The sequence below is a fragment of the Schistocerca piceifrons genome, chromosome 1 (genome assembly GCF_021461385.2).
Source record: "Schistocerca piceifrons isolate TAMUIC-IGC-003096 chromosome 1, iqSchPice1.1, whole genome shotgun sequence".
Classification (NCBI taxonomy): Eukaryota; Metazoa; Arthropoda; class Insecta; order Orthoptera; family Acrididae; genus Schistocerca; species Schistocerca piceifrons.
In genome coordinates this window covers 978726760-978870938 of record NC_060138.1, presented here as the reverse complement: position 1 = coordinate 978870938, position 144179 = coordinate 978726760, and the positions used below count along the sequence as shown (strand labels likewise).

The following is a 144179-nucleotide window of genomic DNA, read 5'->3' as shown; positions in this document are numbered from 1 at the left end:
GTAGTAGTATGCTCAGTGCTCCGTCTCATATAGTGCACGCTGCAGATGTTGCATTTGGCAAGTGTTTTCCTCACACAAAAAGCAATTTCTGTTTCCTCTTGAATCCTTTTTTTGCAATTGAAATTCTTTACCTAATTTCTGTTGAACAATACATACCATCCTTTATTATACTTTCCAAGTAATTGAAATTCTTCAGTTGTTCTATTTCCTCTCCCCCTACTTTCATACGGCATTTTCTCCCCTTTCCTCCAGTTAACATGCTTTTCGTTTTCTTCTTGTTAATCTTCATTCAATATTCATCTAATTTTGTGTTTAGATCATCTAACATTTGTTCCATCTCTCTTGCACTCTCTGCCATCACAACCATGTCGTCTGCAAATCTTATAAGATCCACTCTACAACCCCCTATACAAACTCCTCTCCTTCCATCAAAACTTCAACTAATAATTTCCTCCAGATATATATTAAACAGTGTTGGTGATAAGCAACAACCTTATCGTACACCTGTTCCCAGTTCAATTTCTCCACTCATCACACCTCATATTCTTGCTCTTGCTCTCTGGTTCAAATATAAATTTCTAATTAGCCGTCTATCCCTCCAGTCAACTCCATGTTTCCATGTTTTTTAAGGGTATTACCATAACTAGAGAGAACCTTGAAGAGCACCAGGCTGGATTTCGGAACGGAATGTCAACGACGGACCAAATATTCATCATCACACAAGTAATTTGGGACGATCTAGCAATGTGATATGATCTATAGGTTTTCAGACAGGCTATGATAGTGTCCACAGAGAAAGCATGTGGTGGGTAAGGGAAGAGTCAGGAAAACCATCGAAAATGATCGGGCTGACCAGAAAGTACATTGAGTTAAATGTCGAGAGGCTGAGTGTCTCACCGTGTAGACAGGTTTCAAACAGGGGGAATGCGACTCCCCAGTCAACTGTACTTGGTACAGAATAGGGCCTATAAATGCCCTCATCGATTCGACGAGATGTGAATGTGGTTGTCAATTGAAACTCTTTGCGATATTGTCTTTACAGAGGAAGAGGAGAAAGGCTAACTAATAAGAATAAACAATGTACAGATACAGGAGCAATGAAAAGTGGATCTGAGCATCAATCAAAGTGAAACAGAATGTATGATTGTGACAAGAAACAATGAAGAGGAAACGATGAGACCACTGACAACAGGAGATATGGAATTTAAGATGACTAGGTCCTTCAAATATCTAGCAAGTACTGTGAGTGTGAACAACAGCATGGAGGAGGAAATAGGGAACTGGATAAAAACCGCAGAGTGGTGTCTGTTCTCAATGGGCAAGTTACACAGCAGAAACTACTAACAAGAACAACACAACGCTGCATGTAAGACAGTTGGGTGACCTGTATTAATTTATGGGGTTCAAACGTGGACGCTGAGCAAGACGATGGCGAGAAAAAGTATGAAATTCGAAAACAAGGTGTTAAGAAGAATCTTTGGACCTGTGTCACAAAATGGAATATTTAGAAGGAGGAAAACATACAAATGCACACGCACTTTAACGAACCAGGTCTGATAGCAGTAATGAAGAACAGAAGAATTGAATGACTGAGACATGTTCCGGGAAGAGAAGAAGGATTGTGAAGGCAGTGCTGGAAGGGAAGCCGAAAAGAACGAGACCCCTTGGTTGGCCAAAACTCAGGCGGCTGTAGGAAGTCAAGGAAGACCTGGTGACCTTGTGAGCCCACAAGAACATGGCAACACACGGAGACCAATGGAAGAGGCTAATCAGTGAGGCAATAAACCGACTCGGATTCGTGTGCCAACTAAGTAAAATGAAGTAAATAGGTGATTGGGACGTCGGCCAAAGTACTAAAACTCCTGCACTCATCACAAAATAACAAATACTAAAGACGGATTAACTGTTTAAATAACACCTTCCGCTAACGGTGAACGAGGTAAAATGTATTCCTACCCTGTGCGGCCAACCCGCCTCTCATCCGGCACATGCACTTTTCCCAATGACTGCCGATTACAAAATGCCCCACGTCGTACATACAGGTAACTGAGTCACCCTCTCCTCCCTTCCCAGAAGGGCCACCTATTCCAACTGCCAACTACATTCCGCACATTTTAGAGGCTATAATGTTATATTATTCAAAGCCCTGTATGACAATCTACAACATTGTTTGCTATGGATTTTCTAAACCACTAAGGGAAAATATTGTCCGGCTGGAAAGGTCATGGCCATTTCCCCGTTCTATGCTTCCCCACCTTGTCGTCGATGAAAAGTTAATTCGTCCTCTTTCTCGAAAAAGTCATGATTCAATGCCAAGAGCAGCTGATGACAGTTTCTTTGTTATAGAACCAGTTTCGGTCCACAGACCGTCATCAGGTAGCATAAAACATTTAGAAAAGCTTACAAGGCGATATAAGCTCAATGGCGTGAATTCGCCACCGTTAACGTTTTTCAAATATTTACGAGCTTCTTAAAAGTATATCTTCTTCCTTGTTGGATCGATTTATTCAGAGACACATAAACTACTTCTCCCACTTCACAGGAGAATGTCTCAGGATGGCGGTAACTCTTTCTCATGCCCTACAGGGTGTCGAATGCAGCATTTAATGAACAATTAAATATATCTTAATAAAGCATTCGACAGGTGACAACAAGTAAAAGATTGAGCCTCGTCACATTACAGTCTGTTAAGCTGGATCGCTGTCGGCGTTACACACAGATGGTACAAGATATCGACTTAGGTCTTTCACAACCCAATAGAGGAAAACTTTGTCCTTCATGCAATGCCATAATGCATTAGTTTACGTTGTGTTCTTGACTGAGATACACAAGAAGAGACGTGAGTGTAGATTACTTGTCACGTTCATCAAAGATATTTGACGCCGACTGCCAAACGACGGTTTATCGACGAAAATGAGGATTGGATAGTGAAAAAAAGGACAATGATCCGAAGCACTTCAGAAGGCTTTTCAGTGACCAGAAAAAGGGGAAAGATGTGCAGGTTCTCCTGACGATAATCCTATTGAAAATGTATGGTCTAACATCAAAAAGAGGTTGCAGGGAAAAAGATCTTCACTTTGAAACAACTGTTACGCAAATTCGACCCATTTGGAGGGATCTTACACGTAAATACGTGGAAAACCCGGGTTCAAGCTTGCCTCGGAAAACAAAAGCAATTATCGACGCTGTAGACGACTAGACATATTATTAATGGTACTTGCATTTTTCTTTTGTTCACATATATAATGTATGTATATGTTTTACTTTGTCGTCAAATAAATTTTTCTACTGATTAATCAGATCACGATCTTACTTAATGGACGGTAATATCTATCGATATATTGAAGTAAATAAGGTTTTAGAAGTGGGGTGATTATTCGAGAGTTCCTAAAATGTTATGTTATTGTGATCGAAGGAAAACGTAAAAAGTTTATGATGTACGGATATGGCATTGAGTACAGATTTATGTTAGTTCAAAAACATGTTAATTGGATTCGAAAAATAGTTTTTTTTAATACAGCTTGTAAAGAATCCCTGCTGTGCATATTCCGTTTAAATCGGTAAACGGAAATGCCAAAGAGTCATAGCGTCATCCACTCAAGGGACAGCAGTAAAACTTGATTATTATTTAAATTAAAGCAGGCTAAAAGTTAATTCCGAAATTTCAATAATTAATGAGTGTGAAAATTCGCCTATTATTATTATGAGTGATGCGAAGTCGGTTGAAAGATGATAAACAGATAATGATGATAATACAGCTATAGATTTAACTCTCCATGATTTTTGTTAGTCATTACCCAGTTGCATTAAAAACTTATCAGTTATTGTAAAGATGGCAATTTCGGTTAAAACGTGTCTTTATAGCAACTTGAAAGCTTTCATGCACAGCGATACGCCTGCAATATGAAATACGTTACTGCGTAGGTACACTATAGGTAACAAACCGCTGGAAACAGTATCTGCCGCAAAATATCTAGAAGCAACTGTCCGGAGCGAAAGGTTAGCAGAAGAGGTTCTGTGAAGTTTGGAAGGTAGGAGGCGAGGTACTGGCAGAACTGAAGCTGTGAGGATGGGTCGTGAAAAGCGCATGGGTAGCTCAGATGGTAGAGCGCTTGCCCGCGAAAGGCAAAAGTCCCGAGTTCGAGTCTCGGTCCGGCACACAGTTTTAATCTGCCAGGATGTTTCATATCAGCGCATACTCCGCGGCAGAGTGAAAATCTCAATCTGGAAACTTCTGCAAGTACCAGAAGAAGATGATGCCTAGGTCACGGACGGGACATGGAAAAGGAAACTACTCAGTTTAGCAAGAGCAGACAACGTCCTTGTGTGAGCGATTACAGTAACTTTCATTGTTCAAACTGATTGTCGCTAACGGAAGTTTATCAAAGTATGATGAAGGTTTAGGAGAAATCAGCTCCTTCACTTTAAAGCTAAGAAACGGGTGCCTTCTTTCAAATGTAACTTACACATCTAAAAGGTGATCAACTTGATGCCCTAAAACTACAACCACAGACGAACACTTCGGGAAAGTGTTCAGTATTGTAATCGAGATCAGGAACTGAAGATCTGTGAAGCAGCTGAGGACATAGACATAACAGAAAAGACGAACGCGCAAGAATTAACAATGAGGAAGATTTGTGCTAGGTGAGTGCATTTTTTAAATGCTCGGCAAAAACAAATGAAACAACCAATTTCTTAGCAATGGTTGGACGAATTTATAAAGACCTCAGTTGATTTTATGCACCTCTTTGTCACTAAGAATGAGACGTCGGGACTAAAACTTCACGCAGGGTATGGCATACAATCAAAGAAGTATTAGGAGGCCGTCGCACTGTACTGAAAAGCTGATGTCGTGTCATATATCAGAACGGTTGAGGCCAATGTTTTATGATGTGTGAAGAAGATACTTCTTAAAGATTACCTTAAGAAAGGTGCAGTAATAACTGATGAATACTAATAAGTACTCCTGGATCAAGTGCATTAATTAATATGAGATAGGGAAGATAGCTGGAAAAGGGTAAAAAAGGATCTTTCATTCTGAAAATGGATCTTTCTACTTTGGGTGCTATTGGAATGGGGAAGATAATGGATTTGAAGGTAAAATTTGGAACGTTAATCCCGTCTCAACTTTTGGCGTTGTCTGTTTTCCACTCGTTCGTAGATGGTTATTTTGCCAATCTTTGAGTATTACACTTTAGGGACGCAAGGTAATCCGAAGGGTATTGACTTAAAACGAGAGATGAACGAAAAGCATCTGCTTTTTATTTTTAAATCTAAGCACACGATATTTGACACACTCCTATAATTCTTTCTAACATTGGCACTAATCATGTCAGGCTCGGCTTCTGTAATCATTCGTAAGTCATGTCTATCAGATTCCGCGCAGATGTGACAGGTAATTTATGCCAAATCAATTATTTTCTTATGATTAGCTATCAAGCACCTGCACATACTAACATAATGGAATTTTAAGCTCTGTTCCAGTGCTTACAGAAGATTAATTAATTCATTATTAACTACTCTGTAACGCATTCTAAAGTGGATGGCAGGGGTTAGTTTTTATGACACTATTAAGATATCATGTTTAGCTCGCAGCCCCTGTGACAGTGAAATGATCGTATTTTCAGGGTGTACTTAGATTATACCTGGCATACCGGCTATAGCATTTTAAAAAATTTTTATCGTGGAATTTGCCGGTTTTGATCAGGTTACAACAGTATATCTCGACAAAACAAATAATACTGCTCGAGAAAAACCACCTATAACACTATTACACGAGGAATTGTGCACATAATATTCACCTGTCGTTTAATGTTACCCCTTTTACGGCATTTGATCATAATGTATGACTAATGGATATGGAAATCAGACTATTGATTCCTTTTCCTAAGTGTTTTCTAGCTGTTAGAAAGAAACGCAATAAAAATGGGTTAATACTGAATCTAGAACCTTTCTGTACCGAGTTTATTAAGTGGTTTGTCTAATGGATTTACGGTCGCTACAGCCTATCTAGGCAATGAAATGGATAAGTTTTGGAAAAGATGTTTTAGAAAAGAAGAAGTAATTTGGCCTATTTTTCCCGCTGTTGCCTAACATAACTTCACAAATAAGTATAACTTTACAAGATATGGTTCGGAGAAAGACACAGGAATCTCTTAGCTGCTACACCCTCATACACAAATAGTTTTGATCTAGAAAGACCACGAATATTTAATCATCACTATGTGCCAAAAGAATCTGGCCAAGGGAGGACTTTTAGGTTTGCATTTTGTATAATGAACAAATTAAATACTTAAATACTCTAATAATATAATACACACATTTAAATTTAATAATCACTTTGTTCATAACTTTCTCTTAGCAAATGATCAGTCAAAAGCCAAAGGTAGGGTGTGGTCACTTTATATTGTTATTCAGGATTTTTATGCAATCCTATTTCAGTGTTACTGAGCTGCATAAGCAATTTTCTTTTTATAGCTCTTTCTATTTTACTGACTTTCATTTATAACTGAAAGAGTTTTATCTTTACTTCACTCAAAACTTATTTACTCACTTTCACTTTACATTTTACCACAAAGAGAGTAAGAATATTAAAATTCTTTAATTTATCTGAAAACACCTACTACAATGCTTAAGCAAAATTTCACTTTAACATTTCTACTACGTAAATCATACAGTAGTTTTAACCCATTTTAAAAGTTAGTTCACAACAATTATATTCAAATATTTATTCAAAGATGAAAATTAGTGCTTGTAGAAACTGAATAAAGCACTTCAAATGTTTTTATAACAGCTTTACTCAGAATAATCAGACACCAAAAAAGGACCCCAAATACGTGAACGATTACGAATAAAATAACAAGGTGAACCAAATTTTGTGTTCAATTCAATAATTATTCTAAGAAAAATCCTGAATTAATCGTTCACGCTTCTGCAATTCTAATCATACAGTTCGTAACTTGTTTTTACGCTTCTACAATTCGAATTATACAGTTCGTAACCTGTTGGCTGTAGTCGTTGGGTATCGCGAATAGTAATGGCAGCTACACTACCCGTGGTACGGCGTACAGGTTACTTTAAGTATGGACTAATTAGTTCTTCTTGACGTAGTTTTAAGGTCCATAATATAGCCCAGCTACTTGTGCCAAAGCCGTTTTAATTCATCTGTCGTTGTCCGAGGCTATTTTGCAACAGTTTCTAGGCAGGGCACTGCCTGCTCCGTCCGAGTGTTGTCTCTTTCACTGCAGCCTGCAAACTGTGTCCTCTCATTCCCTCTCGCTCAACAGGCAGAGCCGAAAAGCCACCTTTTACGCTTCCCGCAGTAGCTTCCTTACAGTATAAAAGCACTCCATCTCTTACATAAAACATATCACACACATTTTCCCTCAGAGTGTACCATTTTGTACAAATGACAACTTGTACAAATATATAAAATTGCGTACACAAATACTTTCATTTCATTAATCCATGACTAAATATTATTTAGTAAATTATACATTTCACATATTTCTTTACATAAGTTACAACATACATTAGCAAAGCACTCTAACATCACATATATCACAGTTTCCTTACAGTATTTGGATATCACAGTTATATTACGATAAATTTTAAAAGCAAAAGGTTTCTATTAATTAGATGACTGACTGAATAACAGTGTTAGAAGTTGCCTTATAAAATCATTCGGCGTTCTTGTGACAGCCTGCCCGTGAGCGAACGCTAGATATCTACTGTAATTCCATTGCTTACTTGTGGTTTTACTACTTTAGTACGATGGTTTATAATTAAACTGATTTGTACTGAGTGTTTAAGCTTTAAAACGACCAGTAGCGTTCGCAGCAAATTATAAATTTGTTCATTGTGCGCTGAGTAGTAAAGATAGGAAGAAAGCTGGGAAGGAAGTCTGGAATTTAACATCCCGTCGACAATGAAGACATTGAAAACGAAGTATTAGCTCAAATTAGAGAAGGGCAGAAACCACCTCGTCATCTGATGAAGTAATTTGAAGAAACTGCATTACTTTCAAAGTGGAGTTAAGATTCTTAACCACTGAACCACACTTCTCGTTACCGCGGAGGTATTGTGTTGAATGAAATTGTGCGATAGACATTATCCGTTATACAGTGCACGAAAATTTTGTAATGCAGTGATAAAACACCTTAGACAATTAAACAGATGAATTAATATATGCCAAAAAAAAGTTGATATATGGTACGCATGCATGTAGGTCTTTATGGCGTAGAATGTACTGGAATCAATCTCGCAACTGAGACCCGTAAGTCAGGACGCGCAACATGGTTAAGTTCTTGAACATAATGTTAAAAAAGGCTTTAACCTGTTATCATGATACGGAATAGAATTACTGCAATTTGACGATACTGATATCTGTTTGTTTCTTAAATTGTACTGGTAGTAGTGTCATTGATCCGTAGATTACTGTTATAAGGATTTTGGAAGTGTCATAGTAGTAAAATTTAGGAACAATAAAACTGACATAATTCATATATACAGCCTTAGTTACAGGTCTAGGGAATATACAGCCAGCGTGGTCTTTTACTACGAAAAATCCCGGCATTGCCTGAAGTAATTTAGGAAAACCACGGAATGCCTAAATCAGAATGACAGGATGAATATTGGCGTCTTCATTCTCGCGAATGAAAGACCAATATGTTTAAAAAGTGCAACCGCATTCGATTTTCCGCAGTTGTACAATACTGTTCTGCAAAGCTGATATTTGATAATGTGAAAGACTAATGCTACACGGTTCATGTCTCACTATCAAGCACTGCACATGCTCAACACATTTATTGTTTAATACTGTAACACTACACACACCAGAGCGACAATATTCCATTTCCATTTTGTGTATCGCCGCCCATTTGTTACCCAAAAAACGAAGTCAGATTCTCTGCATAATGATTAGATTAGATTAGATTAGTTTTTCGTTCCATAGATCCGTGCTGAGGAGATCCTCGTGGATGTGGAACATGTCAAATTTTTTTAAAACTGAAATAACAATACTACTAGTATGAATATATACAATACATCATTTGTTTCTATTAAAAAATTCGTCAATGGAGTAGAAGGTGTAGTGTCGGCAGACTTGCCAACACTACGCACACTAATTGAAAGAGGCGGCCAAGATGCACGCGCTAACTCACGAAGGATGGAGTGAGGTCTGTAACAGGATACGTAATGAATGCTATAAAGAAAAGTACGTAGCTTCTGGAATACTTAACTTTAATCCATCCTTGGTACATCGCTATTGACGATATAAGTGAGACTCCATAGATACATGCAATGTTACTAATGGCGCCTTGCTAGGTAGTAGCCATTGACTTAGCTGAAGGCTATTCTAACTATCTGCTCTGCAAATGAGCGAGGCTTCGTCAGTGTGCATCGCAAGCTACGTCGTCCGTACAACTGAGGCGAGTGCTAGTACGTCTCTCTAGACCTGCCGTGTGGTGGCGCTCGGTCTGCTATCACTGAAAGTGGCGACACGCGGATCCGACATGTACTAATGGACCGCGGCCGATTTAAAGCTACCACCTAGCAAGTGTGGTGTCTGGCGGTGACACCACAGAAGGTGTTGGCCATTAGTAAGTCTTTCATGCTCCTTTTAAACTGATCTTTATTTGTAACTAAATTTTTTATGTTTGCTGGCAAATTATTGAAGATGAGTGTTCCTGAGTAGTGGACCCCTTTTTGAACTAAAGTAAGTACTTTTAACTCGTTGTGCAGATCATTTTTGTTCCTGGTATTGTATGTATGAATTGAGCTGTTTGTTGGAAAAAGAGATATATTATTTAGGACAAATTTCATTAAGGAGTAAATACACTGAGAGGCAGTAGTTATAATCCCCAGTTCTTTGAAGAGTTTTCTACAGGACGTCCGTGAATTTACTCCACAAATAATACGTATTACACTCTTTTGGACTCTGTAAACTTTTGTTTGACTTGAAGAGTTTTGAAGAGTTACACCAAAATATTATACCATATGACATTATGAAATGAAAGTAGGCAAAGTATGCAAGCTTTTTCAATTTTATGTCGCCTAACACTGGAATTGAAAATACAGATTTGTTAAGGCGTTTCTGCAGTTCTGCAGTGTGCTCCTCCCAACTGAATTTATTATCAAGTCGTAATCCCAGGAATTTAAGACTGTCAACCTCTTTTATCTGCTCTTCTTCGTACTTTATGCGTATGCTGAGTGGAAACCTCTTACAGGTTCTGAATTGCATATAGTGAGTCTTTTCGAAGTTTAATGTCAGTGAGTTGGCTGTAAACCATTTACTAATATCCATGAAAATATCATTAGCAGATCTTTCTAGAACTGCACTTGACATACTATTTATTGCAATTCTTGTGTCATCTGCAAACAAAACGAACTCTGCTTCTGGCAGTGTAACTGATGAGAGATCATTGATGTACACAAGAAAAAGTAATGGCCCTAAGATGGATCCTTGTGGGACACCACATGTAATTTCTTCCCATTCTGATGATGACATATGACTTAATTCACTAGTCCCTTGTACTGACACCCTTTGTTTCCTGTTAGTGATGTATGACTTGAACCATTTTGCAGCACTGCCTGTGACACCATAGAATTCTGATTTATTTAAAAGGATGTTGTGGTTCACACAATCAAATTGCATTTGACAAATCACAGAAAATACCTGCTGCTTGTAATTTGTTATTTAATGAATTAAGAACATTTTCACTGTAGGTGTAAATAGCCTTCTCGATATCAGTACCCTTCAGAAATCCAAACTGTGTTCTTGATAATATGTTATTTGTGGTCAGATGGTTGAGAAGCTGCCTGTACATTACTTTTTCTAAAATTTTTGAGAATGCTGGCAAAAGTGAAATCGGTCTGTAGTTTGATGGTATCTCTTTATCCCCTTTCTTGAACAGAGGCTTAACATCTGCATATTTTAGCCAGTCAGGAAATGTCCCAGTTATAGTTGTCTGGTTACACAAGTAACTTAGAATTGTACTAAACTCACAAGAACATGCCTTAATTAACTTTGTTGATATTTCATCATAACCACTAGAATGCTTTGTTTTTAAAGATTTTATTATGGAAGTTATTTCTTTTGGTGAAGTGAGTGACATATTCATGTACCTGAAGCTATTTGTAAAGGCTAGTTACAGATATTCAAGGGCATTATTTACTGATCCTGACAATCCCATTCTATCAGTAACGGATATAAAGTACTTGTTAAATAGATTTGGCACACTATGCCCATCAGTTACTAATGTGTCATCTACCATTAATGGTATTTGCTCCTTTTCCTTTCTGGTTCTACCAGTCTCCTCTTTCACTATGTCCCATATTGTTTTTATTTTGTTCCCTGACATTGCTATCTTATTCTCGCAGTGCAGTTTTTTAGATGTCTGAATTACTTTTTTTAAATATTTTACAGTACTCCTTGTATTTAGGTAAATCATCAGCTTTGGAGCTATTCTTGGTCGACAGATACACTTTCCTTTTTGCCTTACAGGAAATCTTCATTCCTTGTGTAATCCATGGTTTTATTATAGACTTCTGTTTAATTTGAGTAACGTTTAGAGGAAAACAGTTTTCAAACATGGTACTGACATTGTTCATGAATGTGTTATATTTTTCATTCATGTCATGAGCACTATAAACATCTTTCCATTTCATGAAATGTTGAGATCAGAAAGATGATAAGGGGATAAGATGTTAGTGTTACACATTGCCATGCATTGGGAGTAAGCTTTAAAAAAGCAATGTGGAAGTGTTATGTGAAATGATAGATGTTTTATTATTGTTTGGTTACGTTATATCTTTTACCAACCCCTTCTCTGTTTTGTCTAAGTAATCCTTCGGCTTATAAAGTGTATTGCTTAATGGTCACTTTTTACCTATCTGTTTAAATACGTTCTTTTTAGTAATCTCTTTACCCTCCCTGAGTAATTCATCTTACAATTTAATTCCTTGCTAGATAATACTGTTCTGAGTTTTTCGCTAAGTGCAAGTTCAGTCTAGTTCTTGTTCCATGGTCGTGGATAGAACTGTTTGTGCATTAATTATCAAAGTTATTTTTTATGTGCATAGGTGACTCGCAAATGTACTCACATGGCTTAGTTGAAACCACTATTGTTTTGAGCAGATCTTTACACTTAGTTCGATTAACATTTTAGTCTATTATTCTTATGGCCCTTTCCTGTACTTTGAAAACCTTGTACAAATTTTGTTTATTTGTCTCCCAGAAACGAACTGCATAGGTAAGAATTAAATGTATGCATGAATAGTATGACAGCGCTGAAGGGGAATAACATGATGACGACATTCTGTTTGCAAGTATCTTTGTGTGTTCGTAATGCTTCAACTGTGTTTCTGTGTTTCAACGTTAATTACCAGAAATTTTCTGTTTGTTACACAGTCCATAGAAGTACCATCGACATTTAATTTCACGGAGTCATTTTCCCTATTTTAAAAAAAGTATAAAGAGATTAGTTGCCGTAACATCATCAGTGAATAAACGTGTGCCGTTGAGGTCTCTTTGGACGGTGTGAAATTTGGTTTGTATCAACATACGCACATCGGTACGCTCATGTCGACATCTTTTTTTCCTTTCATACAGTCGTGCTTGTCAAGATATGTTGCAAATATATGTTATTGAAATCCAGTACAAATGTTAGTGTAAGTTTTGTCTGCGTAGTGTCGTTCAAACAAAGTATGTGGCCGAGGAATGCCTGTTTTCATTTCGTAGTGTTGTCATTTTTTCTCAGCATCCACTCTTCTTTTACAGGTACTCCGAAATTTTTCTCAATTCTCTCTTTCAACCCTCGCCCTCCAATCGTAGCGTCTCTAATGTTTACAGGATCAGTTATCTGGCAACAGTGTGGAAACAGTTTCTTATTAGATAGGGAATGTATATGAGCTGGTTCTTTTTTATTATTCTCCCAGATATGCCTTGTTTCCCCAGTGTTCCTCATGCCCAGTTACAGTCCTAAGAATACGAAAGCTTGCACTCCTTGGATATGAACCTTTGTTGTTTTTATTTTGACCGAAAAATTCTTCGCGTGTGTCATGGTTTTCGTTTTCTGAACGTCCATATGACACTTAGTCATGTCTGTAGTTATTTTATCTAATGTTTAATTAATTTAACTGACTGTGCCAAAAGCTAGACCATCTATAATTTGGTGTCAGTTTGCGCTCTGTGAAATTGTGTCCACATTTTTCTTTTTCTCTGAGGGCGTATCATTTGGAAAGTTTAGGTCTCACTTCCGTTTCGATTGCGATTTATTCATAGAAACTTTGATATAATGTTAGAATAGCTTTCATGATCTTTCTGGTTATATTCTCTTGACCGACTTTTACCAGGCCTACTGAATTAAAGGTCTTCTTGAAGTCTATGGAAATTATAACAAGGTTTTATTTTCAGGCTGATAAAAACATACACTTTCCTGCAACCACCGTAGTGTTTGTTAAACTGGTGATTGAGCTGTAGTTCTGTTCACGAAGATGTTGGGAAAAATCCTTGTAAATTAGACACATCTGTACATGTTGACGTCATTTATATATCTTTTCTTTATTAAAACGGAGATAAAATGCCAAGAGCTGCATACGTAATTGTAATAAATACCAACTTCACCTTAGTGAAGGATAAGAAACAATACAGGTGACACGAAATCGATAATAGCGGCTACTGCTTGTTAAAAAGTCACTTGTTTTGACATCAGCCATGTCATCGTCAGACTGGAAACAGACAGGTATGACAACGATAGGACATCAGCGCGCCAACCTAAACAAAATGACGGCGTAACGACAAACAAGTGTTAGACATTTGTCCGACACCAACGAACTGCTGCAACGTTCAATACCCTCATCCACTCCAGCAGAGAGAACGGAGTCTTAACGGACTCTAAATTAGGCTTAAACGTCTCTACAGGTCTAATACCTACTATCGGTAAAGGACACAATCAGCGGAGTTCAACGAGCGGCAGTACAATCTCAAAACGCCACAGATGCGCTGAAACTAGCTATTTAAATTTTGCCGTGTGCGAATAACATACCTGTACTTTCCTTCCCTTGTGTTTTATTATCTTATTTTCAAGATTTATTCATCACATGCTAAGTCTTTAGCTTTTATTATATTTATTAAATCATATTTGTATCTGAATGTTAAGTTATTATGTCCAGAGAGATAGTACAAGGAGATTTGCACTAGACGACACAAAAGGTATGGTAACCATGTAGTCTGTAGCACGTTAATCCATTTAACGATTACTGATTACAAGGGCTAAACCAGCTATGCCCTCTTTTAGCTTTATGTTCCGGTATGAAGTGTAGTACATTGAAGATAAAAGGTAAGTGCTAATTGTCCGCTGACTCCACACCGCGCCGGCCAGAGTGGCCGAGCTGTTGTAGGCACTTCAGTCTCGAACCACGTGACCGCCACGGTCGCAGGTTCGAATCCTGGCTCGAGCATGGATGTGTTGATGTCCATAGGTTAGTTAGGTTTAAGTAGTTCTAAGTTCTAGGGGACTGATGACCACCGAAGGTAAGTCCCATAGTGGTCAGAGCCATTAGAACCATTTGAACTCCACGCCGCTTCTAGAAGGTTGAAACTGTATTTTGATACAGGACGCAGAGCAAACAATACGGTCATCTTCAATGCAGTCTGAAACGTTATCTGTGTTTACATTGTTATGTAAATAGCAGTCATTTATTCCATTACATTTAAATATTAATTACAGTCAGATGTACGTTCATACTAGTAAAATATATATTCATTTTGTTGCGCTTTTGCTTTCGTTATCAGTCCATTATGTTTGTATGTTCAATGTTAATCAAATGTGCTTGAAAATAATCCTTAAGCTAGGTGGACACACGAGAGGTTTCCACTCTCAGAGAGCTTTTGCAAGTAACGCGTGTCGTGTAAAAGCGCCGGGAGCAGCTCCCCGGCAATGTCAGAGACTGGGTAAGATATCAGATAGTCGTGCTCTGCATGTTTAGACGCGTAGAAGGCCACATCCGTCTCTCGAGAGCTGCTCGCCCCAGCTCTCACAAAAACCCCTCGATTGCGAGGTCGCAAAAGACCAATGATGTTTACACCACTGATGTCCCACGTATTGTCTACCACGCAACCACAGCTAATGAAAACAGGGGGCGGGATGGAAGTGTTCAGTGGTGGGCACAGCATGAGGCTATGGAGGGTAGTTGAAATGCTTTGACGATGAAGAGCTCACAACAGTGCTATACTGCACTGCTGATGATACAAAGCAGAGCAATGGCAACGATGAACAAAGCAATCATTGCATTATACCTCCAACAACAGTTATCGAAGCTGACATTTCGTCAGAGAGGAACCAATGGAATTTCGCAAAGCGAGAAAGAACTGGCAGATGAAATATTAGCGTCTCTGCAAGATGAATCAGGAAAATGTGTGGTCTCGTATACGCTCGACTGTGCCGACGATGTACGTGAGGAGTACAATGATGACGATACATGTTGAACAACTGAAGGTGATATTGAGACAGGTGTGGAGCCATATAGTTCATCATCCTTTTATGACAGGGAGTCACAAATCCCCTCTTCAGTGAAACGTAGTAAAGGACAACCGTAGCGGGCACCAACCATAATTACGTGTATTGAAGTACATCGGCAGCACAGTAAAATATATATATATATATATATATATATATATATATATATATATATATATATAGTTCGAATAAGTCCGCAGCAATGTGACCGTGTAGTACATGAGAATAACTATGGATATTCAAGGGAGGGCACGATGCACTTTGATACAAAAACCATGATGCTGACCTACTACGTTATGCACATCAAATTGCGCGCAACGTAGATTACTGTGGTTTCAAGAGAAGCAGTGGATGGCTGCAAAACTTAAAACAGTTCTACTGAATCGGAACACGTAAGATATCGAAATTTCAAACAAAGTGTCAGCTTGACGACGCACAGCAAACTACGGGATCGGCCCGAAAATTTGTAAATGAGATAAACAAACTTATCTCATCGTTCTGTAAGCTATTTGTTTTCAACTCCGACTAATCGGAATTTGAAGAGGAAATGTATTTGAAAGGATCCCTGGAAATTAGAGGTGACAAGAGAGTTTTATTAAAATCAACTGGCATAAGTGCCTTAACTCATTGGTATACGATTATGTCGACAATTAATCTCTTTGGTAAAATGTTATTTATTGTGCTGCGAGAAGTTGGAGGTGCTCTGCCTCTTATGATACCTTCCCGTGTGCCTGATCTTTCAAGAGCATTAGCGAATATTTAGGTCACAGTAACCAAGAGCTGGAAAATGGGCGTAAGAGAACTAAAACTGTAATGTGAGCACTGCTTTTGGCCAAAGCTTGTTAGAATGATTTGCTTTTGTTTAATTCCTGGTCTCCGTATAAAAATCATACTCCTTTAGAGCAAACTAACCCTGTGACATTACAGTTCATACCACCTGGAACCACTGGACAAATTTAGCCACTGGATGTTTGGTTTCTCCGTGCCTATAAGACATAGTATCGCAATATCTACAGCTATGCCTTAAAGGATAGCTAGTTTCAGCATAAGCTCCACAACAGACTGTTTCGCATTCGGCTGCATGCCATTCCATGAGTTATCATCCCCCGTTAGACCAATATGCACATGTTAAACAAAAGTACTCACGAAACCGCGTGTTTCGAGCCAAAATATATATTCGTGGCAAGTTTCTGAACAAAAAAATCGCCAGTTTTCTCACACAATCATATCAGAGTGACTGTAAGTGGAATGACCCATAAAACGAACAGTGAAAAAAGCAGATTCTAGTGTCAGATTCATAAGGAGACTCTTAAGGAAATGTAACTCATCCCCGACAGAACTGGCTTTTAAGGCACTTTTTTGACCGTGTCTTGAGTATTGTTAATCTATCTGGGGTCCCTACCAGATAAGACTGCTAGAGGAGATAGAGCAGATTCAACGAATAGCGGTATCGTTTAGTCGTCACGAGAGCGTTACGGAAATGCCCAACGAACTACACTGACAGGCTTTACAAGAGAGGCGTTGTGCATCACTCAGAGATTTGCTATTGAAATCTCGATACAGCATTTTCCGGAATGTCGTAACGTATTACTTCCCTCCACGTACGTCTTTTGTAATGACCATGAGGAGAAAATTCGAGAAATTAGAGCCAGTGCAGAGGTTTATCGGCAATCGTTCTTCCCACGCGCTTTTCGCGGATGGAACAGGGTCGAAGGGGTCAGGTAGTGGTACAAAAAGTACCCTCCGATACAGACCATTAGGTGGCTTGCGGAATGTGATACAGATGCAGTTAAATGAAGAGTACGATCAGTCAGCCTATGCTGAAAGTTCTAGACTTAAACATTGTTGATGGGCACATTTTCGGGTACGTAGTGCACATATCGTTGGCCAGAGATATTACCTCGCCGGTATACGTCTGCCAGTAGGCACATTGGTTTGGCGGGGTCTTAAGTGGGAGACATCGCGGAGTTGTGAGGTGAGTTTGGGGAGGGAGCTGGTGGACAGGTGGCGTTCGCGAGCGACACACAGAGGGCAGGGCTGGCTGCCGGCTGTACGACCGCGGGTGTTAAGTGTGTACTGTTCGAAGTTTCTTGGACAATAAAAAAAGGAATATATTTTTCGTATATCTTCGTCTTGGGTTACTCCTTCCATTCCAGCAACTCGTGTCCTGTTTACCTATCACACCAAATGCTACGGTGCAAAAAACATGTAAAAACATCATAGTCCGGCCGCTGTGGCAGAGCGGTTCTACGCGCTTCAGTCCGGAACCGCGCCACAGCTGTGGTCGCAGGTTCGAATCCAGCCTTGGGCATGGACGTGTGTGATGTCCTTAGGTTAGTTAGGTTTAAGTAGTTCTAAGTTCTAGGGGACTGATGACCTCAGATGTTAAGTCCCATAGTGTTGAGAGTCATTTGAACCATTTTTTAAAAGCATCATAGACATATTATATAGAATTAACGAAAAAAATTTAAAAAAGTCTCTTAAGAGACTCGATACCATATTAATAAAAAAATGCGAACGGAAGACTAGTTCGCCAACCACTGCGCCACGTCAACACTGCAACAAGCCACTCATTTTATGTATACTGACATTGTCGGGACGGCTGGGATTGCTGTGGTGGTGGATACGCGTTATGAGAGAATGTCAACGATGCGTCGGGAAAAAGAAAGTTAATGAAGAAACTACCAGGAAGTGGACTTAGGACGAAGTAGTGCATTTCATTGCTTTATACGAGAAACCCAGCGTTATGGAATGTACAGTTACTGGACTACAGGAACTGAGATAAGAAGCAAAGTTTGTTGGCTGAAATGGCTACAGCTTTTGACACCTCCACAGAATAAATTTACCAGAATATCCACAATTCAAGGAGTTGGGCAAAATAGTTTTGTAAAATAGAGTAATTAACGTAGAGAAAAAATGGCGTTATATTTCAGACTTATCGATATGGAACTCCGAAAATTGTTATTTACGTTCAAGTAATACAGCTATATCTATAATTTTATATGATACGGTATTTATTTATTATATTGGGTATTGAGAAACAAACCTTCAGGGATTTATGAGTGGTTCCGTAAGTCAACACAAGTTAAAACGTTCAAATAAACATATGTTCGAAAATGTTTCATTTATCAGGTTGCCGCCCTATTTGCCTTTCGGACGTCTGGGGCTATCAACATGAAATTGGTGCAATGTTGTTTCATCGTAATTGTTACGTTACCAAATATTAAAGAGAATACACGTAGCTAATGTTCGAAATACGGGGTGTTCAAAAAGTCTCTCCGCAATGCCGTATGATTGTTAGCCGCGCGTGCCGTATGCATCAGTGAATATACCGAAATGAAACTCAGTAAAATACAAGTTATTAATTTATTGAATAATCATTTTTAATTACAAATTTTCGCATTAGATGTTGAAAGTGTCCCCCCTGTTGTTGAATACACGAATCAATTAGTCTAATCATGTTTCCAAACACAAGCTATAACATTTCTTCTGTAACAGAAGCAGTGAAAGTGGATATTGCAGTTTTCAATTCATCTATGGATTCTGGACGGTTTTTATAGACAGTTGCCTTCGCTGCACTCCAGAAGAAAAAGTCAGGTGGTATTAGGTCAGGCGATTGTGGAGGCCAAAGTCCCTGTGAAATTATGCGACCACCAAAAACATCAGCAAGCAGTGACACTGAAACGCGAGCTGTATGTGCAGTTGCACCATCTTGTTGAAAATAACGGTTAAGTATTTCACTTAACACAAGTTCTCCTATGAATGGGTACAGAATATCACTGCAGTATCGTTGTGCGTTTATTGTTTCGCTGAAAAACCCAGGTAGGCAAACAATCATACGGCACTGCGGAGATACTTTTTGAATACCCTTTATTAGAACCATACGCTGTCCGCCTTTAACACTAACTTACGCATGACAATATCTAGATTGGCTATTTCGGGTCCAGTTATAAAGAGTACCGCTTCCATCGCCATCGCTGTCATTCTCGTAAAATTTCGATAGTGTGAATTCTTTCATGCTCCGCTACCTAATCCATTCTCTTATACAACATGAACAAGGTCATTTACTATGTTTCTTTGCCACTAAAAGTATTAAATGTCTATCTTCAGCCCGGCACTCTTCCATCGCAACCTCTTCCCTCACGCACAGAACTACGACAGAAAAATCTCGTGGAGAGTGTTATGTGTAAAAGGCTTCCGACATCTGCTCTCGCAAGACTCAGACGCGCACAGAAAGTACTGGCAAAGAACTATGAGACAATAACTATCAGCGAAAATTCGCTCCTGTTGTAAACAGTTCTGCGAGTACTCTCTGGAAGTACCAAACTGTCTGAGATTAAAAGGCTCACATGTATCCTAGCCCTTGGATATTCGTGGATTAAAAGCTTAATCAGTCGACCTTCAATCCAGCAGCCCCTTCAATTTTAGTTCGTCAACGATGTACAATGTTAATGGAACCACTATTTTAAATATTACAAAAGTATCATTAGTTGAGCGCAGCAGGATCGGTTAAACTCCAATTATGATTAACTATAACATTAGCTAATGCTTATTTAGTGACTTTTAGAAGCAATGTATCTACAGTCTATTTATTATTACAACCATAAACACGCAGAACGTGAAAAGAAGCAATAACCAGGTGAGGTAATACAGCTAGAGAGACATGGAATACTACTCTTCTGCGTCAGCAGCCGGCGAACAGTTTCCAGTAGCCATGTCCAATTATGGCTTACCAATGTGATCGTACGTCTCATCTCTAGCACGTGCCAACTTTCAGGGGATTCAGTAGTGGCATGCTGCTACTATTTTCCAGAATTATTGGAGAAACGATGCATTCTTTCGTGCGTGCAATATCATTGCCTTGTCAATACTTCTCGTCTATGAGAGATGACGGCGTCTATAATTTGTACTCAGTACTGGAAGTCAGAAATATATACCCTAAAGGTAAACACTGATGTGTCCACAAAAGAGGAAAATATTTATTAATTATTATTCATTGCATCAATAAGTACTGTGGTAATTAGTTTTATTCAGTTAACGTTTCCACCATGAACAGTGCACCTCACTGAGGTGCAGCGGCTCGCATGCCTCAACGATACAGATAAAAATACCGTAGGTGCGATCATAATGGAGTGTGGAGAGGCCAGACAAACATATGGATTCTGAAGAGGAGCAACGGTATAAAATTTTTTGGTGGTTACAGGTGCAACAATCTGGATGATTGGTAGCAACAAAAACACTAAATTGTAGTTTAGTAATAGGTATAATAATGAATAAGAAAACAGAAGTCTGAGTAAGCTACTATGAACAGCATAGTAAACGCTTTATCATAGCCAAGGTAAACATGAAGCTAACACCCACGACATTAGTACTAAGTTACGTGCCAACAAGTTCCGCAGATTATGAAGGGATTGAAAGGCTGTACGGTGAGATAACAGAAATTATTGAGGTAGTTAAAGGGGAAGAAAATTTAATTGTGATAAGGGACTGGAAAAGAAGGAAAAATAGTGGGAGAACATGGACTGGGGTAATGAAATCAAAGAGCAATCCACCGAGTAGAATCTTGCATAGAATGCAATTTAATCATTGCTGAAACTTGGGTTAAGAATAATGTAGTACGGTTGTGTACATGGAAGAGAAGCTTCGAAATGTTTCAGATTCGTTATGTAATGGTAAGAAAGGGTTTGGAAAACGGATTTCAAACAGTAAGCCATTTCCAGGGGCAGAAGCAGACAGTAACCATAATTTATTGGTTATGAACTGCTGATTAAACCTGAAGAAACTATAAAGCGTCAGGAATCTAAAAGGGGTGGAACATAGGTAAACTGAAAGAAACAGTGACTGTTTACATTTTCAGAGGGAGCAACACGCAATATATGACGAATAGGGGAAATCCTTGGATAAAACAGGAGACACTGAATTTAAATGACGAAAGGAGAAAATAGATAAAATGCAGAAGATGAAGCAGGTGACTAAAAGACGTATAAAAGTAAGACAGACAGAAAGAAAAAAAAATGCCTAAGCCAGAAAGGCAAGAGAATGAACGATAAGCTGGAAAAGCATGTATAAGCCGAGGAAACATAGATGGTGCCTATAGGAAACTGAAAAAGTTTTGGAAAAAAAGAAGCAGCTGTATAAATATGAAGAGCTCAGATGGCAGTACTAAACAAAGAAGGGAAGTCTGGCAGGTGGAAGTAATATATAGAGGGACTGTATAACGGAAAGAAACTTGTGTTCAATGATATAGAAAGAGAAGAGGAAGCAGCTAAAGATGAGATGGGATATATGACATTACGAGAAGAATATGACAGAGCACTGAAAGACTTACATCCATATCTACATCTACACTTTGCATATCAGTGTGATGCGTAAGATATATAAGGGAGGTGAAATAGCTTCAGCCTGCAAGAAGAAAGTAATAATTCCAATTGCAAACAAGGTAGATCCTGACGGGTGTGAGTATTAAGTAATTATCAATTTAAAAGTTATGCTTGCAAACTACTGACATGAATTATTAAGGAAGAATTGAAGAACTGTAGAGGTCAACCACGTGGATGATTGGTTTGCGCCCCGAATAAATGGAGGGATATGTGGTGACATATTGTAAGACATTTCCAGGGGCAGATGTGGACTCTGACCACAATCTATTGGTTATGACCTGTAGATTAAAACTGAAGAAACTGCAAAAAGGTGGGAATTTAAGGAGATGGGACCTGGATAAACTAAAAGAACCAGAGGTTGTACAGAGATTCAGGGAGAGCATAAGGGAGCAATTGACAGGAATGGGGGAAATAAATACAGTAGAAGAAGAATGGGTAGCTTTGAGGGATGAAGTAGTGAAGGCAGCAGAGGATCAATTAGGTAAAAAGACGAGGGCTAGTAGAAATCCTTGGGTAACAGAAGAAATATTGAATTTAATTGATGAAAGGAGAAAATATAAAAATGCAGTAAGTGAAACAGGCAAAAAGGAATACAAACGTCTCAAAAATGAGATCGACAGGAAGTGCAAAATGGCTAAGCAGGGATGGCTAGAGGACAAATGTAAGGATGTAGAGGCCTATCTCACTAGGGGTAAGATAGATACCGCCTACAGTAAAATTAAAGAGACCTTTGGAGATAAGAGAACGACTTGTATGAATATCAAGAGCTCAGATGGAAACCCAGTTCTAAGCAAAGAAGGGAAAGCAGAAAGGTGGAAGGAGTATATAGAGGGTCTATACAAGGGCGATGTACTTGAGGACAATATTATGGAAATGGAAGAGGATGTAGATGAAGATGAAATGGGAGATACGATACTGCGTGAAGAGTTTGACAGAGCACTGAAAGACCTGAGTCGAAACAAGGCCCCCGGAGTAGACAATATTCCATTGGAACTACTGATGGCCGTGGGAGAGCCAGTCCTGACAAAACTCTACCATCTGGTGAGCAAGATGTATGAAACAGGCGAAATACCCTCAGACTTCAAGAAGAATATAATAATTCCAATCCCAAAGAAAGCAGGTGTTGACAGATGTGAAAATTACCGAACTATCAGCTTAATAAGTCACAGCTGCAAAATACTAACACGAATTCTTTGCAGACGAATGGAAAAACTAGTAGAAGCCAACCTCGGGGAAGATCAGTTTGGATTCCATAGAAACACTGGAACACGTGAGGCAATACTGACCTTACGACTTATCTTAGAAGAAAGATTAAGGAAAGGCAAACCTACGTTTCTAGCATTTGTAGACTTAGAGAAAGCTTTTGACAATGTTGACTGGAATACTCTCTTTCAAATTCTAAAGGTGGCAGGGGTAAAATACAGGGAGCGAAAGGCTATTTACAATTTGTACAGAAACCAGATGGCAGTTATAAGAGTCGAGGGACATGAAAGGGAAGCAGTGGTTGGGAAGGGAGTAAGACAGGGTTGTAGCCTCTCCCCGATGTTGTTCAATCTGTATATTGAGCAAGCAGTAAAGGAAACAAAAGAAAAATTCGGAGTAGGTATTAAAATTCATGGAGAAGAAATAAAAACTTTGAGGTTCGCCGATGACATTGTAATTCTGTCAGAGACAGCAAAGGACTTGGAAGAGCAGTCGAATGGAATGGACAGTGTCTTGAAAGGAGGATATAAGATGAACATCAACGAAAGCAAAACGAGGATAATGGAATGTAGTCTAATTAAGTCGGGTGATGCTGAGGGAATTAGATTAGGAAATGAGGCACTTAAAGTAGTAAAGGAGTTTTGCTATTTGGGGAGCAAAATAACTGATGATGGTCGAAGTAGAGAGGATATAAAATGTAGGCTGGCAATGGCAAGGAAAGCGTTTCTGAAGAAGAGAAATTTGTTAACATCCAGTATTGATTTAAGTGTCAGGAAGTCATTTCTGAAAGTATTCGTATGGAGTGTAGCCATGTATGGAAGTGAAACATGGACGATAAATAGTTTGGAAAAGAAGAGAATAGAAGCTTTCGAAATGTGGTGCTACAGAAGAATGCTGAAGATTAGATGGGTAGATCACATAACTAATGAGGAAGTATTGAATAGGATTGGGGAGAAGAGAAGTTTGTGGCACAACTTGACCAGAAGAAGGGATCGGTTGGTAGGACATGTTCTGAGGCATCAAGGGATCACCAATTTAGTATTGGAGGGCAGCGTGGAGGGTAAAAATCGTAGGGGGAGACCAAGAGATGAATACACTAAGCAGATTCAGAAGGATGTAGGTTGCAGTAGGTACTGGGAGATGAAGAAGCTTGCACAGGATAGAGTAGCATGGAGAGCTGCATCAAACCAGTCTCAGGACTGAAGACCACAACAACAACAACATTGATCTCCGACTTAATTTAGAAAGTAGGCAACCCTACTTTTATTGCGTTTGTAGATTTAGAGAAAGCTTTTGATGAATTTAACTGCAATACAATTTTTGAAATTTTGAAGATAGCAGGGATAAAGCAGAGGGAGTGAGAGGGTACTTACAAATTGTACAGAAATCAGACTGCAGTTATAGTGGTCGAAGGACATGAAAGGGAAGCAATGTTCAAGAAGTGAGTGAGACAAGGTTGGAGCATATCCCCGATGCAATTAAATCTGTACATTGAGCAAGTAGTAAAGGAACCCCAGGAGAAATGGGGAAACGGAATTAATCCAGGGACTTGAGCTTCTCTGGTGACATTATAACTGTACCAGAGACGGAATGGCATCTGAACAGATAGCGTCTAGTAAAGAGTTTATGAGATGAACATCAACATAAGAAAAACAATGGTAACGGAAGCGTAACGTAAGATTAGGATGGAGTGGAGTTTGGCATGGGGACTGTGCAGGCGTGGGCTTATTTCACTAAAACACTTATTAAAAACATAAATATATTCTACAAACAAATTACAAGAACAGAATATTAAACAATAATGACGACCCAAGGGTATATTGCCCAGAATTACTATTTGTACAAATTGGGCATCAAATAATCGCAGAGTAAATTACTGATACTTTAAACAATATCATAAGCCAACTCAATTTTAGATACAGCCCGAATGGTACATAAAGGGGGTGGCCAGAAATTTTATAACTTATAATAATTTACAAAATGGATTACATCCTCAGAAATACGCACAGAACTCTTCTTCTGAGAAACGTTAACACACGCTAGCGGCGTTAACGAAACGCCATACAAGATAAGCTGTTCTGCCAGCCGGACCATGCCATGTAATACAATAACGGTAATTACCGTCACACTCGGAACATAGTATACTATCTCCTTCACTGCACACAGTACTCGCCATGCATGACTCAGATTTTGACCACTTGTCAATGTCCACAATACACTGCAGGCTACTAAAACACATTTTCTTATACAAGTACTGACCAGTGAACAGACTAATGGGAGGGGGGCGGGCGAATAACTGGTAAAGAAAATTCTTTGCAGTAACACCTTATTGTCTTGGTTTGGCATCAGCACCCACCGACAGAATTCGATGCCCATTCCGCAATTACGCTGGTTAATACGCAAGCGAAGTGAATTTTGATACGGACAGAAGCTGTTTAACCACCAAATGCGAACAATAATAAACTGATTTTCTCCAGAGATAATCGCAGTTTCCCTTTAGCTAACTTGTGAGATGTGAGATACAGCTCGAAGAACATTTATTTCTTTCGTTTCGTTCTTTGCAGACTCGCTACGTGTGACCTTTCAGTAACAGTTCTCTCCACATTCGCTGGCTGGATTGTCAACCTTCATGGGCATCGTCTGTCAGGATACATTTGTGGGTATAGCTTGAGTGTTCTATCTGAACTGCTCCTGATTTCATAATAGAAAAAGTGGGATATCTAATTTATCTAAGTTTGCGAATATTTTTTTAATGAAAGCAGTACTCGGTACACCTGAATTACATACAGAGAAAAAAGAAGGCTAATCCTCTGTGCCTCAATTAGACTTGTATCACGGCAATTCGACACTGTTTTCTTCTTATCCGACGTAAGTGTTTCTCCTATCTGAGTATGAAATCAAGTGCTTCCTGAAAACACATAAGTAGATTAGATTTTCAAAACAGATAAATCCGAAGTTCTAAATTCTCCGAAACGAAAGATTTGATTTCGGTTGAATTCGTTTCTTTTAGATGTACAACACTGCCCTGTTTCTTCTGGAGGAAAGCCATGCTGATACTGTTATCTCTTTAATTAATAAAGCTACGACAAGAGATTACCCGTCGTTTAATGGTGCTTTTCTTACAGTCTGGGTGAAAACAGAATTAAGATATCTTAAACGTTTTCTAAAACATTTTCAGTGAACGTTAGGTGGATCCCCCTTCCTAATTCGGCAAACATTTCTGTGAACGTTAGCTGGATGACCCTACATAATTCGGTATCCATGATCGTATTCAAAGAAGCCGAATGTATACTACATGCAAAACAGTTCAAGAAATATCATGTACTTTCTAACCGTTAGATTTTCCCATTCTTCCCAGAGGTTACATTAAATGCAAAATCCTGGATTCAGTTTATGAATCGCTCCGTCAACCACATCCAAATAACACATAAATAATGAAACTTAGCCAAACGATTAGGCCACTACAGAAACAAAAAGTGTAGACACAATATTGTATTTTTCTTTGGGAAATAATGCAGTTACGGCGATACCGTTACACGCATACCATTAACATAGGGGCAAAATTGGCACATACGTTTAGAGCAACGTAGCTTTGGTCGTGTTCCCGGTGCCGTGTTACAAGGTTCAAAAATATCTGCACTTATTCCTCAAGGAAGTCGCCTCAATGAAAACGTCGGCAGCCGAGTCACAAGCAAAAATACTATGACCACCTGCTTAATAGCTTGTTTGTTCGTCTTTGGAACGAGATACATCACTGATTCCGCGTATCAGGGATCCGACAATTTGATGGTAGGTTTGTGGACGTATGTGGCGTTAAATGTCTGCGCACAAGTCACGTAATTCGCGTATATAACGGGCCGCTGATTTGCCTACGCGGTGACGGCGCCAGATAGTGACGCAGATGGGTTTCACAGGATTTACATCAGGCGAATTTGGTCGCCAAGAAATCAACGTGAGTTCACTGTAATACTCCTCAAACTACTGTAGTAGGATTCTGGCTCCGAGACAACGGCAATTATACAGCTGAAAGATGACATTATCGTCGGGGAAGACGTCAAGCATGAAGGGATGCAGCTAACAGATGTCTTCGAATACTAACACAGGTCCCATGCAAGCACAGGAGAATGTCTCCCATAGCATAATACTGCCCCCACCACCCTGCGTCCGCGTCGCGCTGCACGTTTCGATCTGTCGTTCGCCTCGATGATGGCGTTTGTAGGGAAGACCGTCGACGTAGTTAGCAAAGTCACCAGAAGGGCTACACGTTTCTATTAACCAACGGCCGAATCCCGATGGCTCTGTGCGCACTGCAGTCATGACTGACCATGTCGTTGGATCAACATATGAACATGTAGGGTGGTTTGCTGCAGAGCTCCGTGTCCAACAAAGTACGGTGAACGGTGTGCTCCGAAACACTTGTTTGTGCGCCAGCTTTGTGCTCGTTGAGTACAGATGCCACAGATCAACTACCTACTTTACAGAGCAGACAAGCCTCCGAACCTCAACCTCACGTTTTGTGGAGAGTCGTGGACGTCCAACCATTTAGCGTCTGGCGGTAGCTTCACTGTCCGTGTTGTAGATGCTCACAACATTAGCAAGTGAACAAACGATCAGCTTCACTGTTTCCGAGATACTCGTTCACAGGCTCTGCGTAATAACAATTTACTCTTTGTCAAAGTCGCTTATCTCAATGGGTTCCCCCAATTGCAGCCCATATTTTTGCTAGGATGATCCTCCGGTAGTGTCTGCTCCACTTACATACTTTTGTTAGCGCGTCACGTACCCGCAACGCCACCAAGCGCCATACTACGTCGCGGTAGGCCGTAGTCATAATGCTTTGGCTTATCTGTATAGATCTTACGTTGTTACTACTTATGGCCCGTGATTCTATTCTGCAATTACCACCAGCGTTTCTTCCAGGAATCTCTCTTTCGTACTAATGTGACTTAATGTTTAACTGCGCTCAAATAAAAAAATGTTCAAATGTGTGTGAATTCCTAAGGGACCGAACTGCTGAGGTCATCGGTCCCTAGACTTAAGCACTACAGTATTTAAACTAACTTACGCTAACGGCAATACACACACATCAATGTCCGAGGGAAGACTCGAACCTCCGGCGGGAGGGGCTGCGCATTCCGTGACGTGACGCCTCAAACCGCTCGGCCACTCCGCTCGGCGCGCTCAAATATTTGGAATCACTTTTCAGACGTTCAGTAGAGATAATTTCGGTACAGCTCTATCACATCTTCTTGATTCTATTCCGCTCATTAGTTTCGGTTCCAAAAAGATGTCTTAATCTATTGCTTATATGTAACTTCTCAAGCACCGACTTCTGTCTTCCATCATAACGATTTTCTGTCGCACTGTTGCCGTGGTATTCCCAGAATATGGCCGATTATTCTTGTTCTTTCTTCAAACCTCCCAAATAAATGTTTCGAGTAAAGATATTTGTCATGAATTTTTTTAGCTATTTTACCTTTCCCGTTTTTTTCTAATTATCTTAATGCAAATGCACTTAGTTTGTTTCTTCAACCTTCCTCAGCCAGAGCCTACGATCCGTCTCCACCACTGGGTCGTGACCACGTCAGGTGAAGAGAAAAACAAAAATTACCAGTTTTGGTAAAGTAAATATTTTTCTGAAGTAAGTATTTTTCAGTGTGCCTAAAACGGCACGTTTACATTCAGTATAGAGGGTGATTCAGCTGCTTGTGCTCTGTATGACTGCTCATACCAAACTCCCATTACGTTGGAGAACTCAGCTCACTCGCTATGCCCTCCCAGCTCCCCTAAAGATGTACTTCCGCTGGCAATTGTTCTTCAGTCTCTCAAGTATTTTTATCGTTACACCGCAAGTTTATCGGTTTATCTAACGCTTTAACAGAAGCCACAGGCAATAAAATAGATCTATATATTAACACTGGAGTAACAGTCACTTACAAACTTGATATATAATCTTTACAATATGTGAAATATAACTATAATGTTTCACATATTTAATAATAAGTGAGTCCACTATTCAGTCCGAGCAAAAATGTATCATAAGACTCGAGTGTGTAAGTATCACACTGTACGTGTTACACATTGTAGTGTCTCAGATTTATATGGTACTGCTCAATGGGTAAGCTCTATTTACTTCTGATTTTCATAAAAGTGTGACAGGGTGGGCGTAGAGGACAAACTTCTGGAGCCGGTTCTAACGGTGTGTCTTGGACGGCTTAGTGTGGGCTAGGATTCTCTGCTGAGGAAGGATGCATTGTGCAGCTGAACAAGGATCAATGAGTGTTACAATGGCTTCTTTACTCAGGCCTGTTTACTGTCACTGGTTCTTGGGGCAGAGAATATCACGACGTTTTCCTTGTGTGACGGCCTGTGGCTGCTGACTGCGATATTCTGCAGTTATTGCTGTGGGTTGCCAGGTTTCCATGTTTCCTGGTAGGAAACGTGACCGGCGGGAACAGCTAAGGTGACGTCAGGCTGCATCACCCTCCAGGACCCAGAGTGTAATAGTCTTCTGTTGATATCCTGGTGGGGACAGAGACAGCACGACCCTTATGTCATACCCCCGGGACGGTGGCATCGTGTGGGGTTGCAGAGGCAGAGCTGTCTGCTTCATCGGCACAGCGCAGAACAGCACAGCTTGACGTCGCATAACAAACCAGTCATTCAGCGATGACGAGCTGGTTTGCACGTCCTTAAATACTGCTGCCCCTGCTGATTTCATGGTTGTAATGGTGTCTGTGTCTTATGCCAAGTAGTATGGAATGGGGCGACAAGCAGTTGCCTTAATTTGGCCGCAGTGCTCCCTACAAGCTGGGGCGGCGACGGTCCATGCAGCCTGTCGTCGCAGAAATAGGCGACGCTGCTGACGAAGTGCTCGTATTAAGAAGGGTGTAAGACAAGGCTGTAGCCTTTCGCCCCTACTCTTCAATCTGTACATCGAGGAAGCAATGATGGAAATAAAAGAAAGGTTCAGGATTGGAATTAAAATACAAGGTGAAAGGATATCAATGATACGATTCACTGATGACATTTTGCTATCCTGAGTGAAAGTGAAGAAGAACTAAATGATATGCTGAACGGAATGAACAGTCTAATGAGTACACAGTATGATTTGAGAGTAAATCGGAGAAAGACGAAGGTAATGAGAAGTAGTAGAAACGAGAACAGCGAGAAACTTAACATCAGGATTGATGGTCACGAAGTCAATGAAGTTAAGGAATTCTGCTACCTAGGCAGTAAAATAACCAATGACGGACGGAGCAAGGAGGACATCAAAAGCAGACTCGCTATGGCATAAAAGGCATTTCTGGCCAAGAGAAGTCTACTAATATCAAATACCGGCGTTAATTTGAGGAAGAAATTTCTGAGGATGTACGTCTGGAGTACAGCATTGTATGGTAGTGAAACATGGACTGTGGGAAAACCGGAACAGAAGAGAATCGAAGCATTTGAGATGTGGTGCTATAGACGAATGTTGAAAATTAGGTGGACTGATAAGGTAAGGAATGAGGAGGTTCTACGCAGAATCGGAGAGGAAAGGAATATGTAGAAAACACTGATAAGGAGAAGGGACAGGATGATAGGACATCTGCTAAGACATGAGGGAATGACTTCCATGGTACTAGAGGGAGCTGTAGAGGGCAAAAACTGTAGAGGAAGACAGAGATTGGAATATGTCAAGCAAATAATTGAGGATGTAGGTTGCAAGTGCTACTCTGAGCTGAAGAGGTTGGCACAGGAAAGGAATTCGTGACCAAAAAAAAAATTTTTTTACAGGTCGGCTCTTTTGTGCCTTTTTATTGTTTATGACAGCAGTGTTGTCATGAACAAATGTGCTTAATTTTGAAATACTTCTTTATCAGTTGTGTCTGCGTATGTCACTGTACTTACATTTACTGTCCAGTTGTTTTCTCCTGGATTTGTCTTTCTATTGCTCTTGTGTGCATTATATTCCACGGCTTTTCTTTTATTTCATTCTCACCTTTTCTTTCATCATATTTATGTTTCGCAAAACAGTATTACAGTGAACAGTTACGTCTCCATACTCTGAGAGGCGCTGTATTATTGTCGTTTTGCTTCTGTTCAGTGTCGTGCTAGTATTCAATGTTTTGCACGCATTGGTGAGAAATATTGTGTCGTGTCTGTTTTGGTAGAGCTTACGTGATGTGGTGTGGTGTGTGTGTGTACGTGTGTGTGTGTGTGTGTGTGTGTGTGTGTGTGTGTGTGTGTGTTTGTGTGTGTGTGTGTGTGTGTGTATGTGTGTGTGTGTGTGTGTGTGTGTGTGTGCACCGAATGAGAGAGAGAGAGCTAGAAAAAAGGGAGGGAGTGGATTGAGAGACAGATGATTTGTATATTTGAGGGTGTTTGTAGGTCAACAGAAGCTTCCTACGTGAAAAAGATGATTCTCTGAAAGCCAAAGCTCTACAATAAATTTAGGTATAGAGCAGTTCAGTTGCGAAAACTCTTCTCACCATTAAGTTTAACAAATACCGTCTGAGTGATAATATAATTCCCGGTTTCGTAAAAGTCAATGTAAAGAGCAAACCACCTGCAGCACAAGTTGCTAAAAGAAAATTAGAAATTATTTGGTTAAAACAAGAAATTCGTTTTCTGTACGCTAAGAAACGACAGCTCATTGTTCAGTTATATAAAACACACCTTCAGTTGGATAATCTCACGAAAACATCAGTTCCTTTTAGGATTCCGTGCCTCAGTCTCTAAAAACGGATGCATTATTGTCCATCTGCCTGTGTGTCTATCTATTTGTAAGACTGTTAACAACCTTTTTTCTCACGAAAGGATAGCCGTATAAACTTCTAATTTATGTCTTATATTAAGGTATATGGTCTCTTGGCACTAAAAATTTTAAGCTTCTAAGTCAATTCCATCAAAAGATACGGTCATTTAAGTTGCATAATGATACTCGAAAAGTCACTCATCAAAACCTGTAGTGTACTTCCCGTTACCCGAGAATCACGAAATTTGGCAATACACAAGGTTTCACAGGACAAGTAAAGCAAAAAACCCGAAAATTTTTAAATTGTAATTATATCACATAAAAATATCGTTTTGCTATTAGAATATATATTACATGCATGATCTGTCAAAAGCTTTAGAGGAACGTTGTTGCGCGCAAAAGTAAAAAAGTAAGTTTTATCCAAGTTTTAGTGAGTGAATAAAATGTTTCCTTAAATTTTCTGTATCTACATACACTTATAAAGTGAAGCCCTCTGCTCGCTTGTTTTTGTATGTTTTCGCTAGTGGGGATTTTTATACAGTCTTCGAGTTCCTGGGAGCGATATCTTGCCAAGATGGATGACGTGTAACACTGTACCACTCACTGTTACTACTCGCATTTAGCCAACTTTTTCATCGCACAAGGAGTCAAGACATACAAAGAAACACTAATGACGAGAACGATGAAAGAAACACATAAAGAAACTAAATCATATAACGAAATTCACCATACGAATGAACAAAGAAGAGAGGATGGATACCCAACACAAGTTCCATGAGACACTTGCCAATTTAATTGACATACAATGAACAAAACAAGAAATAGAATTACTTGAAAAGGGGCCCAACAGAAACACAATAGAAATACAAACGTTGCAAAAACAATAGAAAACCCGATCACAGGTATAAGAACAAAACTTGGAAAACAGAAAATTCAATACCAGCTTGACAAGGAAGCTGGTAGCAGAAAAAATGAAACACACAATCAAGGAGAACAAGACCAACATCAGGTCAAAAACGTAAACAGCAGAACAGAAACCTCCAGGCAATTAGACAAAAAACTACGAGAGCACAGAGCAGTCATAATAAAGGCAGATGAAGGAGATGCCGTGGTACTTATGAGTGAAACAGAATACAGCGACAAAACAGAGGAATTCTTAGAATAAAACATTGTTAAATTAGTTAGTGATCCCGCCGTAACATAAATACAGTTCACCTTAAATAAAAAATTAGCAACTGTGATATAAGCATATTTGACAGTTAATTTCCTAGACATCACCATAAAAGGGTCACAACAAACAATTTTGGAACATTCAGGAAACCCTTACCTACAAATACAACCCTTCACAGCCATTCAAATTACCCAGAGAAACACTAACTTTAAAGTTTCAGATAGCTTATACACAGGCTTAATAGAACTCCACTAGACGGACTCAGCTACACACAGGAACTAAACACAGTATACAGGATAGCCAGGGAGAATGGGTAAGACATATAAATAATTAACAAACTGAACAACAAAGTCAAGAAGCAAATTAAAAAGGAACAAATCGTGAATAAATTACCAGCCACAACAAAGAGCGAGGAACACCAATACAGAACAAACACAGAGAACCAGAAATACCTTACAAAGAACACAGTATGGCAGATTCTAACATACACGATCACATACGTCAGCACGACTGGGAACATTCTGAAGAAACAAGGACTACATATATCGTTCCACACAAACAAATTTTCCAAAGCTGGAATCTATCAAGTAATCTATAGTTCATGCCAATCTGTACACATAGTCCAAACTCGCAGAAATTTTAAAGCTAGGTATTCTCACATCAGAGTCTTCAAAAATTACAGCACACACTCCACTTCTGCAGATTATCTCGTACAAGAAAGCCACCACCCAAACAACATTCAGACAGTTCTCAAGATCCTTAGGAAAAGGAATAATGTCTGGCAAAAACTCAGAACAGAGGAAAACCATCACATACAAAAAAGCAGTGAGACAAGGAAGAAAGTCTTAAACTAAAACACAACACTGGACAACAAAACAATCCTTGCAACACTCAACGTATTATACAAAGAAACTTTCCCAACCAAGACATAGCAATCAAAAAACCTCAAAAATCGAAAAGCATCTGCTTCTTAATTCCCTCCCCCATTTTTACAGCTCTCTCTCTCTCCCTGTCTCTCTCTCATTACACACACACACACACACACACACACACACACACACACACACCATTTCACATAAATTCTCCCCAGCAGACGCACAACAATAATTCTCACCAAAACATTCAAAATTAGCGCCACACTGAACGAAAGCAGAACGATGAGCAAGTGAGCGGCGACAAAAACATGGCGCCTCTGAGTGCGGAGAGGAAACTGTTTACTCAAATACTGTTTGTGAAGAAAAAAAAAGAAATTGTGGAATACTGTGCACACAATAGCAGAAGAAAGAGAAACCACCAGAGATACACAACTTGACGGAAAATGTAAGTATATTAATATACAGAACCACTGCTCATGAAAAAGTATTTAGAAATTATCAGATTTCTGCATAACCACACTGCAGATGACAGGCTTTAAAAATGATACAAGATACAATAAAAATCAACTTGTAAAAGTCAGTTCTGACAAGCATTGTAATTTCAGTTGAACAATCGAAACAAACTGCACGTGTTATAGCTTTTAGGTCTAAAACAGGAAAACAACCATGAGCTTTGTATGACATTTTACAGAAATAAAAAGAGATCTACTGAAGATGAAACACTTGTGTCGACACATTTCTGGATAAATAAAAATAAATGCAGTATGTTTTACGTAAGGTGGAGTTTAAAAGGAATTAATTCACAAACACGGAAAGAACTCAAGAGGGATTTCCAAGCTGAACAAGACAGAGTAGGTAATTTACAAGAAAATATTCTTTAACATTATCATTGATCTATTCTCTCTGATGATTGTGTGGCCTACGGGAAATAAGCCGCCTGATTCCTTTTTGTGAATTGTGGGTGGCGAGGACCCTGACAAATCTGGTTCACGGCATATGTTCGGTAACATGAGCGTGGGTGTGAGTGTGTTCCCCGAGGGGCAATTACGCTGCAGAATGAACAGCGACTGTTTCCCCGTGCTCGTTAGTGTACAGCTGACTCTTGTATTTCGGCCGAAACCCTCGCCCCTTGCTTCATCTCTTGGTAGTCACAGTTAGCGCCACAGATTGGAATTTACTGTCCTTTGCCGAAACGTGATAACAGAATTGCAAGGGCAGCGCTATGCATAGTTTTCCTCGCGAAACATTCAACTACAGCGGAATTTATGCGTCATTTTGTTGCAAGGGTAAAGAAGAAACTACAACAGATATAAAACAGGAAACGAAATTAGTGAACGAGGAGGCTCTTTCATTTCGCGTTGTGATTTCTTCTAGTTTTTATTTTCGTTTCGTACGTAATAGCGCTCCCCCTGATGAAAATATAACTCGTTTCCCTCATAACGCCGTCCTTCTGGAAGCATGTTAGAGCAATAAATAAATGCATCCACAAAGCAAAAGGAAAGGATGCTCTTGTAGAAGCGGATGAGTACGCAACGTACGCGACAAGTTTTATGCAGGTTATTTCACTTTTAGTTCTTTGCAGTCTCATCTTGAACACTGCTTAGAATTCCCGCGATTGTTAACATGTTGTAACATAGCGGCCTTACCGGCGGCTATGCAACGGCTCTCGCTCATGCATGGGATGGAATGTATTACTTGACGTTTAAGGTATTCGAAGCCCCACATACTGTCTAGCATGCAATTACAATATTGCCTGCTAATGGCAAGAGGGAGAGGGATGGAGGTATCTAGTGAGCACAGCCTGGGGCTACGCAGTGTGGTTGAACTGCTTAGTCGGCGTATAGCTCATAACAGTGCTACAGTGCTAGTAGTGTTGACACAAAGCAGAGCAATGGCGACGAGAAACAAAGCAAACATTTCATTGTATCTACAACAGTGGCCGAAGATGACCTTTCGTCAGAAGGGAACCCAATGAATTTCACAGAGTGAGAAAGAAATAGCAGATGAAATATTAGCATTTCTGCAAGATGAGTCAGTGGAAAGTGTGTTGTCTGTGGTATGCGCTCGACTGTGGGGACAATGTTCATGAGGACTAGAATGATGATGACGATACGTGCTTAACAAGTGAAAGTGATACTGAAACTGGTATCAAGCCATTTAGTTTATCCTTGTCGAACATAGCCCATCTTGAGTGAAACGTGGTAAATTACGATCGTTGTCCAAGGAGCAGGTGTATGTGTATTGTGTGTGTGACTCTGGGGACCTAGAAACGACGGAAAGGCTTCATCCCGCCTAGCTCTCAGTGGTTCACAACCCCACAACAGGCCACAGCAGTCCACCCATCCCACCGCCGCCCCACACCGAACCCAGGGTTATTGTAGCGTTCGGTCCCCAGTGGACCCCCCACCCCTCCCGGGAACGTCTCATACCAGACGAGTGTAACCCCAAATGTTTGCGTGGTAGAGTAATTGCATCGCTCCATGCAGAAAGGGCTTCAGTCACAAAATTGTGAAAATTGAGAATCGTGAAAATTGAGATTATGGTGGAAATCGTATCTTTATCGATGTTCCCATCATTCTGAGCAAAATGTATTCCGTCCAGTGATTGGAAATACACAAACTGAAGCTTCTTGTTTTGAGTTATATGCAAAAATGGCTCTGAGCACTATACGACTTAACTTCTGTGGTCATCAGTCGCCTAGAACTTTGAAATAATTAAACCTAACTAACCTAAGGACATCACACACATTCATGCCCGAGGCAGGATTCGAACCTGCGACCGGAGCGGTCGCTCGGTTCCAGACTGTAGCGCCTAGAACCGCCCGGCTACTCCGGCCGGCCAGTTATATGCAGAAAGGAATTCAGTCCAGGACTGAAGCCCTTCTTGATAAGCAACTGCATTTCAGCCACAAAGTTGGACACTTCACACGGAAATGTTAACTTCAACGTGCAGAGCATGTTGGCTAACCTGCACAACACAGGGAAACGGCTGAAAGTGTACGTTATTAACCTACACGTTCGTTTGTTGACAATATTTCCAATTTCATTTCCGAAAGCGATGGAAGGCGCCACTGTATCACGACAAGAAGAAAGCAGACAAAGGAAGAAAAGGAAAAGGAATCCTTCAACATGGAAGAGGAATATTTCAAAAACAGCAAAGCTAAAAGGCCAAGAATATATTAACTATGAGGGACAACGCATACCAGCTAAAATTACAGGATGTGATTGCAGGTAACTTTTAACTATATTCGATGTTACTGACAGTTTTTTGAACACTGTAACTAGTGTTTGGGCTAAACTTCATTATGGATCTTCCATGACGCTGCTCTTGTTCACTGCGCACATTTTGGCATCGCCTCTGCTGGTATGGCAGTCAATTGAGAATATGTTTCTGTATAGGATCCTTTCATGTTTTCAGATGCAAGAGGTTCATGTGCTTTCAAGACATCGGTGCAGATGAAAAGGAATCTATTTTAGTACGGTTTCATAACTTGCCTTCTAAGGATGAACAAGACGTTTATATTCAGTCACTTTTAGACATACATAACGTCAAGCGACGTCGACCTAGAAAAGACGATTCAATTCGATAAGTGGACAAAGTATTTACTTTTGAGGTAATTGTGGGTAACACCAAAAGGAAGGTATATTGCAGAGCATTTCTGGCTCTTCTAGCTTTAAGTGACAAGAGAGTAAAACGAGTGAGAAAGCTGTCTATATCAGATCAGACGGAAAACACCCAGTGTAAACGCTTTGTCAGCCGAAGTCAGACAACTCATGAGAGATCACATTAATAGCTACCCAGTAAGAGAAAGCCACTAAAGTGGGAGAACAACTAAGTATTTAGACTCAAGACTCAATATTAAGTTGATATATAAAATGTTCAAGGAGAAACTTAATGACGTTAAATGTAGCTACCAGACATTTACTTTGTTTTTCAATGAAAACTTCTCCCTGTCATTTGGGCGACCTCAGGTAGATGCATACTGCTTGTGAGAAGAATTAAAAATTAAGATTCGAAATCCTCATGTTAATGATGCGGCAAAACGGAGTGCAGTGAGTGAGTTGATTGTGCACAAGAGACGGGCTAAAAAATTCTATAATGAACTTGAAGCGGAAACTGAAATGAAAGATAAACACCATGTATTATCTCTGGCAATAGATTTTATGCAGAACATTCAGTTACCAGTGATCCCTGTCCAGAAAACTTTTTATATGCTCCAGCTGGCTACTAATGTCTTTTGCATTCTTGATATCGAGAAAAATAAAGCAAAAATATACATTTATCACGCAGGAATTGCCCGGAAAGGATGTAATGAAGTATGTTCTTTCTTGTATAATTACCTGCAGGACATTCCTGCTGAAATTACAGAGCTACATTTGTATTCCGATAACTGTGCAGGGCAGAATAAGAACCATACTTTAGTAAGGATGCTTCTATTTTTAACAGACACTGGCCAATTTAAACAAATCGAGGAATTCTTTCCAGTCAGAGGTCATTTTTTCTGACCTGTGTCAGGGATTTTGCTACAATCAAACGCATCCTTAGAAGGCATGTTCGACTATATTGTGTGCATGAAATAACCAGACTGATCATAAAAAGTAGCTCATCTGTGAAATTTGAAGTATGGTGGCCAATTATTTATAAAAGAAACTGCATATCAGAAGAAACTATACCGAAGTCAGTACCACGAGACCAAAAAGTAGATTTCGAAATCAGTAGAATGATGCACATTTCATACAGTAGCCAACTCTATGGATGTATAATAACATTCTAGTGTATTGCTGGTATTGTGAAACACACATTCCGTCTGTCTCAACCTGGCCATATGTCAGATTCTACTTTTCCACCCAACTGTGCATATCCCATGGGGAAAGTTCCAATCAAAGCAGCAAAAATAAAGGACATTACTAGATTACTACCTTATATACCGAATGAGCATGAAGAATTCTACCACGTACTGACACATTGGCCCACAAGCGATGTTAACAGTGAAGAGCAAGATGACTAAAGAAACTGAAAATGTATTGAATTGTTTTTCTTCTCAGTTATTTTCTTAATAAATATTGATTGAAAACGAGTTGTTTTGCTTTATCTAATGCTCATGATCCTTTCACATTCCTAAACTATAAGCATATCCTCAAAGTAATAAAGGAATCGTTATATTTTCCTCCAGAAACTACTAAAAGTGTGAAAATCTATTTTGGTCCATGCAGAAAGGACTTCAGTCCATCACCAAAAACATTCCTTTTTCCCTAAATTAAAACGCTTTAAATGCCTGTAAGCTCTGTAAGGACCTTGATACTCGGTCGATAAACATCATACTCTAGTGTTTAGACTTTTTTTGGGTGGGTTTCTCAAAACTAGGTACAATGGACTGAGGCCCATTCTGCGTGAAGCGATTCAATTATGGTGTACGCTTACAAGGAGACAGTGTTTGCATAGCAATCGCCGACATAATGTAACTGAGCCGGAGAAGGGGAACCAGCCTGCATTCGCCGAGGCAGAGGGAAAACTGCCTTAAAAACATCCACAGGCTGGCTGCCTCATCGGACCGCGACACCAATCCGCCGGGCGGATTCGCGCCGGGGACGGCACGCCTTCCCGCTCGGGAAACGAGTGAGACCGCGCGGCTAGCCGGGCGGGCAAGAAGCGGATAATAAACATAATTGCGCACAAGAAACATCAGCCATAGCATAGTAAGAAACTAATTGTGAATAGATTTTGAGTAAATCCACGGCAACACGACTGTGTAGTGCTTAAGAAAATCTACGGATATTGAAGGGAGAGTAAGGCTCACTTGCTACAAAAAATGGTATTTGCGCCTTTCAAGGATGCTACATGAAGTTAACAATATGTCATTATGGTGACCTAAAACGTTATGCACATCAAGTTCTGCGCGACAGACTGCAGTGATTTCAAAGTAAACAGTGGAAGCTGGCATAACTTCTGACAGTGTTACAGTGTTGGAAACAGGAAAGCGTCAACTTGACGATGCACAGCAAACTGCGGAATCGGCTCGAAAATTTGTAGATGAGATTAGGAAACTTATCCCAGTAACAGTAACTAATTTGTTCTCGACCCCGACAAGTCGAGATTTGAAAGAAATGCGTACGAAAGGAACGCTGGAAATTAGAGGTTGCATCAAGATTTAACTAACATAATTGTCTTAACGCATTCGTTTGCAACTACGGTGACTGTTAATCTGTATGGTAAATTGGCTTGAAAGGTTTTTATTGTGCTGCGAGAAGGTGGAGAGTACTGAGTTCGGTCAATAGCTATTCAAAATAACTTCCTTTTGCTTGATTCTTGGTCTGCGTATAAAAATCATACTCATTTAGACAAAACTAGCCGTACTGAAAAGTGTGCGACATTGCAATTCATACTACCTGGAATCACTGGAGGAATGTAGCCTCTGGATGTGGTTTTTCGTGCCTATAAAACATATTATCGCTCTGTTGGCAGCTACGCCATAAAGGATAGTCAGCTTCACGATAAGCTCCACAATTGTTTCGCATTCGGTTGCAAGCCGTCACATTCCATCAATTCTCATCACTCCGTTACACCAATATGATTCTATATGCATTAGTTAAGAGCCGATACCTAGCTGAATGTCCTGTACCGTTTGTAACTCCCAAAAGTCCGCCTTCGATCTTGATGGTGCGAACCTTTGTGATCACTGTGACGCGCCATTTCTTATTTGTTCATGGCGCAAGTTAATGGTTTATTCCGAACATTTCTTGAATGTCGATAATTTCAGTTTTGTGAAGTGTAACATCCCATAGAAGGTTTATCTCTGTACCTCCCAGACACATTTTCTGGCGTCCTTCTGATGCACGTGGTGAGTCGTTAGCAGCCATAATTTCTCCTGCCATAACTGTTAACACAACACTTTCAAATGAGCTTCAGTAAACACTGAACTTGGTATCTCGCACACAATTTCTTCGAGACTTTGTAGAATATTGATTTTTGTGTTTACTTCCTGCCTAAAACTACATGTTGTGCGCTGTTCATAAGAGAATATACAATGCTAAAGCTCAATAGGAGTAATAGTCTTTCATTTAACTACAAGATTACATGTTTGATAAACGATGTATGAGTACATTCGTTCACCCAAAACCAATATATTACGATACGACAAGGAAGCCCAGTGGGACCAGATACACTAGCAGCTCTATACAGTGTTGTGGGTGGGTGCCAGGAGGTGCGGTATTAAAACTCGGTCGAGCTTTTCAAATGATTTATTCGTTTCCACTACAGGGCTTCATTGACCTTGGTCCGCATCCCAGGCCCCGCAATGCTGAGGCCACCGTTGCTGTTGACTCCGTGGTGCTCCACGGGGAGCCGTAGTACGGCCCCGCCGCTGCTTCTTCCTCGGCTGGCGTAGCTGGGAACGTGGCGGTAACGACTGCTCGCGATCCGGCGTCGGAATCTGCGGCCCCTCGCCTCGAAAGTCTCCAGCGTGTGTCGGGAGCCGAGACGACTGTTCGCTGTAGCGAGCTGAAAAGTGGCTCACCCTGGCTAGTTGTGGAACCTGCGTCGGTCTCAGACGGTCGAACCAACGACCCACCATGGACTGAGACGCTGTCTCCCTATCTGTTGCTGCGTGTAGCCCTGTGTGGTGACACGGCCCGACATCCAGGAGAGCTGCCACACTTGAATGCCATGTGTTGGCCGCAGAGGGTCAAATCAGTGACCCACCATGGACTGGAATACTGGCACCCCGTCTGCTCAGCTTGTAGCCGGTGGTGCGACACGCCCCGCCGTCCAGGAGAGCTGTCACACTTCAATGACTCTCATTAGAAAACAACACATATTTATACTCGGCTGCGTGCCTCTGTTTCGCTAACGCGTCAGTTTGCGCCACATACGCACCACACCCCGGATGCGCCAGTGGGCCCCTTCTTCCTGTAACTTACGACATGAAAACTGCTGCGTTTACGCTTTTCAGCCATTCGATGGCCCCTGTGGCCTCCATTCCACTTCGCAACCGCTGGTCAGCGTAACTTACGGCAATCCGGCCCGCACCTGGCTGTAACTTGTGCTCAGAATATCGCACAAAACTAACTTTCCCTATCCTAAATGGTGGTGCCTCTATAACAGCAAAGATATCTGCAGCTTGCAGTTAATAGCCTTTTGTAAGTACACTGTCCAGTTACATTAATGTGATCACCTGCCAAAAGCCTGAATAACTACCTTTTGCAAAGCAGACTGCTGCAATATGTGCAGGAAGAGAGTGAGGTTTTGGAAAGTACCGACAGGGATGTTTAGCCATGCCGACTCCAGTGGCGTGGCCAGCTGCACTAGGTTTGTCGGCAGAGGATCCATGGCAGGAGCAGCCCAATCGAGGTGGTCCTACAGATTCCCAATCGGGTTTAGATGTGAAAAGTATGGTAGACAGGAGAAAAGGATAAACTCGTCCTGGTGCTCTTCGATTCAAACACATACACTACGAGTGTGTGACGCGTTGTATTGTCCTCCTGGTAAATGCCATCATGCCGAGGAAAAATAATCTGCATGTAGGCGTGGACATGGTCCCCAGCGATAGATGCATACTTATGTTGATCCACTGTGCCTTCCAGGATTACTAGATCAACCAGGGAATGCAATGAAAGCGTTCCCAACACCATAACGCATGCAGAGTGTTTGCTTTCGTGTATTTCACACTGTACATGCCAATGGACATCTCTCAGATGGAGTGTAAAACATGACTCGTCGGAAAAGGTCACAGGTCGCCAAAGAGTTGCGGTACTTTTTTGTAAATTCCGGCCTACATCGCCGATGAAGCTGTTAGCATGGGTGCTTGAAACAGATGCCTGCTGCAGAGGCCCATATGTTCAACAACAGTTGCACGTCTATTCACCCGTGCACATCTTCACAGCCGTCGTCCATCCCTGCCTACAATAGCTCGTGGCTCACAACAGTTGCTCAGCGCCAGTTGGGATATTGCCGTTCTGCCATGCACAGTATAATCATACAATGTAGGCTATCATGGCCGGTGTTGTCTTCAGTTGAAACTTCCGTGCTGAGAGGCCGTGGTCGATGTATAAAATTTCCACCTAACATCTCGTCTCCATCTGCAGGAGATCTTCGAACAGCGAGCGCTGCAAACTGCCAGTAAAAATACAGCTATATGGTACCGCTATGTTGATGATACATTTGTAGTGTGGACTCATGGTGAAGAAGAGTTGCATGTCTTCTTGGTGTATCTGAATAGTATTAACCCGAAGATACAGTTTACGATGGAGAAAGAGAGCAATGGTCAACTCAATTTCCTGGATGTGTCGGTAATTAAACGGGTGGATGGGACGCTGGGCCACAATGTATATAGAAATAACACTCACACGGACCGATACCTCCATAAGGAATCTAACCATCAACCTAGACGTGTCATGAAAACATTGGTAGACAGAGCCAACAAAATCGGTGGGCCAACTTACTTATAATATGAACTAAATCACTTACGGTCAGCCTTCATGAAAAACTGATATACCAGCAAGGAAATTGATTGAGCCCTCCATCAAAGAAGAAAAGAAGCCAGAAGTCCAGAGCAACAACGGTCACCTACTAGAAAAGTTCTCCTACTTTTCATTAATAAAGTCACGAACCGTATTGGGAAAGTTCTGGCCAAGTATGAGATCGAAACATTCTTCAGACCCACCAAGAAGATTAAGGAATATTTAAGAACTGCAAAAGACGCCAGACACCCCCTAACAACACCTGGGGTATACAAAATTCCATGCAGTTGTTGGCAAGTATATATTGGAACAACGAAAAGAAGTGTAAACACCCACTTAGCCGAAAATAAAAGAAACTGTCGCTTAGGACACATCGAAAAATCGGCTGTAGCTGAGCATGTTTTTCGAGATGGGAACCACAAAATTAAATTTAATGAGACAAGCGTTCTAGCACGAACATTCCATTATCATGCGCGCATGTATAAAGAAGCAATAGAGATCCACAAACACCATAACAATTTTTATAGACAAAAGGAAATTTTAGACAAAATATGGATGTTGACGTTGTGCCAGCAGAATGACAATCGATTACTCTTAATCGAGAATGGTGACACCTTCCAAAGATAGGCATACCGTCGGCATCACGTGACGAATCGTGGTGCCCTCTAGGAGCTCCATAAATGCGAGAGTACCTGGAGCCTCAGTGGCGTCACCCTTGACCGTCGCCTCTCCTGGACCCCCAACTTCCGGACAATCCAAGCCAAGGCACACTCCCGACTCCGTCTCCTCAAGTTCCTTTCTGGCCATACATGTGGTCTGGACCCCTCCACCATTCTCCACACCTATAAATCCCTCTGCTACGCCCACCCTGCCTGGATATCCGCTCCTCCTATCTTTTACAAATCCCTTCAGATCCTTGAACGCCATGCTCTTTGCCTCGCCTATCACATCTGTCTCCCCTCCCGCACGTGGATCCTGTGCGACCTTATTCCGTTCCCCCACCTCCTCCTTTTCCTCGAACGGATACGGATCCTCTACACCTCCTGTAAACTCGATCCTCCTCACCCACTTATCTCTCCCATCCTCTCCCACCCCTGTCCGCTGCTGGGCCTGTATTTCCACGTCCCACCTGCTCTCCATCTCTCCACTCTCCTTACCCTCTCCCAAGGTGGCTTCCGCCAGCTCCCCCTACCTGATGATGCCCTCCTCCCCTCCATCTACCCCTCCAACCAACTTTGATACTCCCCTCCTTCTTCCTGTGTTAGTTCCTATGGGCACCCTCTCTCCCTTCTCTCCCCCTTCCCACCCCCCTCCCTCTCTCCCCCCTCCTTCCCCAGGCTTCCCCTACCCCCATACCTCCATTCCTCCTACTATCTCCTCTGCCATTGGCATCTTTGCTCTCCCCTCTCCCTCCCCTGCCCACTTCTTCCCCTCTTGGCAGGTCCCCAGACTCGCACACGTTCAGTGGACATTCGCGCACCGGGGCATTCAGTTTCTCGTGTGTGTGCCATCATGTTGTGATTTAGTGTGTTTCGCCGCCACGCTCCTTTGTGCACTCGCACCGTCTAAGTCATCAGTGTTTGTGCGCAGTGCCGACAGTTTTTGGTGTTTTTTCGTCGAGTGTGAACGGCTTCGTGTTTTTTAATTTTTGTATCTACTGTTCTTTTAACCGCCGATCTGTTACTTTTCTTTCTTCATTTTCTCTTTTACTGTAATGCTTGTGGTTGAAGAGCGGAATACATTTATCCGCTGCCAGCCCACCTTTGTATAAGGTGGAAAATAACAATAAAGGAAAAAAAAGAGCCTCAATGGCAGTAGCCGGACGATCTCAGAATATGTCTCCCGCAGATGGAGACGAAACGTTAGGTGGAAATTTTGTGCATCGACCACGGCCTCTCAGCCCGGAAGTTTCAACTGAGGATGGACAGTATAATTTAACCATGGCCTTTCTCTAACTGTTTACGAACTTAGCCGTTTCGAAAATGCTTCCACCCCTGGTCCAAAAGCCAATGACTACGACATTTTGTAAGTCAGATAATCGCTCCCTTTACGTATTACGACTATAACCTCACTGTTTTCCACGTCCACCGACACACTTTATATACGCTCCACTGCTAGTGCTGCTGCTTGCCGTCTGTGAGTGCTTATTGCACGAACTGGTGCAACTTAACTGCAACCAAAATGCCTATGTTCGTCTGTGAAAATTGACTCGATAAGCGACCTGAGCTATCAGTAAACGGAATCTAACCAGCATAACACTATGTGTATGTTGTATGAATGTCAGTTTCACTGTCCTTGAAGCCCTCAACAGACCGTTAAATGAAAACCTTAAAACTGTAATTTGGATAAGCTGTCAAGCCTAAGCTATCTGACTGCGTTTTTGAACAAGAATTTACAAATTTACAAGTGATACAGAATCTGACTTGTGCAACGGAATTTACTGGATTAGAGTACATGACATGTTTTGGTGTGTCAGTGTCTCTGTTTTGGCCCTAAGTTTTGCACTCACTTCTTTAGATGATTGTCTTTTTCCATGTGGTGTATGGCAATTCGAAACAGCAGCGGCTAAAGGTTATTGTTACTAAGAATGAATTTAATAAAAAAAGTTTGCTTGGGTCCTGTTAATTACTAAATAACTTGTGAGAAGGGATTTCAAAAATTAAGCCTATTTAAAACTTGAGAATCATCATGACCGACAACAGACAATGTTAATTACAGTGACATAGGTATCAATAATGCCTGAGTGCCACATTAACAAATTCGAAGTTATGTTAACATTTAACAACAGCAGCATTTATTTATTAATTACGTGTGGAGAATAATTATGGTTATTATTTGGAGGATAAGGAGGCTTCTTTAATTGACAAGCAAAACATGGGATTATTGCAAACTAGGACTAATAGTCACGAGCATAACGTTGCAGTTGCTTTTGCGTTATGCTTGCGAATTTTACCTTGAATTCCATCTTCAAGCATAGTTAAGCTACCTAAGCCTCTCCTGGATATATAAATGGAATCAGGCCTCTAATGTGGTAACATCTGTCATCACCGACGTGAGGGCAGCGTGACATGTCTTCTGTCACCGAGCTCTCGACCGATACTGCTACTTCCACTCTCGCAGACAGACGTCGTCTCACAACAATGCTTAGAATTGCGCTCCCATGTTTCGCCTCCAGATTGTTACTATCGATATCTGAGTGCTTACAGAAAGCAAAGAATAGTGTTAAGTTGGCTATATTGTTTTCAATGTAATGAAGAGTTTTGACACACTCCTTACACTGGACCTGTATAAATAGACTAAATCGCTTGCAAGGCATGTTTAATTACGCAGGACCGTGTATAGAGAAGGCTGTTAGCTTCTAAGATGCACTGTTGTACGAAAGAAAAATAAGGTTTTGATCATATACGCGTTGATAATGAATGTCATTTTACAATGTTAACTTTGATAAAGGGAAGAGGAGGTTTAGCACCTCACGTGGCTTATTCCTCGAGTGCGGCACGATTTAGAAAAGGTATCTGAATGGTGCGAAAAGTGGCACTTGACCCTAAATAACGAAAAGTGTGAGGCCATCCACATGAGTGCTAAAAGGAAATCGTTAAACTTCGGTTACACGATAAATCAGTCTAATCTAAAAGCTATAAATTCAACTAAATACCTAGGTATTACAATTATGAACAACTGAAATTGGAAGAAACATATAGAAAATGTAGTGGGGAAGGCTAACCAAAGACTGCGTTTTATCTACTGAGAAGACTGCCTACACTACGCTTGTCCGTCCACTTTTAGAATACTGCGGCGCGGTGTGGGATCCTTACCAGACAGGAAAAAGTTCAAAGAAGGGGAGCACGTTTTGTATTATAGTGAAATGTGGGTGAGAGTGTCACTGAAATGATGCAGGATTTGGGCTGGACATCATTAAAAGAAAGGCATTTTTCGTTGCGACGGAATCTTCTCACGAAATTCCAATCAACAACTTTCAACTCCGAACGTGAAAATATATTCTTGATACCGACCTAAATAGGGAGGAACGATTAACACGATAAAATAAGGGACATCAGGGCTCATACGGAAAGATACAGGTGTTCATTCTTTCCGCGCGCTATACGAGATGGGAATAATATAGAACTGTGAAAGTGGTTCGATGAACCCTCTGCCAGGCACTTAAATGTGATTTGCAGAGAATCCCTGTAGATGTAGATGTAGATTTGTGAATTGCGTCGTGTAATACCGTGAGAGGCAAATTCGTTGTCAATTTTTTTCTATGCTCCACTTGAAAGTAGTCTTTTCCGAAGGTGAATTCCTTTACTTTCAAACGTAAATACTAAATTCGCGCCGAAAGTGCAATGCTATGTTCTGGAAAGGCAATTCCCCTGTTGTCTTCACATACTCCTTATTTAATGCTTGAAATGTGTGAGATGCACACGTTCACAGCCGTCAACTGTAAGTTGAGTCTGATGAGTACACTGGGAGTTGCTCCAGATGGCACAATCGAGGACAACCACCTTGGAAATGCAGAACAGAAGCAGGGCTCCTATTCAGTTTGGTGACAATGCTGCGCTATTCACAGGCCCGCTGCATGTAACTACAAAGTTTACGTAGCTATCAGACCGAATTCAGATAGCTTCAGAATGTCGCTCTCTATTCGCAGAGCTTTCTCTCCAAGGTTGGTTTGTTGTATCATCTTTATGTTCTTTCTGTTTCTGTATGCCTTCTGGCCAGAAGATGATACGAGTGACTCATCGAACGTGGCCCCGTTTCGACGAACTAAAATGGCCGGAAATCCCATAGTATATAGGAAATATATAGGAAATAGGAAATAGTATTTGTTAACAGTAGTTCCAAATACAATCTCCACAGATCCTTCTTCATCTTCTTCTTTCTCTTCTCCCTCAGTCGTTAGACCAGGTGATCCATCCATCTTGTCTTTGGTCCACCAATGTTTCTTCTCCCGTACTGTAGAAGTCATCGTCTGTTCTTTCTGTATGTTCCTTAATCTTTCATATGAAATTTTTAATTCTTACATTCCGCCGTACGGTCTTAATTTTTAATCCCCCTTCTCGTTACTCGATAGACTATTCTGATAAATCTCATCTCGGCTGCTTGGAGGTTACGATGTGTTTTAAAGTTCACAGTCCAGTTCTCAATTTATATAGACCACAAAGAACTGCCAGAATCTCATAAAATTTTAGCATAATGTCATTTCGTACTTTTCCCCTGAACGTGCTTTTGATGGTGCCGTATATCATACCGAATATCCCTGTCTCCTTTTTCAGTATCAGCTTCACCAAGGTATTATTTTTCAAAGACCAAGAATCCGATGAAGTGAACTTGTTAAATAGTTTGATTTTCTAATATGAATTTTCAACTTAAAGGTTGTGTGCTTTGGAATGCTATGCACTTGGTTTTATCTGTCGATGTAGTTAAATTACGTTGCTTTACTGTTTTATATAGCTCATAAAGCGTCCTCTGCAAATTTGTTACCCTATCTAGACTCTTGTCGTCTGCAAAAATAAGAGTTTTGATAAAACTTCTTTCTTTGAAGTTGTTCTCTATATTAAATTTAAAAGCCGTTCTTTCCATTCCCTCAAAAGTTGTCAAAACGTAAATTAAAAAATATTGGTAAAATGAGCACCCTTTTCTGATCCCTTCACTACCGTTTCCTTGGGAAATGTTTCCAGATAGATTCAATGTCATTAAAAAAACTTGCAAAAAAGTAAAAGATACGAGGGCTGTCCAGAAAGTGAGTTACGATTGACCGCGAAATGAAAATCACAGTGAAAATCAGAAATGTTTCATCTGTAACAGCTACACCTTTCAGCTACTTCTCTACGTAGTCGCCGTTCTGACTCAGACATTCGTCGTAGCGTTATACCAACTTTCCAATACCCTCATCATAGAAGGCAGCCGCCAGTGCTTTCCGCCAATTCTCTACGCTGGCCTAAAGCTCGTTGCCTGTGCCAAAATGTTGTCTTCATAGCCAGCGGTTCGTTTGAGCAGAGATGAAACTCAGTGGGAGACAATTACGGGCTGTATTGTGGGTAACCAAACATTTCCAATTGAAACGATGCCGGAACATCTCCATTGCCCCTGCAGAATGAGGCTGAGAATTGTCTTGAAGAAGAAACCGCACGACAGTTGTGTAATGTTAGTTGCATAGCTTCAGGGGAAAATTCTCACCAGGCCCTCGTACTTGGCGGGAGACACTATTTTCTATAACATCTTTACGCGCTCACTAAGAGTTCAGGAATGAAATGAGCGACATAATTCTACCTAAAGTCATACTAGAGACACTGCCCAACACATCTTTGCAAAGCTTTATCGGATTTTCATAGTCGTTTTCATTTCGCGACCGATCGTAAGTTACTTTCTGGACAGCCCTCGTAATTAATACATGTATAAAAGTAGACACTTCTTATTCTGTAACTCTGGCTAAAAAAAATTTATACTCGTAAGTACTGTTTCAACTCCCCCCCCCCCCCGCCCCCCCTCCCCCACGACGTGGCATGGACTCAACTAATGTCTGAAGTAGTGCTGGAGGGAATTGCCACCATGAATCCTGCAGTGGTGTCCATATATCCGTAAGAGTACGAGGGAGTGGAGATCTCTTCTGAACAGTACGTTGCAAAGCAGCAAAGATATGCTCAAGAATGTTCATGTATGGGGTATTCGGTACTATCGGAAGTGTTACTGGAGCCACTCTGTAGCAATCTTGGACGTGTGGGGTGTCGCATTGCCCTGCTGGAATTGTCCAAGTCTGTCGGAATGCACAATGGACGTGAATGGGTGCAGGTGATCAGACAGGATGCTTACACACGTGTCACCTGTCGTCGTATCTAGACGTAGCAGGGGTCCCACATCACTCCAACTGCACGCGCCCCACACCATTACTGAGCCTCCACCAGCTTGAACAGTGCATTGATGACAAGCAGGATCCATGGATTCATGAAATTGTCTCCACACCTGTACATGTCCGTCCGCTCGGTACAATTTGAAAGGAGATTCGTCCGACTAGGCAACATGTTCCGGTCATCAACAGTAAAATGTCGGTGTCGACGGGACCAGACAAGGCGTAAAGCTTTTTGTCGTGCAGTCATCAACGGTACACGAGGGGGCCTCCGGCTCCGGAAGCCCATACCGGTGATGTTTCGTTGAATGGTTCGCACACTGCCAGCATTGAAATATGCAGCAATTTGCGAAAGGGTTGCACTTGTGTCGCGTTGAACGATTCTCTTCACTCGTCGTTGGTCTCGATCTTGTAGAATCTTTTTCCGGCCGCAGCGATTTGGTAGACTCGATGTTTTACCGAATTCCTGTTATTCACGGTACACTCGTGAAATGATCGTCCTGGAAAATCCCCACTTCATTGCTACCTCGGAGATGCTGTGTCCCATCGCTCGTGCGCCGACTGTAACACCAAGTTCAGACTTACTTAAATCTTGATAACTTGCCATTGTAGCATCAGTAACCGATCTAATAACTGCGCCAGTCAGTTGTCTTATATAGGCATTGCCATCCGCAGCGCCGTATTCTGTCTATTTACACATCTCTTTATTTGAATATGCATGCCTATACCAGTTTCTTTGGTGCCTCAGTGTATGACGAACTTCATTTTTTAGTTTTCAAACAGCTTCAAAAACATGTCTGAGGAGCAGATAAAGTTTCGTTTGAATAAAGGGAAAATGTGAGTACGATGGAGAGGACAATGCCCATAGAGTTGAAGTTATATCACGCATAGATACCAATAACTTATAGAGGACAGCATGTCAGATAATAGAGTCAACAATCAAACCATTTGACGAAGAAATCAGTCGATATAAAGAAACTAAGAACGCGACTTTCATTTTCTTCTTCTCTCCGTCTTACAACCATTCCATATTCTACCTGTTCCCTTTAGCTTTTCTCGTCTCCTTCTTCCTTCAGCCGAAACGTGGGCTGTAGTGCGAAATGATTTGTCCGTGTTCGGGATTGCGAATCCGATGTCAAACCATTGTACCCTTCGTTTTCGCTCTATAGCACAATATTGCTTTTCTCCGTCTTACTACCAATAAAATTACAGGATTACGGTGATACTGCAGCGCTGTTTACTATTATTTTCTCTTTCGCTTTACTCATTGCTAAGCTGAAAGCGTCGTGGTGCGTGAAGAGTTGTTGATGATGAGGCAGCGAGTAGTGAGCTTACTCCCACCCCAACTTAAGCAGAACTTGAACATTTAAGAAGCGCACCGTTGCTTGTAATTTAACCTGAGTGATGGTCGCCGGAACTGGCCATTTTCGCCAGCACGTACATGAGGGAATCAGCATGTGTCGCGAATTTCGTGGACAGCTAACAGTCTCGTATCGTAACGTAAATCATATTATACGGAACGAGGTAATATTTCTAAAAGTGCTTCATTCCACTGTGGTTTGAATATTGTGAAGAATCGAACGAAAGTATTTTTATAGAAGAGTACTGTATTCGCTAGCAAATGAGGTGTTGCTGCAGGTAGTGCTTATTTGGACTCGAACCATAATTATAATCAAGATAATTGCGTCTGTATCACTCAAAACTTAAGTAAAATTACTAAACTGAACTGTTCTTCTGGTTTTACTTCTTGCGTATAATGGTGTTTACAACGCCAGTTCTTATAAACTTTGTAATCGTGTTTATGACGCCAGCACTTTTAAACTTTATTTTGGTACTACATAAAATATATAAAAGAAATGAGAACTTACTCGTATAGCGCCGAACAAACGAGAATTCGTTCTAGCCACACACGTAACATTAACAGTTATTAAATGTGACTTGCAACTGGGTATTTTGTCTGCAGGATTTTGAGAATGTTCGCTAGCGTATTTTTGAGTTTGTGGTAAGTTATTCAGAACTCACTGCTCATCCAAAGTGGATTGGTTATGTTACTGTGGATGGTAATAAGCATAAGACCAATGCTATAGCACGATTTACAGACCGAGGAAGAGTAAATGATTAAAGTTTTAGTGTCAATGTTTTAGGAGGAAGAGTAAATGATTAAATTTTTAGTGATAATGTCTTAGGTACGTGTGTGTGTGATGTTACGCATAAGTAAGAGAAAGCGGAACTGGCGCCAATGCTGACGCGAGAGAGACACGGAAAAGTGAAAAATCCTTGACGGGCTGTTATCACCGGAAGCCGAGAAGTTGGCCAGAGGCGGGAGCTACGATAGCCATCAGCAAAGGTCAAAAGTGTTTTTAAAAAGGGTATAAGAAGCGAGCTTCTTTGACTCTGGACTGTCGGAGTTGGTATAGACAGAGTATAACGTAGCGGTCACAACACTCCGTCTCTTTTCTTGCTACTCACTGCGATCGCAGCGCTCCAAGTGGTCAGCAAGCGACACTTCTGAATATGATAACAGGTGTGTACATTGATCTGTAACATAGTTTACACAATAGGAAGCGTGTGTAGTACCATAAAAATTGACAATAACTGAAAAACGCCACATTTGTCATTATTTAGCTTCCTAAGGACTGTTTTTGGATTCTCTTGTAATGTACAGATATTTACTAAAGAACGCTGTTTTTGCTTACTAACAAATGGTGGTTGTATGCATCAGAAGACCAGACATTTTGCAGAAAGACATTGTATATCTACCCAACAACGCGAAGTTCTGTACACTACATTTTCAGCTAAAGCAGGAAATCTGGAACGTAGGAAACGTGTCTGGAATGTAGTACCTACATTATTTAGCGTTCCAAATACGCCGCCACACTTCTAGCTGAACGTAAAACCACATAGATATCATGATAAAACGTCAAAAGCAATGAAACTGTTTCCAAGCACTGGGGAAACTAGTTGTACAATTGATGCTTCATCTGAGTCACAAATTGCAAGAATCTTCAACACCCTCACTTTTGAAGGAAAAGTAATAATATTTACAAAAATATTCGTATATTAAAAAAATCGAGTGAAATGTGAGAATGAGCTAATCATTAGACTCCACTTTTTTTTACTTAACAAGGAAGGCGCCTGTCGCAATAAGAACAGATAACTAGTGAAATATGCTTCTTAAGCATGAAATATGTGTTTATATTTTCTTGTTGTCAGCGGAACAAGCTGCAATTATAAATATATTCGTAAGTATTTCCTCATGAGTAAATTGAAACTTACGTCACTGAATCAGTGCAATTCGTCTGTTTTTATATTTATTTCACTATCCTTCATGTCTTCTGATATTGCACAAACTCTCGGAGGCAAAAAAGTAAAATATGTATTTCGTAAACCACTTAGGAAGTGGATGAGAAACAAACATCCTTACGAAGCATGTGACTGGTTTGTTACCGCTTGGAGCGCTACTGTCGCTCGAACTGTCAGGCGGTAACAACGTTTCGAAGAAGCGAGTGACTTGACTGTACGTATTAGACTGTGGCATAGATGTGAATTATTGATACTGAGAAGAAATATATTCGTATTTTTAATAGTGACCCTGGTCTGAAAGAAGATTCCGACACGTAAAGGGTGATCAATGTGAAGAAATTCTTTTGGTCAGAGAGGAACAATTCTGGTCTGCGGTAAATTTTTGGTTTTCCAGTTAATACTGTCTCAACCTGGGGAAATCGAGGTAAAATTCTGAAAGAGCAAGGTAGCCACTCATATTAATAATGGAAATTCTTCTATTAGAAGTTTATGAGTTAAAAATATCTAACTTCTTGAAGATACGGAACCATTAAACAACCGGGGGTAGCGATTTAGTCTTTCTGGTATCTAATGGAAATCAAGTTTTCCAAATTATTTGTATCTGAAGATGATAAGCTATACTAATAGTGGCTAAAGCAAGAAGAGGGAGAGTTAGGATAAAAAATATTTAACAGACGGACAAAGCGGTAGCTAATGGTTATAGGGCGTCATGTCTCTGACTATGAGCAGTATATTTATTAGCTTCAACTCTGTGTGTATCTGACAAGTGAACGAGCAGGGATAAAATAAGTGGAGATTTTCTACGTAAACAAACAGATGAAATAGCAAGAAAAATTCCTAATAGACGCTGCCGTGAGATAAATATTTAGGAATGTCATCACAGTAGTGAAGTCGGGATAAGTCGTGTGGTAACAGATGTAATTAATCGTAAGAAAGAAACATCACAAAACTATCACGCAGTTAAACATTACGCCAGATGAAATTTAATCGAGCCTAAAGCCATAGCCAAACTGTCAAAGACATTCAACAGTCTGAAATAGTAAAATTTGTCATCAAAGTAATCGTAGACCAGTGAGTCAGTAACTCTAGTATATGACAAGAGGAAGTTTGTAACCGAGCTTTCTAATACACAGTACTAATCGCATAGGAGTTATAGAGGGGCGCTTAATGTTTTTGCTACCTGAGTAGATAATAATTTCCGGTGCGATCTATTGTAGTGTTCACAGTGTACGGCTGCACTCTACGACCAACGAAAATCAATAAACTGTGTTACGGATATGCCTATGAGCAAAGAAAATTAATAAACTGTGTTGTGCTAAGGTTGAGCATTAGTGAATATACAAATTCACCACGAACATTTTTTATTTCATGGTGTGGCATGTGGAAATATAGGCAAATCTGTCAATTATCCTAATAAAAATAACATTAATAAACCTTAAAGCACGGGAGACGCTAACAGCGTGATACGGAAGTTGACCAAATAACTGTGTCCATCCCTAGAGTCCGAACTCTACAGGGTCGTATTCTCTCTCTCTCTACGACTATGTTATCCAAAATACCTAAGCCACCTTCTCACGTGTCGTTAAATCCTTTCTTTCCCTAATCACAATTAATATCTGAGAGTCCTTGTGCTCACTGGTGAGCAGACAGACTTAGTAGCTTAGGATAAAAATAATATTTTTTTAGAGGTGACACTCTTCTAGGTCTAATTACTAAGTTATTCCTACAAATGATAATTCTGAGCTGTTGTATATTTTTATGCTAATGGAAAGTTGGTCTTAAACTTCATAATTTCATTTTTACATTTGTTCCTGTCATTATTATTGCTAAGTCTATATTTTAAACACTTTTTTAGCGAATCTATTAGAATAGGTTGCAAAGGTTACACAAATTGAAATATATCGTTCGTGGAAGTATAATAACGGGTGTTGCCATGACGTCACAAACTTGAAGCCCACGTCCGCCATGTTAGTAAAACTGAACATTAGCTCCTGGTGGAAGTGGTTTGATGAAAAATGTCAGCTTGCATAACTTACAGGTGTATTAGCCGTTACGATTATAGTTTAAAGTGTAAAACGATGACATGTCATTCGTAGGTGGTCTGGTTCAGGCGCTGTTTTCTTCTATATACATGAATTTTAGTTGGGCTGGTTTGTTTTACTGCAGCTGTTTTATTTCTGTAATTTGGCTTGTGAAGTTAGACTCCAAAACGTCTCTGCTTCAACGCTGTGACAAAATATAACAAATATAGCAAATATACAAATATCAAAAAAAGTTTTGCATCACCCCGGTTCCTAGAACTTCTGAAGATAGATGTTAACTGTGGATATTGTACCACAGACACAGTCCCTTTGACTGTTGAGAGATGTCACTAAACCCGCCTAAAGATGCAGACAACCGTGTATCAGCAGCGCCTTTTAGACGGAGGGTGTCCGACAGCCGATAAGTTCCGGTCATTCCAACAGCAAGGAGGTACACGGCTCGTGTTGTCTGTAGATCAACCATGCCTAGAAGGTTAATACACCGGTTCGATCGCGCCCGCATTGTTACTTTGTGCCAGGAAGAGCTCTCAACAAGGGAAGTGTCCAGGCGTCTCGGTGTGAACCGACGTGACGTTTTTCGGATATGGAGGAGATACAGAGAGACTAGAACTGTCGATGACATGCCTCGCTCAGGCCGTCCAAGGGCTACTACTGTAGTGGATGACCGCTATCTACGGATTATGACTCGGTGGAACCCTGACATCTACGCCACCATGTTAAATAATGCTTCTCTTGCAGCCACAGGACGTCATATTACAACTCAAACTGTGCGCAATAGGCCACATGTTGCGCAACTTCACTCCCGACGTCCGTGGCGAGGTCCACCTTTGCAGCCACGACACCCTACAGCGCGGTACAGATGGGCCCAACAACATGCCGAATGGACGGCTTAGGATTGGCATCACGTTCTCTTCACCGATTATGTCGCATATGCCTTCAACCAGACAATCGTCGGAGACGTGTTTGTAGGCAATCCGGTCAGGCTGAACGCCTTAGACACACTGCCTAGCGAGTGCAGCAAGGTGGAGGTTCCCTGCTGTTTTGGGGTGGCATTATGTGGGGCCGAGGTATGCCGCTAGTGGCCATGGAAGGCGCCGAAACTGCTGTATAATACGTGAATGCCATCCTCTGACTGATTGTGCAACCATATCGGCAGCATATTGACGAGGCATTCGTCTTCATGAACAACAATTCGCGCCCCCATCGTGCACATCTTGTGAATGACTTCCTTCAGGATAACGAAATCGCTCGACTAGAGCGTTCAGCATGTACTCCAGACATGTACCCTATGGAACATGCCTGGGATAGATTGAAAAGGACTAATTATGGACGGCGTGACCCACCAACCATTCTGAGGGATCTGCGTCTAATCTCCGTTGAGGAGTGGAACAATCTGGGCCAATAGTGCCTTGATGAACTTGCCGATAGTATGCCACTATGAATAGGGGCACGCAGCAATGCAAGAGGACGTGGTGCTGGGCGTTAGAGGTACCGGTATGTACAGCAATGTGGACCACCACCTCTGAAAGTCTCGCTGTATGGTAGTACAACATCCAGTGTGTGGTTTTCATGAGCAATAAAAAGGGCGGAAATGATGTTTGTGTTGATCTCTACTCCAATTCTCTGTACAGGTTCCGGAACTCTCGGAACCGAACTCTCGGAACTTTTTTTGGAGATGTGTATATTCTCAGTATTTTCAGAACAGGCCGTATACCGGACATCAGTTACGTCATTTCGTATCTACTAAGGTAAATGCTGGATTACGAAAGCAGCCTTTTCACATCGCTTGTTGGTCATTATAAACATTTAACAAAAAGAAAATTACATAAACGAGGTCAAATGCGTCTTATTACTGAGCTAATATGCCTTTAAGACCAGAAAAACCTCCGAAAAATCTGTCCGGACACTTTGGTATTAACGAAAGCGTTGTAATATTTGCCATTTCAAACAACTTTTGCGTGGACAAGGCTGGAATTAAATACAGGGAGCAACTGCAAACAGTAGTCTGCTAATGTTTAGGGCCGACTAAAACGGCGGCGACGGCTTCAAAGCAATGTAAGGGGCGAGTCTGTGGCGCCACCTTCCTTTATTATACCTCCATGATATTTTTTCATTTGCAGTAAATAATTTTTGTTCATTCTTGAGGTAAATCAGGGTGTGGGGCGGTGGTGACAGGAGTCGCTTTGGGCCAGCGACTACCGCTAACGCTATAGATCCAGTAATTAACATGCTGACCCCGTGATGATACGGGATAAAGGCCAGGTAAGAACATTGTCTTTGCTATGAAAAACAGAGAAAATTAGGAACACCACTGTGACGTTGCTAGAACTATATGCCACAGACAGTAAAATTTTAATTGAATTATACTGAACTTTAGATGCAAATCGAAAGTAGTACGTATGCGGAGGTCAGTCAGTTATCGACATCATTGCATGCAATCCATCTTTTACGCCCGAAAGCGAGAAGATAGCTAGTGTGTCACAGACTTCAGACAACTCTACATACTAGTCTATTCGTTATTACAGAATCTTTGCCTCTCTTTCTTCGTCAATGAAACAGTTCACATCCGCTAAATGCGATTTATGTTCCACCTTTCTCAGGTGTTTAAGCGTGTTACTACATTTCAGTCCTTCTGTCTAACGTTCGAGTTTCCCTAAAGCAAACACAAAACAACTACATACTGTAAAGGGATTTACGAGATCAATTGAGAGGGCAGCGAAGATCGCTTCAAGAAATAAATATCTTGACGTTAATGATAATAGCCGGAAATAATAAAAAAATTCATAAAACTTTGCTATGATAAACCTGATGACCTGTTATTACAAAACGGGGTTTTGTCTTTCACGGTATGTGCAGGATGGAGAACGTTGTTAGGATTATTTGAGAATTGTAGTGTTTCAACCACTATGGGTTATGCCACCTTCACGATATATTATTAAGTGCATTACGTAACTTATTTCAATGTATGCCAACTAATTTTATTATTTTAAGTGTCCTTCGCAAAGTAATACCAAAGGTTTGTGTTTTTTCTATTCGTTTCGTGGTCGATGCGGGGCCTTGGCATCAGCTAATGGATCTTCTGGCACGGTTTGCGGACTTCGAAATACCGGACCAAGTTAAAGCTGACGCGACAGCCATTCCTTCCTAGAAGATGCGTTTCGCTGTGTTAATAAAACGGCTGATTAATCCTGAAAGTGAAAAAAGAAGAGAATGAGGTAATCATTCATATAATCTCAGTTCTTTTCCGGCCACTTTTTCTTGCATATGATTGTTAATTAAGGTAAAATTTGTAGTACGTGTCAGTAGTGTGAACATCGCTAAAGTGTAATAAATGGTTATTAGAAGTGTTTAAAACACATTAGTGGCTGTATGACTAATTTTTGGAATACCATTTTCTTGAAACGTTTGATGCGTCTCTACTGGAAAATTCTCAAGGCATTGGTAGATCAGAATCGAAACTGAAGTTCAGATACGACCGTAATTTATGATGATTTATTGATCTCTGGTCTTAAAAGACACATAACGTGTATCCACAGGACATGTGGCCTGTAATTGAAGAAGTGTCCGGAATAGTCCCCCATTCGGATCTCCGGGAGGGGACTGCCAAGGGGGAGGTTACCATGAGAAAAAGATTGAATAATCTACGAAAGGATAACGTTCTACGAGTCGGGGCGTGGAATCTCAGAAGCTTGAACGTGGTAGGGACTGCCTACTGCGCTATTCCTTATTGCTGTATCTATAGCGTTAGAGAACTTCAAACGTATCTCATCATTCCTTAGTACTTTCGTATCCCACTTCTTTGGGTATTAATTCTTCCTGACTAATGTCTTGAACTTCAGCCTACTCTTCATCACTACGATATTGTGATCTGAGTCTATATCTGCTCCTGGGTACGCCTTACAATCCAGTATCTGATTTCGGAAACTCTGTCTGACCATGATGTAATCTAATTGAAATCTTCCCGTATCTCCCGGCCTTTTCCAAGTATACCTCCTCCTCTTGTGATTCTTGAACAGTGTATTCGCTATTACTAGCTGAAACTTGTTACAGAACTCAATTAGTCTTTCTCCTCTTTCATTCCTTGTCCCAAGCCCATATTCTCCTGTAACCTTTTCTTCTACTCCTTCCCCTACAACTGCATTCCAGTCGCCCATGACTATTAGATTTTCGTCCCACTTTACATACTGCATTACCTTTTCAATATCCTCATACACTTTCTCTATCTGTTCATCTTCAGCTTGCGACGTCGGCATGTATACCTGAACTATCGTTGTCGGTGTTGGTCTGCTGTCGATTCTGATTAGAACAACCCGGTCACTGAACTATTCACAGTAACACACCCTCTGCCCTACCTTCCAAGTCATAACGAATCCTACACCTGTTATACCATTTTTTGCTGCTGTTGATATTACCCGATAATCATCTGACCAGAAATCCTTGTCTTCCTTCCACTTCACTTCACTGACCCCTACTATATCTACACTCCTGGAAATTGAAATAAGAACACCGTGAATTCATTGTCCCAGGAAGGGGAAACTTTATTGACACATTCCTGGGGTCAGATACATCACATGATCACACTGACAGAACCACAGGCACATGGACACAGGCAACAGAGCATGCACAATGTCGACACTAGTACAGTGTATATCCACCTTTCGCAGCAATGCAGGCTGCTATTCTCCCATGGAGACGATCGTAGAGATGCTGGATGTAGTCCTGTGGAACGGCTTGCCATGCCATTTCCACCTGGCGCCTCAGTTGGACCAGCGTTCGTGCTGGACGTGCAGACCGCGTGAGACGACGCTTCATCCAGTCCCAAACATGCTCAATGGGGGACAGATCCGGAGATCTGGCTGGTCAGGGTAGTTGACTTACACCTTCTAGAGCACGTTGGGTGGCACGGGATACATGCGGACGTGCATTGTCCTGTTGGAACAGCAAGTTCCCTTGCCGGTCTAGGAATGGTAGAACGATGGGTTCGATGACGGTTTGGATGTACCGTGCACTATTCAGTGTCCCCTCGACGATCACCAGTGGTGTACGGCCAGTGTAGGAGATCGGTCCCCACACCATGATGCCGGGTGTTGGCCCTGTGTGCCTCGGTCGTATGCAGTCCTGATTGTGGCGCTCACCTGCACGGCGCCAGGCACGCATACGACCATCATTGGCACCAAGGCAGAAGCGACTCTCATCGCTGAAGACGACACGTCTCCATTCGTCCCTCCATTCACGCCTGTCGCGACACCATTGGAGGCGGGCTGCACGATGTTGGGGCGTGAGCGGAAGACGGCCTAACGGTGTGCGGGACCGTAGCCCAGCTTCATGGAGACGGTTGCGAATGGTCCTCGCCGATACCCCAGGAGCAACAGTGTCCCTAATTTGCTGGGAAGTGGCGGTGCGGTCCCCTACGGCACTGCGTAGGATCCTACGGTCTTGGCGTGCATCCGTGCGTCGCTGCGGTCCGGTCCCAGGTCGACGGGCACGTGCACCTTCCGCCGACCACTGGCGACAACATCGATGTACTGTGGAGACCTCACGCCCCACGTGTTGAGCAATTCGGCGGTACGTCCACCCGGCCTCCCGCATGCCCACTATACGCCCTCGCTCAAAGTCCGTAAACTGCACATACGGTTCACGTCCACGCTGTCGCGGCATGCTACCAGTGTTAAAGACTGCGATGGAGCTCCGTATGCCACGGCAAACTGGCTGACACTGACGGCGGCGGTGCACAAATGCTGCGCAGCTAGCGCCATTCGACGGCCAACACCGCGGTTCCTGGTGTGTCCGCTGTGCCGTGCGTGTGATCATTGCTTGTACAGCCCTCTCGCAGTGTCCGGAGCAAGTATGGTGGGTCTGACACACCGGTGTCAATGTGTTCTGTTTTCCATTTCCAGGAGTGTAGTATCTATAGACTCAGAGAACTTCAACTATCTCTTCATTCCTTAGTACTTTCGTATCGCAGGTCTCTGAGAATTTATTGCTCCTGACTAGTCTCTTAAATGTCGGCCTAATCTTCAACATTACTAGATTATGATCTGACTCTTTACCTGCTCAAGGATACTCCTTGCAATCCAATATCTGATTTCGGAATCTTTGACTGACCATGATTTAATGTAATTACAGTTTTCCACCCAGGTCCTAGATTTTACCACGTATACCTCATCCTCTTGTAATTCTTGATCCTAGTATTCGTTATTAGTAGCTGACATTTATCGCAGAAGTCAATTAGACTCTTCTCTCTTATTGATACTACCAAGTCCATGTTCTACCGTAATCAGTTCTTCTACTCTACTACTTCCCCTACAATCGCATTCCAAGGAGGGAAGGAAGATAGGGTTTTTACGTCCCGTCAACATCGACCTGATTAGAAACGGAGCACAAGCTCGGATTGTATCAAGGATGGGAAAGGAAATAGCCAGTGCCCTTTGAAAGCTACCAGCCCTTACAAAACTCTACCATCTGGTGAACAAGATGTATGAGACATCAAGAGGAATATAGTAATTCCAATCTCAAAGAAAGCAGGTGTTGACAGATGTGAAAATTACCGAACTATCAGTTAAAAAAAAAAACACGGCTGCAAAATACTAACACGAATTCTTTACAGACGAATGGAAAAACTGGTAGAAGCCGAACTCGTGGAAGATCAGTTTGGATTCCGTAGAAATGATGGAACATGTGAGACAATACTGACCCTACGACTTATCTTCGAAGATGGATTAAGGAAGGGCAAACCTACGTTTCTAGCATTCGGAGACTAAGAGAAAGCTTTTGGCAATGTTGACTGGAATACTCTCTTTCAAATTCTGAAGGTGGCAGGGGTAAAATACAGGGAGCGAAAGGCAATTTACAATTTGTACAGAAAGCAGAAGGCAGTTATAAGAGGGGAGGGGCATGAAGGGGAAGCAGTGGTTGGGAAGAGAGAGACAAGAAAGTAGCCTATCCCCGATGTTATTCAATCTGTATATTGAGCAAGCAGTAAAAGAAACAAAAGAAAAATTTGGAGTAGGAATTAAAATCCATGGAGAAGAAATAAAAACTTCGAAGTTCACCGATGACATTGTAATTCTGTCAGAGACAGCAAAGGCCCTGGAAGAGCAGCTGAACGGAATGACAGTGTCTTGAAAGGAGGATATAAGATGAACATCAACAAAGCAAAACGAGGATAATGGAATGTAGTCGAATTAAATCGGGTGATGCTGAGGGAATTACATTAGGAAATGAGACGCTTGAAGTAGTAAATGAGTTTTGCTATTTGGGGAGCAAAATAATGATGATGGTCGAAGTAGAGAGGATATAAAATGTAGACTGGCAATGGCAAGGAAAGCGTTTCTGAAGAAGAGAAATTTGTTAACATCGATTATAGATTTCACTGTTACGAAGTCGTTTCTGAAAGTGTTTGTATGGAGTGTAGCCATGTATGGAAGTGAAACGTGAACGATAAATAGTTTAGACAAGAAGAAATGTGGTGCTACAGAAGAATGCTGAAGATTAGGTGCGTAGATCACATAACTAATGAGGAGGTACTGAATAGAATTGAAGAAGTGGTCTGTATACGGCAATTTCGTATCTAAAACAGTTGCTGTGCATGCAGCTTTGTTCGCTAAGACTACTTTCAGCATGGTGGATGCCAATATGGGAATACACTCGCGGTAGATCGATTGTCTGTCCCCTCTCCGTTTACAGCGAATATGTTATAGTACCACGTCCAAAATATGACGGTTTGTTTTTATATTCCATCTCTGGACTTGAATATTTTTAAGAATACTCTAACTTATAAAATCATCGGAGTCCAGAGATGTTCCTAACGTTCGGGAAGAAAACCTCCGCATGGCCGATCATACCTACAGCTTTCGATCTCGTAAGTACGAAGCGAAGTGTTCATAAACTGGAAATACTATTCTAATCCCGCTCTCAATTTCTCCCCAGCGTTCTGAGCCTACATGAAATACATATCTATTAGTTTATTCATCATGACTGGTAAGTGGCGATCTGTATTAATTACTTGAGAGAAAGTGAACTTCTTAGTCAGGATCGCTTGTTGTCGATTACTGGTTTTGGTGAACTTGATTATCATGTTCAAATCTCGTTAAAAGGTTATTACATGTCTCCTATACCAGCTGTACAAGTACTCCTTCTAAAACTTGCCAGGTATGTGAGGGACAAGATGAACGATGCACCAGCAAGTCAAGGTTAAAGCTATAACATACTGAGTAATTCGCCACACATTCGTGTCCCATACCACACACTACTGTGCACTTCATTGTAGACAAGTCTAGGGGTGGCCTTCTCTGAAGCGAATATGTGTCTCATAGGAAGTTCTTAAAGGCCATGAGAAACAAGAGTGTAATATGCGACAGCTATTTCGATAGCACGGCAGTATGCTGTGTTAGACGTTCCACCGCTGAAGCCGTTGTTTGATGTGCGAAATTTAGAGGGGCGGTGCTGCGTCAACGTGAGAGCGGTGGCGGTGCGGTTTCATCATATGGCCCACACTAGAGCGTAATTTGCCGCAGCGGTACCACAGACTGAAGACTTGAGCGCGGATTAGCGAAATATCCACGTTAGTCAGTCGTAATTATACGTCGCCCCACAAAGAACAGACTCCTATATTACAACGTTCAGCGGTGTATGTGTCACAAAGAATGAGAATGACATTTTTTAGCGCAGACGTGGGTCCAGATTTTTGGCATTTAATCAATTTCTCCTTCTCTATTAATCGAAACTTTTGAAAGCAAAGCACTTTGTTTACCCTGTTGGGGAATAATTTAATTATTTTGCAGATGTAACTGCTCAAAAATAATCACATTACTTACTTCGAATTCTCACAAGTGACATTTTGTCCGTAAATCTGTATCGAGAAGATGGAGATATCGCAACATTGCTGATCAGGAACGCTGAAGTACCCAGTGCCTGTGTAAACAGCACAAACCACTTTTCCGTAACAGTGGGGAGTTGATTCTTGCTCTCTGACGTGTTACTACTGACTGAAGGGTTACGGGATGACGTCAAATTTTGTTAACTGTTTGTTCAAATGTTTGTGTGAATTCCTAAGGGACTACACTGCTGAAGTCATCGGTCCCTAGTCTTACACAATCCTTAAACTAACTTTAACTACCTTATGCTAAGAACAACACACACACCCATGCTAGAGGGAGGGAGGAGCCGCGCAATCCATGACGTGGCGCCTCAAACCGCGCGGTTCTGTTAACTGTTTCCCTGATTTGGATCACACATACCGAACTGAGTGGCCGCGCGGTTTGAGGCGCCATGTCACGGTTTGCGCGGCCCCTCCCACCAGAGATTCGAGTCCTCTCTTGGACATGGGTGTGTGTGTTGTTCTTAGCATAAGTTAGTTTAAGTAGTGTGTAAGTCTAGGTACCGATAACCTTAGCAGTTTGGTCCCTTAGGAATTCACACACATTTGAACATTTTTGGATCATACAACATGTTTGCTACTTCCGTCTCAAAATAGTTTGAATCATCTAATATTCAAAATAACTGTGCAAAATCTCAGTTTCTCATCAGCTGTAAGACCTGCCACAGTGATGGAGCTATTACTGACATCGAATCCTGGAAACATGACAGTGAGGAAAACGAAGTACTCAGAAGGATATACACGTGCTGAGCCAATATTTTATGGTTTCCGCTATTCACAGAGGCAGTGGGAGAAAATGGTATCCTAAAACTACTGCCTGAACAGAAGAATTAAGATTACTAACTGTAATAGAAAACGAAGAAAGGAAGAGAGACGAATTCATTTACATAAAAGATATTTAGGGCGCAGATAAGAAAGAGCACTCTGGGGAAACCTATGTGTGCCCGCATCTCGTGGTCGTGCGGTAGCGTTCTCGCTTCCCACGCCTGGGTTCCCGGGTTCGATTCCCGGCAGGGTCAGGGATTTTTTCTGGCTCGTGATTGCTGGGTGTTGTGTGCTGTCCTTAGGTTAGTTAGGTTTAAGTAGTTCTAAGTTCTAGGGGACTGTTGACCATAGATGTTAAGTCCCATAGTGCTCAGAGCCATTTGAACCATTTTTTGGAAACCTATGTGGTTATCAATAAATGTTGGCACTTTCAATAAAAGAAGTTGGGAGTCTCCTTAAATTGGTGTAACAGTTACTAGATGTTTTATGAATAAAGTTTTCACATTACAGACATCAAGATGGAATATCCCTTGTGCTTATAAATATACCATGGGATAAATAACAGTCTTTATACACAGCTTCAAGTGCAGTTCATCAGGGCATACCTTCATTATTTAAAATCTATTAAGTCTAGATCGATAATAGGTATGACTCTGCTTTAAACCTTAAAAGAGGTTCTATTTCTGGTATTAAAGTGTGTGCTTCTAAACCAGTTTACTGTGGGAAATTCAAATATGTAAACAAAATACGTTGTTAGGGATACTTATTATATATATATATATATATATATATATATATATATATATATATATATACATATATATGTATATATTATTCATGGCAAACACAGGGACGCTATAGAGATATACGGGTATGTTGCCGCATCCAGTAGTGATGGAACGTGACAATTTCGTGTTCAACAGTAGGTGGGAAGAATCAGATGTCACTGGGTTATCCCCCGCCCCACCTATGTCATTAAGACCGCCTGCAATAACTCATTAACTCAAACGGCGACAGCCGGTCGCTGCCCCGGCAGTAAACCTTCACGCTTTCCAGAGGCAGGTGCATTGCGTTTACAACAGTGGTGTTAGCAGTAATTTGTGTCAATCTTAAGAAGTGGGTGTTTTGGCTGACAAGTAACCGTCTCTGTCATATTTCCGAGCACAGTTGAACTTATAAGTTCCTGTGTTCTGAAGGTAAATTGACTGCTTGCTTTTACATATCAGCGTTTCTCTAGTTCTCTAGTATTAGTGTAGTAGAGGTGTATTACTGAAGAGGTATTTTGAAATTTTCAGAAATGTCACGTCGTCGTTGATGTCGATATAAACCAGACAACTTCTGCTATATCTGTGGGAAGTTGACCTTTGTCAGAAATAGGAAGAAAATTTCAACAGCTATAAAGAAAGCATATAAACATTACTTTGGAGTAGAGGTAGGAGATCAACATAAAGAATGGGCACCACATTTCTGTTGTTCTACATGTTACTGCAAAGTAATTCGGTGGTTGAAAGATAAAGAGAATGTGGCGCTGTTCACTGTGCCCATGGTGTGGAGAGAACCTAATGACCACGTTACTGATTTTTATTTCTGTCTGACAAAAATTCAGGGTTTTACAAACAAAAAATCGAAGAGGCACATTGTTTACACAGATATGTCTTCAGCAAGAATGCCAGTGCAACATTATGACAGCCTTCCAGTACCTTCAAGAAAAAAAATGGCTCTGAGCACTATGGGACTCAACTGCTGAGGTCATTAGTCCCCTAGAACTTAGAACTAGTTAAACCTAACTAACCTAAGGACATCACAAACATCCATGCCCGAGGCAGGATTCGAACCTGCGACCGTAGCGGTCTTGCGGTTCCAGACTGCAGCGCCTTTAACCGCACGGCCACTTTGGCCGGCGTACCTTCAAGAGCTCCAGGTCAAATTCGGAGTGACAGTGAAGTAAGTAGTACTGAAGAAATCACAGATGATTATCCTTTATATCACTGCACAAGTGAGTCATCGCCACATTTGTTAATACTATCCGATTTAAATGATTTAGTACGTGATCTAGGACTAAGTAAACAAAAGGCGCAGCTGCTTGGTTCAAGATTACAAGAGTATAATCTACTTCACCAATTTACTAAAATCAGTGTGTTCAGGCACAGAGAACACGCCTTTATTTTTTATTTTGCAACTGACAGAGCACTAACATTTTGCATTGACGTTCCTGCCCTAATGAAAGTGCTCAACGTCACCTAAATTTCACAGGAGTGGAGACTTTTCACAGATGCGTCAAAAACAAGTCTCAAGGGTGTTTTTCTCCGTAATGGAAATAAAATACCCTCTGTACCAGTACCAGCTTGACCAAAGAAAATTAACAATTCGTACAAAGGATGCTAAATGAATTACAATACAATGAATACAAATGGAAAAGTAATTGCTGTGGTACTGGGAATGCAACAAGGCTACACGAAGTATGTCTGTTTTCTTTGTGAGTGGGATAGTAGAGACAGAAATTCTCACCACGTGAAAAAGAAATGGCCCAAGTGGAGATGGAAAGTGGGCGAAAAGAATGTACAACGTGGAAGTGTAGTAGCTCCTGAAGATATGCTACTTCCCCCACTTCACATCAAACTTAGCCTAATGAAACAATTCGTAAAGGCCATGGATTCAACAGGCAGTGGGTTTGCATATCCAGCAAGTAGATTCCCCCGTCTTTCAGATGCAAAAATAAAGGAAGGTGTATTTGTGGACCCACAAATCAAGGAACTGCAGAAAGATGCAAATTTTGAAGCACATTTAACTAACAAAGAAAAGACAGCATAGGACTGTTTCAAGATGGTGTCAGAAAACTTCCTGAGCAGAAGAAGAGCTACTAACTACAAAGGAAAGGTGAATGATATGATCAAAGCATATAAAGATCTGGGATGCAATATGTCTCTGAAGGTGCATATGATGGACTCTCATCATGACTACTTCATAGAGTTGTAGTGACGTATTGGATGAACATGGCGAAAGAGTCCCTAAAGACGTTTCGACCATAGAAAGGCGTTATGAAAGGAAGTGGGTACCTTCTATGTTAGCAGATTATTAGTGGAATATAATTCGAGAGAAGAAAGATTCACAATACAAGATAAAAAAAGTGATGTGCATTACAATACAGTGACTCATTTTTTTGTCAATTTTCTGTATTTTCGAATGTCAGATAATTCTGCAAAGCATATACACAAAGATTACTGTGTTATACGTTAGATCTCACCCTCCATTCTCGGCCGGGGTGGCCGAGCGGTTCTAGGCGCTGCAGTCTGGAACCGCGCGACCGCTACGGTCGCAGATTCGAATCCTGCCTCGAGCATGGATGTGTGTGATGTCCTTAGGTTAGTTAGGTTTAAGTAGTTCTAAGTTCTAGGGGACTGATGACCTCAGAAGTTAAGTCCCATAGTGCTCAGAGCCATTTGAACCATTCACCCTCCATTAATGTGATGAAATTACAACACCATAAAAACGTGAATTTGTTTATAGAATTTCACCTCATGTTTGCTGCAGAGTATCAGAAACCGAAAAGAGAAATAAAATTACGATTACTCATAAACTATCGCTGACAGAAAAAAACTAAAAACAGTTTTGAATTCAGCACTCGAAATACAACTAGGATCACAATGTATTTTTTCAGAAATAGAAATTTTTTTTGTAGAACAGCGATATCAATATTTATCCAGATTTAATGCACAGCAGTACCACACACAAAATGCGAGAGACAGCATTTTTCAAGGGAAACTCTAAGAATGGGCTACTTTACGGAAAATCGTAAAAAGTGCGCACAATAGTGGAAAAGTAACTAGCCCGTGATGAAGCAGCGACATAAGACTATGACCGAACGATTTCCTTAAAATCGTTTGATGAAAAATTAGCTTCTATGTGGACGTCATGAATACACGTGCTGGCACAGTAGCTTCATGTATTCGGTTAGGGGATTGCCCATCCTCTGTAACAAAAAGACGGAATTAGGTTTTCATTGACTGAATATGAGAGATGTCATGCGACATCCGCACGGAAATGATGACAATGCAAGCATTACAACAGATGGGGCCAGTTTTTAAGCGAGGAGCACAAGACACAGACAGTGATGTATTGTCTTTCCGTTGCATTTTGCATCAGGAGAGCCTTTGTAAAACAGCACTGGACTGAAAAGCATGTCATAGAGTTAGGTTCTATTGTTGGTGTGGTGCACACAATCAGAGCTGCACTATCGCCTGTTCAGATCTTTTCTTGGGGATATGGAGGTACAGAGGAAAAACGTAATTTACCACAGTAGCTTGAGTTGGTTGAGCCTTGCTAAAGTGTTGAAAAGGTGTAAGAATTGCTGACTGAAATCCTCGTATTTCTGGACACAAAGGAAATCTCAATTTTTTCTTTTTTTTTTTTTTTTTTGCGAGAAGTGGAGATAAGAGATGATATTTTCTGGCTAGTATATGTGAGAAATTTAATGAACTGAATGTGACATTGCACGTTTGCTCATGAACAGCAGGAGCAGGTACGATCTTCCAGGCAGGTCTATTAGCAAGGAAAACGAGTGAAGCCAAGTTTTGCCATCTACCTTTATTAGGAAAACAGTTTTCCTGAATGTATTTCTAATATGTTAATAGATTGCGTGCAGAGTTTGGAGGAGTGAGTCATACGATGATTTCAGGACTGTAAGAAAACTGAGCCTAAATTCAATTTGCTCTCTTATCCCACGTCTGATGATGTTGACACAGCATGTGAGAAGCTACATCTTGAACTTATTGACGTGCGGTCAGATCGCACAGTGAAAGTACAGTTTTATGGTTCAAATAGCTCTGAGCACTAAGCGACTTAACTTCTGAGGTCATCAGTCGCCTAGAACTTAGAACTAATTAAACCTAACTAAACTAAGGACATCACACACATCCATGCCCGAGGCAGGATTCGAACCTGCGACCGTAGCGGTCGCTCGGCTCCAGACTGTAGCGCCTAGAACCGCACAGCCACTCCGGCCGGCTACTGTTTTATGCAGTGAAATTTCTTGACTTTTACAAATCTTCGTTACCTGAAAAATTTCCATCCATAAAAAAGTTTTGTGGGAGTATGTTCTCTATATTTAGCTCTTCACATATTTATAAGCAAAGTTTTTCTTGCTTGAAGATCAACATGAGTCAGTATGGAGGCTCGTTGACAGACTATCTAGCAGTATCTCAGCCAGAATCTCACTCCTGATTTCAAAAAAATTGTAGAGAAGGGTGATTGGATGAATTTGTTTCGAATGAGCTTGCTTCTACAGGGTGTTACAAAAAGGTACGGCCAAACTTTCAGGAAACATTCCTCACACACAAATAAAGAAAAGACGTTATGTGGACATGTGTCCGGAAACGCTTAATTTCCATGTTAGAGCTCATTTTAGTTTCCTCCACCTACGCTCAATGAAGCACGTTATCATGATTTCATACGGGATACTCTACCTGTGCTGTTAGAACATGTGCCTTTACAAGTACGACACAACATGTGGTTCATGCACGATGGAGCTCCTGCACATTTCAGTCGAAGTGTTCGTACGCTTCTCAACAACAGATTCGGTGACCGATGGATTGGTAGAGGCGGACCAATTCCATGGCCTCCACGCTCTCCTGACCTCAACCCTCTTGACTTTCATTTATGGGGGCATTTGAAAGCTCTTGTCTACGCAACCCCGGTACCAAATGTAGAGACTCTTCGTGCTCGTATTGTGGACGGCTGTGATACAATACGCCATTCTCCAGGGCTGCATCAGCGTCCATGCGACGGAGGGTGGATGCATGTATCCTCGCTAACGGAGGACATTTTGAACATTTCCTGTAACAAAGTGTCTGAAGTCACGCTGGTACGTTCTGTTGCTGTGTGTTTCCATTCCATGATTAATGTGATTTGAAGAGAAGTAATAAAATGAGCTCTAACATGGAAAGTAAGCGTTTCCGGACACATGTCCACATAACATATTTTCTTTCTTTGTGTGTGTGTGGAATGTTTCCTGAAAGTTTGGCCGTACCTTTTTGTAACACCCTGTATAGATGACATCTAGAAATGAACTGAGTATAATTAACACCATTTCATTTTATTTACATTTATTGACTTGTGATAGAATTTACAAACTATAGACTAATTAATAATAATAAGCTAGCAGACTATCTACGTAGGTCTCAGCTATGACTGGGACATGGACAGTAGCAGCTGGAGAAACCAGCTGAGCTGAACAGGTAAGAGAGTCAGTCGCTTGGCTTAGAAAGGGAATTCTCAAGCCAATTAGGAGGCAGATTTATAGTAATGATGTCTTTTGTTGAACATTTGGAACATAGGAAGTATCCCGAATTTGTGCGAATATTCACAATCAGTACCAGGTGAACTAGGATAAAACCAATTATGCTATTGAAAAGACAATTTCTGTTCAAATGGGGCAATTGACATGATGAAAGCTTTAGGAGACATTCTTGTTTTGAAACCCATAATTAGTTAATGTCTTTATAATATTGCTGGTTTTGCAGACATCAAATTCAGCTACAAAAAGCTATTCTTAGAGCAGTGGTGAAGGCAGCAGTGGGAAGATGACGTAACGTGGTGCGAGGTGTCGGTGACAGATGGCTTGTTCGGTACGAGTATCGTGAGAAAGACCGCCTAAATTGTGGTCCTCCGCTTCGACTGGCCGCTGCGTTCAGAAGTAGCGCCTGTTATTAATATTAGAAAAAACTAAACAGTGAATTTACTTGCATTTCATATAAAAGCATCTCTCTCTGGCATGCTATCATTTCATTATTTCAAAAGTCTTAATTAACAGTAGAATAATAAACAGTTGCTGAAGGGAAAGGCAGACGAAGCACTTTGGAGATCGCCGAATCGCGCGTAGCTTGGATGCCGGGCGAAGTGGTTTGGCTGCAAGATCAGAGCTGGTTCGGCAGTCTCGGAGGACAAACGTGTTGTGTGCCTTGATCGATATCGTTTAAGGACTTTATTAATAATCTCTGATTATTTGGACATGTAACTAAGAACAATTTGACATTAACTACACAAATATGCAATTCATTAATTTGTCTATTTTCTATGAAAATGGTAAGAATGGAGATTATTTGTGACTCACAAAGTGGGATTTAATTGTGCAGTTTCTCGTATTCTAATAAAAAGCGAGTGGTATTCCGTTTAATAATACCAATTCAAAATTTAATTATTTGTGCAATCCCAGTTCCTCGCTAACAGTTCATTACGTCTCAAGATAACCGACTCAGGACCTACGTGCAGTTTTCTGCGCAGGGGAGGATAACTATAGAAGGCTGCAGGTTGGCGAACATTATTCAGAACTTAAGCATTACCCTCAGGGCGGCGGAGACAACTATCCATCTCGCATGTACTGCTGTTTTAGTACAAATGAGACCAGTGACAAGTCATCTGTGGTAACTCAGAGAAGATACGAGGGAGGGAAATTTTCGAGGGGAGGGATTTACCATACACATGCAATTCCCTCACACTATCTATATATCTTTTCTCTCACTTGCCTACCGCAAAAAAAGTTAAATGAAGTTTATCCACGGAACAGTAAGGTTTTACGGGTTTCTCAAGCGCTACCGAAGGGTGTGGAGAGATCTACAAAACACTATCTTAATTAGCCGTCAGGAATGGTGCACTATAGTCATCTATATCGATTCAGTTGGATATGTTAGTGTATAGATAGCCGATAACAAGCGGTATCCTGACGTGCTATCTTACCATGTGAATCACCCTCCGGTGCTTTACGTGGTGCCGATGGCTATCGGTTATCCATTCAGAGACCTAACTGTGTAGATGTAATTAGTTCCTCAAATGCTTCTAAAGATGAAATGTGTGTTCCGAACTCGACCATGAATGTTGTTTGAATAACGAATAACAATTTAAACCTGCCGACAATGCTAGGGAGATTAAAATCACGTGAAAATAATCTCTACTTTAAACATTTTTAATAAAATAAGACCTTAACAAAATTTATTGTTAAGAAATGAAGAACAGCAGCTATACAGTGTCCTGAAATTCATCTTCTTACATACACTGGGTGGCGTGTCAGGCGCAATTGTTGCCTGGTTTTGAGCCGTAGAGAACGGACTTCAGTCAGCCACGGCACAACCACAATAGTAGTGCATTAAACTTAAAAGTATATTAAATATATAATAAACTACTGAATTAGTAAACTTTACAAAATTTTATACCACCTGTGACTGCACAAGTCCTAGGAGAATAATTCATTATTAACAAATTTGGGAAACTGCATGTGACCCGCGCTCCAAGCTGTATTCCTGACAGTATGTGTCTCCTTTGGGAAGCAGCAGATGTTTCATCAAGGTCGCAGTCTGAGGGTGTTGTGTAACTGAAGTGCTGATCCATCTGTAACAACTGTGACAGATAAGGCATTTATACATTACGTAAGTCAGTTGGTTAATCACTCTAACATAGTCGAAAATTGTTGGGTGTTCTGCCGGATATGTGCGTCGTACTTGCACGATATTTCGGTAGCATAGCTCGTAACCTTCATCAGGTACGACCTGAAACTGCTCCCCGAGTGGACCTGACCCAGTATTTATGTCTGTGGCCTTCCTTCTCCATCGGCGGTTGCAGGCTTTCCCTGTGAGGTCCACGCCCGCTCACTGCGATCTTCTGGAACGTTTTCGTTCTGTTTTCCGCCTGATGCGGTTCCGGGTGTTCCCTTGGGACAGTGATATAAGGAAATCGATAGAGATAAAAGTGACCGACAATCTCGTAACCGCGACATGGGTTACCAGGTAAGTAGAGCATGGGATACTGCTCTGGAATTGTCAAAGGAGCAACGTAGACAGCTGCAGCACTCCAGGAATAGAAGAACGGAAGGCGTGGATGTGGAGATGGATCACCAGACAGAGTGCCAGGCACAGCGGACCGCAGATGGGGCGTCCAGGAGTGGGTCCGATAGGTGCAGAACGCAGAGGGAGCAGCCAGAACCGCAGCGGACCGTAAACGGAACGTCAACGCTCCAGCAGATCGCAGTCAGCGGGAGCGGACCCAGGAGGAACGCCTGGTACCTCAGTCAGAATTCCAAAAGAACCAGAAGGAAGAGCAAACATCCAGGAGCGGCTTTGGTGGGCACGGATCACAGAGGGAACACCCAGAACCGCAACGGGCGTGAAACGGAACGGCAACGTTCCAAAAAGTCGCAGCGAGCGGGGACCGACCGCAGAGGGAGGACCTGCAACCTCCCGGTGGAGGGTGAAGGCCACAGACATAAATACTGGACTAGGTCCACTCGAGGAGCAATCTCAGGTCATTCCTGATGAAGGTTACGAGCTACGTTACCGAAATATCGTGCAAGTACGGCGCTGATATCCGGCAGAACACCCGACGACACGTCATTAGATCTCCGGGAAAGCCTGAAGATTTAGTCGAACATTATTAGCCTCCATTCTTTTTCTTCGTCTGACAGTGCTTGTATCTTAGTTGTCCCGGGGCATAATTCCTTTGTATTCCTTTTATTTTTCTCAGTAGTTTATTAGAAGTCTTTGGAGCCGATTGTTTCCCAAAGATATTTAGATATTTGCATATCCTCTTGACTACTCGTTTGCTCTTTTCCTAGAGATGAAATTTTATTTTAATTGAGACGTTCTGCAGAGTATTTCATTCGCTTATTATGATCCACACTGGCAATAACTCACTTTCGATGTGCAGAGTCTTACGGCGTAAATGCGAGCTGCAGACGGTGCCATCTACGCTTTTTCATACAGCCATACATTCCACGCACGTATATCGGAAATAATGTTGCGTAGGCGTTTTCGAGAAACCTTCCAGATTTGCTATTCCCAAATGCATTCCGCGCCTGGCACTTTTTGCTCTTATCAGCTGCCACCAAGCCACCGACCTTAGGGACGTGGCACGCTTTCCCTCCTTTCTATCGCCCGCGCCTACTTTCGTATTCTGAGACGCACTGCGCAACAGGGCTGTTAAACGAGTGGCCTACCGCTAGGGGCCGACGCTCCGGCTGTACGAGCTTCGCAGCGACAGCCGACGCAAATACCGCCACGGTAGGGAACTAAAGCGCGTCTGTTCTGCGTTTGAAATATGCTGCCCATACGTCAGGCGGCGCAGACACGGGAGTTTAGAGCGAATGTTTTCTCGTTCAGGAGCTCGCGTTTAATCCCTTACCTGCTGGGTGCCTGCCGACCAAATGGAGAAATATTCGCCGCCGTTCTGCCGCGCCTGGCGAAGATTAAACTTGCTTTTTGTATTCAGCCATCTTCTACTGGAACCTGCGTCTAGCTTTACAATGAGCTGCGAAGGCACCACAGAATACCATTGCTTATCCTCCATTTTTGCCCTCCTGTTTGATCGTTAGCAATTGTCGTAAATATAAAACGATAATGAACTTTGTTTAATAATGCCTTATAGTTGAGCGACATGGAGGGAATATAGTATAACTTTCTCTTGCACATCTGATCCGATCAAAACAAAGAATAATATTCTGACTGAAGAACTTTAGCCAATAAGCAATCGTTGTGTCCGTATAACTGCCGTGATTACAAGGAGATTACTGTACACTACATTTAGTCATTTTGCATCTCTGCACGAAGTAAATTAAGTTTTTTGCGTAATAATCGTCACCGTTGCATCCATTTTATGTTATTTTCAGAAATTGTCATTCAGTACGATCCCTCTTAATGTTAAACAATAAAGAATGTTATTTCTACCAAAGTCTGTACAACAAGTGTCTAGCTTATATGTTGAAAATGGAAGACACAATAAAATTGTTCGGTTTAGATAGTTGAGAACATAGATAGCTGATCTCTTTTGAGTACATTATTTGTACGTTGACAGTATTTGTAGATTTAGAGAATATTAACGGAAATACACTCTTTGTAACATTGAAGCTGTCAGGGAAAAAGTACAGGAAGCAAAATGTTATCTGCAATTTGTACAGAAAGCACACTGCAATTATAAAAGGACATGAAAGGGAAGCAGTTGTTGAAAAGGAAATAAGGGAGGATTGTAGCCTCTCTCTGATCTTTCTCAATATGTCCAGTGAGCAAGTATCATGGGAACTAAGGAAAAATTTAGTAAGAGGATTAAAGTTCAGGAGGAAGAAATAAAAAATCGAGGTGCCGATGACATTGTAAGTCTATCAGAGATGACAAAGGACTTGGAACAGCAGCTCAAAGGAATGGATAGTGTCCAGCATCAATAGAAAAGTCATGGGAGATAGATTAGCAAATGTTAAGGGAAATAGATTAACAAATGAGACACTAAAAGTGATTGATGAGTTTAACTATTTGGGCAGCAAAACAACAGATGATGGCCGAAGTAGAGAGGTTCTAAAATTCAGAGCAGGAATAAAAAGGAAAGCATTTCTGAAAAATAAGGATTTGTTAACATCGAACATAAATTTGTTATGAATTTATAAGTCCTTTTCGAAAGTATTTGTCTGGAGTGCAGCCTTGTACAGAAATGGAGGTGTACGATAAACAGTTTAGACAAGAAGAGAAGCTTTAGGAACGTTGTACTATAGAAAATTAGATAGTTAGGTCGACTAACTAATGAGAAAGTCCTGCTGTAACTGAACAAAAAAAAAAAAAAAGAATTTTATTGCTCAACTTTACTAAAAGCAGGGATATGTTGATAGCACATATCGGGAGACATCAAGGCATTCCCAGTTTAGCAATGGAGGTAAGAATAGGGATAAAATTGTAGAGGAAGACCAAAATTTGAATAAAATAAGTAGATTCAAATTGACATGGGTTGCGATAGTTTTGGAGAGAGGCTACTGCGGAAAGTTATATCAGACTAGTCTTAGGACCAAAGACCACAACAACCACACTGTTTCTGATCGTCAAAAATCATTTAAGGATTACAGATTCTGCGACTCAAATTGATTGGATACAATAAAACCTGTTGCGTAAATGGAAGAGACAGTAAAATTGTTTAGTTCGGATAGTTAAGAACAAAATTAGCTTATTTCTTTTGGGTACCTTATTCATACATTTATAGCATTTGTAGATTTAGAAAATTTTGACGGGAATACAGTCTGAAATTCTGAAGGTAACACGCAAAAAATACAGGAAGCGGAAAGTTGTGTCTATTGCCTATATCGACTGTAATTACAAAGGATACCTACGAAACAAGTGCACTGTATACTTTGCTTTGAACCTATTTTTCTTGACTTATTGTTGTAAGGCAGACAATCCGGCCATTAATAATTGCTAATTATTAATTATTGTTTCTGTTATTGTTTATATTCAGAGAGCTGCTTGGTTTATTTTTGAACCAGAAATATGTCAGCAGGTTTTTCTTTTGTTTGGATACGTATGTGGAAGAATTTGTTCAGACGTTAGAAACAAAGTAAGAAGCGCAAATTAATGCATTTTCATGTGACGATAGCTAGCTACGCAGTGTGTAATTGCGATATCAGTGCTCCTCCTTCTGAACTTATCGCTCAAGAAGATTGTGTACGCTTTTAAAACACCTAATCCTGCAGGCTTCCTGTCCCCTAAAAGTAGCCTTCAGGAGAAAGATGCAGTTGTCGTAATGCGTAAAAAATTCGTGTACATATTCATAAAAAGTTTGCTGCAGAGTTTTAAATATGACTAAGCTCTTTTCCTGGGCAAGGTATCTAGTCACAAATATATCCATCGTGTAGGCGGCTTTGATTCGTGTGTTGCCGCCGTAGCTCGCCTTGAGCGTTTCTAACGACCTCAGCACAGTACCACAATGAAAGATTATGGCCATCCGAACTCTTCATAAGACTTCCAGGAGGTTACTTACACAGCATAATTATGACTTACGTTCTTATCACAACATTAGTGTTGCTTATAGAAACTTCAGAATTATACTCTTTTAAACGTTAATTTTCAGGCTGCTGAGGTATTATGTGAACGTTTCACTCCATACATTTATTTAGGACCACCACTGAAATTAACTACGAACTTTGATTAATTGATAAATTTTTTTTATTACAAAGGTCTTCGGAAGCCGCATTTGACATATTTTAAGGGAGGGATAATGTGCGAACTATTTATGTGTTTATTTACCATATCGTTTGCTATTACAAGGGATATCTACGAAATATCTAAGTAGTTACTTTGCACCTGTTTTCATCGATTTCTTGTCAAGTAGACAATCAGACCATTGTTCTTACTGTACGTTTACGTGATATAAAGACATGCAATTAGATTCATGCGGTGTCACCAGCACCTTCGGTATATACATAATACAGAGAAGTTTGCCTCTTTATTAGAAAAAGGTGAAATAGTGTTCTACTCTTTCTGTGTATGCCATGCTCTATTAGTTAAACGCAATTAATTAAAATTTTATGTCTCACTGGATCTCGACCCGAGACACCTATCCTTTGTGGTAAGTGCAGTATTACAATATTAATTGCTCCAACCGATGAAACCTCAGGGGCCTTATCAAACCTTTAGCACTCAACCTACTCCGCATACTCGCGAAGCAGAACGATACATTATCGATAACGACCCGGACACTGAGCAGATGCCAACATTTCCTGCTGCAACCTTCTCCCGGAGGTAGTAGTCCCACAGCCACCGGTGAAGAACCTCAGCAGCATTTGAAAGGCGATTTCCGTTGCAAGTTCAAGTTTAGTATCTAGCCGTACGGTGTGGTTGCGTCTCCCAGTTTGTAGTTATATGCCATTTGTCCTAGGAAGCTTGCGTTCATTCAAGTTACAAAGCAGATAAATATCAAATAAATGGGAATTAAACGCTTACAAAAGTAAAGGCAATAAAACTGCCACAACAATGAAATTAAAAATTCTTTTTCGCTCTGCTCAACTCACTATAATTGCTAACACTATGGAACCACTAAAGCTGTAAACATTCTTTAAAGAATACAACTCCCATATGTAAAATAACTTAAAGCGTCTCGTTACTTTACAAATGAATTAGTGTGTTAAATCTTTTAAGTTAGGCATGTAAGACAGAAAACGCTCATAAAAGGTTTGTTGAAGGTCGCTAAGTACTCTCATTATCAAACAGCATATTTTCTGAACTATGTGACGTATAATAATATAATTTTGCAGGTACATGCCGTAGTACATGTGGATGCTCTCTGCGGAATTTGTTGTGAATAGAGATAGTGGTAAAGAAATTATAAACTAAAACTTCGTGTCTGACGCAGAAATTTTAGTGCATGGACAGTAAAAATGTAGTAAGCGACAGACAGCGATAGACTTCGTTCATCATTTTGTGTGTGTAAGGGGGAGGGGGGAGGGGCGTGGGGGGAAAGGAGTGAGAGGAGAGGGCGGTAAGCGAGAAAATTATGATTAAAGTTTGTTAGAAGTCGCTAAACGCTTACATTTTCAAATACTGGATGAGTATAGGCAGGGCAATTTGCGTGACATGAGTTACGCTGCCGCAAGACACGCACACAGCTCTTTAAACTTTTAACACAAGGTTATTCCTCTTAACGAGTAGGTTCGGTAAATAATAAAATGAAATACTGAAAATCAAATTTTCATTGCCCGTCGAAGTGTTAGATAGGCAGCTCTCAACTTCGGCCATGCACCATGAACTGTCCCCCAATCATTTCCTCAAGTCGCCCCCCTCCACCCCGCCCCCCACCCAAATGGATGACCAAAAGGGAACTAATTAGCCAGCTTCACTTGACTGACGTAGACTATAAAGGTTTTATCCGTGGCATGATTACGAATAAGCAAATTAACGGGACTCAAGACCCTGAGACTAGAAAAAAGCCCTGACAATCGAGGGGCAATTTTCCCTGTGATACACTCATGATGTCCGCCACCAACATTAAAATTTTCGACGAAAGCCTTATCCCCCAAGCGGTCTCTAAATAGTTGTATCAATTGATTATAACGTCTCTCCTGATGGCGATGGGCTAACTCTTTATTCTTCCTAGCCTTACCCCAGTTTTGCTTAATAATCTCAGGAGTAATACGCTCGGGCAAAAGGTCATTTATGTTCCACAAATTAGCTATACGGGAATTAAGGGTGTAAGTAAAATAAGAGCAGCCGGAACCGACTTACAGGCCTTATGCTGCTCAGAATTAAAGGTGAAATTAACCCGAGGGAGAGAAAATCCCATTTGGTTTTTAGCCTTGGCACGATAAATTACCAAAGTGGGCTTTCAGTTCCTATTAAACCTCTGAAAAGTAAGGCTACGGGTAACAGGGAGTGTTAGTAATATGTTCAATGGTCTTACTAAAGCAAAACTGTTTAAACTTCTAAAGACCAGTGCACTGTCGTTAACAAGACACTTGGGCTGTCAGAACCATGAAAAAATGGTAGTTAGATGGCGAATAGTTAAGGAAGCCGTGACTCCTCTGCTCGGAATCAACCAAATAAATCGGGAAAAAACCAATATGCAACGATTTCCCACTTTAATACGGGGAAGGTCACCCACACAATCAATAACTGATTTATCTACTGCACTTTGTTCACGTTCAGATAGTAAGAGCCCCTTGCATGGGTTGGTGTTAGGCTTACCCCTTTTACGCAATCCACACTCGCTGCCTAAACGACGAATATACTTATACAATTTCCCTTTTTTACTAAAGTTATTAAGGGGGCCAGCAAAATTAGGGACGACTTTCCTAAAATAGTTGGGCATAACGAAGAATCTGGCATCCTCTTTCTTATTCTTCGGGGGAGCAAACTTTCTCAAATCTGAAGTACGTTGTTAGTCTATCGCGATACCGTCCCTGGAAACCAGCTAATCCAAGAAAGAAATCTAAAGCCTATTAAGAGTAACTTTTGGTAATTTGACCGTTAACCCAGAGGAATGAAGCTTTAACAAAACCTGCTCAATATGAGAAAAGTTTCCATGAAACGAGCGACTATAAACAACTATGTCATCGAGACCATTATATACGCAACCAAATTTAAGATAATCCAATACATGATCTGAAAATTAAGAAAACACAGCAGCCGTGGTAGCCACGCCGAAGTTACCCAATTACATTCATACAGATTCTATTCCGTACCCTGATAGTAAACTTGATTCAAATCAAGTACCGTAAAATAGCAAGCAACAGCAAACCAAGTTAAACAGTTATCCAGATCAGTGATGCCGGCCGCTGTGGCCGTGCGGTTCTAGGCGCTCCAGTCCGGAGCCGCGCTGCTGCTACGGTCGCAGGTTCGAATCCTGCCTCGGGTATGGGTGTGTGTGATGTCCTTAGGTTAGTTAGGTTTAAGTAGTTCTAAGCTCTAGGGGACTGATGACCACAGCAGTTGAGTCCCATAGTGCTCAGAGCCATTTGAACCATTTGAACCAGATCAGTGAGGGGACTGACTCCAAGGTTATCTTCTCAGTAAGGGGTCAATAATCAACAGGCCTGTAATCCTCGCCTTGTCCCTTAGGCACCACAAATATGGATGATGTATACAGAAAAGGTCTAATAACTCCACTCTGCAGCATGTCGTCAATCGTGTTTCAATATTCTCATGATAGAGGCTGAGAGACGATTTGGGGTATGACGCACCGGAATATCATCGACCAAAGGGGTTCTGTAGTGTACGTGATCGGTGACACCCGATTTATTAGTAAGTACTTCGAGAAACTGTTCTAAATACTCATTAACTGTCTAGCCTGACCGCTGTTAATATGACTAAGGTCGAATTCCGACCGCCCTGGTTTTACAGAACTGGTATTAACGAGATGATAAGAACATAGGGCTATTTTCTGAGATGGACAAAATTTAAAGAAAAAGGTGTCACCCGCAAAGTCAAGAAGCAAGCCTGTTCATTGAATAAAATCACACCGCAACAGTAAGGTCACTGGCAGATTCTGAACTACAATGTGTTTAACGAGTCAAGAAACATTACAAACGGATAAACTCCCCGGCACCTCACCCACCAGAGGCAACTCCCGCCCATTCGCGACACCACATCTCTGAGAGGAGGACGATATCGGAAACAACTTACACAAATCTCGAAACTCGAGATATCACCTGTAGACAAGCAATAAAACCGAACTTCCAGAATCCAAGAGGTCACAAACAGGTTCTCGGTTGAAGCGGGCGCGAACATATGGAAGAGCATGTTTATATAGAGTACAAATACGCATACAATGAGCGGGAGGCTTGATCAAAGGAGTTTTACTCCCGACCGGCGGCGTGAACTGTTAGGTCCAGGCCCACACCTATCCAAACATTATCGACTAAATGCCAATGGAAACCAAATCGAAAACAACCTTTACCGGCGAATGAATTAGTAGATAACTGACAATAGTTGTTACTTCGAGTAGGAGGGAGTGATTGAAAGCCCTTATCCTGATCACGTTGCTCATTTGCGAACCTAAGTGCTGATTCATTTAACTCGGGAAAGGAGGTAGGTCTCCGGCAAAGACAGGACGTGATCGATCTTCCGATCACATGCCTTCCAAAATGCTTGAAACACTGTCTTGTTCAGTAACTTTCCTTTTCGAGGCAGAGGCAACACTACGAACGCGCTCCATAGATTGAAACAAGGTTTCTGTAGATGATTGTACCTGCCAATAATGTATATGCTCAAGCTCATTTAGAATGCGTGGTGATAACTATCCCTGTCGTACGAGCCCTGAGCTGTCTCAACGTTCCGTGGTCGTTGCATACACGGAAACGACGAGGGCAAAACTGCAAGCGTCCAGGTCCACACAGAACCGATAAACATGGAAACGCATATCCACTGAAGGCCGTAGGAGAACACCGTCTATAAAGCAATGTGATTGCCACTAATCAAAGGAGTACAAATGGAAAAAAACGGCTGCAGGGATCGCAGCGCACGAAAACCCACGCTCCGCCACTCCTGCCCGTTCTTACCTCACAACCCACCGCCGGCCTATTTCTAAATTTTCTGAGCCAGCCATCATCTATGAAAACTGCAAGTTAAATTCACGCCGCCTATCAGGTGACCAGTGAAAGAAGCCACCGGAAAGACACACATAAATGAGATGGACCCGCCACGGCTCAAACCGGGTTAGCAGTTTAGTAATGGAAATAATTGTATAATTGTTTTATATATTGCTGAAGCAAAAAGCTGTTTACTGGAGTGATACCAAGTTCTGCTTATCACATTCATAATTTATTCTGTGCCTTTCTAAGTGTTTTTGTAGGAGGAATATCAAGTGAGAGACTACAGAGCGGATTGATACTGGAGGTACCTGACCCGTCAAAGCGAGGACAGTCGGTGTGTCGACCAGTCTGGATGTGGTTTTTAGGCTGTTTCCCACATTCCCAAATTACGTGCACAAATTTTAATGAAACACATATAACAGCAATTAAAACTTAGGCTACTGAATAAGATCTTCTAAAGAAAGAATACATTAAAATAATAAATAAACACGATATGATACACGTTAACAGAATCTTCCGTCGGGTCTTGGTAGAACAAGCCCGCCGGAGTGGCCGAGCGCTTCTAGGCGCTACAGTCTGGAACCGCGCGACCGCTACGGTCGCAGGTTCGAATCCTGACTCGGGCATGGATGTGTGTGATGTCCTTAGGTTAGTCAGGTTTAAGTAGTTCTAAGTTCTAGGGGATTGATGACCTCAGATATTAAGTCCCATAGTGCTCAGAGCCATTTGAACCATTTGGTAGAACAACATTATAATAAATGAAAAGCACCAGTTTGCTTTTGTTCTACAATATTACTTTTATTGTGTTAACTGGTTTTCGGCTTACAAGGCTATCTTCAGATAGTTACTGAGCATTGTCACCAAAGAAGTTACAATGTTCGCAAACAGCACAGGAAGAGACGTAACACGTCTAGACTGAAGCAGAAACATACAGTATGTTGTATGTTAACCGGGGACCTAGAAACGACGGAAAGGCTCCGTCCCCGTCGCAGCCGCAGTGTTCCACAACCTCACGATGACTACCGCAGTCCACTTCACCCCTCCACGGCTCCGCCGCCCTATACGGAACCCAGGATTATTGTGCGGTTCGGCCCCCGGTAGACCCCCCCATCCCCCACCTAGGGAACGTCACACACCAGACGAGTGTAACCCCTATGTTTGCGTGGTAGAGTCATGGTGATGTACGCGTACGTGAAAATCTTTTTTGCTCAGCAATCGCCGACATAGTGTAGCTGAGGCGGAATAAGGGGAACCAGCTCGCATTCGCTGAGGCAGATGGAAAACCGCTTAAAAACCATCCACAGACTGACCGGCTCACCGGACCTCGACGCAAGTCCGCCGGGCGGATTCGTGCCGGGACCAGGCGCTCCTTCCCGCTCCGGAAAGCCGTGCGTTAGAGCGCTCGGCTAACCGGGCGGGCTAACATACAGTAAGTAACAACTATGGCAGTAGGTAATGCAATGAAAAAGTAAAAAAAAATTAACAGTAAACAAATAACAATGGAGTAGACTGGAAAACCTGTAGTACAAAATAGGAACAACATGCCTACATAACAGTTTCTATTAATAGACAAAACTAATGAAATAAAATAAAATAAGTATTGGACAAGGTTTCCATCAGGAGGTATGAAACATGGAAAGTGATACACAAATTAATTAAAAGAAGAAACAATTATCAGTGTAACTACAGAATACATAAGGAACTTAAGCAATATCACTAACATAAACAAGCCGGCCGAAGTGGCCGTGCGGTTAAAGGCGCTGCAGTCTGGAACCGCAAGACCGCTACGGTCACAGGTTCGAATCCTGCCTCGGGCATGGATGTTTGTGATGTCCTTAGGTTAGTTAGGTTTAACTAGTTCTAAGTTCTAGGGGACTAATGACCTCAGCAGTTGAGTCCCATAGTGCTCAGAGCCACTAACATAAACAGAAATAAATACATGCAGGAAAATGGAGGCGTTTGAGGGAACATTTACATACAGTAAATGCAATCTTTGAGAGTGTGGTAGTACTGTATTTTAACATTAATATTATATTCGAAACAGTGGCTATGCAACAGTTTGCATTAAATAAATGAACAAAGTAAAATATGAACGATATTTGATATTTAATTTATTATGACATGATATACTGTATAAATATTTAGAAGCTGAACACTCGGAAAGCACCAGCAGGCCACGAGTCTAATAGCGCGTAATGACAATTGATGTGAGCCTCAATAAAAATATATTAAAAAGTAATCGGCACTATGTGAGTAAAAATGGATGAAATAATTGTAAAAGCGCTAAATTGTGAAGATAAAATCGGTTCTAACGAACAGAAATACTGTGACGTAATCCGCCTCCATAGCATTGCGGTAGCGTTACCGCCTATCACGTAGGGGGCCCGGATTCGATTCCCGGCCGGGTGACTGGGCTTTGTGTGTCCTTCATCATCATTTTCATCATCATTGAATCGCAAGTCGCCGATGTGGCGTCACCTAAAAAGGACTTGCAATACCGTGGCCGAACTTCCCCGAATGGGGCCTCCCGGCCAACAGTGCCATACGATCATTTCCTTTCATTTTCACTATGACGGAAAAATATCGCATCGCCAAAAAATTATTAATGTAAGGTAATGAAATAACGGGAATACATCTGTCTAGGTAATTGATTTAAGTGATTGATGTTTGCAGGATCACAGATTAATGTAAGAGCGAGATAAGTCATCGAGAACATGAAATTCTGGTACATTAATAACAGGTGTAACCGCCAGAATTTTGAATGGAAGCATGCAGAAGTTCATGCAGTGTGTTGTACAGACGCCGGATGCCAATTTGTGGGATCGAGTTCCATGCTTGTTGCACTTGGTCGGTCAATACAGCGATGGTTAATGCCTTTTGTGGATGACGCTGGAGTCGTCGTTCGATGATGTGCCGTATGTGCTCAATCGGAGAAATATCTGGTGCTCGAGCAGGCCAAAGCAACAAGTCGACACTCTGCTGGGCATGTTAGGTTACAACAGCAGTACGCGGGCGAGCGTTAGCCTGTTGGAAAACGCACCATGGAATGCTGTTCGTGAATGACAGCACAGCACTTCGAATCCCCTGACCGAAGAGCAAATTTACATTCAGGGTCCTGGGATAGCGAAGAGAGTGCTACTGCTGTCTTACGAAATCGCACCCCAGACCACAACAAGGCGTACGTCCAGTATGTCTAGCCCGTAGACAGGGTAGTCGCAGATCGTCAACTGGCCTCCCTCTAAAGAACACATAGGTATCACTGGCACTGAGGCAGAATCAGCTGCCGGCCGCAGTGACCGAGCGGTTCTAGGCGCTTCAGTCTGGAACCGCGCGACCGCTACGTCGCAGGTTCGAAACCTGCCTCGGGCATGGATGTGCGTGATGTCCTTAGGTTAGTTAGGTTTAAGTAGTTCTAAGTTCTAGGGGACTGATGACCTCAGAAGTTGAGTCCCATAGTGCTCAGAGCCACTTGAACCATTTTGAACCAGAATCAGCTTCCATCAGAAAACCCAACAGACCTTCACTCTGGTCTCCAATGAATCGTTTGACACCATTTAAGTGGCAAATGATGTTGGATTGGGGTCAGTGGAATGCACGCTACAGTGCGTCTGGCTCCGAGCTGGTCCTGAAGTAAATAATTTATAGCAGTTCTTTCTGTGACTGTGGGACCAATTACTGCTCAAATTGCTACTGCAGATGCAGTACGACGCACCAGAGCCATACGCCAAACACGATGATCTTCCCTCTCAGCAGTTCCCCGTGGCCGCCCGGAGCCCGGTATTCTTGCGACTGTACAGTCTCGTTACCACAGGTGCCAGCAATAATATACAGTGGCCAGATTCCTTCCAAGTTTTTCTGCAGTAACGCAGAAGGAGCATCCAGCTTCTCTTAGCCCTATTACACGACCTCGTTCAAACTCAGTGAGGTGTTGATAATGGCGTCTTCACCGCCTTCATTCTTCACTAACATCAATTCATCACATCCAATCCCAAAGGTAGGTAATGCTCACGACCGTTGCAGCTTATATTTAAAGAAAACGTATTTACATAATCATATTGGTGCTACTAGCGCTACTTTTACGCGATTTCTGCAAAACTGAATAGACATCATCCTTCAAATGAAACAAATTTCATTTAGGTAATTTCATTTAGGCCGTACAACTCCCTCTCGGTGCTGGAATTTCTTTCCCTCAGTGTAGATGAAAGCCTATAAAAATAAAAAAAATGTGTAAAAGCGTATAAGAAGGAGATGAGCCACAAAAGAAATTAAAACACGTTAAAAAGAAGATACTGCCAGGGCAATGCTAGTAAGGCTTAAAAATATAAATGATTTAAACTGAAACAGCTAAAAACAGCAGTAAGAATTTAATGGTGAACAGATGTAGTGATCATAAAGCCTGCAGAACAGATATAATAAGCTACAAGAGACCGCCTTTAAAATTAAACTTTTTAAAGTCAAGACCAACTACGTAAATGTTTGAAAAATTGACCAAATGAAATCGAAATAATTATGATTTTTACTAACCAGCTGATCCTTAAGCAGTTCATCATTAACCGTGCATGTACGCTTAAGAATTTCCAGTTCTTCAAGCAGATTGAGCTTCTTGTCTTTTTGAGTGTAATGTAAAATCTGGAATTTGTCCACCGTAGGTGTTTGTTGCACCGTTGCTTTCAAATGTTCAGCAAAGGCGGAATGCCGTATCACCTGGCTTTTTTTGTTAACAAATGTTTGTGAAATTTGGTCTTAAACGTACTACCGGTCTGCCCAATGTGAAACATTTGATAGGCATTACATTCTAATTTATACCCTCCGTAAGTAGCATATTTATCATTCATTATAAGGCCCCTCATATATGTTCACAATTTTCCAAGTGTGGTCCTATCGCTGTACCTAGTGCCTGCCGTTATGTGTGTATCGAAGGTAAGGTTTGTAGTTCTCATTTTGCCTCTGCTGTTGTATTTCTTCCTCGTTCTTTAAAAGTTCTCTTATTGCTTCATATTTATTATACAGGCTATAACCGAACCTGCAAATTCTACGCGTGACCGATTGGTTTTTTAATTTCAGAGTATACGAATCGCGTGTAAAAGTATTTCTTTTTAACTACGAAACTGGCGATTCTTAGTTATTGTATTGACTGTATTTGCTTTAAGTGCTGCTTAATAGGGTACAGAGTAATGCCTTAAGTTGCTGGAAAGAGAAATCTTCAACGCCTATTGAAAAACTGGCTGCTTTTACGACAGTGCGACCCACTACACCGCCTCTGTCTCGCGCATCGTCACAAAAAAGCGGCCTCTCTGGATAACCTGTTTCTCTCCTCAGAAAAATACAGACCTCCATTCGCTCAATTAAGGGCTAGCATTAAATCAGCACGATATCTCTGTTATTACTTGTGCTTGTTGTAATAATATTTAATTAATGAACTGACTATGTGTACCTTGACGGAATATTCTTAATTTTGGGCAACAATTTGTTTTGTACTTTACTTCCAAGCACGATGAGAATAACGATGCTAGATATGCAGTAGTTTCGGCACACAGCAAAGAATATTACACTGAATACGGTTCACTGACTATCTGGTAGTTTTACCCGCACCCTAGTGGCGAACGGATTGTAGACTGGTATATTTTACGGTACGACAGTTCCTCTGAAAAAGACTCTAATACTACGACGATTTGTGTAGTCACCAGTTCTGACGAAACTATTTAACTTTAGTCTTTCAGAAGTTACTTAACTGTTATGTAAATTGATTTACGTTATTACTATTAATTTTCAATTATCTATTTGGAATAAAGATGGATGCAAGCTGTCACAATGGCTACATCTTTAAAATTAGCATGATGTATGATTGAAAATTGGATAACTGAAAATTAAGTGAAAGTAATTCCAGAATTTGAAGCCTTAAATGAACCAGCAATGGGACCAAATAATTTCATAGTCACACAAATAAATTTAAAGCTTTGTTTTAGAGATACATACTCTGACAGTTTTTCATTGTCATGATTCTGAAATTATTTTATATCATCTTTTGATCGTTCAGATTTACTCGAAATTATTTAACCAAATTGATAAGAAAAACCAGGATTCAGTTTGTTACTTTTGGAGAATGACTTTAACAAACACTCCAGAAAAAAACTTAATCTATTCAGTAATTAGATACAACGCTTGTGACTGCCAAATCCATTACACTTCTGATTACTTGGATTTAATAACATGTCTTGCCTCGATTATCAAATTAGTTGTGGTGCTGTAGATGACGGCTGCAGACTTATAACTGGGTAGGCTTTTCATGTCTGTAGTGTGGAATTAATTTGTTGCTACCAGGAGCCCGCCTTTCTTGCTGCCCTAAACCCACAAGTTATGGAGACTACTTTGGCACACAAACGCCACTGATACCCAAAATTTCACTCGACTAAGTACCGTTTACGACATCGCTAGATATAGTGCAGCCACATACGTATGCAATGCTACCCTGTCTGCGATTGCTGTCTTTTCAATGTGTTCCATCCCCGCGCCACAAGCACCAATGTCATTTAAGCAACGGTGAGTAGCTTGGTTACCTTGTCAAAAGGCATTTACAATTCTAAATAACCTATGAATATATGGGTCAGTATGTTTATAAAAGACATACCTTATAATACTTCCGGTTTCTTTAAACAGTATCTACTACTTGATTTACTTTCTACAGATTATAAAACACAGTTAACGTATGAGATTTTCACTCTGCTGCGGAGTGTGCGCTGATATGAAACTTCCTGGCAGATTAAAACTGCGTGCCGGACCGAGACTCGAACTCTGGACCTTTGCCTTTCGTGGGCAAGTACTCTACCATCTGAGCTACTCAAGCACGACTCACACGCCGTCCTCACAGCCTGACCTGCCAGTACCTCGTCTCCTACCCTCCAAACTATACAGGTTAGCAGGAGAGCTTCTGTAAAGTTTGGAAGGTAGGAGACGAGGTACTGGCAGAAGTAAAGCTATGAGGACGGGGCGTGAGTCGTGCTTGGGTAGCTCAGTTGGTAGAGCACTTGCCCACGAAAGGCAAAGATCCAGAGTTCGAGTCTCGGTCCGGCACACAGTTTTAATCTGCCAGGAAGTTTCACATTTAACATACTTCGCACGCATTGAAAATTTAAACATAATTTCGAAAACATCAATAGTTTTATGTACCGATTTTTGTAGTCACAGTTTCATTGAAAGAATTTATTAAATTTTTTATGAAATTTAAGCTGTTACGTTACAAAGTACACGCCCTGTTTAGAGTGATCTTGACGTATACTTATTTTGCAGAATAATGCCAAACCCAAGTATTATTTTTAATGGTTCATAGACGCTCCTTTGATGTTTTTACTTCGAGTAGTGCTTGATAGGATCCAGCTACTTAGATGTTCCTTTCCTCTGTGCTTGTAGGTAATCCTATGAAGCCATAAAAAGGCTAAACACAATTATTGCAGCCAAGACTGTTTTTCTTTAAAAAAAGTGGTAATAAAGTGTTTAACCCTACGGATTATCATATTTTAGTTAGTAGAAACACTCAAATTTTGTAAAATTGTACAGGTTTAGATTTTGTGTATTTGAATGTTTATATGTGCTACGTGAATGCAGTTTCTCCACAAAATAATGGCAAGAGATTGGGGGGGGGGGGGGGGGGGGAGATCAGGAAGTAAAAGAAAGTAATGTAAGGAGTAACACTACCACTAGGCTTATCTACGACAGAAGTGCTATTTTTTTACTTGCTATCTGAATGTTTCTTACAGATTTTGGATATTTTATTTTTCAGCCGATAAATTACTACTCTTTCCTCACTACACTGGGTCTGTGGATTTAGTAGTAACTACTTATGAGGAGACCGGGTCTCCGCGCTGCACCTGCAAACCAGAAAGCATATCCCAAACGGGTCACTCAGTACTTCTGTGCAGCCTCCTGCAATGTCTCACGACTATTGAAACTAGAATGGAAAATCAACTAAAACAGCTCAACACAGGAAATTCAACTAGGCCTAATGAAACACCACAACTTTTCTACAAAGAAAATGCAACAGAAATGCCTTTTTTTCTAACAGCAGTGTATCATGAGTCTCAGGAATGGCAAGCGTTTCAAGCCGATGGCAAAAGGCGCAGAACTTTCCCATTTTTAGGAAAGTGCGTATAATTATAGGCCGGTGTGGCCGACGTTAGCCAGCAGGAGAACTACGGGACCCGTTTTATGCTGGCTCATTTTTAATTATTTGGAGGCCGAAAATAAATTCTGTAGGAACCAACATGGATTCCGCAGACAGCGATTGTATGAAACTCAGCTCGCACTGTAGTTTCACGTCACCTGTAGTGCAGCAGCTAACGGCGTCCAGAGTCATGCCACGTTCCTTAACTTCTGGAGGACAACTGATACATCCCTTGAAACACGTGTGTATTCGTATTCAGTACTAGCGATGGCGAGGTATGACAGAATCTCTGACCAGAGAGTTATTTATCGTTGCTAGTCTGCGCTTGACCGCGCGAGAGTTCAGTTGCATGTAGGGAGTCGGTAGTGGCAGTTGCGAGTTGCGAGAAAGTTGTTGTACGTAGCGAGTCGCGAGAGCATGTAGTTCGTTCGTGCTAGTAGCGCGAGAGACAGTCGGAGTTGTGTGTGAGGAGTCGGCGGGCGTCGACATGGGCCTCTGGTCAAGGTTCAGGATGAGGTATATTTTTAAATAAGGTAATGAAGCAGCATTGCGCACATCTGATAATGTAATGTATCTTAACTGTAATTAATTTGTTCAAGAATTGCCCCAATAATAATTTTGTTCTGAAAGCAATTTTTTAAGAAAATAATCATTACAATTGAAACAATACTTCCTATGCTTTTCCTGCCAGAATCAATTTATCAGATTTGCACAGGGCCTAAGGTCAGCGCAGATGACCTTATAAAATTTATCAGGTTGATCATAACGTTACTTTTGTGGGGACTTAATATTTTTGCTCATTGTTGTTATCATTGAGTTTTACTACTGTGGGAAGCTAACATTTGGCACTGTTTGCAATTCTTATTCTATTCTTTTCATTTAAAAATAATTACGGGGAGGTAACATTTGGCTCTATATCCATTTTCATTTGAATATTATCTTTTTCTTAATTTTGTGGGGAGGTTACACTTAGCGACATCCGGTCCAGGATCGTATTTCGTTGAGAATCTTCTGAAAAGTAGTCAGATATCTGCTCTTATTTACTTAATATAATTAGCATTTGGCGCAACGCTTTTACTAATTTTATGACTTTCTTTCCTCAGATCATCGGCAATTCGTTGCTCTGTTGTATTTTTGTTTGTTGTTTTTTGCATTGTGCTTATTCCATTAGTGAATAATTGTGACTATTGTAAAAATGCCGCGAAAGACTGTGAATAGTGTATCGCGAAGTATAATGAATGAAATAGCCGAATTAAATAATTTCACCGATAGGACTTGCGACACGCAATATAATGATGACAATCCACCGTTTACTGACAATCATCCTAGTGATGAACAAACGAATTCAATTGTGTCGTCTGTTGACTTAACGACAATTGAGGATGCGGGACGCTCTATTGTAATGAGCGCTGCCCAGCTTAACACACCCGGTTTGGAAAATTTAAGTAACGTACAGACAAATTTTTCTAATGAAAATGGACAGTCTACTGAAAGTACGACGGATACATTTAATTCCGAAATAGCGACGCACAGTGCACATTCGATAAGCAGACCTTTTTGTGAGTCACAGAATGACCAAATGATCACACAAAATGTGACAATTGCAGGTACACCACTAAACAACACGGAGAATAGAAATGCTAATATTAACTTTGAACAAATTATGGCAAAATTGCTACAACAACAATTTAATGAAAATTTCAAACAACTTAGAGAACAGAACAAACAAATAACGAAAATCTCAAACAACACTTTAATGAAAAATTAGACAACAATTCGAGACAGTTAAATGAAAAATTAGAGAACAATTCCAGACAGTTAAATGAAAAATTAGACAACAATTCCAGACAGCTTAGCGAGCAGATTACAGCCGTTGCCGCGCAGTGTCATGACACTAAGGAACAGTTACGCGAGGAAATTGAGGCTTGTTCAAGAAAAAGTAGCGAAGAAATTAGATCTGTTGCTCAAGAATTAAGGGATATGCAAACAGTTACAACAGAAACACTTAGAGCGGAAATTAGCGCAGTCGCTAAACAATGCTCTGAAAAGGCTACACAATTACGCGACGAGTTTAAATTAATGACAGCAGAACTTTCGCGCACAATGGATGCAAAGATAGACGCGAAATTCGACCAACAGAACTTTCAGATTGACGAACGTTTTAATCACCACATACAAAACAGTGATACGCGTTTCCGCAAATTTATTCAGGATCAAAATAAAGTAAAACGTCAAGTAATGGAAACAATCACAGCACAGAGACAAGAAGACAAACGTAAATTGTTTGCGAAGGCAAAAACATACGTAGACAATAATATTGCTGCAGTGTACGATGAAATTAATACCATCAAACAGTCGAACACAGAATTACGTGACGAAATTTCCGATCTTTAATCGAAAACAGACACATACACAACAGATTTTCAAACAGTGACCGACAGACTCGAACAATTAGAAATAATACAGGATTCCGATGTCGGCAAAGCTGACGTTAAAAAACTGAACGAAACTACACGTAAATTGCAAAAACAGATTAATACCTCTGACACTAAAACCGATGATCAGGTAAAAATACTGACTGAAAAATATGATGAATTGGCCAGTCGTATTGATGTTATCGAAAGTACTAATGACAATAAATCAGACAATACTGCACCAATTTCGTTTAACCAAACACCTGAATTCCAAAATTTACAGCAGACAATTAATGAGATAGATTCATCTAATAACACCTTACGTAGAAAATTGTCATGTTTACAGCAAGAGGTAACAGAGATGAAAAGTATTTCAGTCAATAACACATCACAGCCGACGCCACTTTGTGAACATTTTTCAGACTCACGCAGCGCGTATAATTTGAGTAATCTACAGAGAGTACGGGACTTAGATTCTGAACAGACACAGACAAATAGATTCTCTTACAATCATGAACCTGTTCCGTCATACAGAGACGATAATTTCGATTATAAACATTTTCTATCAGTGAGAAAATTTAAAGTGTTTAAAAATGACAGAACACAGATTCACCCATTGGATTGGATACAACAGTTTAGCTTTGCTTTTCCACCGACTTGGCCTGTAACGCACAAACTTGAATTTTTTTGCAGTTTTTTGGAAGGCGAACCGGCAACTCGTATGAGGCCGATCGCGAGACAATGCTACTCGGTAGAAGAATTTCAGAATGCTTTTCTGTCAGCGTACTGGTCGAAGACGACACAGCGCGGAATTAAAGATCAACTTATTAGTTTGCCAAATTATGAGAACTCCAATTTTCCCAGTGTGACGCAATTTTTTGAGCATATGGTCCGACAAAACCAGTATTTAAGTGACTCTCACAGTGAATCTGCACTCATTCAATTATGTATTTCTAAATTGCCACGATCATTACGTGTGTCTCTTTTAACGGGTCAGCAAAAAGAAAATATTTCGGCATTCAGGGATCTGCTGCAGCTTTTAGAAGTGCAGCAATCAGACTATTCCTTCGTAAACAAAAATTTTTCATATAACAACCAAGGCCACCAAACGTACAGTAATTACGATCAGCCACGTAATTTCAATAGTAAAAGTAACAGACGCTTTAGGAACGAGAACTACCAGAACGTTAATAACAGGCAAAATTTTAATTATCGGTATCATCAAAATTTTCAGCAACAGGAACCACATTTTAGTAACAATAGAGGTTTTTCACAACAACAGCAACAAAACCAGCCGGTTAGCGTACCTAACCAACAATGTAATTCACAAGGTCAACCTAACTTTAATGTTTCGCCGCGTGAACGTATAGTCCCAGGTACAACAAATAGTAACGTACGGCAGCAAAGAAACAACTACGTACAGAAAACACAATACTTCAATTCCTATCGCAATGCACCGTATAGGAATGACTATCATGACAGACATAAAAACGATGAGCACAATTATCAGCGTACGTATAAAACAGTCGGTCTTACGAACAGCAAAATCATCCGCAAGAACATATTCTCACGAATGAACCCGACAGTAGGTATCATCCAGAGCGTAATACGTCTGGAAGAAGTAATAGAACAGTTCAAATAGTAGAAATGCCTCAACATCCTCCAGAAAATAATAACACGTCAGATAGAATCTGACTAGATACTGTACAGGTCGCTTCTTCCAGTAAGACAAGCACTACTTTAGACACGCAGAATGCTGTTCACAAAAATGTTATTACATTTGACGATATCAGAGATACTCTTTTGCAGGAAAGACCAGTTGTTCAGAAAACCATTTCACACCCTGTCATCGAAATTAAAATTGGTTCATCGAAATTTTCAGCAGTAATCGATTCCGGATCACCTATGTCAGTTATAAATGAGGAAACTTTCAACGAGTGTAACAAAGAGAATACCTATCCTACATTACCATTAGGCAAAACGAAAGTAAAAGGAGCAGTATCGAGTAAAGGAGTAGACGTTAAATTACAGACGCATTTATCATTTTGTATTGCAGGTCACACATTTCACTCAAATTTTTGGATTGTTCCTTTATTGACAACAGACGTTATTTTAGGTAATAATTTTCTGGTACAACACGACGCAGTTATTGATTTTCAAAATTCCTATTTAATGTTGAAGGATGAAAACGTGCAATTGGCTTTAGAATTTCAGCATTCTTTATCTGCGGAAGAACAAACAATTAATCGTACAGAGGTCATTTCCGCAACACGTAACATAGACTGTAATTCCACATTGTTCACTGATACGTACGTACATAACTATAATACTCCAGACGAAGCTGACTACGACGTAATGCAGATGATTTCTGATAAAGTTAAACAAAGTAGTGCAAATACAGACGACGAACGCACGCAACTACACAAAATTCTTTTACAGCAAGCTCCAGTTTTTGACAACATTCCTGGTACTATGTCCGGTTTTATGTATGAATTTCAAGTCAAACAGCACGACACATTTAAAGTCAAGCATTGTCCCATTCCGTATATACATAGAGAACAGGTTAAGAAAGAATTGCAGGATATGCTTGACCAAGGAATTATTGAACCAGCAGTTAGTCCGTACATAAACCCGCTACATATTGTAAAGAAAAAAGATGGCTCACTTCACCTCGTACTTGATTCACGTCACATCAATGACATTATTATTAATGAAACAGATCGACCACAGACATTAGAGGAACTGCTACAGAAATTTCACGGTACTGCTATTTATTCTACATTAGATTTGAAATCGGGATTTTGGCAAATTCAACTTCATCCGAATTGCAGAAAGTATACAGCTTTTCTCTGTTTTGGCGACTGTTATCAATTTTGCAAATTACCATTCGGTTTAATTATTTCTTCTGCAGCTTTTATTCGCGGTTTGAACACGATACTTCCGACAGAACTTAAAGACAGAATCACAACGTACGTAGACGACATTCCTATCGCAGAAGCTAACTGGTATGAAGACAATATGATTCTTGAACGTCTGTTACAAACTTTTCATGCACAAGGGCTTACAGTTAATCTTAGTAAATCGCACTTTGGCCAAACTTCTATAAAATTTCTTGGACACCTAATTTCAGCAGAAGGCATTGCGCCTGATCCGGAAAAACTTCAAGTTCTACGTGACATTACTGTTCCTACGACGAAGAAACAATTACGCAGCTTTTTGGGATTAATTAACTTTTTTCGTAAATTTATTCATCACTCTGCTTTAGACACACCTAGATTATGCCAATTAACAGGTAAAAACAGTATTTGGTCTTGGGATAAGCAAGCACATTCTGAATTTATGAACCTGAAAGATGCTTTGTTGAATGCACCACTTTTATTGCACCCAGACCTTACCAGAAATTTTTCCGTTGCCACCGATAGTTCTAACACGGCTTTAGGCGTACATATTTTTCGGGAAATTGAAGAAGATGGCTCTACAGTAATCAAAAACATCGCATTTGCAAGCCGCATTTTGTCGCCTGCTGAACGAAATTATTCCGTTACAGAACTGGAAACATTATGTGTTGTATGGGCTTTTACAAGATTTCGGCACTTTCTTTATGGCAGACATACCACCGTATACACAGATCACAGAGCGATACAATTTTTACTTTCGGCTAAATTTACTCACGACAGATTAAGCAGACGGAAACTTTACTTGCAGGAATTTAATTTTACAATTGTTCACATTCCCGGCACACAAAATGTTATAGCAGACGCACTATCCCGTTCTCTCAGCAACAATCAGCAAGACGTCGCAACCAACTTCTGCAAAGCAAATTTCAGCGTGATGTACATCCAACAAGTTGCATTTGAAAATTTTATTTCATCGTCATTACAGGACATAGCACAAGAGCAAAGTAAAGACAACGTATGGAAAGAAATTAAACACCTTTGGCAAGATAAGAATAATGTTACGATTAGAAACCACTACACTGTACACAATGACATTCTGTTTCGCCGCTCTCATCCAGACAGAAACAATTGGTTATTATGCATTCCTGACGAACTGATTAACAAATTAATCTGGTATACTCATTTAAGTTACGCACATTACGGAGCCAGAAAATGTTTTCTTATACTGAGACAGAACTGTTATTTTACCAACATGGAGAAACGTATACGACGAGTTTTAGCGTCATGTAAAATTTGCCAGAAAGCTAAATCAGACACGACTTCACATATTCCTCCATTATATCCCATTGTACCTGTTAAATTAAGACACATGGCCGCTGTAGACATTTTTGGTCCGATTCCCAGAACTAATAGAGGTTTTTGCTACATCTTTGTCGCTGTTGAACTCACTTCAAAATTTGTTACTTTCACTCCGTTACGCAAAGCTACTGCTAAAACTGTTTCGAAAGCATTTGTAAAACATTTTCTATTTCATGTAGGGCATGTGTTGAAGTAGCAGCAGAGCGGTTCCGGACTGAAGCACCTAGAACCGCTCTGTCACAGCGGCTGGCATCAGAAGATCCCTCATAAAGAGCTGTATTACGTACTTCATAACAATCTTATGTGTCACTTTCAATTTTAATAGAAGAGAGAACTGTCAACAAATCTGCTATACTCACATAATTTCTGTAGCTCTAAAGTCGTAAGCTTTAGAAGTGTAGACTATAAAAATTGTTGTATTAGACTTGTAAACGTAATTATCTGAAACAAACTGTACATCTAGTGCAGAATAGTAGACTGACGGAAAAAAATCGCAGCACCATGAAGAATTTGTGCGACATAAACGGAAGTTGGTAGGCGTGTTTCTTCATCTCAAAGATGATATCTATTCGGATTTCGTGCCTGTCGCATAAGTGTGACGCTAGTAACGCCAGTATGAGAATACAAATGATATTTGCCTTCAATACATGCTGTAACAATCGTGAGCGTTTGTTACCTTTGAGTTTGGACGTGGTGAGTTGATGTTAGTCTAGTGTGCCTTCAAGGTGACAAAGACTCCATTGGCAACACCTCACTGAGTTTTAACAAGGTCACGTAATAGGGCTACCAGAAGCTGTATTTTCTTTCTGCGATATTGCAGAAGGACTTGGCAGCAACCTATCTACTGTACATGATTGCTGGCAACGGTGGCCAGGAGAATCTATGATCTTAAGAAGGCCGGGTTTCGGGCGGCCACCTGCCACTACCAAGAAGCAAGACCATCGTGTTCCCTATGTGTGTCTGTCACAACGTACCGCATCTGTAGCAACAATCTGAGCAACAGTTGGCACCATAGTGACACAGCGGCCTATTACAAATCGGTTATTTCAAGGGCAGTTCCGAGACAGACGCTCTTTAGCGTGCATTCCACTGGCTCCAAACCATCGCCATTTGCTACTTCAGTGGTGTCAAGCGAAAGCTCATTGGACGGCAGAGTGAAGGTCTATTGCGTTTTACGGAGACAGCTCGTTGTGCGTCGGTGTCAGTGATCGCCGTGTGTTGGTTACAAGGAGGGTAGTTGAGGATCTTCACCCAACCTGTCTGCATGCTAGATACACTAGAGCTACTTCTGGAGATATGTTCTGAGGTGTGACATCGTTTGACAGCAGGCGCACTCTCTTAGTTATCACACGAACCCTGAGTGCAGAACTGTACGTTAATCTGGTGATTTCGACCTGTTGTACTGCCATTCATGAACGGCATTCCAGGGGTTGTTTTCCAGCAGGATAACTCTCGCCCACGTGCCGCTGTTGTAACGCAACATGTTCTACATTGTGTTGACGTGTTGTCTTGGCCTGATCGATCACCAGACCTGTCTTCAATAGAGCACATATCGGACATCGTCGGACGACAACTGCAGCACCATCCACAAACAGCATTAACCGTCCATGTACTGACTGATCCAGTGTAGCAAGAAGGAATAAACCTCAGTTAGTGAACTAATACAGAATGAAATATCAAAAATATTGTTATTGTTTTGAGAAGAAAGTCGGCCTGGGTGGCCAAGCGGTTCTGGACGCTTCAGTCTGGAACCGCACGACCGCTACGGTCGCAGGTTCGAATCCTGCCTCGGGCATGAATGTGTGTGATGTCCTTAGGTTAGTTAGATTTAAGTAGTTCTACGTTCTAGGGGACTGATAACTTCAGATGTTAAGTCCTATTGTGCTCAGAGCCAATAGAACTATTTTTTTTTTTAGAGGAAACGAGTATTCACTCAAATTTTGCTAAATAACCAGAATTTTAAAACAAAGATATTAATACATTTATGTCACCTTAGTATGTAGTGACAGATTAGGGGACTTTCGTAATGTGCCTCTGAATCAGCTGTAGAGAGACAGCTACGTTTGGTGTTGTCAAGGATTTGTCGAACAATGAAAAGACAGTCGCTTTATATACCAGCGCGATTTAAGTATCAGAAACGCAGAACGTTCAGCTTGAAGCGTATATCAAAGAAAATAGTTACTTGCAATCTTAACGCAATTATGTCAGCTGAATTTAGTTATTTGAGCAGTGAGTTTATAGCTGTTCGGAGGTATTCCGATTGAGTCTTACGCCACTGCAAGTAATTTTATTTACGTTGGCGTTTGAGAAATAACGTAAGCATATTTAGTGCCTAATTATCTGGTTGTACAATTATAATTTTTATATAGTCACTTACACCTTATTTATAACTATGTACTGCTCTGAACAATTCGTGTGAGCTTTTTTTATTTTTTTTTTTAAATATTGAGCACCGAATTTTGAAGTCTGTTGAGCTACCTTTTATGAAGTAAATATAACGGTGCACAAAACAGCTCATTGTCTAGACCAAACTGAACAAAAATAAAATAGTTTTTAGCAGAATCAGGAAGCTAAGCGTACTGTACAGAGTCTACACCTGACAGAGAGTTATAAACTCTGTTGAGCAGAATTGTCTGACGTGATGGGTGAATTTGAAACTAGCACGAGCTATACACATTACTGGAGATTTCAAAAATTCTATCAGTGTACATACTACGAACCTTGCTTTCCGCCATTGTAACTCACAAGAACAACATAAGACAACACATTCGCATCATGACTCACAACATTAACTCGATAGTTTACTTTTGCAGTAAAAAGGTTCCACGTTATTACTGTGACGCACTTCCACTTCACGTTACGTAATAAGAATTAACGAGGCAGTTAATATTTAATGCATCAATTACATCTATTGTGTACGCTATTCCACTGATAAAAATAACAAATAAGAATTTCCCGAGGGACTTTGAACTGTGTTTTTAAAACGAATAATTAACAACCTCAATTTTCCTGATTACTTGCACGTTGATTTACTGCTGGAAAGCTAATCTTACCTGAAATATGTATCAGATAGTGAATATGTTTTGTTTTCCTGCAGTTAAATAATGGTCTGTGTGTTAACAACTACATTATAATGCTCTTCAATGTTGTGTTTATTTAACTGTTACTCGTCTGTCAAATATTTCATAAAATTCGATCCGTTTTTTCAGACGCTACGTCAGTGCCAGTTCTGTGATTGAGTAGATCTAGCTCTCTCATAAGCTGCACGTCCCGATGATGCTAAGTCTCGCCTCGTTACAAAGGAAAGGATCACTTCTACGAGTATCTGGATTCGGTGGAGAGGCTCTATGAACCACACTCTTTGATACATCTGCTTCTCCAGTAAACTTACAGGTGATACTGTAACAGGCGCAGAATATGAGCATGCAATCTGTGTTTAGCAGGAATTTAATATCTCTCACTTAGGGCACATGTAAGGCTTTTCACGGACACGATGTTCAGCTTGCAGATGTAATCGGACATTTCCGGAGTGTATACCTGATATCATATAGGCCGTATCCTGACTATTACTACACATCAAATGGGTTATCATGGGACACAATGCTCAAAACGACACCAGTAAAACTGTGGTTTTTAACCGATGTCGATGTGTTTTTATTTGAGCGTGGGATCTGTGAAGGACTTCGCCAACGAATTCTTAGACACAACAACGCAAAGATAACGAACTGATGAACTGTGTAACTCAGTTGATTCAAGTTACATTCTGTTTTCAGATAGCAAGAATTTATATGGATTCACCACGCAACAATTTATATTTATTGGAGGGTTTCGATAGCTCAATCGTGCTGAAACCGACCGAATGGATTTTTTACCCGTGGCGTAAAAATCATACAGCATTACTCTAATTAATGTAACTATAAATTCTGCCGAAGCGGATATTTCGTTCCTAAATATGATATTTATCAATAGACAAAGATAGGATTTCACTGTGACTGCTAAACGTCGTCCTCTAACGACTATAGTCCTCAGAATTGTTGACAATGAGACTTAAACAGCTTGCAGCATGTTCTTGTAGTTATGAGCTTATTATTTTTATTGCTACGTAGATACTTACTTGGGATATTTTATAGATTTTACAATGATTCTTTGTTTCCTCTATTTATCTTTTGATAGTCGAAGATGGCAACTGGCTGATCGAAACTGATTATGGTGTTGTGAAATTTTCACGTGACTGTGCGGTAAAATATAAAAAAATAAAAGAACTTAAGCCGTTCACTTAGTCTCCAACGTAGTATGTCACTTTCTTCCAAAACGTTGTCTGTTTTTCTTCCAAAACTCGTACGAAGAATCACTACAATGGCAGTCTTGTAGCTAACTGTGTGTCCTTTGAATTGGAGATACTGTAAGTGCAGCACTACTTGCGGTCTGCAGTGTTTAGAATGTCATAGTAGGATAACCCATTCTCATAGAAATATTATTTTCTACACCACGTAAGACTATTTAGCCTGTTGAAACAAAACTGTTATAGATATGTTGTCAGTAGAGAATTACAAGCATACTCTGTGCTGATTTTTCGGCCGTTGTCTCTAATATGACGACAAGAGTGGTGAATTAGTCTTAAGGCCCTGGACTCGCATTCGAGAGAATATGGTTCAGATTCCTGTGCAGCCATCCAGATTTACGAATGTCGCTGTTTCCCTAAATGTTAAGGTAAATCCTGGGAATTCCTTTAAACAGAGTACCATCTATTCATCCTCCCCGCCCCCCCCCCCCCCCACCCAAAAAAATCAATGCTTATGCTCTGTCTGACGCAGTACCCAGCCTATACGTTATACAACAACAATAGAGACCCAAGGGCAACCGTATTCGTTTCAACTACGACTCCAAAAGTAACTAACATAGCAAACAGTTAGTGTTGTGGGCATCATATCTAATGTTACGACGTGATACAAGTGGATATGAAGCAGTGACGTGAAAAGATTAATGTGTTACCATGTGCCCAATGTGTACTTTCAAAAATGTTGCGCAAAATACTTTCCTCGGTTGGATATTTACATCACGCGGCATGTACGAACTGTCTCTGTTACATTTCTGTCGTTCTCCATGATACCATTCCCACAAATCAAAACATGCTACAGGGTGGATAATCAAACGATACGTTCGCATGCGTTCTGATTGTATCACAACGCAAGTAATGAAGTTATCGCTCAGTCAGAACTTAAAAACATAGAGTACTGAAGGAGGTTTGCTCAACTGACTCCACTGCCCCAACCCACCGCCGCCCCCTCCACTTCATCTCAACAATCATGATGAAGTCATTACGTGGCCTCTATAAACAACATGGTTATACTCTATTCCTTGATGACGTCGGCATGCGTTTTGTCCGTCTAGACACACAGTGAGACGACAAAAGTCATGGTATACCTCCTAATATCGTGTCGGACATCCTCCTGACCGTTATTGTGCAGCGACTCAACGTGGCATAGACTGAACAAGTCTTTGGAAGTACACTGCAGAAATGTTAACCCATGCTGCCTCAACAGTCGTCCATCATCTTGAAAGTGTCGCCGATGCAGGATCTTATGCACGAACTGACCTCTCGATTATATCCCATAAATGTTTGATGGGATTTACGTCGGCCGATATGGGTCGCCAGATCATTCGCTCGAACTGTCGAGAATGTTCTTCAAGCCAATTGCGAATAATTGTGACCTGGTGACATGGAGCATTTTCATTCGTAAAAATTCTATCGTTGTTTGGGTACATGCATTCCACGAATGGCTGCAGTTGGTTTCCAAGTAGCAGAACACAACCATTTCCAGTCAATGATCGGTTCATACCACTGAAACACAGTCCACATCATTACGGAGCCACCACCACCACCTTGCACAGCGCCTTGTTGACAACCTGGGTGCATGTCTTCGTGGGGTCTCCGCGACACTCGAATACTACCATCAGCTCTTACCGACTAAAATCGGGACTCACTGACCAGTCTATGGTTTCCAAAGCGTCTAGGGTTCAGCCGATATGGTCACGAGCCCATGAGAGGCTCTGCAGAAGATGTGGTGTTAGTAAAGGTACTCCCGTCGGTCGTCTGCTGCTATTGTCTATTAACGCCAAATTTGCCTTCATTGTCCTAACTGATACATTCATCATACGTCCCAATTGATTTCTGTGGTTATTTCACTCACTGTCGCTTGTCTATTAGCACTGAAAACTCTAAGTAAACTCCGCTGCTCTCGGCTGTTGGGTAGAGTCCGTCGTTCACTGAGTTGTCGATGTTGCGAGGTAATGCCTGAAACTGGGTATTTTCGGCACTCTCTTTACATTGTGGATATCAGAATATTGAATTCCCTAATGATTTCCGGAATGAAACATCCCATGCTTCCAAAAATGGTTCAAATGGCTCTGAGCACTATGGGACTCGACATCTGAGGTCACCAGTCCCCTAGACTTAGACCTACTTAAACCTAACTAATCTAAGGACATAACACACATCCATGCCCTAGGCAGCATTAGAACCTGCGACCGTAGCAGCAGCGTGGTTTCGGAATGAACTGCCTACAACCGCTCGGCCACAGTGGCCGGCCCCATGCGTCCAGCTCCAACTACCATACCACGTTCAAAGTCTGTTAATTCACGTCGTGCGGTCATAAGCACGTCGGAAATGTTTTCACATGAATCACCTGAGTGCAAATGAGAGCTCCGTCAATGCACTGCCCTTTCATACCACGTGTAAGCTATAATACCGCCATTTATATATGTGCATATCGCTATCCGACGACTTTCATTATCTCAGTGTAATCTACAATGACTTACGCAAGCAATACTTAGTATCAATAACGGATGTGACAAATGTAACAAAATTTAAGTATGCGGAATGTGAATTACAGAACAAACTGAAAATCCGTCAGGAGCCCTGTAAATCCGTCCTTATCTATCCTGGTTTAGTGGAGGCATCGAAATATTTGGAATATCTATTCTAACATTGTGTCTTACCTAAATTATACATTATTCGCTCAAAAACTACAGCGAAGTCATTTTTATAGTGCCAATTTTCTGGAAGATTTGTTCCCTTCAACTCAAGCGAAATACCGTAAAGAACCACAAAAATCGACTCGAGAATTTTCATTCCCAGCTGCTCACTGGAGAGGAGAACTTGAAAGTTCAATAAGCAAAAACATTTAGTTTTTTATCTCTCTTTACAGTTGTCACAAGATACGAGGAGAAAATCCGATGACTAATAACAATACATAAAATGCCCTTGAAAAATGTAAACGATAAGAAGTACGAGCTGGCGCTACCTCACGTGGAACGCAGTTTTTCCCAGGGGTGATACGAGAATCAACGCAGTGATAAGGCTTTTATAGGTAAACAACATGACGTGCCAAGATAAAAGACGCATTAAAACTAGTGATACTATCATGGTTTAAACAATACTTAATACGAAACTCTCTTGTTTTTCATAACGATGTATAATTTAGAAAATGTAAAGAATTTGTAAGAATTATCTTTCACTCAACTTGCCACTCTTCGTTTTCTTCTTCTTTTCTTCTTCTGTCAACAATAGATTCAACTATACTTCGTTTTTTATGTTTTATTTGATCCACATTGGAATTGATTTGCTACTTTTATTCTTTCTGCTGATTGGTATTGGTGCAAAGCACGCTTATTAACAAAGTTATTAGCGGAAAAATTAAATTTTAATGATAATCTTCAGTAGATTCAAAATGGTATTACTGCACTTAGCTTCACTGTTGTCCAGCTGTAATTACGGATTCAGAAGACAAAGTGCAGTGGAGTGTAACAACATGGTAGGATTCTTATAACATTAAAATATAGGCCAGCAACGCGAAAATTATAGCAATAATAGCAAAAAACACTCCTGGAAATGGAAAAAAGAACACATTGACACCGGTGTGTCAGACCCACCATACTTGCTCCGGACACTGCGAGAGGGCTGTACAAGCAATGATCACACGCACGGCACAGCGGACACACCAGGAACCGCTGTGTTGGCCGTCGAATGGCGCTAGCTGCGCAGCATTTGTGCACCGCCGCCGTCAGTGTCAGCCAGTTTGCCGTGGCATACGGAGCTCCATCGCAGTCTTTAACACTGGTAGCATGCCGCGACAGCGTGGACGTGAACCGTATGTGCAGTTGACGGACTTTGAGCGAGGGCGTATAGTGGGCATGCGGGAGGCCGGGTGGACGTACCGCCGAATTGCTCAACACGTGGGGCGTGCGGTCTCCACAGTACATCGATGTTGTCGCCAGTGGTCGGCGGAAGGTGCACGTGCCCGTCGACCTGGGACCGGACCGCAGCGACGCACGGATGCACGCCAAGACCGTAGGATCCTACGCAGTGCCGTAGGGGACCGCACCGCCACTTCCCAGCAAATTAGGGACACTGGTGCTCCTGGGGTATCGGCGAGGACCATTCGCAACCGTCTCCATGAAGCTGGGCTACGGTCCCGCACACCGTTAGGCCGTCTTCCGCTCACGCCCCAACATCGTGCAGCCCGCCTCCAGTGGTGTCGCGACAGGCGTGAATGGAGGGACGAATGGAGACGTGTCGTCTTCAGCGATGAGAGTCGCTTCTGCCTTGGTGCCAATGATGGTCGTATGCGTGTTTGGCGCCGTGCAGGTGAGCGCCACAATCAGGACTGCATACGACCGAGGCACGCAGGGCCAACACCCGGCATCATGGTGTGGGAAGCGATCTCCTACACTGGCCGTACACCACTGGTGATCGTCGAGGGGACACTGAATAGTGCACGGTACATCCAAACCGTCATCGAACCCATCGTTCTACCATTCCTAGACCGGCGAGGGAACTTGCTGTTCCAACAGGACAATGCACGTCCGCATGTACCCCGTGCCACCCAACGTGCTCTAGAAGGTATAAGTCAACTACCCTGGCCAGCAAGATCTCCGGATCTGTCCCCCATTGAGCATGTTTGGGACTGGATGCAGCGTCGTCTCACGCGGTCTGCACGTCCAGCACGAACGCTGGTCCAACTGAGGCGCCAGGTGGAAATGGCATGGCAAGCCGTTCCACAGGACTACATCCAGCATCTCTACGATCGTCTCCATGGGAGAATAGCAGCCTGCATTGCTGCGAAAGGTGGATATACACTGTACTAGTGCCGACATCGTGCATGCTCTGTTGCCTGTGTCTATGTGCCTGTGGTTCTGTCAGTGTGATCATGTGATGTATCTGACCCCAGGAATGTGTCATTAAAGTTTCCCCTTCCTGGGACAATGAATTCACGGTGTTCTTATTTCAATTTCCAGGAGTGTATTTACAGAGGACGAAAATACGGTTAATTTGGAGATAATACAATAGGTAACTTCATTTAAACCTTGGATGGCAATATACAGTATCTGTTAATATATCTACACATTAGGCTGAAAAAATTAAACAAACAATGGAAGCATTAACAGGTACTATTGGGAAATATACCTGTATGCGAACTTAAAATCAGAATGTACAGAATCAGTGTTAAACCTTTTTGTCAGATACGTACCATGTCAATTTCAATAGAAAACAGGAAATTCATGGCTTTCTATGGAAAAACCCAAAAAGAACAAAAACAGCAATAGAATACACGCTCATAGAGCAAATAGATGGATGTAAATTTTTTGGACCATGCTAATGTACAGAGGAGATCTAGTTCAAAAAGACAAAACTGAGAAGTTGAGCAACCTAAAGGGTACCATTAGAAGATCTCTCCAAAATAAAATAAGAACAGTAATTTAAATTAAATCTTATGAAGTTGTGCGGGTCTCAACATTGCTGTAAGGAAGTGAAATTTGAGTAATGAGTAAATGATAAAATAGTATTGTAGGCCAACGAGATGAAACTTCTCAGGAACATAGCAGGATACAGAAAGTTAGACGATAAATGAATTATAGATGTTAGGAAGATATTGATAATATTTGATATAAACCAAAAGGATGAAGAAAATACTCAAAAATGGATGTCCATCTGCTGCGAATGAAAGAGTTAAGATTAACACTACATTTTTGGTACTATATACCACATGCTAAAAGATGCATTGGAAGACCAAATATATCTAGAAAAGGCGGAGCAAGATGTAACGCATGACAACAGAAAAAGAAAAGGACCTATCCTGTTTCATGGAAGCGAGACGTAAATATTAAACCATCATAATAAGAGAAGAACGAAAGGAATATAAATCAGATTTTGCAGCTGACCAGGGGTGTGGCTTTACGAGATAAAATCACAAGTGATGATATCGATAATGAACTTAATATTAATAAAATGACTCATGAAGTAAACAGCTAGCGAATGGAAGGGTTCTCACGTTTGTAATGGATGAATTCGGACCATCACCCTTGAGATGAATACTTTCCTGAACCCAGAGGCAGATTATACGTCTGCTGACCGCAAGCAAGATGGAATCAACGATTACATTGGTTCTGAATGACATTTTCTTATCCATTTTTATTTGGAAAAAGAAAAAGTACAATGTGCACAAAAAATCTGACGCTCGTCATCGCTAAAGTTCACAACAGTGGATTTCAGTTCTACGCTACCGTACTGCTATGTCTAAATTTCTTCTGTAGTTCGTTTGCGATTATCGCCTCCCTCTGGGTGGATAAGAAATTCACGCTGAAGTCTCAGTAGGTAGTCTGTGAAACAGCAGGCTGAAGCATTTCAGTTTCTTAAATTCCACTATGATAAATTCACCTGTCTACACCTACAAAATATGAAGAAAGCATACAGCTGGACACTAAAGTACTCGATCTCTTAGAAATGAAGCCGTGCAGCAAAATAACTTCAGTACAATTTAAAGATATGATGAAAGCTTTGTAAACAGAAATATAAAGCTCACAGACGAACAACGAAATTCAGTGGTGGCATTTCCTTAAGTACCATGGGAAGCAGCAACGAAAATAAGGCAGAGCTGAACGCAAAGTATCACTTCAGATAGTGACTGCTTGCGGCCATACGTAAATTGCCTTAGAAATATTTTATCTCTAATATTCTTAACAGGCCACAGTCAGTATTCTCTATAGATATAAAATGAGTAAAAAAGAACAGATTTCAACTTTTGTTTTACTAGGGATCACAAGCTTCCAATACGCATTAATCATATTTATTTATATGTTTTGTGTGTATTTATTTGTAAAGTACATAAAACGAGAAGGGTTTTTGTGGTTCCTTACCATAAGCGGTAAAAACTGAACCCTTGCAGAATCTGGTGGCCGCATTAGCTTTTAATAATTCCTTTTACAGGATCATGCAGTACCGATTTCGGATTTAATGCATACATAAAAGTAATTTAACACCGAGTCATTAAAGATACACGGTCTCCAAACGTTAGAATTGTCAAATGGGCTATTTGGTAGCCTGGCCTTTGTAGGTCAGACAAAGTCACTTCTCACCATGTGGATTTTGCGGTCATCTGTTGATTTTTCATCACTGGATCATACCCGCAGCTCCCAATGCTCATGTACACTGCGTGCGCCTGCTACCCAATGGAATTTTGGATATTTCATTTTGTAACCATCCAGTTTAAGCAGTTCTGACAATTGTAACGCCATCCAAATGATGGGAGACTGTCAATCTTTAATGACCCACTGTTAAATTACTCGTTTTTATACGCATACACCAGAGGGTACGATTAAATCTTTGCGAAACCCTATAAGACTCCGAAAGCGTTGGAGAGTCGTCCTGATACGCGGTTAGTGAATTTCCACAGAAAGCTCAAGAAGACTGGTTAAAGACGTGGCCAAGGCTCTCGATGGTGTCCCAGAAGTGTTCTGTGTGCTGAGGGTAGGTAAACTAGGGGAAAGGGTACCACGGGAACGTGTATTCCTTAAAATTATTCTAAATTGAAGATGAACACTGGCCGATCGGAACAGGTTACGGCATTATGAAATTCTCACTTGACTGTGTTGTGAAAATATCAGTACAAAAAAGTTAAAGCATAGATAGCACACCAAGACTTGATCAGTGACTATCTCTGATTTAATACTGGTTACGACGAAAATATTCTGTCCATATAATCATCTTTCATTCCAGTGGTTCCTTACAAAGTTATCACGTATGAACCACAATGTGGACACTGCCGCCGCTACCTGTATGAGTATACTCTCAAGAAGAGCAATCTGCAATCAAGAATGTGATGGTTCATCTATTAAGAATCCGTATTTTTCTGCAAATTCGTGTCGAATGTGAATATAGAAAGATGCGTACATTCTTCTAGCGACAGTCCTCCCATAGATTAACCGGTACTGTAGTGTCCGGAAGGTCACAGAGAAAATCCCATTTCTATGGTGAACAGGCCTGGGGAGTGAAGGTATCGTCATCTACCAATTTATGACGAAAATCTTTTCATCCTATTCTTTTACACTCTTTCTGCCCAAAGAGGCTAAATTTTAAAATGAAATGGGGTAATTTTATTTTCGTCTTAAACACAAAGTTATGGACATAAGCAAGGATATCAGCAATGCCGGCACTACGCTTGTCCGTCCTCTTCTGGATTGTTGCTGTGCGGTATGGAATTCTCACTAGAGGGGATTGTCGGAGAGTAACGAAAAAAGTCCGAGAAGGGCGCCTCGTTTTGTATTATCATAAAAAAGGGGAGAGAGGGTCAGAATGCAATATGCGGGATAGTACTCATTAAAACAAAGGCGTTTTTCGTTTCGGGAAAATATTTTCACGAAATTTCTATTATCAACTTTTTCCTCGGAATGCGAAAACATTTTGTTGAGTTCCACCGACTTAGGAGGAAGTGACCATTGTAATAACAAGATAAATCGGAGCTCACACAGAAATGTTCAGATATTTCGTACGTGCTATTCGAGACTGGAACGGTAGAGAAATAGTCTGAAAGTGGTCTGATGCTCTCCCTTCCAAGCATTTAAGTGTCAACTGCAGAACATTCATACAGACGTGGATCGTTGTTGTTGTTGTGGTCTTCAGTCCTGAGACTGGTTTGATGCAGCTCTCCATGCTACTCTATCCTGTGCAAGCTTCTTCATCTCCCAGTACTTACTGCAACCTACATCCTTCTGGATCTGCTTAGTGTATTCATCTCTGGGTCTCCCTCTACGCCGGCCGATGTGGCCGAGCGGTTCTAGGCGCTACAGTCTGGAACCGCGAGACCGCTACGGTCGCAGGTTCGAATCCTGCTTCGGGTATGGATGTGTGTGATGTCCTTAGGTTACTTAGGTTTAAGTAGTTCTAAGTTCTAGGGGACTGATGACCACAGCAGTTAAGTCCCATAGTGCTCAGAGCCATTTGAACCATTTTTTTCTCCCTCTACGATATTTACCCTCCATGCTGCCCTCCAATACTAAATTTGTGATCGCTTGATGCCTCAGGATATGTCCTACGAACCGATCGCTTCTTCTAGTCAAGTTGTGCCACAAACTTCTCTTCTCCCCAATGCTGTTCAATACCTCCTCATTAGTTATATGATCCATCCATCTAATCTTCAGCATTCCTCTGTAGCACCACATTTCGAAAGCCTCTTTTTGTCCAAACTATTTATCGTCCATGTTTCACTTCCATACATGGCTACACTAGTTTCAGAAGCGACTTCCTGACACTTAAATCTATACTCGATGTTAACAAATTTCTCTTCTTCACAAACGCTTTCCTTGCCATTGCCAGTCTACATTTTCTATCCTCTCTACTTCGACCATGATCAGTTATTTTGGTCCCCAAATAGCAAAACTCCTTTACTACTTTAAGTGTCTCATTTCCTAATCTAATTCCCTCAGCATCACCCGACTTAATTCGACTACATTCCATTATTCTCGTTTTGCTTTTGTTGATGTTCATCTTATATCCTCCCTTCAAGACACTGTCCATTCCGTTCAACCGCCCTTCCAAGTCCTTTGCTGTATCTGACACTCAGCAGAACTAAATTAAGTCTCTTGTAGATCCTTTGTGACTGTGAAGCAACCAAGGGGTACGGTGAAACACAGAGAAGCTGCTGTGTCAGATGTGCAACTGTTCCCACTGGGTATTTGCCGCTACGCTTTCATTTCGCAACGTGCGACACGGGCGAGGAAACACCTTGTCGCAGCACAAAGGCAGGAGTGCGCTGTGCGCTATCGCGGCCACTTGGGTAATTCCACCTACCGGCTGGCCCTCGTGCATCGATAAGGAGTAAGCGAGCGCTATATATGGGCGGCGGACGCCACGCAGAGCACACTAGCTGAGACCCGCAGCCCGACTGACGCTCAGCTGCTCACGCCGCCAGAATGCTCGTGGGAACCGCTTGCCGCTACATCGCCGGCCGCGCCGCCGTGCAGACCGTCTACTGGAGGGCGGGCTCCAAGGTGGGCGACTCGCCCAAGCTCGTCAAGACGGGCAAGGTGCTCACCTTCGGGGAGAAGATGCCTGCCTCTCTCCAGGAGTCGCTCAACAAACTGGGAGGCGCTGCTGCTAAGGTATGGCCACGCCAGGTTGTTTGTCTCCAGCATTGTACACGTATACACTATCTGGTCAAAAGTATGCGGATACTCACTAGTGGACATTAATATGGGGAGTATGCAGCCTTCGCCTTTGCAAAGGCTTTACTGGGGACACTTTCAGTGAGGTGTGTGAATGGCAGCCCATTATTCCTCGTGAGCTCCAACCACAGAAGGTAGTGATATTGGACACTGGAGGAGGACCATTCAAATCCGCGACCTTGTTTTCCCTAAATCGCGTCAGCCGAATTCTGGGTTGGTTTCTTTAAAAGGGTTCGATCGACTTCACTCAGAGTTTGTGCCTTGTCTTTAACAACCCCAGAGTCGACGGGACGTTACACCAAAATCTTTCTTCCTTTCCTTCCTTTTACTGACAATGGTCTTCTTTGACTTTACTTTTTAGCACGATTTCATATCGTATTTTATCTGTTCGATAAAATTTAACACTATATTGAAACATTTACAGGTAACTCGTACCCATTTCAGTATCTGCTATCGTTCATGAAGAAATCTTCCCTCTCCTATAAGGGTATAAGTCACTTCGTCTTTTCGAAGTTCGTCCTTAAGCAATCTTCCCTGTCAAATGTGCTGTACAGGCCTCTCAGCTAGTCATCCGAGGCTTCCTTACACCCGTTCTAAAAGACTTAGTCCTCCAGGAACTTAAGTGTAGATAGATGTTAGGTGTAGATATCTATTTCCCTTGCACTTTTATTCCTCTACCGAAATTTTATTTTGTTTTCGTCATTGGTGCTCAAAGCGAAAATCCTACCTGACCACGAGCTTACCTTTGACACTCCAATACCGTCTTGGGTTTTAAAAAAATGGGTAACACATTCCTACATGAGGTATAATGGGTTAAAACTAGAAGAAAAGTCCTATAATTATATGCATGGAAACAAGTATTTGTTGAGATATGGGCCATCTTACTTGTGACGCGTATTGTGTAGTATTCGGTAGGTAAGAGGCAGAAGAAATGACATAATGAACTATCTCAATAAGTACGTGTAGGCAGATGCAAATCTTCGAGGAATCATAGGGGTAAGGTATCAGGATCACTATAGTATCAATAAATGGGCAGAAATTGTATCTGACAGATTTATAGGGACATACACTTTACCAAAGAGATTAACAGGTGCTGTGTATCATCGATCTCTGCGCTATTGGAGAACGTTACCCTCGCAGAAAGACAACGACTGTGCTTTATGCTCTACGGTGCATTTTATACAGTCCTTGCGACGGTACCTCACTGCAACGTTTCACGGGTGGTGATGTAGTCGAGGAGGTCCGGTCCGGTAGCATGGCCTTCTCGTTCACCGGATATGAATCTGTCGAATTTCTAGGTTTGGGGACATTTAGAAGCTCTATTGTATGCCCAACCCACCGACAATGTGCAGACATTAAGGAGCCTGTGGCCAATGCGTATCACGCAGTTCGAATGGAACCTTTGTATTTGGAAGACTCACTGTGAAGAAGGTTGAATGATGTTTCAAGATGTGTGGCAACCACACACGGCACTGTCTGTGGGTCTGCTTCTACATACGAGATGAGAGCCCCGTATTAGTTTCTGCACGTTTAATAATTGGAAATTTTCTTCCAGTTTTGACCAATACCGCTACCTGTAAGAATATGTGTCACATTTTTAAACACCCTATATTACTCCCATTTGTGTTTCGTTGATTGTTCTCTATATCTGGACTTCAGCGATACTAGTCATAAAAATGCTATGAAGGTGATTGACAGTATTAAGGATTTTTGTAAGCTAAGTTCAACAACACAAAGAAATAAATGTCCCTGTGTACGAGTAGAAGTGAGTATCGCTTTATTAATTTATATGTCCTTCTAAATCGAATTTTTAACCTGAGACTGGGGTTAGATTGCAATGATGGAGTACGGCCTGTCTCGGCGTATTATTAAGTGAAAATGACATAATACTACGGAATCAGATTTGGAGATTTAATGACAGGCAGCTTCGCTTTGAGTCAGATTTAGGAACGTGTCTGGATAGCTAAGACGTTTCAGTATAGGTTGTCGAAAGGGTTGCAGTTCGAGTCTCGGTCAAGCACACGATTTGAGTCTGTCGGCAAGATCCAGAGCCTAGTACGTTATAGCTGATTTTTCTTGCATATTAACATGTAAATTGCTCGGACTTGGCCATAATTATTCCGTGCTTAAATCTGGTCAATAAAGAAACAGCAGAAGTTGGAGATACCAAATGTCCTAGCCTCTGACTACCAGTCTTCGTCTGCATATCTGTAGACGTTCTAGATAAATGTAGAAAAACACCACGACGATTATATAAAAAGACTGCTGCTGTTCCCAACTCTGCGGATCCCCGATTTCTACCTCTAATGTCCTTGCTGACGAGCAGGCACTAGAGAAACACACAAGGTTCTCTAACTATTAGGCTCAAAAATATGCAAATGGTAAAGTACTTTGAAAGTAACTATCGAAAATGAATTTTTTTTATTGAGATGAACAGCTTACACTCTATAAAAGCACCGTAAGATCATAGCAGCTGTTCCGGGTGACGATTCTCGCAGCATGCGTTGAAATGTCATAAACGTCATATAAAACTTTCACATACTTGCTGAAATATCACTGCTGTCCATTGTATAATGAGACTGGAAGCTGGGACACAATTAACCAGTTTCTGGAGCTACATACATCAGTTTCCTGTAACCGCGTAGGAAAAACTCCAGCGTTATTCATCACAGTCAACTGTTTATTGTCTCTCAGAAGTGTAGTGGATGCTCGGCTATTCCATTTTACTAACCTACGTGTTAATTTGGTACAAGAGTCAGTTTTTGCCATCTTGGTATGGCACTTAAACAAAACAAAACATCCTTGCGATCGGACGACGCCAACTGTTAGACAATGAGCGGTGTCTTCGCTTCGCGTTTGCACTCTGCTGCACTGTGATGTGAAAACCCTATATGTTTCATAGCCTGGAACAGTGAATATCTTTTAACACGAACACCGACGAAATGATATTTTGTGGTTATCAAGGCTTACATCACGACTGACACGACACTTTTTTTGTCTTTGCAGAACGCGTAAGCGTCGTGTCCGAGACGGAACGAGTGTGCGTGGAGTCCGGGGCTAAAAGCACGTCACTGTCCACCTACGCTGCCTCCGACGCTCCAGCACATCCGACGCCACCACGGACGCCGTGCCATGCGCTGATTTTTATGCAGTGCGCTGTCGCCGACAATATACTGATGTACTTGTGGACCCCTTATCCATGAGAAATAAATACTCTTGAACGACATTTGTACAGCCTTAATATAGCCTTTTCGTTCTTACCCTTTCTATTACCCGCCTACATGAAATACAGAGAGTATTGTATGACGGTACGATAGTCTTGATTACAGCACAAGCAAAAGTGGCTCAATGTTGCTTTTGCGCCACTAGAATTATCCAACAGATCCAGTATTCCTGGGCCATCGTCTTGTTATCTTATCATAAAATGAAACGATAGAGCTCTGAGTGTATGTCGTAACGTGTTATACAACTAAAGAGCTGGTAGCGGATGGCTTGAGATGACAGATGACAGCCTTATCATTACCTTGAAGGACATGTTAATAGTAATCACTGCAAACAAAATCTCTGCTGGAGATGAAAGTACACCACTCGAAACGTCCAAGAAATGGATCAGGTTTTATCACAATGGATGACAGTTGTCATTAGAATTCTGTGATTCACTCTTGAGATTTGGTGCCTAAGTGGTAAATTGCGCAGTATTGTGTCACTTTCAGACATAGAAAATTTGACTTCGCAATTGTAATTATTATTGACAGTACGTTACACAGTTCGTATTTTATATTAATGAAGTTAAAGGTAAGAAATTCGACATCTTTTTACAAGGCAGCTTTATCGAACATACACGTCCTGATCAAGAAATCCATTCTAATGTGCACCTTCACGACAATTATAAGTGTTTTGTTCACTTTCCCAATCAAGGGGTGTCACTTTTACGGAGATTTTTGTCATTTATTGTTGCACACTATGTATACTATTAATATTTATGCTCAATTTATAGCGTTTTATACCACTTACTACTTCGGTTCTATCTCTATCAATGTGCGAGTATATACACTGCGCAACAGAATTAAGGGAACATTTTTTCGAAACCTTATAAATTCTTCCATTGCATCGTATAAATTGAAAATTTGGCTCAAAGGTGACTAGACTTTCCTCTGTAATGGTGCAAAAGTGTGGCACCCTGCGACGCCCCCTCTACTTCAGTGGTGCTTCAAGATCACTTTACAAAATTTAAGCACTAAATAAGATTGGTGGCTGCTCTAGCCCCTGAGGATTAGGCAATCCCTTCGACACCCCTCGCCGTGATTTCAACGCTGGGTGTAACGGTTCAGACCTCCATCGCAGAGGCGTCAAAACGGGGAGAAATGTGTGTAAGGAGGGTCTGACACGTCCACAGTGACGTCGGACAGAACTGTGGCGAAATATGGTGCCAGTATGAAATCATTACCTCACCTTAGAGCTCACATAAACTTCTTAGCTGCGGCCTTTTTTTCACTTGTGTCGATTCCATGCTTTTTGAAGCATCGCCGAACCCGACGATGGCTTCGCAGGGTGCCACGCTTTTGCACCCTTACAGAGAAACGTTGTAGGTATCTCTGAGCCAAAACTCAAACTTTTTCAAATTTTCGAAAAAGTTATCCTTTAATTTTGTTATACAATTTGTAATGTAGTTTATTAATCGTGCTATTATGAGGGATGAGCGATACTCGCTGACAGAGAAAAAGGGGGAGGAGGACATCCTGACCGCACTCACGAGGTAAATATTTAATGAGGCTGGCAACAGACAAAGACTTACATAATACCGTATAACACCCCGGTCTAGTGCTACAGTTATACATTTTTTAACTGTGATCGTGACCAACCTGTATTCACAGAGCCAGGGTCTAATTCAGCAACAGACTAATAAATCTGAACGGAGATTTGATAAGGATTCGTAAAAATATTAGTCGTAGCTTTCTAATGATCTCCACATGGAATTTATTGAGCAATAAAGGAGCTTTTCTCGTTAATCATAAGGTACACGCAAATTAGCAAATGAAAGTGTCCCCTATAGTTGAGAGAAAAAGAATTAACTTTCATATAAAGTATGGCTCTTTTTTTATAAGCGTGTGATCATAAGGGTTATATAGACTCATAAAGGTCAATTCTATTCATTAAGCAACGTGATAGGTGGCTACACACTACGTGATGGAATATGACTGAACATGAGTGCACCACAAGGAACTAAGTTAAATATTAGAAAGGAATAAAAATTAACATTGCATGTAGACTCAGAATAGTTGTATTTTGTTCATCAAGCAACATTTCATTGGCTGATGCGGTATGTGATGGACATGTGACTTAATATGTGTGAACCACAAAAGCTAATTTCAGATTTTATTAATGGACGAAAATTGTCTATTCATTCAGGTATTAGAAATTTGAGTTGTATTCGTTAAACAACATTGCAGGTGCCTACCCACTGTCTGACTGCCATATGACTGAACATGAGTGAACACCGAAAACGAAGTTAAATTGCAAACTTTCGAACTTAATAAAAATTGGTCACACATGCAGGTATTAGATAGACTTAGAAAGTTGAGTTCTATTCATTGAGAAACATTACAGATGTATATGCACTGTCTGATGGGCCCGTGACTGAATTTGAATAAATCTAATGACAAGGAAAGACTAGAACACTACACTCAAAATTAAGTAATCATGGAATTTTACACACAACATTAAATAATTGAAACAGTTATTAATGACTTAAGCTCATCTTACATGATCCCAACACTGCCCAGATGGGAGTGAGGTCGACACGAAGGAATATCTTTCTAAACTTGTAGAAATAAGGCATACTTTTTATAAAATATATTAATTACGCTGCCAGTTTCGACACTACTTTGGTATCATCTTCAGTCCCCAATGCAAACTGAATGGTGATATCCAACCCTCGGTGTATCAAGACAGGTACCATGTATATTCAATGGTCTCACGGATTTCTTCAGCATGGAGTGCACACATCGTGTAAATAAAAAGTACTGCTGTTGATATCCCTTAGTTCTACAAGTTTATGGCCAGCCACAGTACCACATCCACTTCATTGATAGAACATCTAAAACAGCTTTCTTAGTTCCCTAACTCATGAAAATATTGTGACTATCGATGGCTTATTAAGCACACTTATGAACTTCCCTTGAGGTTATTATAGATGATAGCAGAGAATTTACTTTGAAAACTATGTAAAAAAGCACATCTCTCTGTGTAATCAGAAGGATGTGGCCACTTGGTCTGAACACAAAGCATTTCCGAGAAAATTAGAAGAACTCGCATAAAAGCAATGTCGTGTTCATTTGAACTACTAGAACCTCTAATAAGATCCTAGAACTGAAAGAGAAAATGTTAATTAGAACAGTAACTCCCTTACCAACATTCTTAAACCTTCACCATACCCACTCGAGAGTCAATTGCAAGTGTATTTTCTTTACCCAATGATCACCCAGGGAGTGTCTTTCAAAACTGTCTACCGTTAGCTTGCCCGCTTAAAGCTGTCAAACTAGCGGGACCATCCTGAGCATGGCACCTGTCATGCTGCTACAGTTAATATCTCCGTATACGTGTTAGTATCGAAAAGATTGGCAGACCAGAGTTAGCGGACTATAAATGTTGTTGCCCACAAGAAAGTACGTTTAACTTAAATTATTGTGATTTAGATTCACATACAGGATTAGGATGAAGGGTATAAGGCTGATATTCTTTATACAGAGATAAAAATAAGGAAAAGAAACTCTTTTCCTTCCTCGAGGTTATCTGCTGTCATAAATAGGTAGTGATAGCTAGAGACAAAACAACAACAAGATTAACAGATCATTCACTGAGTTGTTAAGTTATCCCTTTGTATAAGCTGGATGGAACGTGTGGCATATTATTAGTACGTTTAGTTCTAATCATGCCACTGAAGGCGTAGATAAAGTTCTGTAGTTTGTATATAACCCAAACATTGGTGGTAACATATTCTCAAAACATTGGAGGCTTTGAGGACCATGCTGTCAACCCCCCAATAGCCCTCTGCCACTCGAGTCACAGAGATTGGTCGTCGTACAGTCTTGAAGAAGAAAATAGAACGTTTTGAAAGTGGTGCTATAGAAGAATCCTGAAGATTGGGTGGGCAGATACAGTTATTAATGACAAGGTGCCAAATCGAAATGTGAAAAAAGAAATGTGTGTCACAACTCGAAGAAAAGAACGAGTCGATTGGTGTAACACATCCTGAGGCATCAAGGAATTCTTAATTTGATAATGAAAAATGTGAGGATAAGACCAAGGGATGAAATCAGTGAGCAGTTTCACATGCAAGTAGATTGCTGTTATCATTCGAGATCAGAGGTCGGTGATTTTCTATCCCAAGAGGATGACTCTCTATAGTATGTTATAATCTGACATTGAATTATCGAGATATTTACTGTATTGTGGTTTACCTATCTGCTGTTAAACTCCGAGCTGCCACTAGAGACCTGTATCGTATACAAATTGATGACCTTGGCGGATTTCTACAATTCTGCTCAGCGATGTGGCGAAGTGGTAAGTAACTGGGTTCGCATTCGGGAGTACATTGGTTCAAATCTCTGTGTGGTAGTCCTTAAGCGACTTAAAGCAAATTACAGGGTGGTTCGGTTTCATAAGGTTATGGCAGCTCTCCTTCCCCATCCATTTCGAATCTGGGTATAGGGTTCCTCGCGACCTTGACGTCGACTGGATGTTAATCCATAATCTTTCTTCATCTTTCCACTTTTGTATTCGGTTCGTTCAAAAAATTTAAAAGTGGTTGTGTGCTCTATTCCTGCAGTGTGGATGTTTTGATACGGGTTAACTGAACATTGATGTTGCGAGCGCAGTACGTAATTAAAAACATCTGGGGTTGATATGAGGCCTGATATGGTCGCACTTTGAAGCTAAGCTGGACGACATGGACGTTATTTTAATCAAATACTGAAGCTGTTATCACGTCAACTGCTTGTTTGTCTAGACCTGTGCAAGTTATTAACGGTATAGGAGATGTTTCGCAGGAGAGCTTCTGTAAAGTTTGGAAGGTAGGAGACGAGATACTGGCAGACGTAAAGCTGTGAGTACCGGGCGTGAGTCGTGGTTCGGTAGCTCAGTTGGTAGAGCACTTGCCCGCGAAAGGCAAAGGTCCCGAGTTCGAGTCGCGGTCGGGCACACAGTTTTAATCTGCCAGGAAGTTTCGGTATAGGAGATGTTGTTACAACCGCTAGTCAGATCAACTATATTTCTGTGATCTCAGAAACGTAATACGTTACTTCTTAAAGTTGGAGTCCTCTGTTTGGAAAATATGAGCCAATAATTTGACTGCCCATATCATCGAGTTATTGACTGTGATCAGGGTATTGCAAAGATACACTAATCATGGCAACGCTTTATGAGGACAATAACACTGGAAAGAATCCAATACCCTGTTCTGAAGTTCAGAAAAATTTCATCACGTAAGACTCTGGACAGGAAAATGAGTTTGCTGAATTACGTGGAATTTATAAAGGCACATTTGCATGCCGAGCGTGAGTTTCCGCGGAAACGCGAAATACTAATTAAATAAATTAAATAAATGATCAGTGACAAGTAAATAAAGCCTATGGCACACAACTGCAGCGCTGTGTCGCTGATAAAACAAAAGCACAATTACGTTACTCTTATGTTTGATTAAAAAAGGAGAGCTCTGGTAGAAGTTGTGCGAGAAGCACGTATTTTATTTTATTGTCTGGCACACCGCCATATTTCATGTTATAGAAGAATACTGCGAGTTGCAACCACACTAGGTACTCGATTCTGTAAAGAATTTATATTTATAAAAGTAAGTAGGATTATGAACTGTAGGCTTATTCATTGAATATATCTGATTTAACTTTTTTATGTTTAGTAGATAATCACCTCTGTACGACGTATTGGCATGGCTGGCAAATTATTGTAATATTGAGATTTAGATTATGAGTCCGCACCTACCGCAGCAGTCTTTGGAAACGATTTAATTACGAAGTCCGATTATTTCAGTTTTATTTCACGGTCAACTACGAGTAACGTTGCCTTTACAAAAAAGCCATTGTCAAGCGTCTGATAACGAATAATTAAACGTCCACGTTCCAGATAAGCAAAATATTAATTACAATTGCAATCACAATCACCATCATACAGATAGAATAATTAATATTTAAATAACAATACAACAATTTTTTTATTTATTTTATTTATTTTATATTGGCGACTGCGTGTCGGACTTGTTATTTTGTCATTTGTTACATTGTTATCTTTGTTTCATGTAAAAAATCAACTTTCTGGACCTGGACGTCAATGTATGAGAGATAACAAAATCTGAAGATATTTTCCAATTCTGAAATTTTGCCGGAAGACGCAAAGAAGCTTCCAGCAAAATAAGGTAAGACGCAGCATCTTTGCATTAGCAGGCTTGACCAGACGTATAATTCAGTGTATTAGCTTTTCAGTAAATTCTGTAGTGTTTCTTTTCCGCATAACAGTTTCAGTGATAAATTTCATTCTCAGTACTTTTCCCTAAACAATAACGTATGCAACAATACCAATACACGAGTGTACAATATGGCCGACTTCTGTACGATATCATGTAACATGGCCAGCAGCCATTACCAATAATCTCAAATTCAGTTTAGATTTTTAAATTAACAGACAGCCATTGTTGCTACGAGCGATTCATGCTCAACTACATTTTATTTTAAAATCAGTGTCAAAAATTTTCTTGAAACATATATCACGTGTGGCATGGTAATAACTAGAAAACAATACGCAAAAATGGAACAGCAAGGACGTACTATTCAGACGCAATCCGACTCGGACGTGAGACAAGTGTTAGAAAATGACTTTACGACAGCAACCGGTAGTGACGATTCATCAAACATTGACGCAAGTGTTGACGAAAATTTTGACAATAGGCCGTCCACTACAAAAATTTCAAAATCTCAATCAGAGCCCATGTTAATGCATGACGTCACGTCTAATGACGCGGCGGGGGCAGAGACCTTGCAAACGGTAAACATTGCCGACATGTTACAAATGCTAATGAAACAAAACGCAGAAAATATGGCAACCATAAGGAAAGAGAACGCCGAAAACATGGCAACCTTAAAGGCACAATTAGAGACACAAAATGATCAGTTAAAAACACAAAATGACGAAATCAAATCTGATCTCATAACAATCAAGATAGGTAATGACACTTTGTGTAAACGTGTGGAACTTATAGACGCCACACTGACCAAACAGATGACCGAACTCAGTACTAAATTTTCCCAGCTCAATACGAGACAAGAAAAGACTACAACTGACGTAGCACTTTTACAGACACAAGTAAAAAACCTTAATGTCACGTGTGAAGTTCTTACTGAACAAATTCAAACATATCCTTCAGTACATGACAACCTTGAAAAACGAATTACTGACGTACAGAATAAATTTGACAATGTTGAACAACACCTGACTGACATCTTACAATCAGATGCCACAGCTCATTTTCAAAATATTAATAAAGAATTTCATGATTGGGTTGAGAACAAACACAAACATTTTGATAGATGCTTACGTGAAAATTTACCAACAATTGTGCACGACTCCGTAGCGCAATACATTACTAATAACAAACAGCTGATCAGTGACGCAGTACAATCCGTCACTGCACCCATGAGACAATTCACCGATCAACTACAGTCTGAATGTAACGAAAATATCAGTCAAAATGTACAGTTCAGAAACCAATATACATTCGAGTATGATACACACATTCCGCACACGACAAATACACAAGAACAAAACACACCACGACTACAACGCATACCACGATGTGGAAACACAAACACAAGCTATTGTCATGGTAAACCACAGCAACATTATCGTAATTACTCGCCAGCTGAACATACCAGTAATTACAGTGGAATAAATCCATATCACAATGCGAAGGAAGATGAAAGCTTAATGAAACACAGGCAATTTCAGATTTTTATCCCAGAAAAACGAACCATTCATCCGGTGATTTTTCTTAAATCTTTTAGTAACGCGTTTCCACGCACTTGGAGTGACCGGAAAAAGATTTCATATATTGTCGGTTACATCCAAGACGATGCAGCTGTCTGGGCATACAGTCAAGCTGACGTATGTACCACATACAGTGAGTTTGAGCGTGCTTTTCTGAACAAATTCTGGTTGCAATCCGTCCAGGAGCGACTCAGAAGACAAATTTTAGAACCTGAAACTTTTAACAGTAAAAATGGTAACTTACGCAGATATTTTGAAAAATACTTGAACATGGGACACTTTTTAGACGAACCAGTCGCAACGCGTGATATACTCCGTGCGTTGAAGGCCAAATTGCCTTTCAACATTAAAGAAAAACTCCTACATATCCCGGATGACGATTCAGATTATTTTTTAACAGCCTTAGATTCGGTTGACATGTTACTTGAAGATCAGCGCTTCGCGCGGCAAAACAGCAGCCACAATGTTTACACTAGTGGTATGCAAAACATGCAGGCTTGCCAACACAATTCTGGCGCGCCCACAGTTGGATACGCGGTACAACAAAAACAGCAAACTCACATGCCGTCTCAGTACGGAAATCAAAATCAACACGCGTATTCCAATACAAACAATAGTTACAACAGTAATAACATTTCATGCGGCAATCCATACAAAAGGCACCGCGGTAATAACTACAACGGTAACAACGGATACAAAGGTAATAACAAAAACACAAACAGAAATAGAAATAATAATAACTACGAGCCAAGACAGCATCAAGGTTGGACTCGTAACGATCAGTACTTTCATTCAAACTCTGCTTTACCACAGCAGCCACCAGGACAAAATTGGAGCATACCTTACGACCGACAGGTAAGTTATAATGCGCAACAGCAACAACAACCGCAAAAGTTTGGAGATCATAATAGGCAATATCCGAATGTGAATATAATAGAAATGACACCTGATGCACAACCTCAATCTGTGTCAGTACCTAGTACAAATGATAATCCAACAAACTAGAGACAGTCACTACTTTGCCCCAGGTCGTGGCTGAAGAATTCTTGGGGGGCGACTTCAATGTTAATCAGTTATTTGACACCACACTTGAACAACAGAATAATGATATGCCGAGTAATTCTAAACAAAAACTACCTGTTTTATTTATAAGATACAACCACAATAACAATATATCAGATGAACTTTTACAAGACAGTACACAATGTCGTTTAAACACAAATGAAATTGTTTTAGCATCTACTACTGGTGTAGTAGGTGGGATTCCAACTACTATTATCCTAGATACAGGTGCAGCTGTGAGCGTTTTGTCTTTTAATTTCTATAAAAAGATGTGTGAATTGGAACCTGTGCCTGAGTTTCCTGCCCAAAACTGTAAAATAACTACTGCACTAGGTAATAAGTCATGTAGGGTTACGAAGCAAGTTTTTGTAAACGTTAAAATAGGTAATGGAACCGTACAATGGCCATTCCTGGTTGTACAAAACCTTGTGACAAATTGCATATTAGGAATAGATATTATGAGCGAGAAGGACTGCATTATAGACTTCTCCAAAGGTAAATGTATTTTAAATGATAAAAGCAGGGTAATTATTATTGATTTGGACAGGAGAACTCTAAAGCATGACAAACACTGTACAGGGTACAAGGTTCAGTTAGTACTTGACAAAGACATTCAAGACATGCAAACACACTCATCTGACACAGAGCTAATGGACTTGAAAACATTGCTTGATCATAAGATAAGTGAAGCTACAGCTCTCAGTGTACATGAACGTATAAAACTACAGGAAGTGTTATCCAAATATTTACAAGTTTTTACCAAACGATTAGGTGTTATCAACACGTATGTGTACAAGATTGAAGTGAAGCCTCACAAGATCTTCTACCATAAGACATATAACGTACCGTTATCTCAACGACCTGCTGTGTGGCAAGAATTAAAACAAATGTTAGACTGGAAGGTCATTGAACCATCCACCTCACCTTATTGTAGTCCTCTACTTGTTGTCAAAAGATCAAATGGAAGCATTAGGTTAGTGTTAGATGCACGAGCTATTAATGAAATAATTTTACCGGTTCACACAAAACCTGAAAATTTAGAAGAGCAATTACAGAAATTTCTAGATGCAAAATATTTTTCCACAATAGATCTCGCTAATTCGTTTTGGCAGGTGGGTATCACTCCTGATTCTCGGAAATATACTGCATTTATGTTCGGGGGGCGAACCTATCAGTTTTGTGTTCTACCCTTCGGACTGAATGTCAGCTCTGGGGTATTCATTACAGCCCTGGATACCGTACTTGGCGACGATTTAGTTGAGACAGTCACACACTATGTAGATGATATACTGATAGCTACACAATCTTGGAATGAACACGTTGACACTCTTCAAAGAATTTTAGAAAAATTTGCACAAGCTGGAGTCACAGCCAACCTAAGAAAATCAAAATTTGGTTGCAGTGAGATAAAATATTTAGGACATATCATTAATTCACAGGGCATACGTCCGGATCCCAGTAAATTAGATGCTATCAGAAACTTTCCTAGCCCTCGAACTAAAAAGCAGTTAAAATCATTCCTTGGGCTATGTTCATTTTTCAGACGTTTTTTGCCACAACCACTTTTGAACAGTAAACATCTGCTAAATCTACTCAGAAAGAATCAAGTTTGGATCTGGTCGGAACAGTGCCAGAATGACTTTAATACAATTAAACATGCTTTAGTGGGTGCTAACATATTGAGCCATCCAGATTTCAATTTAGATTTTTGTATGACTTGTGACGCTTCACGTACTGGCTTGGGCTGTTGCTTATTTCAAGTTGTAAAGAATAAAGAGGAGGAACAGATAAGAATTATTGGGTTTGCGAGTCGCACTCTAACTGAATGTGAGCGTACATACTCAACTACTGAGTTAGAAACACTTTCCATAGTATGGGCATTCAAGAAATTCAATTATTATTTATTTGGAAAACATGCGGTAATTTACACTGATCACCAGGCCCTGACATTTTTGTTAACTTGTAAACTTGTACATCCTAGACTATCACGATGGGCAGTTACACTTCAGAACTACTCTTTTGAAATTAAGTACATAAGAGGTAAGGACAACACCATTGCAGACACTTTGTCTAGACTTCCACAAGGTATGAATGATACCAACAGTGACTTAGAAAATATAAATGACTACAGGATTCTCTTAATGCAAGACAAGCAGTATCACCAATATTATATTGATATGTGCAGAAACATGGCTGAATTACAAAAATCTGATCCTCACTGGTATAAGATAATAACATTACTGGTAGAAAAACACAATCATCCTTTGACTAAGTATTACAAGTTACACAATGATGTGTTATTTTACCGCCGACATCCAAATGCTACTAACTGGTGTGTATGCATTCCCAAAGAGTCTGAACGTAATCTAATTTGGCACACACACTTAGTTTGGGGTCATTATGGGACGAAAAAGTGTTTGGCAAAGCTCAGTACATACTGTTATTTTAGCAATATGAGAAGAAAAATTTACAGGGAACTAAAAACATGTGTCATATGTCAAAAATCAAAACCTCAGAATTTATCCACAAAAACAGATTTACATTCTATTTTACCCAGTAAACCCCTGGAAATTCTGTGTACTGACATCAGTGGACCGCATCCAGCAAGCTCTGGAGGCGTCAAATATATCTTAGCTTTTTACGATATATTTTCTAAACATGTAAAACTTTATGCTTTAAAATCCGCCACTGAAAATGCTATAATACGAAGATTCTCAAGTGATTACCTGACGCACGTGGGAAAACCTAAAGCAATTCTATAGATAATGCAGCGTACTACTCTGGGTACAAATGGAGAAATTTCTTGAAGGACAATAACATTAAAAGTATATTTATTTCGAGGTTTAGTCCACAATGTAACGCGACTGAGAGACTTTTCCGAGAATTAAATCGATTCATGAGGACCTATATTTCATCAAAACATACTAATTGGGTGTCCTACCTAAGTCTTTTCGAAGACGTACACAATAACTTAAATATTTACGATACGAATTACACACCTAACGAGATCATGTTCAATTGCAAACAGAACGATCAGTGGATAGAACCATTACCTAAGTTGTCAGACAAGGAAATCACACCTGAACAGAAAATAAAAGAAGTATTGACTACATTGACACATCACGCACAAATACGAAACAAACATCACAGAAACATAATAAAAAGAAAACAAAAATTCGAGGTAGGAATGCTTGTACTACTTCGTACTCATCATAAATCTGTAGCACTCAAACGACGCAACGCTAAGTGGCGTCTGCTATATGAAGGACCTTATATAATTGTTAACATACCGCATCCTGGTGCGTATCTGTTACAACATCCTAGAAATAACAAAATTATTGGGCTATACGCACACCGAGATCTTAGAGCATTTCATGCTGAATAATGTCAAAGTCATACCCATCAAAATATTGCTAAGCAACTCGAAAAACTCTGTTGTTACAACACAGATAATAAGTAGTATAGAAATTTTCATTTCAGTGGTTCCAGTGACGCAGTTGAAGACAGAAGAACTCTTCTTTCAGCGCGCGCCTCCACCTGAAAGACGGAATATTAAAGTAAAATTTATGATTACGTAGCAGTGGATGACATATTAATTTTTCACGGAACATTTGTTACTGAAGGTACCACTGACTTGGTGTGACACCTGACGAACTGACAGACGTCATCTGTGAAGCGATCTTTTACTTTGAGAAATAGATTAGACGCACATCTCTCAACACGAAAAGCATCTATCAGTAGTCAAGGCCACACAGACACTCTACACACACGCACAAAACGCGAGGAATCGAACATTTTCTCTCTCTTACTATTTTGAATATTTATTGAGTAGTGAAAACGCCTGGTCTTGCCTACTGATGTAATGAATGTTGTGTCTAACCTATCTTAATTTCAGATGACATCACAAAAAACATCGATAATATCCCAGCAAAACCGCTAAAGAGGATGTAAATATCTGCAATTCATGTAATCAAATGTGACACAATGTAATAACCTATAGCGATGTAATGATGATGTAAACATGTTTATGTGCAACTATATTATGTTTATGCTAAGAAAATATGTGACGTGTGTATGTATAATTACTTATTTTTTTAACTGATGTATAGTGTAACTGTTACTATGTAAAAATTTGAACAAAACGAGTGCCAAAAAGACATTGCATAGTGAACCACTGTTCATGGACATTAACGAACATTACTAACTCTGCAACTACGCGGAAACCTATGTGAAAGAAACTGTTAATGCCATTCATTATGCAGCGTATCTATGTAAACGCGATGAACGATTTCCTTGATTAATAACTACGAACATTTAGGTGAGCTATATTCAGCAAAAAACTGAAAATGTGAAGTGCGTAATTCGTGCATCGTCTAGTGACATTACTACAGTACCCAACTTCAAGATGTTAACTGGATTAAATGGACACAAAGTGCCTGTCCAGAAAACAACAGGACGGGTGGAAGAATTTTGGTTGGAACTTCAGGGAATGAAATGTTCTCGAAATGTGACGGACACTCTTACCTGGACTGTCCAAGGATCGACGCCAGCTATGTGCCGTCCGAGGTTCTGCAACCAAGCTTCCACGGAATGTAAAAAACGAACTGCACGTGGACCAATTACTCGACGGGTCACGTCTGATCTGTAATAAGCAATGCTTTTAGTCACAACGAACTGCATCACTACGACTATAATGGAAATGAGAAATGGACACGCTTATGTATTAATCACGTTGTTATACAACGATGTTACTGTGATCAAAAAACTTTACCACAACGATACTAACCTGTAAAAAATTATTGTGCAGCGGATGAATATGAACTGTAATAACGACACGATGTGTATAGGTCAACGCACCTGAAAAATACGGACATTTTTCTTTGAAGTATTTCAAAACAATACTATGTAACTAAGAACATTCAACAATCTAAGTTGTATTGTGTTATAACAAATATTGTAAATTTAAAACTAAGTTACCTGTCATAGAATGTAGTCTTCATATGTAATCTTGGTTGAATATTTTCTTTGTGCAACGACTGAAAAACGCGCGCACACGAACAATATGAACTGCAATACTGTGCCGCGTGATCTAACTGTACGATATAACGGCAGTGCCGCAGTTACACAGACGCTTCTGCGCATGCGCGCACTATATTTGCCAACATAAGAACTTTTACGGCGCACCCGCGTCATTCAAATTTTGTATATAATGTGTAATGTAAGTCATGTAAATAGTTGTAGATAACTTAGATTTTCTTGTGCCTTTAGGTGAATTGCTCGCCTGCAGGTGTGTCCTTTCGCCTCGCAATTCAGGGGGCAATATAAAGGCACATTTGCATGCCGAGCGTGAGTTTCCGCGGAAACGCGAAATACTAATTAAATAAATGATCAGTGACAAATAAATAAAGCCTATGGCACACAACTGCAGCGCTGTGTCGCTGATAAAACAAAAGCACAATTACGTTACTCTTATGTTTGATTAAAAAAGGAGAGCTCTGGTAGAAGTGGTGCGAGAAGCACGTATTTTACTTTATTGTCTGGCACACCGCCATATTTCATGTTATAGAAGAATACTGCGAGTTGCAACCACACTAGGCACTCGATTCTGTAAAGAATTTATATTTATAAAAGTAAGTAGGATTATGAACTGTAGGCTTATTCATTGAATATATCTGATTTAACTAACTGTGTAACTTTTTTATGTTTAGTAGACAATTACCTCTGTACGACGTATTGGCATGGCTGGCAAATTATTGTAATATTGAGATTTAGATTATGAGTCCGCACCTACCGCAGCAATTTTTGGAAACGATTTAATTACGAAGTCCGATTATTTCAGTTTTATTTCACGGTCAACTACGAGTAACGTTGCCTTTACGAAAAAGCCATTGTCAAGCGTCTGATAACGAATAATTAAACGTCCACGTTCCAGATAAGCAAAATATTAATTACAATTGCAATCACAATCACCATCATACAGATAGAATAATTAATATCTAAATAACAATATTTTATTTATTTTATTTATTTTATAAATTGTATTCTAAATGTGGATATCCAAGTAATAGCGAATAGTGACTCCATGAATAAAATGGTGACATTTAACTCAGTAAAGCTTGGGCGCAGCTTTGTAAATTTTAAAATGGGTGCAGCGAGCTCAATACGAAAGTATGAAATTCGATGACGTTGTGATGACATCATCGACGTTATCATGGCTGCTAGCCGGAGACTGTGTAAGAACTATAACTGCCACAACACGTACGATGTCAGTTCTGAATGGCAGTGAAGTATTCTAACGAAAATTCGTGTGTTTCATACCACTAGAGTTTCAAGAATTTTGTATTAATTCCTCTCGCCTTTGACTTCATTCGTGAACTTTGAAGCAATAATTAATTTTAGAATGGCGATAGATTTTCCTATCGTGGGATTGCCAACATGCTGATTTCACGTGAGAAAAACCCACCGTAATGTCAAACAATACAAGGTGATAGTGAAACGATAAAGTCAGGTTTACAGCGATAACTTCTTCGGAGAAAAAGACAAATAAGATACTGCTATCGTTTCGACAGGCACCAGAATATTTCAGTTAATCTCCACATAACAGCGATTTGTCCTCAGATGAGCACTCGAGATTTATACTACGGGTTTTTTATGAGAACGAAGTATCAGTTATTTTATCTTATCTCGCACAACGTTTCAGCACGGCAGAATGTTGTATACTGTCTCCACATGGTCTGAAAACGATGGCGTAACAGTTTGGATTCGATGAATTGTTTGAAACAGCGCGTAGGTATTCCTGTGTGGCGCTTATTCTGCGTTGGAAATTTGTAAGCCTGAGGGCACGTAGCACACACCCATACGTCCGCAAGCATTCACACAAACAGGACGCGAAATGCATCGCCATTTAATTGTTTAGCGGATGTATTTCATTTCCCAGTAAAGCTGTTGCCACTGTGACCGCAAAAGAACACCGTATAGAGTTGGCAAAATGGCGGGACTAATTATTTTACGAGAATTGCTACTTTCAGAATAAAGGGGAGCCAAAATAAAGCCAGTCCAGAGAATATTCTTGAGGAAGCTATTCAAACAGCGCAGGCATCTTTAGAAAAGTATCTGGAACGAGTACGAACATCACATAACCAGTTGAATAAAATAATTTTGCGGATTGGGCCGCTTCATTTTGAACATTAGAAACAGTTATAAAACAAAACCGACGTTTCAACTTTCTTAGAGGGGATCTCTATGAGGTGACGAAACTACAGGGCTCCGATGATGGTCTTCCATATGTACCGTCCCTTTCCGACTGCCGCGTGACAACTGACATCTCAATTCTGAAACATTATAGGAATGTCCAAAGTCAAGATGCGTGTGTTGACAGCTACGGGCTGTGTTACTCTAGCGGGTGACTGGCAGTCAACAGCGAATCGCGCAACTTGTACCCAGGGGCCACTGGTTTATAATGTAGAACCGAGGTCGTAAGGAGCTACTTTGTAGCGGACAATCCCTCCTGTTCGTGTTGTTGGGAAGTTTAATTACATCGGTAGTCTCTCAATTTTCGCTTCTCAGCCAGAGCTGCCGAGCATGCATACGGACTTCTTAGAAGTGAATATCCCCGATGGATTCGGCTATAGTACAAGTGCTGTATTGGTACAACACGGCGCGTTGGGAAGACCATTTTCAAAAACCCAGTAGTTTCTTCGCCCTGACAAATAGAGCTACAAAGATGATCGTACTGGCAGATTTGTATTGTGACTGTTTTTAATACGACAAACTGACATGGTCAAGTACCTATAAGGAAGTTATTGAGATTGACACTGGTCTGCTGAATGCTACTGACGTACACCGGATAATATTGCCCAAGTGAAAAATAGCTTGTAGAACAGACCGGAAAAATCGCGGCGCCAGTCAGCTGTAAACAAGTCAATTTAAACATCGTTGAGTCAGAATATTGAAAAAAGGAACCTACATATTTTTCTTTACAAATTTTCGGTGTACATCAGTTAAATCTGTAAAAACAACCTTTCAGGTTAGGTTCTGCAGGTGGTTTCTGAATTGGATCTACGTGTTTCCAGAACAACATGATTTTCATTTCGACAGTTCATTTTATCAAAGGAGGGCTGTCTTCGTGGGTGAGCTTACAGAACACGTGCCACTACGCATCAAAACACCTTCATCAGCGCATCGAACACCCTTTCCATAGTATAATGAATGATATTTCGTGCGCAATTTTTGGGCCAGTTCTATTACAGTGACCCTGTAGTTTCTTGTGGGCTACGACTTTTTTTCAGATGCCGTACCGTGCAGCTTCACTGGTGAGTAGCAGACTTGCAGACAAAATAACATTGGGAAGTATCGCTAATGTTCCCCGCCAAGTGGAACACTCGAATGTTCCATTTGATGACTGACATAGAGACCTTGCAGTAACAGTAGAGTACAGTTGGACACAAGGAGGATTAGAGATCTGAGGGTATTTAATCAGGACAGTTTCAAAAGTGCCAGACGCATGGGAAATTCCAAATTCAAAGCTGGGTGGTAGCTTTCTATGGGACAAGTATCAAGTGTTGAAGGGACCATACTCATCTGAGATCGACGGTCATTGTCGGCGAGATTAACATCGTAAGAGGGTTGTCAGAGCCTATTTCAAGTTACGTCGTCGGATAGAAATAGAGGGTAAATTTAGTCATTTCGATGAAACCACCTATACGTTTAATCTCATGATTAATAATTCCGAAAATACTTGAAAAATAGGTTACGATTAAAGCAAGGCCATCAACGGAAAAAACAGAGTAGGAAATAAGAGACGTTGCGACTTGCTTATGACTGTTAAGTACTAAAATAGCTAGTAATGGGGAGACCTCTCAGATATGCTTTACATCTCATGCCTCCTGAAGATTACTTGACTCCTAATAAACAACAACGTTATTCTACGAATTTGTTTTTTAGCGCCTTCATGAACATGGATGAAAATTCACTTCGCAGTGAAGTGGTCCACGTCAGGTTCGACGTACACAAATTAAAGCTCAGGTACTCAATGAAAAGCAGGTTTACTGAAATGAACATAAAACTTCAATTCCTCTTCTTCAGAGCATGATCACACAACACAAGAGGTAGTTCACAATTAACTCTCTGTCAAGGAAGAGGATGGACTGTTAGCCAATGAAACGAGGAACTGATTGTCTCTTCAGAAACACTATGTTGGTCCAAATTATTGAAATCCTGGAGGTCTACGCCGTGCAGACAAAGTCTCGGCAATTGCTTGAGGACGAAAGCGGTATGGCAAGTAGAAGATGAGGTAACTTTGACCCCAACCAAGAGGTCATTCAAGGAAATCTCATGCAATTCCACATGTCGTCACTTATCTCCAAGATTGTTTCAAGAAACATCACATCGTGCCACGTGCCAAAGTCAAGGAGTGGAGCGCCTCCATATCCCCCTGCACTTCTACAAATTTTGCATGAAGCAACCATCTCTGAGTTAGTGGTAGCAAAACTTGACTTCATTTCACATGCATGTAATATTTCGCTACCGTCAGCTCAAGCCGGGCTCCATAAGCCCGTTCACCAGCAACTTGCATGAAGCCGCACCCCCCCCCCCCCCCCACATCCCTCCGAATGCACCTATTTCCAACAAATGGCGAAACCTCCCCACCCCAATCTACCCCCCACCCCACCCTCCCCCCTGCTCTGCATTCTTGGTCATGAGACTCGACTGCAGTTCTCATGCACATCATATTTCGTTGCTATCATCACTCTCACCCCCCCCCCCCCCTCCTCCGAAGACGCAGACTTTTGCAAATTTTCCATGAAGCACCCCAGGCATCCTGTCCTGTCCCATCCCCACACGGCCATATGCCCACATGGGGCATGGGGCACAGGGCACGGGGCACAGGTTATGGGGTACAGGGCATGGGGAAATAGCATGGGGCATGAGGCATGACTCGTGCCTCGCACCTCGCACCTGGCACCTGATGCCTCCAGTCTGCAGCTATATTTGCGTTACTGAGTTCTAAAAATTCGCTTAAGGACTGACTCACTAGTCCTCGAAGCCATATGTCATCCGCCAAAGAACACTGGCATGAGGAGATAGAATATTTCTCTATAAATAATTAAAAACCAACAATTGCTTATAAAGTATACGTAACAAAACAAGAATTTTATGTGCTGAAAATGAGTTTTTTACCTTAAATGCTACCCCACAAGTCTGAAAATGTAAAGGCAAGTTCACTTCCATATTCTACTTGCTCCTATTTACCAGCGAAGGGCTGTACTGAAAAATCGATATTTCTCTATGTACGATTAAGAACCAAAATTTGTTTATAAAACACAAATACACAAAATAGGAATGTGTATTTGTTGAACATTTTTACCTTAAATAACATCCCAGAAACCCAGAACACACGAAATAATAGCAAATCCAGTTTCGCCTCCCAGTAGATGGCTACATTGAAAAAATCGTCAATAGATCTTTGCGCCAGATCAAAAGATGGCTCCACTGCGAAAAATCATCCTTAGGTCGTTGGTTGTACCATGAGTAAGTAGTTCTCACTGTTACTAGCTCATAGCTCCACAGTAAAAAAACACGGTCATAAATTAATTATTTTCCACAGCTAAGATGTCGAAATATTCTAAAATGTCTGCAAAATAAGTGGGCTACGCAATAAGCGCAATGCTCACAGCTCTTGGAATCTTCAGAAATATGTGGGTGACGTTTTCCAGAAAGTCAGATAGTATACAACCAGGGTCATACATTCCCCACACCAACGTGAATAGTCATTTTGGTGCCACTTCCCCCAATGATTTTAGAAATTCTGGTGGAATGTTATCTATTCCTTCTGCCTTATTTAATTTTAGATCATCCAGAGCTCTTTTAAATTCTGATTCTAGTACTGGATCCCCTTGCTGTTTTATATCGACTTCTGCCCCTTCTTCTATCATGTCATCAGCCAAGTCCTCCCAATCTTAGAGGGATTCAGTGTATACTTTCTACCTATTTGCTCTCTTCTGCATTTTACGTGCGTTTAATGCAGTGGTTTAATGCAGTTGATTATTTACGATTATTCGCCTTCAGGGGCAGTTTCCCACCACATGGGCAAGAGAGTGCCCTGAACCTGTGTCCACACCTCAACCCTCTTTGACACGGCTGTTGGCTGAATGAGGGTGACTTTTTATACCAGAAGTCTTCAGCTGCCATTGCTGATAATTTTCATTCACAATGCAAGTGGTGCTGGGGTTTGAACCCAGGACTAAGGGCCACTAATAAAAAACTCTGCACCTAGACCAAAAGTGCCTGGTTAGGTGACACAACTTTCTCTGCAGTTTCAAGCCTAGTCAGGACAGTTTGACGACAACAAATTTAATACCAATTAGGCATTGAAATATACCATTAAGACATATACTTTGAGTTTTGGGGCATTTAGCTGACAGAAACGGGTATATGTGAAAATTAACCCACACTTACTTTTATGTGGGAGTCATATATGAGATCACATTAATTGATCTGAATCTTAGTCTTTCTTTCATGAATTAGCTCAGGTAGCAATGTGCACATCATGTTTTTTGCACTATCTCAGAATTATTTCATTTGAGGGTGTGTTGTGCACAGGAATAATTAGTTACATTCAGTCACTCTACTTGCCTTCCTAGCTAACACTTACTTTTCTGCTGTTATACGCCTGATCAGGGTAGTTTTACAACATCTGATTTTTAGGCAGGTCTTGGGGGTTTTGGGCTGCTGATGGCAGTGAAATACGACATGCATATCAACTGCAGAAGGAGTCTTGCACCCCCAAATGCAGAGCTGGTGGAGGAGGGGGGGAGGGCTCTCAAGTTGGGGGCACTTTGTGGAAGTTGCAGGTGCATGGGATCGGCGGTGGTGGGAGGGGTGTGTGCACACCTGTTTGATAAGTGTTCTGCAGCAGGAGCCATTAGGCACTGCTGTGTCCAAAAGGATGTGTAATGTGAGCTGATACCCACTGCTAGCGACACCTGGAAAAAAACTTTCCACTGATATGTCGTCCCCATAGTTATTGTACGATAATATCTCCTCCTCTTGTTCGCATGGGGGTGCCCGAAGATGAACATTTAGCCTGCGAAACGATTCGTGCAATAATTGAGAAATTACCGGCAACTGAAGTGGATTTTTTATTCTATTAATATGTATGGCTTTTGTTGACGACATTGAGTTCCTCTGCGAAATCTCTGGATAACTGCCGATGACATCCAGCCAAGTGTAGACCATAGTGCATCCTGCTATATCTAGATGAATACAAGACCACAGGGAAGTCGTATCAGGCAGAAAAAAAATAACATGTTGGCAGGCCAACCATTTGGTGGAGACCATAACCAAATGACCTACACAATGTTATAACAACATGTGGTGTTGGAGTGTTTGTGGAATACAACGCTGGTGTGCCCACTATCTCCTTGGAGCAAGAGGATGCCATTGAAAGCAGACAATTCAAGTTGGTGGTACCAGTAGTCCTGAACATCCAAATGTTCAAAAGTTTTGCAAACTGCTGTCCAACTATTCATCACCAGTCGCACAGTCCTACTGGGAGACATGAAAGGATATTTGTGTAGGCATGTTGTGGTGTAGGCCTGTAATGGATATCGTAATGATACCCCAAGACGAACAGTGCCGCCTCTGTAGACGCTGGACAGTTCTGCTCAGAGTATTATCATGGGCTTATGATCTGTTAACATGGTACACATAATCACTGAATTTCTTCAACTCAAAAATGATAACTACGGCTCTCTTTTCGGTTTGAATGTACAGGATGACAATTATTGAAGTGTATGAAAAAAACATAAATTAGTTACAAACTACGGTGTGCGCACACTTTGCTCAGCATGTAAACGTTACTACAGATATTCGGATTTAGGTTACGACATGTTAAGTATGCCAGAAATCATTGGCGATGTTGTGGCGCAGACGAATACCGAAATTCTGCATGAACCGCTGAAGTGTCGGAAGATCGATGCTAACGATGACCTCCTGAATGGCTGTTCTCAGCTCAGCAATGGTTTTGTGGCTATTGCTGTACATCTTGTCTTTAATATAATCCCACAAAAAGGAGTCGCATGTGTTCAGATCCGGAGAATATGGCGGCCAATCGAGGCCCATGCCAGTGGCCACTGGGTACCCCAGGGCCAGCACGCTGTCCTCAAAGTGCTCCTCCAGAATATCAAACACTCTCCTGCTTCAATGATGTCTTGTATGCACCACATCTTTTCGAAATCAGGGAAACTTTGGATAACGAGGATGAAATCATCTTCCAAAACCTTCACCTACCGTTCGATAGTTACCGTGCCATAAAGGAATATCGCACCGATTATTTCGTGACTGAACATTGCACACCACACAGTCATCCGTTGAGAGTGAACTCGATAGTGAAATGCGGATTCTCAGTCCCCAGATGCACCAATTTGGCTTACATACGAACCCATCCAATTGAAAGTGGGCCTCGCTAAATCAAACCATGCTCTGCGGCAAACGGTTCACAAGCTAGGACAATTTTATTTCATATAGTTCAATAATTTTCACCCTGTAATTTCGAGATAATATGACCCCAACGCCATAGCTGGAAGCTTATGGCATGACCATCAAGGGACGGCGGGGGGAGTATAGCCTGTCTGTCTCGAAAAGCTTTGTCTCGAGTGGAGGACCACTATCATAACATTCTTGCAAAGGAGCTGAGGTAGTGGTTCAGCGATAGATGCCTCATGAGGAAAGAATTTTCTGTAATAGTACGGTTAATCTAATATGGATGTGAACTTTATGGCATCTCTGGCGACTGTTGGGTTTATATGGCTTTGATAAGGTAAGGAGTGGAGTGTGTCCCCGATGCATTAAAACATGTCTCAGATTTCCACTTGCGACATGAAGACATAGAATTTTATCTTATTGCATTTCAAATTAGGCCACTGGAGCACACTGGACGAGGAGTCCAAACCTGTTGCTAGATCCTGTTCACTTCTTCTAGCGACAATGATATCATGCAAATAATTTTATGTCCCCAGAACTCCATTTGGAATTCAATTCCAAATGGAAGTGGAAGACGGCTGGTGCCCTGGGAATGCCGAAGATGAGACGGTTATGCCGAAAAAAGAGCAAACGGCGCGTTAATCTAGGAAGCTTTTGAAATCTGCAGCCAAGGGGATCTGTAAGTAAGCAAACCAAGTTTAAGAAACATTCATCCTCTCCCGTCCTGGGTGCATCTCAAGTTCCAGACCCAAAATGTTCGTGGTCTCGGTCACTTCGATCATTGGGAGATGGGCTGACTGAGACTGCTTGGTACTGAACCTGAGAGCTGAGCTGACCCTTTACTTGGATGGTGCGTTACCTTCTCAGAAAAAGTCCGTATGCAGGGGAGCCCACTTCTGATATGTCTCCCCATAGACAATAGTAGTTGAAGAGTCAGTATCAACTTGAAAAAGAAATGCCTGGAATTGATGGCCACTTCATTGTTAATAAGCTATCTGAGATAGGGAGGACTGCTCGGACATGGAGAACATCAGGACCATAGATGCAGTCAGCGGTTTTGGAATCAGAATGAATGGAGACCAGCTACCCAATCGACTTTCATCTCTGTGGACTATCCATTTTTTCCACATACGGTACATTTTGCCATACAAAAGTATCACTGCTGGCGCTGTTGTAGTACAAAACAGCTAATGTATGAAACTAATTGCTGGGTGTGGCATTCACAGAGGAGTACTTGGCCAGCAAAGCAGGCGAATTTGGGTGATGAGGTCGAGTCTCGTTCCACAGAATTGGGCGGGTGGCAAATGTGGGGTCTTGCCCACTCGTCTCCTTTAGGGTGCCTAAGGGATGCTATGTTCTCGGAATGCTATACAACAATTCAAGCAAATAACATTAGTAGTTTTATTTCTATAAAGCAGACTGACAATACTAAACTTTAATGTACAAAGGTGTCGCAAGAGATGGACGACATGCAAGATAAATCCGTGTCCTAGCTATACACAATGTTCCTGCAAGTTGACAAACGTCACTGGTAACTGCTCTCGTAGCACTCCCTTCTAGGCTGTGCTAACACTCCGCGAATCCTGCCCACTAATGCCCGTTACTGAACACTAATGTCCGCCAGAGGCTGGCAGGAGCAGCGCTTATATTTACTTCTTGCAGAAGTCGCTCCTTGTCAGTGGGCTATTGGCTGACGTCGCCGCACCGTCGTCTCTCGTCTTGCGTTCTTCCTCCGCGTTCCGGCGCTTGTGGATGCGCCAGAACAGCAGACGCCTGCGACAGGCCCTGCAGAGCTGCCGAGTACCTGATGGACTGTTCAGTAGCCCATATAAGGGCAGGCATGCGGCTAAAGATGGCTCGTTACAGCGCACTTCATCTGGAGAGGGGACCAAGATCAAACCAGCGACTCCTCATAAGACTGTCGGTAGTTTTGGGAGTTTATTCTAACTTGGCTGGATTGGGCACCAGAATCCAGAACGTTGTGCTATTGACATCTTGTTGTCGTTTAGCTGGTCGGGAGGAGCAGAACTGATCTTGTTGATTGGTTCGTAGGCAGGCTTTCGGTTGGGTTGCCTTCCTATTAAGAGGTTGTCGGCCTGGCTGCCTGTCTCACCTAAACGCGCAGCTTATTAAAATTTCAAGGCTTTTCTTCTTCATGTCCGAAAGAACAGACACCATATCCATATAAGTATACAGTTCTAGCAATACTGGCCATGACCTTCTTCTTGTGTGTGGATGCACACATATTACCAGAACTCTTACGGGGCTTGGTAAGAATGTCTTCCACGAGTAATGAGTGTGTTGGGTAGGGACACTACGAATGTAATGTGTGGACATATAACGTGAGAATGTGGGTCTCGCGGAAGGCGTGCGGGAGATAGTCCCTGCAGTCGCACTGTCCCCTATGCCCTCGGTGGCTCAGATGGATAGGGCGTCTGCCGTGTTTGCAGGAGACCCCCGGTTCGAGTCTCGGTCAGGGCATACATTTTCACCTATCCCCGTTGATATCTATCATCTCCCGTCAGTAGCTGAAGGTATTAATATATAATTCTAATTTTGTGCGAGTCTTGTAGTTGTAGTGAGTGCTTCCACTTGTTGCCGAAGCCGCGTATTTTCTGCGTTCAGTGCATCTATCTCTCCTAGTCTCTATTGCATCAATACCAATGCTTAGACTCTGTTTCTCACGATTTGGGAAACATAAGTGGAAACTTTCTTGCCTTTTAGTTCGGTCACAAAGTCGCTGAGTATCCTACTGCATAAATTCTCTCGGCGTTTGATGTGCTTTTCGGTGTGCCAAATGTTGCCATTTTGTTTCGATATGCTTCACACTTTTTCGATGTACATGAGACTGCCACATCATGACTGATGTTTGAGTTTGTTACTCCTTTGCTACTAACTATATTCGCAACATATTTCGCAGACAATATCCAACTATGCTGCAGAATAAAAGACACATAGTTCTAGAGGAATGATGTCATAAACAGGAATGATGTCATAAACATTGTTACATCATGCATCAAGTTTTAATACATTTATTCTTTACTACTAAGACACTCGTATCAGGTTATGGGAATCCCTGATATCTGGCAGCGCTTTCGATAGCCTTCAGCTACCAAGCGCCAAGAGCTCTAAGCGAAAACGGTAGCCGTACAGCTATAAAGAGGTTGTCGCAGTCAGTTGCTCGACTTACGAACTTAATACGAACGCCTAGTTGTAATAGAGGGAGAACAGATATGAAAAATAATGCAGTATCTTGAGACTACGTTTCATTCAGAATAATCACACACGTTCATATGCAGAATAGTTAGAACAGTTCACAGAGAACTGTTATGTAACTAATTAACAGAAAAGCGCATAACGTAAAGTTCGTTCGGTAACCAAGTTAGAATTAAAACACAGAAATTAGTAGCCATAGATCTTCGCGCTGTGGCAAGGAGAATCGACCACAGAGCTCCTGGCGGCCAGCGTGTGAACCCTGCTGACAAGTGTCGAGCGAATCAGCTGTCCACCTGCCGTCGCTGTGGTCTGCTGCGTGTCACTCCCCCTCGTGGAAAAAGTAGCGCAGCCCACGAATCGTGCCGCCGTCCGGAATGCTTATGGGGTGGTGGTTGAACCGGCAATGATTCCGGCGGAAGTTGTTGGCTTTCGGTCGTAGACTGCGACTGATTGTGTTGAGAATTCGGTTGTGCCGTTTCTTGTAAAATGAAAGCTGTCTTCACTCTATCGATTGAGACAGTGCTAGGTTTCCCGTTGATGAGACTGTCTAAAGTTGTTCCACTTCTAATAAGGATACGTTGCAGACCAGTATACGGAGGCGTCAATGCTTATTTCATCCCATCTCTGCGCAGCATTACATGTCTACAGGATTGCAATTCTCGATGCACAGTGGAGTTTTATGACGCGATGCTTGACGTGGCCGGATTTGTGACATTCGTTCCCTTAAGTGAGTAACGAAATTTGATTCGTTTCAGATATTTATCATGATTGCCCTTGGGTCAATTAATTCACCGAGTAGTGGTAGAGCTTCTCCATATACTATCTCAGCCGGCGAAGAGTTTAGGTCAGGCGTGCAAATGTTGCACAGGTCGAGTAAGGCTAATGATAACGCAGTTGTCCATTTTGACTCAGGGCACGTCAGTGCGACTTTTAACGACAGATGGCATCGTTCAAACATACTATTACTTGCAGGGTGGTAGCTTGTTGTTTTGTGGTGCACCGCGCCGCAAAATTTGCACAGCTTGGAAAATAATTCGCACTCGAACTGAAACCTCGGTCTGTCGTAATGTGAAGTGGGTAACCGAAGTGGGATACCCAATGCAACACATGTTTTCCACTGGTATAGCCTCTGGCCATCAATTAAAACGGTGAATCGCTGTCAAAAGGTATCTGAAAGGGTTAATGGTCGTACCACATTAATGTGAATATTTGCAAAACATGCTCTTGAGTCTTAAAAATCTCCTAATGGCGAGAAATCTTGCTGCACTGACATCGCGGACATGCGTGAGCTCAGGTTCGACAGTATTTTCGTGTTTCGTAGCCATACAAAACGGTTGGTTATTAATTTAGGTCTTGCCATGACAGTGGGGGGACATAAGTTCTGTAAGAATCGAAGACACATTTGAGAACACAAAAGGTACGAAAGGACGAGTTCTGCCATTCGAAACCTTGCAATATGGTTTGGCATTCGTCCCCGGACGACGCTAAGTCTCAGTTGAAGGTAGAATGTGTTGTCTATCAAAAATTCCAGGTAGCTCCTGGTAAGATTCGTGTGCCTTGGCTAGCTACGTGATGTCTACCGCCTTCGCAATATCGCTCACGCGGGAAAGGCAGTCCGCCACTATGTTATCGATTATGATATACGAGGTCTGTTCGAAAGATTTCGGAACTTCGTCCACAAAATTTATCTATACTTACCTTTCACTTATTGTGCACAGTCTCGTTCAAAGTACTGTCCTCTACAATTGATACACCGCTCCCAATGCCGTTTCCACTTACGGAAGCAGTCTTGGTACGCCTCTTGCTGGATCGCGCGAAGCCTCGTCTCCGAATTTTCTTTTATCTCGTCTATCGTTGTAAATATTCTTCCTTCCAACGGGGTTTTCAGCTTTGGAAATAAAATAAAAAAAGTCCGCCGGGGCCAGGTCTGGAGAGTAAGGAGGATGAGGCAGCACAGCGATTTCGCTTTTTGTGCAATAGTCACGCACCAACAGGGATGAATGAGGGGATCCGTTATCGTCATGCTAAAGCCATGAATTGTTTCGTCACACTTCAGGTCGTTTCCTTCTCACATTTTCTCGCAAGCATCGCAATACGTCCCGATAGTATCATCGATTAACAAAAAAGAAAAAAATGGTTCAAATGGCTCTGAGCACTATGCGTCTCAACTGCTGAGGTCATTAGTCCCCTAGAACTTAGAACTAGTTAAACCTAACTAACCTAAGGACATCACAAACATCCATGCCCGAGGTAGGATTCGAACCTGCGACCGTAGCGGTCTTGCGGTTCCAGACTGCAGACGGCCACAGTTTGTCAATGTGGCTTTGACATTTGACCTGACCTAACAAGCTTTTTTTGGTCTTGGAGAACTTTCTGCGACCCATTATGAGCATCTAACGTTTGCATCAGCATAATAATCGCAAACCCTCATCTCATCACCAGTTATGACTTTCTTAAGGAACATCTAGTTCTCATTTGCGCGATACAAAAGCCCTTCACAGATTGCGAAGCGAAGGTCTTTTCGGTCTTGACTCATGAGCCTTGGGATGAACTTGGCGGCAACATGATGCATTCCAAGATGCTGTGTCAGGATTTCATAACATGAGCCAACTGAAATGTTACATTCTTCTGCAATCTCTCGGACAGTCAGTATGCAATTATCATGCACAATTTCGTTGACGTTTCTGAGAGGAGCGTCGTCGAAGGGCGTCTTAAAGGAAGGTCATCTTTAACTTCCGTACAGCCATTTTTAAACCGTGTGAACCATTCGTAACAACGAGATCGGCTTCAGCTCTCATCACCATAGGTTTTTCTGCATCATTTGGTGTCTCTCTGTAAAGGTTTTCTTGAGTTTCACGCAAAATTTAATGCAGACGCTTTGCTCCTGTAACTCTGTCATCTCCAAATTCGCAGACCGTGCGACACAACGTTCTACTCAGTACAGCGTAACTAAGAGACGTACAGCAATGAAACTTCCGGCAGTTATACGTTGAACGCAGGCGTGTGATGGGATGCGAACCGCATTTCGGTCCACCACACCACTGGTGCGAA

At 41.1% G+C, this 144179-nt stretch overlaps 1 long non-coding RNA gene across 1 annotated transcript; it reads left to right on the top strand.

Moving 5' to 3' along the window:
- The first annotated feature begins 52584 nt into the window (after window positions 1-52584).
- On the top strand, window positions 52585-115542 carry LOC124795008. Its single transcript, XR_007016636.1, has 2 exons — window positions 52585-52707; window positions 115323-115542. It is a non-coding gene; the product is annotated as an uncharacterized LOC124795008 (long non-coding RNA).
- Window positions 115543-144179: the final 28637 nt, after the last annotated feature.